Below are 144,179 nucleotides of genomic sequence, written 5' to 3'. Positions count from 1 at the left end.
TGCCCACAGCCTAGTGGGAAGACAAGCATTAAAGAATCACACTGAAACATGTTGGGTGTGGCAATCACTGTAATGAAAATGACAGGGAGATTTAATGTAGATGAGTACATCAGGGAAGGTGGCCTCTCTGAGAAATGACTGAACTTGCCAGATTAAGGGAGGGTGGGAAACAATTTCAAGTAGGAAAATTAACATATTCCAAAATTGAGAACGGGGAAGAGCTCGACTCTTTTGAGGAACTGGAAGCACATGATGGGGCTGGAGAAGGTGACAGAAGAAGGTGAGGTATGGTATTAGGCAGAAGCCAGGTCATGCAGGGCCTTGTAGACCATGTGTGAGCTTTGGGCATTACCTTAAATGCACTGGGAATCCATGAAATGTTTCGAGTACGTGACTAATGTGCTATAATCTGCTTTTTTTAAAGGGTCATGCTGCTGCATGTATAGATGGGGTTGGAGGGAAGCAGGAATAGAAGCGAAAACACTCATCAAAAGACTTAGCAGCAAGAAGTACTGCTGGCCGGAAGCTGGATGGTGTCTACGGAGACAGCAGGAGGGAGCAAGATTTTAGATATATTTGAAGATTACTGATAAATATATGGAAAGCAATAGGATATATTGGAGTAAATGAGGAAGCCATTTGGTTTAAAACTAATTTGGCCTGACCTTGTTTTTCCAAAAATGCCTGACGTGGCCTGTTGAGCATGCATTGTACATCTGCATTAAACATTTACAATGTCTCAAAGACAAGAATGATGCCCTTTAAGATAGGGATGTATCCTCCTCCATATTGGCATTTCCTTAAGGATAAGCATCTCTTCTAGAAACTAAACAAGCTGTGCTCACCTTGTGACCATGATCTGCTGTGCCAGAGCAATCTCGTGACTATTGTAAAAGGGACATTCCTATCATATGTGATGTATACTCTTTGTTCCAAGACGATATATAACCACTATGTACACCCTACTTCTTTGGTGCCCTTCCTTCCTTGAGGAAGGCAGACCCCGGTTCATAGTAAACTCACCCTAATTTTGATTTATAGATTGATTATGGATTATTTGCGTCGACATTACATTGGGAGGATTTGATGAGGAAACAAAAGTAAGGAGTGAAGGAAAATGAGGTTTAAAGATGACCCCCAAACACAGCAAAGACAGTGAATAATCTACAACTATATGCAAAAATATGGATGAATCTCACAAATGAAGTTGAAAGTCACACCAAAGAGAACCAACATGGAAAAACCAAAGCCTAAGGTTTGGAGAGTAAGAGACAACCAACCAATGAGGAAATTTATGTCCAACACCTTGGATGGTCAAGGAACTGCTTAAGCTCTGAGCAGGACACACATGGGACATGTCTTTTTGAGCATTATATTCAATATAACATAATCCAAACATTCTGGTCCACAGATTAAGGCAAGTGAAAAACACAGAATTCCTATATTTTTCTGTAAAGATAGAAATGCTTAGTGTGACTATATGATGTAAGACTCTAGGCCATGCAAAACCATGTGAAATATTACTTTGAATTTCCTGCTTATTTTATGCCCATTGTATCACAAATTTTTCAGCTGCTGCTGTGAAATCAAAATAGATTTTCTGGCCCCAAAGCAGAAAGCTTCTCCTAATCAGGAAAACAAATGCCAGCCTTTTAAATTGTCTGAGAGCTAGAATCAGTTTGAAGAAGGAGCCCAAGTCTCTCAGCTGAGGATAACATATTTGGATGTGGGAGATCATCTGAGGATGTTATTTGAGAATTTCTCATAGTATCTGACAAGAAGCGGGGAGAAAACAAAATTTCCATTTGGAACAGGAAAGAAAATATGAAGAGATCGAGGAGTTGAGTGCACATTTTGGTGGCTTAATTTGGTAATTCATTTCAAAGGTAGATGGGAGGAAAGTGTTTAAGCAAAATTGTTTTATTTGTTCTGACAGTTCCCACACTGAATCAGAAATCTTTATCACCTCAATCCCATCAAGGGGAAAAATTATCTTTATTAGGGCAGGAAAGAAATGTTGTTCCATCTGCTTTAGATGCGGTATTAAGTTGATCATTTTCAGATTTTGGTACATTTGTCTCATTCTTCATATTGGTCTTCAGGGAAAAGGAGAAAAACAAGACTATAAATCCTCAAAGAGGAAAATTTCACAAGTCAGAGTGAGACTAACCATACCATGACCCCATTTTACTTATAACATCTAAAGTCACCAGCTTGAATCTGTTGTGCACTTGCTAGTTTTAAGCAGAATCCCAGAAAAGCAAATCTGAGATGCAGTGGACACTGTGATGAGCCATCCTAATCCCCCTGCAGGACGGCAGCCCTCACTCCCCCGGCTGCTGGGAGTGCTGGCAGCTCCCAGCTCTCATTTGAGTCCCTCTCTGGGAATCATTCTCAGCTGAAAAAAACCAGCTCACTCAAGGTCATGCTCTCTTTCTGGGGGCAGCCTGCACCCAATGACTGGTCAATGTGGGGTATAAAACTCCAACCCCTACCCCTGAAATTTGGAAAAAGTCAAAAAGGCTTCAGTTTCAGCACTCCCCATGGGGTCAGCTGAGGCCTTTGTCAAGATTTCATTACGGTCCAACTTCTTCCTTTGCACAGTCCTGCTTCCTTTCCTTCTCATCTGCAGGTATAAGTCCTGAGACTACTCCCTGATCAATTTTCTGCTGGCTGAACTCAGAGTCAGTTTCCCAGGGAACATGACTGTGACTTTGGAATTACCAATCTGGTGCTTTATTCATTTGTTTGTTTTCCTAGATATAGGGCTGAAGAACGGAATGTTCTTAGGTCTGACTCTTAACCATCTTTCATCTTTCCTTTCTTTGGGGAATTTGAAGGAGTAGGATTACAAGATATTCCATAGAGAAAAACATTCAGAATCAAATTCATGTGATTACAAACCAAGGCAATCCTCAGTCTATAAACCAATCTCTATAAAAACAAGAAATTGAGTCACATAGTATTGCCCTCGTTCCTAAAATTCTCTCTTCCTCTGCCCACCACATGAAATTTTCTGGCTCATCCCCTACCTCTATGACCAGTCAATCTCATGTGCCCTTTATTCTCATTTATTAATGAATAGTAAATTACTCAAAGGTATGCAGCAGAAATCAGTGAAAACATTAATTGTGATACAGATTTATTGAAGTTTCTCCTTCTTCAGCATTTCCACAATTGTAAAAATAAAAGAATATCTAAGAAAAGCATTCATTTAGTTAACAACTAACCATTGAACACATTCTATGTGCCATACGTGGTTTAGAGTTTGGGGGAAAAAAATGAATAAGCGACATTCCTGCCCTTAAGAAGTTTAACATCTAGTGCAGAAAGTCTCGACCCCATCAAGCCCAATATCTCTTTTTAAAACAAATATTTTGTAATGCCACCATTACGATTCTGATATAAAATTCATAGGTAACTTACCTGCAAATTCAAAAAACCAATATAATGCCCTAATTGTAATATAAATTATAAAATATAATCATAATATATTTTACAATTGTAAAATATAAACAAAAAGAAAGCAAGCTGTAATTTTTTTAAGTATAGTTTAATCTGTAGCTGCTACAGAAATAAGATGCTACGCCTTACATAGTAGCACCCTCCAATCACTGTGACAACCGAAAACTTGCAGAAAATTTCTAAAATGCTACCAGGAGCTGTTCTGCCTTCATTGAAAACCACTAGTTTCATCATTTAAGAAAAGAGAAGGAAATTATTTCTATGTATTTGAAAGGTGGCATCTAGTTCTAATATTTCAAGAATAATGCTTGGAGCTTATGTATCTTTATTCTAAATAGAACAAGACTAGACAGGCACAGCATCTTCAAATAACACCCTGTTATGGGCTGAATGTTTCCCCGCAAAATTCATATGTTGAAGCCCTAACTCCTGTACCTCAGAGTGTGACTGTATTTGGAGAGAAGGTCTTTAAATTAGAGTGGAGTTATTAAGGTGGGCCATAATCCAATATAACTGGTGTCCTTATAAGAAGAGGAGATTAGGACACAGAGAACACAGGCAGAAGGATGACCATGTGAGGCCACAGTGAGAAGGCAGCCATCTGCAAGCCAAGGAGAGAGGCCTCAGAAGAGAACAAACCCACCGACAGCCTGATCTCGGACTTCTCGCCTCCAGAATTGGAGAAAATACATTTCTGGTGTTTAAGCCACTTAGTCTGTGGTATTTTGTTATGGCAGCCTTGGCAAACTAACACACACCGCTAGGTGGAGGTTGAGAGGTTCCAAAAGGCCCAGATCTGGTAAAGTGAGAATGAAAAGGACTGAGAAGGAGCACTTGAGTGAAAGTACAGAAGTAGGAGGGCTGAATAGCTTTTGTGTTTCAGGAGTTGCATTGCCTGCTCATTTAATTTAGCATTGTGCTCACCATTTGGAAAAAGAAAGGCACAATCCTCCTAGAGAAGTCTGTTAACAATAATTTCTGTGTCAAAGCAGTGAAAGAGAGCAATTGTGAGCAAAAATCCAATTCTCAATTCATTCTCAAAATGTAGTGTGTGTAAAAATACACAAGGGAATCATGCAAGTAAATGTCTAATATTTGCATGGTTAGCAAAAGTTTGCTCCAACAAAAGGGGGACAGAATGAGATACACTTATTGTATAAATTAATAAGGATCCATCTGTAGACTCGTTTTTCAGTTCTGCATTCTGTTCTACCACATGTTTATTTTGATGCGTTAGTCTGATGTTACTCAGACCTAGTAGATTGCCATTGCATTCTGTGTATTTTCGCCATCACTGCTGATTCACAACAGAGCTGAGTTTAACAATTAACAGATTTCCTTCGTACAATCAGCTTCTCTGTAAATCTTCACTCCTTGTTTCAGTATTATCGACATGACAGCACTGTCTTCCCTAGTATGTAAAAAGTCCATACCAGCCACATTCCAATGGAAGGCATGAAGAGGGGAGTAGGCAGGACTGCTAATCCCTTCTTACAGTGGAAATGGCATATGAGCAAGAAGAATGTAAACGATACATGAACTGAAAGGAGAAAATGTTTGCTTCATTGCATTATTTTTTTTTTGCAGAGGCAGTTAAATACTTATTAAGCCTTTTTTATGTTCTGGGCTCTGCTAAATATTGCAGAAATACCCACAAAGTGTAAAAGAACTCTTGCCCCTAAGAAACGATCATTTATGTGGAAAAACAACACTAGCGTACATGAAGCAATTGTTTAGAGAACAATTACGTGCTAAACTCTGAGACCGATCACGGGTCTACCCTGACTGGGGCAGCAGAGACGAGAGCAATCCTCAAGCACCAAGATCCAGCTCCTTCATTAGCAGGGAACACGTGATGGAAGCATACCCAGGTCTCTTCATGCTTACCTGGCATTGAGACGACACCTGTGAAAGTAAGTTACATCATCAGCAAGCACAGAGGCATCAATCATTGCTCCAGTATTATCGCAGCTTTGCTAACGATATCTGTGTCAGCGTTTCCAATGACTTTATTTTATTAATGAGTAATACTGAATATGGAGGGCAAGGGCAGTAGATTTGAGGCAATATCCACATGAAAGAACCCCTAACCCTGAGTAGAGGCAATAAGTAAATATCTTCCCAGCCTGGTTGCTTGTTCCCACGATAAGACCAATAATATGTTTAAAATCCAGACATTCGGGGAACAACCATGTTGTCTAGGAAGGAAGTAAAGATAAAGTAGCAAGGAAAGAAGCAGAAGTAAGAGTCTCCAGAGACTCTTCTTAAAAGTCAATAGATTTCATGAGATCTTTTTTATTGGTATAATTGGAGTTTCCTGAGCCCTTGCCATCTTTTGCATACTGATGGGTCATATCAAGTTACAGCTCAGATTAAAGGATTCCTGGCCCTGTCGTTATAATACAGAGCTTTGACTCTCTGAAAAATCCCCCTTAAGTATTTCTGAAAGTGCTAGGGGATGGCTTTTATGTGCACAGACAGGCCTCTCAAGTTCTCCCATTTCACCTGCCCTCACCAGCACTGGTTGCCTTACCAACAACATTGGTGTTGGTCCCTCCATGAAATCTGTGCTGTCTCCTGACGTTCCCAAAGAGAGAAACCCTGAAAGTTCTGAAACCTGGGTTCGCCATGTCATGTTCCTCAAGGTAACAGGCAGATAGTTCTTTTTCCCTCTCTGAGTCACACTTTTTCCATTGGCAATAAACGCAATGCTGCCAGTGTCCCTGGGCCTCATAGAGTTCCTCCTGCAGCCCCCTCCTCACCTGGCTCAGAAAGGAGTCCACCAAAGAGGGCTAGAGAAACACATACTATTAATAGCTGGCACTTACTTAGCATATAATATGTGCCATGCACTGCTTGAAGTAGGTTATACAAACTAACTCAAACACCCTTGAGAGGCATGTTACAGCTAATATCCCCATTTTACAAATGGGGTACAGGAGACTAAGCACCTTGTCCAAGATTGTCACCAGCCACTAAGTAGTAAAACTGAGACCTGACCCCAGGCCCTCTGGCTATAGAATCTGTACTCTGAAATGCTACCACTTGATACACATCAAGCTGTCCTTGGCATTCCTATCTTTCCCTCATCACAGACACCACTTTCTCCAGCCAAATCCCCAGTGAGAATAGTTGCCTTAGGGTGTTTGCTGAAGCTGGGGCCCATGCTACACTAGCATCTTCCAAAGGTTGTTTTTCCAATCACAATTTAAATTCCGTTCTCTCGGGCCCTAAATATCATGCATTAACACTCACTAATAGCTGGAGCTTGATTTAAATGTCGTATTTTCTAGCTGTTCTCTTAGCACTGGTAAGTTATCATAGAAAGACACAGAAATTTGCAATAGGGGCCACTACCCAGAAATAACAAACTCTACCAGGGCTCTCAAGTGGGAACTAATGGGAGACCATGGGGACTGGAGAGACAATAATAAGCTACAGATGAAAAGGAAGTTGGAAAGATGACAAAATAAACATCCTCAACTTAGTTTCTATCTTTGGCCACTGAACCAGTGGTTGTTATGAGGCTACCGCCAAAACTGCCTCCTGTAATTATTACTCAAATCTCTAGGCACTAAAAGAAAACAAGTCTAACTAGTTCCTATCTTTGCCAGCCCTCAAAATGCATCTTTTCCTCCCCAAGCCAATCCCAATGAACGCTTAAGTGAGAGTTCACAGTTTCACGTGTAATAATTTGTGAGCACCAGTCTCAAATGCATCTCAGGTGCAGCTAATATAGATGATAAAAATCTCAAGGGCTTGCCAGCTGGAAGTGTAACCTGTAAACAAACTGGTTATAATAGCAATTCATTGTGTGACAGACACCGCGTGATGACTTCTCTGAAAGCATCCCACAGAATAAAAGAGCTTCTGTTTGCACAGAATGCCATGGCAACTGACAATTACATCCCAACAGAAACATTAAAAAAAAGCAATCTGATAGAGATTTTGAAGAAGCAGAACTTTCCTGAGCCTAGTAAATTGGAGCGCTTGCTCTGGGCATGTGCTGTGGGGCCCAAGAAGCAAAAGCTGAGCAGTGACTCAAGGTGGTAGCTGCAGGAGGAGATGAGAGGGATCTATCATTTGGTGGCGGAGAGAGAGAGAAAGAAGTAAAAGATGAGGATTAGGTAACCATCCCACATCCTCTGCAGCAATCAAGGCAGTAGAGAGGATTGAGTTGACGGCTATGCAGCTGCATTTCTTTCCCTTTCTGCTAGGAGTGGGTCATCCTTTCACGACCTCTCCTTCCCTCTGATAGCTTTTATTCCCCTCCTTGCAAACACTTCTACCTCTGGTTGCTGTTCAAGAGGCAAAGGTGGACACTGAGTCAACCTCATGAAACTGTTACATTAGCGGCGGGACTCCTGCAGTGAAATCAGAAAACAACTTTGTTCTCCCACCTGACCGTTCAAATCCACTCTTTTGGGCAGGCTCTTTTTCTTCCATTTGGATAAAAATTCTTACAGCCACTCTCAAATAACAAAAGGTCTTCCAGCAATGTCAAGTCATTAAAATTAGTCTTGATTCAGTGATGAAAATGTTCAGTCTGGTGCAATAAGTTAAAATTTCAACCTTCATTAAAAGTGAGTCTTCACTCTTGGCTAGAGCCTGCCCTGGGAAAGTCGGGTTTATTGCTTCTCTCTCCTTTCTGGTCTCCCACTCCCACACCTGGGCACACGCTCACTCAGATGCTTAAGGGTCCCCAGGAGCTGAATTCTCCAGAAATTGTCTTTTCTCCTCCAGACGCTTTATGCCTTCCCTGTGAGTAATGGATTAAAAGTTGCAAAACTCATTTTTGACCACCAAAATCACTGGATCACTCAACCAATTCATTAAAATATCCATTTGGCTTTTTGATTAAATAATAAATTACAGGACATCTGCCATATGTAGAGCACTGTGCTAGATATTGCATAACTCTCCTTGCTATCCAGAAATTTTCCCTCTAGTTCAGATGAGAAAACATGTACACAAATGATGAGACCACAAGGCTGTGTACTCTATGGCCCTATGGTCATAAGAACAGTAAGTGCTACAATAAATTAGTGAAGGAAACTGTCCTTTCCAACATAGATTACCAGAGAAGACTTTATGAGGAAGTGGGATGTGAATGTGAAACCTGAAGTCTGTATAATAATAATAACTCAATATGCTGTTTTACATGCATATTATTACTTAATCCTTACAACAACCTTATGAAGTAGGTACTATTATTATCTGCAGTTACATATGAGAAAATTAAAGCCTCGTGGTATCATGTAATTTGTCCAAGATCACATAGCTGGAAAGAGAAGGATCAGGGATTCAAACCAACCTTGTCACTTCAGAATCTTGGGGAAGAACTTTCCAGAATGGGAGGGGGAGGTGGAGAATAGTATGAACCAGGGGATAAAGTGAGGAAAGGTAAAGGATGGTCAGAGCATGAGTTAATGTGACATCTCATTTTGACAGGGGGGGAATAATCTCTGTAGGAGGTACTGGAAGATGACGTAAAAGTCAGATGGGGCAGCGGACTCAGTTATCTTCAAATCGGAGTAGCCTTTAAGGACCTCTAACAGAAGAGCATGGCTGGCAGATACTTGTCCCATTTGTCTTCTCCTGTCTCCCCTAGTGCTAACCACACAATAAGCTTTCTTGAGCTCAAGCCTGTGTTTATTTCACCTCTTTATTTCATTATTATGGTAGCAGGATTTGATCTGACAAGTCCTGTAGGAGGAGAGTCTCTATTTGCACAGTCCTGTATTCAGGTATCTGGGCAGCTCATCTTTGTTAATCTCCTTTCCCACAACGCAGATAAATAAAAATGCCAATCAAAAGTCTCTAGTAGGGCAGGCTGCTTTGGTTTAATCTTTTGGGTGTTTAGAGGGTACGGGGTGTGAGTGAGGAGACATACGAGAAAAGGGAAAGAATAGTCAATAGAATCATGACCTGGAGAACAGATCTGTCAAAACTAAGAAATCTGCTCAGGGAAAGACAATCGCTTATGATTTTCAGTGGGTTCTTAGGAAGTGTGATATCGACAGCCATTTAGCCACAAAGATACCTTTTTATTAAAAAAAAAATGCACGTTACCTATTGTTATATTCGGTGATTTATAGAGTGATATCCTTGTGAAATGATGAAGACTAGTGACTTTTCTTAAAAAATCAGCAAAGTGCTGCTCCTTCATGTCTCCCACATGACCATTTCTCTCCCTAGACCCAGTGTCTATCCTCATGTGCTTTTAATCCTCAAACATAGTCAGACACATCACTGAGATTTTGTATTTACTAGACTCCATGGCTACTACTTTTTTTCCCAAATGCAAAAGAAACAAAATAGTAAGTGCAACCATTGACAGCTACAGGAGAATGAGTTAGAACTTCAAAACCTTGGTGTCTAGATTGTTGCTGGGTCTGGCCCTACATTGTAATTCCTATAGGGGTTGCTGTGACTTTTCCTGTGAATAAGGTACAAGAGGAAATTCCAAAGGCATCAGGCATAGAATTATTTACATTTTCCATGTGGTTTTCACCATTTCTCAGAATAGGTATGATCTCAGATTTTAGATTCTTTTTTCAGGCACTTTTTTTTTTTGATATAGTAACTTTTGAAACTTTGCTTTTAGTCCCTAAAGAAGAAAAGCAAATGTGCATGAAATGCCTCTCTAGAAAATTCAGAGTGAGGTGCTGGTAAGTTATGCAGTAAAGAATTGCATTCAGTTTTGTTTCACCTGGAAGTCCTCATATTTTTCTTCTTGCAATAGCTATTATCATCCTGTAGGCACATGTTAGGAAGCACTGGTACAGATAAAAATAAAGACATGCAGCATCTGGCCCATCAGACTGGATTATAATAAAAGTCTTTTGGTTGGAAGAAGAAAAATAATGGATAATGCATAACTGTAAGAGTACTTTCCATGCATGAGACACCTATAAATTGCATATCCTGAACATAAACTGTTGGTATGAATTTTAAAGTGCCTTAAGGTGAAAATACAATAAATTGGAGTTTATCATTTCAAGTCTCATTTTTATGCTATTTCCCACAAAAATATACTCTAGGTTTCCAGAAAATTCTCTGGAATTTTTAAACAAACATTCTCAATGTACCTGAGCTACATACCCCAGCTTCTTATTTCTCCTTCATAAAAAGGTATGACCCATTGAAAACTGCACGGATACAATCATGTGCCAGGAAAGTACAACTGCAAAAAATTTTTTTCCAGAAACTGCAGTAAAGCCCTCCTGTGTCTAATTTAATCCAGCAAATTTTCCCTGATCTCAGCAAAAAAGCATATAAAGAAGCAGTTTCACTGCAGCTGTAGCCACGACAATGTGCTTTGAGTCTAAGATCCCTGGGAATAAACATCCCTATGACAAATATATATTTCCTCAGAAAGAGAAAATAAAGCCTAAGGCTAGAAGGAACAGAGTTTACCTCTCTATTTTGCAGACAGCATCTGAAGCCATTTTCATCAATTTCATGGTGGTAGTTTATCAAAGGGAAAGGCCTGGAATTTAGGAGTGATGTCAACAGTGAGAAAACATATGTACCTAAAAATAGGAAAACTGCTGATTTCCACGACTCAAATTTCCCAGATGTTAAATGAAAAAAGAATTTTTCATTAATCCAGAAATAATTTTTCTGGCAGGTGCTACAGATCAAATGTTTGTGTCCCCCCTCAAAATTCATGTGTTGAAATCCTAATGCCCAATGTGATGGTATTAGGAGGTGGGGCCTTTGGGAGGTGACTAAGTCGTGAGGGCAGAGCCCTCATGAATAGAATTAATGCCCCTATAAAAGAGGCCCGAGAGAGCTCCCTTGCCTCTTCTGCCATGTGAGGTTACAATGAAAAGACGGCCCTCAATGAGGAAGCAAGTCCTCAACAGACACCAAATCTGCAATCACCATGATCTTGGACTTCTCAGCCTTAAGAACTATGAGAAATATATTTCTGTTGTTTATACGCCACCTAGTCTGTGGCAATTTGTTATAGCAACCAGAAGAACTAAGACAGAAATAGGTACTGAGAGTGGGGTGCTGCTGTAAGAAATACATAAAAATGTGGAAACAGCTTTGGAAGTGGGTAATGGGTAGAGGCTGGAAGAGTTTTGAGGTGCATGCTAGAAAAAGCCTACATTGCCGTGAACAGACCATTAAGGGCGACTCTGGTGAGAGCCCAGAAAGAAGAGAGCTATGGAGAAAGCCTCAGTCTTCTTAGAGAATAGCTAAGTAAACCTGAACAGAATTTTGGTAGAAATATGGACAATATAGGCCATTCTGATGAGATCACAGATGGAAATGAGGAACATATTATTGGATAATGGAGGAAAGGCCATCCTTGTTATAAAGTGGCAAAGAGCTTAGCAAAATTATGTTCATGTCCTAGTGTTTTGTGTAAGGTAGAACTTTTGAGGGATGAAATTAGATATTTGGCTGAGGAAACCTCTAAGCAAAGTTTTGAAGAAATAGCCTGATTCCTCTTGACTGCTTATAGTAAAATGCAAGAAGAGAGAAATGACTTAAAGATGGAATTGTTATTAAAAGAGAAGTAGAACTTAAATATTTGAAAAATTCTCAGCCTATCCATATTGGAAAAAATGAGAAAAAGCCTATTTGGAAGAGAATATGAAGGGTGTGGCCAAATTTGATGAGGAGATTAATATGGACCAGTTATCTCAACAGAAGCTAGGAGCTATTTGTCAAAACAATGGGGAGATTAGTCAACCACCTAAACATAAGCTGTACAGGGAAACACTCAGCCTTCCCTCCTGTGTGTCTCCTTTGTTCTCACACTACTACCACACTCACAACACTTCTGACACCGGGTGTGTGTGGGTTTTCCCCCATCAAGCAATTCTCCAGACACCAACTGAGTGTCCTACAATTTAACTCAGTTCTGACACTATCTCCATAGTGTCATCCCACAGGTTAAGGGCTCAGTCCCACAAGACTGCTCCCACCTCACTTCAAATGCCAATTGAAAGTCCAGGTTGTCACCTGTGCTTCTGACCAACCGGCTACAAATCTGAGGTTCTCACAATCCCATCCTAAGATTTGATTAATTTGCTATAACAGCTCGCAGAACTCAGGGAAACACTTAACATTTACCAGTTTATTGTGAAAGGATATGATAAAGGATACAGACGAACAGCCAGATGAAAAGACATTTAGGGCAAGGTCTGGGAGGGTCCTGAGCATAGGCGTTTCTGTCCCGGTGGAGTTGGGGTGCATAACCCTCCTGGTATGTGCATGTGTTCATCCACCTGGAAGCTCTCTAAACCCCATCCTTTTGGGATTTTATGGAGGCTTCCTCACGTAGGCATGATCAATTGTTAACTCCATTTCCAGGCCCTCTCTCCTCTCTGAGAGGTTGAAAATTCCAAGCTTCTTATCATGTCTCGGCCTTTCTGGTGACCAGCCCCCATCAAGGAGCCATCCAAGAGCCCACCCAGAGTCGCCTCCTTAGAACAAAAGATGCTCCTAGTGCTCTTATCACTTAGGAATTTACAAGAGTTTCAGGAGCCCTGTGTCAGGAACCAGAGTCAAAGACCAAATATTTATATTTGCTATTATTTCACACAAGGCAGGACCTGTTGTCCAAGACGATGGAAGAAGGACTCCAAAGGCATGGAGATCATCAGAGCTACCCCTCCCCTCATAGGCCCAGAGTGCAAGGGCCTAGGGGATGGAAAGATTTCAAAGGACGGCCCACGGCCCAGTGGAGCCACATCACATCGTGGGCTCTGTTCCCTGCACTTCATTGCTGCATTCCTCTGCCACCCCAGGCTCAGCTCCAGTGGGCCCTGGTGAAGCATACATTGTGCCTAGCAAAGCTGTGGGGGCATGACTGCCTCCTCCTAGATTTCCAGCAATGCCCCCAAGAGCCTCAAGTTCCAGGCAGGGAACTGCCGTGGGAATGGGACAACCAGAGAGAGCCCCCACTAGGGTAATGCCCAGTGGAACCATGGGGGTGAAATCACCTCCATGAGCCCAGACCAGTAGAGTCACTGGTGTGCAATTCCAGCCTGGGAGAGCCACAGGCACTTGACTCCAACCCATGAAAGCCACAACATGGGCTGCACTCCGCAAAGCCATAGGGGCAGAGCTGCCGGGAGCCTTGAGGCCCAACCCCTACCCGCAAAGGTGGAATCCCCCTCCCAGTGTGTCTCTAAGGCAGAACCTCCTCCTCAGTGGGCCTAGAGGGCAGAACATCGAGTCAAAGATTATTCGTGAACCTCAAGGTTTAATGCTTGCCCTCTTGGGTTTTGGACTTGCTCAGGATTCTTTCTTTCCTGTTTCTCCCTTTTAGAATAGGAGTATCTATCCTATGCCGGTTCCACCATTGTATTTTGTAAGCACATATTGTGTTCAACTTCGAAGATTCATAGCTGGAGAGGAATTTATCTCAGGATAAATCATACCTTGAGTCTCAATCATATCTGATTTAGATTTTAGATTAGACTTTGGACTTGGACTTTTGAGTTGATGACATATGAGAAGGATGTACTTTTGGTGGGCCAAAGGTGAAATTTTGTTAAAGCAGCCCAAACAGACTAAGACAGCAGGCCTCAATTTATCCAAGATACAGCTCAAAACCAGAAAGTAACAATAGAAAAAAAAATGCTGTTCTAAAATTAACTTATTTAGTGGTTGCTTCTTGCTGAGGATCACAGAAGGCTTCTTATATCTTGCATTGAGGAGCATTCAGAGATCTGCTCATACATCTGAAGCACAACTGCAATCACCCACTTCCCACCTAATTTTCCACACATCTTTCAATCTTGGCTAACTTTCTAATGCTGTTTTCTTTTTTTTTTTTTTCTTTTTTTTTTGTTTATTTATTTTTCCCCCAAAGCCCCAGTAGATAGTTGTATGTCATAGTTGCACATCCTTCTAGTTGCTGTATGTGGGACGCGGCCTCAGCATGGCCGGAGAAGCGGTGCGTCGTTGCGCGCCCGGGATCCGAACCCGGGCCGCCAGCAGCAGAGCGCGCGCACTTAAGCGCTAAGCCACGGGCCCGGCCCTCTAGTGCTGTTTTCTTATCTCTCTTGTCTCAAAGCTTCCATGAACTTCCCTGATAACCAGTACATTACTGGTTCATTCCTGCCTGTGGAGCTCACCTCCCATAAATTGCCCTCATATGCAATGGCCTCCTTCTTCCCAACCCTGAAATAACCTGTACGAAAGCACATGAACTGAATAATTGTGAAAGCTCACCTCCTTCCTGAGGAAGTCTGCTTGGGGTGGACTGCCACTGATTCTAGGTAGGGTGGTACACAGTGGCTAAATCATTTTTGGGGTCATTTGGATATGTTTAGGAACTCACAGAGACCAATTCACAGTGTCTCACACATAAGTGACCAATGAATATTTATTAAATGATTGGCTGGGTGGATAGATGGATGAATGAAAATGTAATTGGTGTTAGACATCAATTCTATTCTTAATTTTAAGTAATACATTATTAATGTTCATTGTGACGTATTATAAACGGCTTCTACAGTTAAAAAAAGAAAAGGAGAGCTTAGTGCCTCCTATATCTGGTAATCTTTTATGTGGATACCTATATTGGAGAGGATAATGCTAGCTACTGTAACAAATTAATGACATTTCAATGGGTCAATATAGTAAAAGTTTCTTTCTTCTTCATGAAGCAGCCCAATCAACTCAGCTGTTCCTGTCAGATGGCTTTCATCCATGTGGTGATTGAAAGGCCCAGGTTCCTCCTACCTTGTGGCTCTGTCATCCCCTGGGGCCTCAGAGCTGTCTTTATCTAGCCAGCAGAGGAGGAAGAGAAAGTGGAGAAGGTGCACACACTTCTTGAGAAAACCTGGCCTGGGCATGACATATATTTCTACTCACATTCCATCAGCCACAGTTCATCACATGGCCACACCTGGATGCAAGGGTGGGCTGGGAAATAAAATCCCTGGCTGAACAACTGCCTAACTAGCACAAATTTATGCTAAGGAAAGGTGGGTACGAACTTTTGGTGAATAGGTAGCCATCTCCGTTCAACTTCAAAAGAAATACTAAACAATTAGCAAAGATTATTTTTAACGAGAATGCCCAACGCTGTTTTGAAAACAGCACTCTCATATACTGCTTTTAATTGATAAAACATTTTTTGTTCCAATTTCAAACTGACTTATTTAGAAAGCAATTTGGCAATATGTATTCCAACTGAAGTTTTTTCTGTCTTTGGATCCAGCAATAATTCTGAGAAGCCGTATTATGATAATATTCCAAAATATTTTTTAAGGTTTTATGTATAAAGATGTTGACCACAGAGTTATTTATAGCAATGAAAAATTAGGAAAAATAGTGAAAACTTATTACTAAGGGAATAGTTAATTACATTATCAAACATTTGTCCAGTAGCATTTTTATGTAGCCATTGAAATATTTATGAAGCATTTTAATGGTGTTTGCCATAAAGCTTTATTTTTTAACGCAAGCTGCAAAATTTTATGTGCAGTATTATCTTAATTATGTAAAAAATACAAGAAACATGTAGAAAAACACTGAAAATACTAAATATTAGCTGAGGTTCCTTCTAGGTGGTGGGATATGGTAATTAATTTTGTTTTTGTTTTTTCATATTATTCAAATTTTCTAAAATTAATGTATATTATAACTTTATATTTAGAAAAACATTAACTTGGAGGGTGAGGAGAATGACCTTATACAAGACAGATATTAGCAGAATTTGGTTGGATCCTTTTAGTGAATGCTCCCATCTCCTGTTTTCTTAGCTGTTTTCCCCATTCTTGATCTTGGCTGCTGCTTTTGATGCTCCCTGTAACATAAACCAGTTAACTCCTTTTGTTAGGTGAGTTTGCTCCCCCAACACTGCCCTTTGTTGTTGTGGCATTTGTTATTTCCTGGTAATAACACTACTTGCTCAGAATTTTAGGTCTCCTCAACTTTGTGATATTCAAAAAATAAAATGATTACAGCAGTTCATTTAAGGAGACTGATCTGGAGCAATGGGAATGGAAGATTGGAGTGTGACAATGACTTACATAATTCTCCTACTTTTTTTATGTGAATAACAGGAATACTGACTATACTACATCTACAGGACTCTTCAGTAGACTGTGAGCTCCTGGAACACAGCACTTGCGTCATCTTGGTTTTCCCAGTGCCTAACATAGTTCTGATACATAATTGGCACTTAATAAATGTTTTGAATAAATAAATGACTGAATGGATGGAAAGAAGGGTGAATAACTATTAATAAGGGTGATCGCTATTCACTAATGGAGATCTGCCAGTCAAGTCAATTAACATTTATTGAGGATACTTTATTTGCCAGTTTGTGCTTGGAACTAGATTCCAAGATATCATGGTAGGAAAACAAAGTGGATTGGTGAATCAGCTGGATTTTTCATCCAGTGTAAATGTGAAGATTTGGAACTCTTTGAAGCCTATTTAAGATGTGTTTGGATCGTCCAGTTAGCGCTAACTGGAGGCTACATGGTCCCGGGGCTACTGATCTGGATTAAGCATAGTTGGGTAGACCAAGAACAGTCTCATCACTGTTTAGTTGGGTAGTTTGCCAGGGTCAAGTGGTCACAGATAGGGTAAGCATGTGGTGTCAAAGGTCAACGTGACAGCTCATCTGCTGCTCATCAGTGTAGCAACCACCGGGGGTCAACTCTGCCTCAAGCTTCTGCTGACTTTTAATCTGGAAATTTAGACAAAAATTGACCCTTCCCACCTCTCCATTTCCGCTGAACTTTCGCTGCACAATCACCTGGATCTCCCTAATTAGGTCCCTCATGATCAACAGTCCCTAAAAGGAGTCCTTTTATAGGATAGGTTGGGAATCTGAATGCCCTAAGGGCTCTGGGCCTTGTCAAAGGTGATGTTATCCTCCAGCCATGAGCAATGGCCTTAGTAAGGGGATTCACCTCATTCCTGATTGCTGGGATGAATGGTTTCCACCATTCAGAGCCTTATGAATGGACTTGTCTAAGACTATAATCCCTTACACATGTGCCACTTTATGTGGTTAGCAATGCCCTGAATACTGCTTCAGTGCTAAGAGTCTGGCTGTACCCCAAGACCTGGAATCCTAAGTGGCATCCTGTCTTGTCTTTAATTTGCAGCAGCTCTCATAAATGCAGAAAGAAATACTTTTTCAAGAAGCTAAATGTGACATCTATGGTCTTGAAGCATGCAAAAGATTGGAAATAAACACTCCTTTTAAAAAATTTCTCTTTGATCAGGTGCTTAAAGTTAGCTGAATACTAGAATCAGTGACTCTTCTAAAGGATGCATAGGAGGGCTGGCCTGGTGGCACAAGCGGTTAAATGCGCCCACTCCGCTTCGGCGGCCCGGGGTTTGCCGGTTCGGATCCTGGGCGCACACCAACGCACCGCTTGGTAAGCCATGCTGTGGCAGCGTCCCATATAAAGTAGAGGAAGATGGCCACAGATGTTAGCTCAGGGCCACTCTTCCTCAAGAAAAAAGGGGAGGATTGGCATGGGATGTTACCTCAGGGCTAGTCCCCCTCACAAAAAAAAAAAAAAAAAAAATGCTTAGAAATGCTTGATTCCATTTTCCATGTCTTTTATTAATCCATGTTTCACTAACAGCCTACCACCTAAATAGTAAATCCAGTAACTTTTAGCTCTAAAAGAGATATACATATTTCATAGCTACTATTGTCACAGTGTGTGTTTTCTTAATCTGTATTGTGCTTAGGATCCTTTTCTTTTTCAGCATTTTATTTGGTCTGAGAAGCTTGAATGATGCCATCTTAACATTTCACTTATTTTACTTGTCACTATACAGTTCTTGTAGGCCATGTCAGGATTCTCATTCTTTAGAATTCTACAGAATCACACCTGTGTGCCGCCTTTTACATACATTTCTATAAAAACATATATTTTAAAATATCATGTCATAATTCTTTAAGGGAAAATCAAAGGTCCTGGCAATCATCAATCACTTCTCCTGTTTTCATACAGAGAATTTTTCTATAGAAATCTACCAGCACCATCACCAACAAAAACATCTATTTTAAAGTATGTTGGCAATAATTGTGTTACCCCAAATTTGGCAGAAAAAGAAAAATAGTCCAAATAAATATAATTTTCTCCCTCAGCAAAGTCAACAATCTTATACAAATCTATCGACACATTGTACCTTAATTCTAGGGAAATTTTGGTTTGTCTCATTGACAAACTTTTATTTAAAAAAAAAAAAGAATATGTTTCAAAGCTACAGATTTCAAGAGGATCTTATTTAAGACCAATTCACTAGAGGAAAACAAAGGATGGGGAGGATAAAAATTTTGTAATTTCAAACCACTCCCTCTGAAATTTACTAGAGAAATTCCTGGCAATCATGTAGACATGGGAAAAGCCCCAATCAGCCCTATGTTGGTTCACAAACTGGCCCCTGTACACAAAGGGCAAGGAGAGACCAAAGAAAGAGGCAGACCACTCCAGATTGGTGGGTGTCAGGTTAATAAGAAAGGGAACTTACATACCAGGCTTGTCTTGGGCAGCCACAAGATAAGTAGATCTCCTGCGCCCACCCGCCAGAATCTTAAAGGTTTACATGGAGGCTTTAACTGGGTTCCATCATGTATACCAAGCAAATGCTCTCAACAACACTTCACTATCTCAAGGCTATGTCCTTACAACAGCTTCTAGTGCAGGGATGGCAAGCAGAACACACATTTCAAGGACAGGGGAGGGGATGAGGAGCCTCCAATTGCTCAGGTCCAACTCAAGGGTCAACCGGTGGTCACTTCCTTTCCATGACCTCTTCCAACATCCTAGTAGGTGAGAAAGTAAGTTATTTTCCCCGAAGTAGTAACAAAGAAATCCGCAATAAACTTAAAGGCAGCAGCAGAAAGTAATTAATTGTTGCATATCCTCATTTCCTTTTTTACTGACCATTTGAAAAACAAGGGACTCAAAGCTCTCTCACTCTCCTGATTAAAGGGAGGTTCAGAAGATATAGTCAAAAAGATGCATCCTTTAGATATGAATTTCCTAAATTAATTGCAAGTAGGATAAAAAAATACAAGTGGCTCTCTGAACTATAGACCTCATTCAGTACAGTTGTGTAGCTCTGTAAACTCCACTGATTGCTACAGAGACAGTATTACAAGTCTTAAGGGTAATTTGGACTGTCCGACTCTTTGGGTTTGAATCCTATCTCCCATGCTTGCTATGTGACCTTGAACAACTCACTTAATCTCTCTGAGTCTTAGCTGCCTTATCTGTAAAATGGGCATAAAAACAGTAATTACATCAAGGATTGTTATGAGGATTAAATGAGTCAATTTGTGTAAACTCAATATGTCTAAGAATAGTACTGTTGCACTGTAAATACCATATTATTATATACCAATACTGATACCCCAAATTTCACTAAGTCAAAAATTGCTATACCTGTGCCTATATAAATAAAACACTTATGATAAATGAAAACATTTCATTAATAACATTATCAACAATTGCTTTGTTTCAAGATGGTGGACACTGATATCCTGAAGAAGTATACCAAATTTGGTAAAATCCATCAGTTTCTTCAAAACCATTGTGGAATAAATAGATAAACAGAATGAAAGACATTAAACATCAAATGTTGAATTAAAATTGAAATTTTATTTGCTTTCTATCAAAAATGGTTACAAAATTTTCTGGACTGTTATTGAGAGCAAAGTTTTAGTTGTAAACTTGAAAGTATGCATAGTAAGTGGAGTTTTACAAGTTTCAATAGCCAATCTGGTGCAATTCAACTAAAAAATAGCAAAAATAACTCCTCCAGTTAACATAGCATATTGAAAACATCCACTTTCCTGCATTCCTTTTGAAGCCTCACTAAAACAAAATAGAGGAGGTAAAAAAAGAGTGTCAGGGCATAGACCCACAAGAACAAAGACAACAGGAGAAGAAACAACAGCAAAATGCCCAGAAAAATTTAGAAACATTGATGTGTGTTGAGTTGTGCTGCCTCAAAAGATACACTGAATGTGACCTCTTTTGGAAATATGGTCTGTGCAGATGGGATCAAGATAAAATGAGGTCATAATGGATTAGGGTGGGCCCTAATCTAATGACAAGCGTCCTTATAAATAGAGGGATATTTGGGCACAGACAGACACACAGGGAGAACACCAGGTAATGATAGAGTGATACATCTACAAGCCAAGGAACACCAAAGACTGCCAGCAACCACCAGAAGCAAAGAGAGAGGCGTGGAACCCTCAGAGCCCCCAGAAGAAACCAAGCTTCTGACACCTTGATTTCAGATTTCTAGCCTCTGTAACTGAGAGAAAAAATTCCCCATTGTTTTATGCCATCCAGTTTGTGGTAATTTGTTATGACAGCCCTAGGAAATTAATACACTGGTAAACAGAGGCACCAGTGAAAACTCATACAGCCCAGAGCAACTGAAACCCAAGTGTTTTCAGAGGCAAGGCCTGGAAGCAACCTGATTGACATTGCAGAACCTCACAAAGGCTCGAATTGAAAGCACCATACATCCCAGATGGGATGAGCTGAAAAGAGAAGGTCAAAAGTCCTGGAAGCAGTTAGATTCCCAGATTCCCTCCCCCATCTGGAGGTCAGGGGAACATTCTCTAATCCCCCTTTCCCAACCTGGAACCTGAGAATTATTTCTATTTGAAGATATCGAACCTGAAGGACTATGAATTCAGGGATACCAGCCACAGCTGAAGGCATAAGTGCCATATTGGAAGTGGTAGTTAAGTGAAGGTGTATATACTGAAATTATTAAGATTCCCAGCCTCCTTTCCCTATCAGGCTCCATGAAAGTTGGTAGATTCCCAAAGCAAGTAATTAGAGGATTACTCTTGGGAAGAAAACAAATAGTTGGGCCCTTGCCCCACCATCTTATACTTTGGCCAGCAATTGACAAACCCTGCCCATGTCCCCAAAGCACTTTTTTAGAGCATCACTTTCTTATATGAATTGACAGCAAGGATCACCACACAGTCGAGGAGCTTTACGCCTCTAGCATAAAGGACAGAGACCAAATATAAACAACCAAAAAAGGCTCAGAAGAATCAACATCAATGGAGGGTTATGTAGAAAGCTTTTAAAAATCCTACAATTTATGTCTTCAGAGATAAGAGGAGCTACGTCCATGAAAAAAGAATGTGATGCTATAAAAAAAACAGAGAATAAAAAGAGCACTTAGAAATTAAAGTATAATAAAAGAAATAAAATAATTTGATAGAATATCTGTCTAATTAAGTTGAGAAAATCACCCAGAAAGTAGAACAAAAAGACAAAGAGATAGAAAATAGGACAAAGAGAAAACATCAGTCAAGAAGGTCCAACATCTGAATAATGAATTTCTGAAAAAGAAGAGATAACAATAAGGGAGGGGGATGGTAGAGGAAATTATCAACTAAACAATAGCAGAAAAAAAACTCCAGAACTGTAGAACATAAAATAGAAGAAAATTATTTAATATCAGAAAAATTTCCAGTACTGAAGAATATGTGTTTCAAGATTGAAAACAGCCAGCCAAACGCCAGATCAATAAAAATGAGAAAAGAGCCATAACCAAGATACATGATTGTGTCTTAGAACACTGGGAATACAGAGAAGATACTAAAACTTCTCAAGACAAAACAAACAGAAACAGAAGCAGGTTACGATACTGGCTCAATACAAGGTTGACATAAGGGAAGCCATATGGTAGAAAAGAAACCCTATTGTAACTTTGAATGACCTCTGACTAACCCAGCTGGATATGCACCCTTCAGGAGATCTAACTGCTCTATAGATTTTACAACTCCTTCTTGTGCATGTACCTCCCAGCTACGATAAGATAATAACTTTGTTCTTTTCAGTTCCTTAGCAACGTGATGACCCCTGAACAGAGAGTCTATGCTGATAGCCATCATCAATGAAAACTGAAAGATTTGGTGTGGCACTCTCAGTCTGTAACACCAGAAGGTCAACATTCCTAACCTTCTCCCCTATAACCCATCGGCCTATATAACTGCTGTAAGATTTTGTGCCCCCTTAAGATGGTTCTCTTGGACATTAGTCCGCCATCTTCCCTCTTGCTAGCAAGCTGTAATAAAATGCCCTTTCTCTGCCACTATCTTGCCTCTTGACAATTGGCTTTTGTCTCAAAGAAATTAGTTACCTATAAAGGAACAGGAATCATAATGATGTAGGATTTTTCAACGACAATACTGGAAACTAAACTGCTGTGAAGCAAGCCCTCTAATATTCTGAGTGAAAATTATTTTCAACCAAGAATCCTATACTCAGTCACAATAAATCTAGTTACAGACATGCATGGTCTAAGGGAAAAAGAAAAGAAAAAAAAAGCAGCACCTGCCTGCAACATTCGTCAATAAACAATTGGAGGATATGTTCCACAAAATGAGAGTACAAAATCAAGAAGGAGGATATGGATTCAGGAAATAGAGACTCCCTCTCAGGAATGAGGTATAGCTCATTCCCAGGATGGCAGTGAGGGAGACCCCAGGACATCAGTTGAATGTAGTGCCTCTCAAACTTTGACGTGCATAGCAATCAGCGGGTGATCTTGTTACAATCGGATTCTGATTCAGTAAGTCTCAGTAGAACCCGAAATTCAGCATTTTTAACAAGCTCTCCTCAGGATGCTGTCGCTGCTGCTTCCGAGACTATGCTCAGCAGGGTGTAGAGAACAAACAGTCCAAACTGTTAAAAGATGTACAGAGCAAGAATGAGAGAGAGAAACTGATTTGCTTCTGGGAGATAACTGAGGATGAATCAGTGTTAGGCAACAATAGCATAGGAGAGGAGGGAGAGGGATGGAAGAAAGGGAAAGACTCATCTTTTAAATAAATAAAATCAAGGAAAAACAAGGGCTGGGGTGAGGGCAGTGCCATACATCCAGCCTTGCCACTAGCAAACATCTGAGGAGGAAGCCCAGACCACCGTAACAGATCCAAATTCGGGGGTCGGGGGTCTCAGCAGCACCGCTGGAAGATGCTCCGCAAGGCAGCATTGGCCCGAGGGGTGACGCAAGCACCGGCCGTGGAAGACGCACCTCCCCGGCTCCCGACGGGAGAGGGGGCGGAGCCTCGGCCGGCCCCCGCTCCGGGTCTTAGGGGGCGGGGCATGGGCGGAGCCTTTTCCCTAAATCGGCGGGCACGCGGCGGCGCAGAGATTCGGATTGGTGGCGCTTGGACCCGGAAGCAGTCGGCGGCGTTCGGAAGCGTCGGCGGGACGCGGGAGTTCGTTGGCGCTGCTGCTGCTGCAGAATGGTTGGCGGCGGCGGGAAGCGCAGGCCCGGCGGGGAGGGGCAGCAGGTACTGCCGGCAGAGGCTGTGCGGGCTCCGCCGGCCGTTTTGGGGGATAGCCAGGGCACCGAGGGGCAGCACAGTGCATTTATCCAGTAATCATTGTGTGCCTGCTGTGTGCGCGGGGACGGCGGTCTGCTCCGGGGACCTTGCCCGGGGCCTCTGTTTCCCGCTCTGCAGGGGTTTGGACCGGAGCAGTGGCGCCCTTGCATCTTCTGCCCTCCTCCCGGTGCGGTCCTGGGGAAGCAGATTGAGACAACCACCGGCTCATTGGTTCACCCAGTCAGATTGACTGGAAACCGAGTACACCAGGCACCGTGCGGGGCGCCGCGGACTCGAGACGAATCCGGCCCCTGCTGCCCCACGTACAGCCCCCAGCCTGGGGAGGCGGGGCGCAAGCGAATGTACATTTGACTGTAACTCTTTTGTTTGGCATTATAGCGCTGATGTGTAATGTAGTGCTGTGGTAACACTGAAGGAGGATTTAACAAGTCCCAGGGGGATGTTAAGCTGCTTTTAGGGCAGCTCAGGTTTGAAATGGTTCTTGAAGGCAGAGAAGAGAAATAAGGGATGAGTGTAGAGGATGTTTGGGCACAGCGGAGAGTTCGGCCTGGCTGGAGCCCGGAAGATGGGAAAGTAAGGGGGACCTGATCATAAAGGCACTGATGAGGGAGGGGAGTGTAAAGTATGTGCGTTTTCTCGTACTTTTATACGATTTCAGAAGTCCTGTAACCGCTGCATTAGCAATAAGGAGAGTCAGGCAGGAAAGAAGTGTCTGTGATAAGTAAAGTTTTAGAAAAATTACCCTGGCTATATTATAAAGTGGGTAGCATGAGACAGTGTTAGAGGGCTTAATTAACTGTTGGAGGGCCGTGGGCCTGGGCATTCTTTATGTTGGGTCATGCTTTCTAGGAACACAAGGGTGAAGCTTAAGTGCAGCCTCTGAAGGGGACAGCAGTCCTAAATTCTGGTTATTGGGGATTTGGAGATGCTGAAAAAGTGAGTTCAGGCAGAGCTGAAAAAAATCCTTATCTGCCTTTGAAGGTTGACAAATGATAGTATAAGAAATAAAATATCAAAAATGAACATGAGTCTGTAGAGACTACAGCTAACAATTATAGCCAGCATTTATATATTATTTGCTAGGACTATTCTGTGTATTTTACAAATAATAACTCATTCCTTGTCACAGCCCTATGATATAGATACTACATATGCCCTTTTTGTAGTTGAGAAAACCAGGCACAGAGAGGTTGCTCAAGGTGACAGAGCCGGAAATCAGAAGAGTCAGGAGTCAACCCAGGCAATCGAAGCATTATGCGAAATTGCCTGTCAACAAAGTAGATTAAGGCTTTTCTTTCTCACATCTTAAGTTTGAGCCAGTCTGAAAGTCTGACCAAAGACAGTTATAAAAACAGAAGGGAGGTTAGGGCAGGACTTGATGTGTTCCTACTGTTCTATATTTGTAGTTGGAGAAGCAGCATGAAGTGGTTTAATCTGTGCTTTCCACTTTCTGGTTAGGGACTCAGGGGAAGTTACTTCATTTCCTCATTTGTAAAATTTGGATACTAGTATCTAGCTCATAAGGTAGTTGTGAGGATTAAATAAATTAATCCATAGCAAGTGCTTAAAACAGTGGCCTGGCACATAGTAAGTGCATAATAAGTATTGTTTATACTGTTATCTTTATTGCTGTTATTGTTTGCTATTATCAACATCCATTTTTGGATCCATATTTCAACAGCTTTTTTCTTCAATTTTTTTATGACCTCGGATAGACATATTATAATCCTTGGCATAAAAAACTGTTATCATTGGTCAATGCATGGTCCTCTTTTCTGTTATTTATTTGATAATGTAACAAACACCTGTGAACCCACAGCCCAACCCAAGAACTGAAACACTGACAATAGCTCTCCATCCATGTGTCCCTCACCTATCCTTTTCTGCCTGACTTCTTCCTATCACCCCACTCAGTGTAGCTACCAACCTGAATTTTATGTTTTCCCTTGCCGCCTTTTTATAGCTTTATCACCTGTGAGTGTATGCTGAAACAATATTTATTGTTTTTGACTTCATAAAAAGGCTATCGTGGTGCATATAATCTTCAAGGACTTTTTTCTTCATTCAGCATTATATTAAGACTGATCCATGTTGTTGTGTATAGCTATATTTCTTTTTCACTGAGAGTAATATTCCATTGTTTGAAAGTCCTGGAACTATTCATTCTCCTGTCAATAGGCATTTTCATTTGTTCTGTTGTCTGCTCTTAGAAACACTGCTATCAAGGACATTCATGTATGTGTTATCTGATTCATAAATACATTTTCTAGACTTTGAATGATACCTGAAGTTACATTGATAAACTTGAGCCTACTGGGAAAATGTAAGAATATAAATATGAGCCACATCTATGTGAGAATTTTTCAGCCTCAGCACAGTGGACATTTTGGGCCAGATAAGTGTTTGTTAAATGGGCCTATCCCGTGCATTGTAGAATGTTTAGCAGTATCCCTGGCCTCTACCTACTAAACGCCAGTAGCACCCCTGTCCCCAAATTTGTGACAACCAAGAAGATTTCCAGACATTATTAAACGTGTCCCTTGGGGGGCAAAATTGCTCCCAGTTGAGAAACACTGTTGAGCCAGTCTTTGATGTAGGTGGAAAGGAAGAATCAGGAAAGAACTTAATCCAAAAGGAAAGAATCTAGGTTCCTAGAAAGAAAAACAGATGGCTACTTACAAAACTAAAGACAAGTAACCTCCAACTGAGCATTTTATCTTTACAGAAATTTATCAAATATCTAATACACGTAAAACCTAGCGTACTTAACATAATGAACCTGTATTGCAGAGAGATGTTAAAGATGAGTTTTATAAACTAGTCCTCGTCTTAAAGGGTCTTTTCTGGAATAATTGTTTTAACTGGTAAATCCCCTTGTATCCAGTTATTTCTGACAGTTTGCTTCTGGTGTGACCCCTGAATCTACTTAAACAAAAGGCATGATGACATCCTTTTTACCAAAAGAAGGCAAAACCTGCCTTTTTCTCTTTTCCTGCTCTTTACCTTTTATTTTATACTTTTTGGTTTTTCTTTTCTGTGTTTTCATTATCTTAAATATATTTAAAGGCTCTCTCAGTTATATTATAAACTGTTCTTTCCTTGTTTCTTTGTCCAAAAGAATCCCCAGAAATACCATTTACAGAGTTTTAAAGAAAACATGTATCTCGTAGAGTTGGGTGAACAAAAATGAGCAATATTGTTGTGCAATGAAAGTTATTGTTATTACTTTCCGAGAAACAAAGTTTTGTATGCCAATTTTCAGTGTGAAAAAACAGTTGATGTGAAAAAGAGTAAAACCTGTGAAGCTGATGTCTCCAGTGACCTTCGAAAAGAAGTAGAAAATCGTTATAGGCTTTCTCTACCTGAAGATTTCTATCACTTCTGGAAGTTCTGTGAAGAACTTGATCCCGAAAAGCCAGCTGGTGAGTTGCTCCTCATTCTTTCTCCTGCTTCTACCAATGGAAAAGACGATAGGAAACTGGACCAAGGGTCTCAATGGTTCATAGAAAAGGAACTTTTTCAGAGAGCTTTCTAATAAGAGAAATATAAAATAATGCTATAATAATATGTCACTGTCACCTGTTATACTGGCAAAGGTAAATAATTTCACGATATGCTTTGAGAGTTTGAAGAAAAACAGGTACTTGCATATGTTGCAGGAGTTTTGGTGTGACTTAGCAGTTCCCTTCTAGGAGCTTGTCGTAGGGATTAGGTGAACCAAAAATTATGTTCAATGACATTTACTGAAACAAAAAATGGGAAATGGCTTAAATGCCCATCAATAACACATCTATTCAATGGATAGTCATAGTTTTAAAAGAACAAGGCAGATTTTTAGGCAGTGATGAAAGTCTAATGCTTGAAATATTTAAAGTGAAAAAGAAAAATGTATAGAGTATGCTACCATTAGTATTAAAAGAAAATCAAGGATACACAGGGCCGGCCCCATGGCTTAGCGGTTAAGTGCGCGCGCTCCGCAACTGGCGGCCCGGGGTTCGGATCCTGGGCGCACACCGACGCACTGCTTCTCTGGCCATGCTGAGGCCTCGTCCCACATGCAGCAACTAGAAGGATGTGCAACTGTGACATACAGCTATCTCCTGGGGCTTTGGGGGAAAGAAAAAAAAGAGGAGGATTGGCAATAGACGTTAGCTCAGAGCCGGTCTTCCTCAGCAAAAAGAGGAGAATTAGCATGGATGTTAGCTCAGGGCTGATCTTCCTCACAAAAAAAAAAAAAAAGGATACACACACACATCCCTGTATACTTTCTATGTGCTTATACTATGTCTGAAAGGATACACAAAAGACTGATAATGGTTGTCTATGTGCTTATACTATGTCTGAAAGGATACACAAAAGACTGATAATGGTTGTGACAGAGCTACTTTTCACTGTTACCCTTTTGTACTGTTTAAATGTTTTAACATGAGGTTGGAGAGAGAGAAGCATTCGCATATACTATTGATGGAAGTGTATATTGGTAGATAACTCTGAATTTTGGCAGTATGTCAGAACACTTAAACTGTGTAGCAGCTTCTCTAAAAATATTCATGGCTGTATACAAACATGTATTATCAAAGATGTTCACTGAAGCATTGTTTAGAATAATAAAAAAAAGAGAAACAGTAATGTCTATTAATAGAATAGATCTATATAATGGAATATCATGCAGCTATTAAAAATTATGTAAAATGTTTAATAGCATGCGAAGATATTCAGAAAATTTAAGTGAGGACAGTTTGGAGAACAAAAAAACAGATTACAAAACAGCATGATCTCCCTTTAAAATAGCTATATATTTGTATCTGTTCATAAAGGGGACAGATGTTATTATAGTATACCAGACTATTAACCTTATCTCTGGCTAGTGAGATGGGTGGTTTTAGTTTTTTTATTTAAAAAATTGGTGCATGTTATCCTAAGCTCCAGCTAAGCTGAACTATTTTCTCCCCTCCAAGTAAACTGTCTTCATGCCTTTATTCACATTGTTACCTTTTCCAAGAATTTTCTTCCTCTCTCCATCTCCACCTCCTTACATATCCTGGTCTTGCCTGGAGTGCTTATCTCCCTCTTAGAGAAGCAATGAGGGCCCATCTGATGTTGCAAAAGTGTACATTTGAACAACTTCATGACTCTGGTTTTATTTAATTCTCTCCCTCTGTAATCTGTGAATGGAGAAAAAAGATGGAATCATCCAGGACTAGGGTTGGCCAAATAGATTGTCAAGGAAGCAAAGGTATCCAGAGTGATAATTAGCTGAGGAAGAGGGAAGAGGAAGGAAATATTTTCATTAAATAGGTTTTTTAATTAAATTATTTACCTTCCTTAATGCACAGTCCTTTGCTGTCTATCTTATCCCTCCCTTAATCTGGGTGTGTTAGAAGTATTTGAGGCTAACAACAACATAAGTAACGAGACAAGGTAACCATGTGCAGCTCTAATATACCCATAGAAATACAAAACAGTCTTTCTTGGGCCAAAATAAGAAACAGCAGGAATGTCTGCTATGTCATCAGTGGTAAATTTAAGAAGAAACTGTAAATGTAAGTGCCACATTTTCATTGCTCTGACTTATTTTCCATTCATTGTTTATAACTAACATCTTCACATGTAACTGAAGATTTCTTTTCTTTAGATACTCTTTTTTAAAACAATAGCTTAGAAATAGTTTACTAATGAAAGGCATTATTTCCTACCTGCCTCCGGAAAGTTATTGTCTAAATTTATTTAATTTATAGATTCACTTTCTGCAAGCCTTGGTCTTCGTTTAGTGGGTCCTTATGATCTCCTTGCTGGAAAACATAAAATGAAGAAAAAATCAGCAAGCCTGAATTTTAACCTTCACTGGAGGTTTTACTACGATCCTCCTGAGTTTCAGACCATTATTATTGGAGATAATAAAACTCAATTCCACATGGGGTATTTCAGGTAAATGATCTTTTCTTGTCCTCTAAAACACAGCTACTGTCCTTCTAACGAGTGTAAATAGACATTCCCTGACCTCACCCAAGGTGAAGGGCATATTTACCACTTATTGGTGGATATGTGGGCCATCTGTTGTTCTTGCTGTTGACCTTTTAACCTACCTGAGGATGGGTGGACTCTGTAGGTTTAACCTCACTGGTTTTTCCTTTGTGTTATAAACTTATTTTCCCTTTTGGTCAGAAGAGCTCTTTTAGCCCAAGAAGATAATTTAGAGCGGCTGCTGTGACCTAAATTAGTCATTGCTTCCAGGGGCCATAAAATTAAGAATGCACTCTGGAGTCAGATTGGTCCTGCTGTTCATTACCTGGGTGACCCTGTGCCAGTCATTAGTGACTGTGGCTTTCTGTGACTCAGTTTCCTCTCTTATAAAAATGAGGATAATAATTGTACATACCTAATAGGAATCTTAAGAGGATAAAATGGATATAGGCAAGATGCTTAGAATGTTAAGAAATCGAAGTAGCTTGAGGAGAAAAAATACCTTGTCCACTTGTACTGGTAGAGATGCTGTCGTTTAAAGTAGAGATTAACTGTAAGGTATAGAGGAAGTAGAGGAAAAGTGCCCAGGGAGAAGTATTGTGGGGCAGTAGAGTACACGCGAGGCTGGGAATTGACGTACGTGGATTCTGCTTCTTTGCCATTAACTTACTAGGACCTTGACTCAGTCACTTCATCTCTCTGTGTTGGTTTCCTCAATTGTAAAATAAAAAGATTTGGTCATATATATGAATTGGATCCTTTCACCTCTAATGTTTTATAATCCTGTGTGTCCTGTTTCTTTTTGTTTTTCCACCTTTCTTCTTTTTTTTCCACAGACTGTAAAACTGGGGTACAGATGATCATGCATAACCTCTTTCCCTTTCTTTTGACAGGCCTTATTCCCCCTTTCTTTGTATTTAGGTATAAAAGTAACTAGGTCCTAAGAATCTTAATTTTAGGTTCTGTTATATAAATAAGATTTATCGTAGATATTCCTGAGAAACTTAGAGCTTAAACCTGGCAAATTTGTTCTAATTTTTTAAAAACATGGAGATATAAGTTGTTGTCTATAGACCTAAAATTCTACTTGCCTGATAATATAAGTTATGAGCAGCTAAATTTTTAATATCTTTTGCTTAAACAGGGATTCTCCTGATGAACTTCCTGTATATGTTGGTACAAATGAAGCCAAGAAAAACTGTATAATTGTTCAAAATGGAGATAATGTGTTTGCTGCAGTCAAGTAAGAAAATACTTTATTTCAATCCCCCTCATATTTATATTTGTTCACAATTTTTGTACTATAAGAGGAATTGAGGTAACAAAATTCTAAATTTCGAGAGATTATTTCTGTCTTTTGCAGATAATCTTATCTATACTTCTACTTTTCACCAAAAAAAATACATCTCTTATATAACTTTTATTTAATGAAAATATTACTTAATCTTGACCTCAGATGTTCCATGGCAAAATCAAAAGATTTTTCTAGACATCTTATTTTAAACACTGTCATTAAGAGTTCATTATAAGAACCCACTGTATATAGTTCAAACAGAAAGATTTAATACAGTACAGCAGGTGCTCATAAAATCCTTGGAAGAGCTGTTGGAGCAGACTGAGCCTCAGGAAGACAGTTGTGTGGCAGAACTGGCTCACCAAGGGAGTTGAAGACTCTGCCGCCACCAGGAAGCTGGGAAATCAGGAACTGCAGCCACAAGGACTGCAGCCACAGCAAGTGGCTCCAGACCATGTTGTCTTAGATATAACCTGTGCCAGTGAAATGGATGCCCTGCCCTCTGCCTCTCGATTCCCACGAAGCCGAGGACCAGGTACTGAGATCCCGGCTGCAGCTGCTACAGAACAATTGGATGCCTCTGCAACTGTGCTCACTGGTGGAAACAGCAGAGGCACAGCCTCCACCTGGTATCTCTTCTACCTTTCAGATTTCAAAGAAGTGCATCTGCTTGAAAGATGCTAGGTCCCATGGAAGAGCTGAAGAATAGTGTGGGAAGTGCAGCAAGCTCTCGTGTGGAAGGGGTGGGAATGGAGCTGAGTGAGTCAGTCCACACTGTACCAGCCACAGACATAATTTGAAACCATTTGCCAGCAGCTATGCAGTTTACATTGTAATAAAGTGAAGAAAGCAGTCTTTACCATTTTAATTAAGTAGATCATGTTTTGTGTGACCTCTTTTAATATGCTGTTTATAAAAAGACTTATTCCCTGTGATTTTTTTTTTCTTTTTTTTTGCTGAGGAAGATTGTCATGGAGCTAACATCTGTGCCAGTCTTCCTCTATTTTGTATGTGGGACACGACTACAACATGCCTTGATGAGCAATATTGTAGGTCCACAGCTGGGATCTGAACCAGTGAACCTTGGGCTGCCAAAGAGGAGCCCACGAACTTAACCACTGTGCCACCCCGCTGGCTACTATTCCCCGTGATTTAATATTGCAAATTTGCAATAAGCAGAATTCAAACTAAGTCAGCCTAGTGCACCCACTAGACTGTTATGTACATACCATACATACCAGTGTATCTAGAGGACATCTACAACGTACATGTCCAGAAAAGGCTCCTCTTTCTCTTCTGAGACTTCTGAGTTTTACATAATATGTTGCCTGGGTCTGTTATATAGTTCTTATAGTATCTCTTATAATTTATATAGAACTTATAATTGCTATAGCTCTTTTAAGCCCTTCAGATTTACCGTTCAATTGAAATTGGTGCCATCTTTATTAGAAACTGTAGTTGTTTACTTGTTTTCTGTGTCTTGCACTAACATGTAAATTCCATGCAGGCAGAAGCTTTCTTGTGTACAGTACCTGCCGCACGGTAGATGCTCCATAAATAATTCATCATTCTACAAATACTTTGGCGTGCAAAAACACCTAAGTATTAATTAGTCTTACTGGTCATTAACAATCTTTTTTAAAAAGAAAGATATAGTGATTATCTAAAATAATCCAAGATTGTTCTAGTATATTTTTAGCTTATTGGAGAACACAGAAAAGAAAAAGAAAAAATACATTGGTGGTAAATTTATAATTTAGCTGAGGACCAGCAAGTGAGTATTTGAGTACCTATTTCACTCAATGTTTTCTACCTCCTATAATTTATCTCAAAATACTTTTCAAGTATTATAACTATATAGTTTTTTGGACCTTGCTTTACTTAAACCAGCTAATCAGAACACTTAATTTAGTTTATTTCTGTGTCAGCCCGAATAAGGTCTTTTAAGGCAGATCATTTATTATAAACAAATTATCTTTATGCCCGTGGAAACTAGTTCTTTCTACACAAGATTTAATAGTACCCAAAGAAATGCAAATTCAGCCAGTGCAGATTAGTAAAGATCAAAGAATGGTAATACCCAGTGATGGTTAGGATCTAAGAAACCTTACTGATGTAAGGGTTAATGGTAAAAACCTTTGTAGAGAGCAAAATGTTTAAATGTTTTCAAAGATTTCTTAACAGCTAATTAACATTGCCAGGTACTGTGCTAAGTAAGCATTTATACCCTTAAATCAGCAGTTCCATTTCTAGCTACTCATCTAAAGAAATTCTGGACAGGTACACAAGTATGTGTGTATATTAGATTATTTATAAAAATGAAAAATTGGAAAAAATACATATTCAGCAATGGGGAAAATTAGGTAAATGTAGAATGTCCATACACTATAATACCAGGATATTGATTTGTTAGTTTGAAAAGATGTTTGACACATTATGTGAAGAGGTTTAATAATAGTGTGGAATGATTCCATGTTCATATTGTTTAATGCACATAGAAAAAAATCTAGATACACTCAATTTTAAAATATTTATCTGCAGACAACAAAATTACAAATGATGTTTTTTTTTCTTCTGCCTTTTTTTTTTCCTAAAATAATTGTAGCAATAGTTTTGACCTCACAGACCTCCTAAAAAGTCTCAGGGACCCTTAGGGATTCCCAGACCATCCTTTGATTACTCCTGTTTAGTTAGTGGTTTCAAACCTGACTGCATGTCAGAATAAAATGTCATTTTCTACCAATGGCACAAAGGTAATGGGGAGTAATTCTGTTGGCATCTTGACAGGAATCAAGGCAGTGGCAGCAAATTAGCAGTCATATTATTCACAGCATAATGCAAGTGTCATTTGAGAATGTCAGTGATGAAGCAGTAAAAATATATTAGATCTCTACCATTGAGTACACATCTTTTTAACATTCTGTGATACAAAATGGGAGGTACATAGAAAGCACTCTGCATACTCAAGTATTATGGTTTATCTCAAAGGAAAATGTCTTGTGAGATTGAGTTGTGAGCTGAACTTTATTCCACTTGAATGCCTGACAATCACTGGTTATTCAGACGTGGATATTTGGCAGACATTTCTCAAATGAAACCAAGAAAACGACTGACTGTAGTTGTTGCCAGTGATAAAATCCAAGATTTCGAAAGCAAAAATTAGAACTGGGGAAATTTGTAACCACCATTGTGATCTTGACAGCTTCTCACTACCTAAAGACTTTTCTAATGAGATTGGTGGTAATACTAATGAATGTGATTTCTTCATATTGTGATATAATGGAGTGGATTTGATGTGAAAAGTTTTAACATGTGGAAGATCTGCATAACTTAGTGAACCAATATTTTCCAAATGACCGTTTCAGGATTCATTCAAAGTGCAAGGTATACCAATGGATTTAATGTAACAGAGTACAAAATGTTCATGGTTGTTTCAGTTTGCACATTGCAACTTTGAGCATCACAAAGCAGAGTATTGGAGAGGAAGTTTGAAGCTGAGAGACAAAAGCTTAATAAACTGGTACAGAAATAGTCATAATAATATAAGTATGGGAAGACGACTAAGTGCCTTAAATAGTGGTGGAAGTCTTTATAGAGGATATTTTATCTAGGCCTTGATGACTGCATGAGAACTTCCAGAAAGAATGGGAAGAAGGGTGTTCTAGGGAAGAAAGTATAGCATGGAAGTATGAAAACAAGTGGCACAAAGTACATGGCCTATATGCCATGCCAGAGAGATGATTCACCTAGGCCTGACATGATGAATTTGCTTTTTATGGTTAATGTAAATATGTTCTCTAGATAAGCAGCTGGATCTGATCAAAGGTAACTTTTGGTGTAACTGTGTGTGCTGTTATTAGAAGACAGTGATTTTGGTGGTCTTGGCTTCTGTGGCACTTTTATCTACTTGTATTGATTCTATGATCTTGGGTAAGATTTGTGCATCTGTGCCTCAGTTTCCTGATTTGTAAAATGAGGATAAGAATAGCACCCACCATGAATGTTCTAAGCTCTTTACAGTGCCCAGCCCATAGCGGACTGTCAAATGTTAGTGGTGAACAGAGGCGAGTTTCCTCCTGGGAGGCTGGTAGTGGCTACAGACGAAAGGGATAGACTTGTGTGTCCAATGATTGCTTCTTCCAGCTCTTCATTTTACTCTTGACCTTCTGCTTTGCTGGTAAAAATCTTAACCTGCTTATGATAAAATATAAAATTATTTCGGTAACTGGCATTAATATGTTGTACTATTCACATACCTTTAAAAATAATTTTGGATTGTGCTTTTGTATAAGCCTATAATAGCTTTGCTTTCCTTTTACATTTTCTAAATTTATCTTAACACAGGTTTAAAGTAACATTTTTAAAAATCTGATCTTAAGTATTATTAAGTGTCCTCTGGCTCTTTAAAAATACAAAATCCTTTTTGGTGTCTGCTTACTATTTTTTTCTGTTATGCCAGACTTCTCCAAAGCAATTTGCTAAATCTTAATATCAAGTGATGTAACTTAAAACTTGGCTTAATCTCAGATTCTTAAAGATGCCTTATATCTTTATTGTAGACGTTATAGGGATAATACAAACTTGAATCACGTTTGCTGTTTTTGTGACTGGCAGCTTTTTATTAATATTGCTTTTCTCTTATTTGAAGAAATCTATCAGGGATTTTGAGAGAACTGTTGGTAATTATTCTGCAATCTTTTTCTTGCGTGGAATTTGATGTCTTTAACTTAACTCCTTTAACTTCCCAAAGTCTGTGTACTTAGTACAGTGGCCTGCATAATACTGAGGGCTTTTACTTCTTTTTCAGATTATTTTTGATGAAAAATCTTAAAGAAGTAACAGATAAAAAGAAAACTAGTCTCTTGAAAAACATAGATGAAAAACTCACAGAAGCAGCCAGAGAACTGGGGTACTCACTGGAACAGAGAAGCATGAAGATGAAACAGAGAGATAAGAAAGTATGATTGAAATCTGTTAGTCTCTGACAATTTTGCCATTTTAACAGGGTTTTATTCCTCTCTTGATTCCTTCCCACCTGCACCTTATCCTTCTCTCCCTTTCTCCTGCCCCATCCTATGAGCTGGACACCCTCAGGGCCTCCCCCTAGTGCTGTCCAGGACCTGGATTGCCAGAAGGAAGGCACTGGAGCAGGGCTTGGGTGGCTCCTGTGGGTTGTTAGATGGCATGTCATGTGATGTGATACTGCTGCTGTGGTTGCATAACTCATGCCAGTATTTCCCACGCTTTTAATCTTGTTTTACCGGTTACTTGTTTCATAGAATTGAGTGAAAGCAGCTTTGTACATGTTTGCTTAAATTTCTTTTTTTAATGGCTAAGGTCTGTTGAATTAGTGCAAGGTGTTTTTTTGGGGGGTAGTTTTGTAAAGGTATGCCTTAGAGTGCTTAGTTGAGGGCCTAAAGGTAGTTCCCTTTTGAGAGGCAATGTGTATTAAGATTTGTTAATTTTCTCCAGTAAATGTGTATATAAGCGCTCCTCTCTCCATTTTCCATATTGATCCCATCAGCATTTCCTTTTGCATCTCTCCTAAGGCCTGCAGTGTGAGTGGAGTGTTCTGTAAACAGCAAATACTTCTGGGTTTGGGATCCTTTTGGTTTTTCACTTAGAAATTTCAGAGTAAGTTAACAGGCAAGCTAGAGGAATTCTGCCTTGTGGTAAATGAGAATTCTATAGGAGTTTGTTCTTATAACCTCTGGGTGTATATAAGAAGCTCTGGGGAGGAAGGACATTTATCACTGCAGAATGAGGGCACTCAGTCTCCTCCAGCCTCTCACCATTGTCTGTGGTGGCTGGTTCATCTGAATGTTCTAGGCCAAATGAAGTACTAGTTATTCCTGAATAAACTAGTACTGGTAATAAGTACTTTAGTGTACTTAGTTATTGAAAATCCTACTTCACTTCCTTCTCTTTCTTGACTCAGCTTCAGGGGTGATGTTCTGATAAGTTACAGTCTCTAAATTGCAGTCTTAGCAATTCTCTTTCTTTAGTCCTAAAGACCGGAAATAGTTCCTAAAAATATACATTTGAATCAAACTCATTGCAATAGGGCATTTTAAATTACTTTAAGATTTTATATTGCCATTTTACCTTTCTAGTTTTCATGGGGAGCCTCTTCTACCTTATGAATAGAAGGAAAAGGGTAGCATTTCTCACCTCATTATTATGAATTCCTAATTTGTCTTGACTAAAGACTGAGCTTCTATGACAGAATAGCTGTTAGCAAATTCTTAGAGCCTTGTTTTATTTTTCTGCCATCAACTGTAATCTGTTTCAGATGAGATGTCCCTAGTTCTTCCCCATAGGATTGGGATTTAAATTTCATAGGTACGTTTGTCCTGGCCCCGCCCCCATGAGGTTTTTTTTTCAGTATTTGTTCTTTTTTACAGAAATAGCTGGTAAAAACATAAATACAAAGAAAAAGAACTTAGAAGACAAACATGATTTTATCCTCCCAAAGAAAATGTGTTGATGATTATGCTTTCAGATCCTTTTCTATTCTATGTATAAGTTTATTCTTTTATTGTTATTGTGAGATCTTCATTTAATTCATATTTTCTAGTCTGAAAAATTCATTTCCAATAGTATATGTGAGTTAGTGACTTTGTCCTTATGGATGAGAGTAATATATCCATTCTAGTATAATCGAGCACTATATAATACACTAGAAATTGTTTTTGTGCTGACGACACCCTGTAGTGCTTTAGAGCGCAAAGTCCTTAGGAGTTCATTCGACTCCTACCGCCAAGTAGGAGTTATCATCCTGTTTTATAGATAAGCAAATTGAGATTTACAGAGGCTTTGTTCCTTATCCAAAATCTCAAGTGACACATCTGAGACCTAAATTCACATCCTTCATATTTAGCATTCTTTCCAGTCCATCTTATTAATTGGCTGTATGCCACTTTACCTTTTTTTGTACCTAGATTTCATCTTTAAAAATGAACATTGATTTAATGTTGCTGTAAATAACATTATTCCATCCACCTCTGATTCTGATGCCTCAGAACATCACCCACCCATTACGGGGTTTTCCTAAATTTGTAATCCTATTCTTCATAATAAAATTAGGATTCCCTTGCTTTGCTAGTAATTGATACCTCTTTATGCACAATTAGTACAGTTCATCATCTGTGAAAATATGTAATACCATGGTTTTCGTTGTGTGTCGGCCTGAGTAGAGGAGGAGGAGAAGTCAGTAACTATCTCCCTATTTTCTTTTTCTTTCATTATCAATACTGTTTTATGACTTTTTTATATTTACAAATATGTTATGATTATCACTTCATATTGCTAAACTGAAGATCTACCTCATAATTCTGAGTGGCTGCAGAGCACTGTGCTTATGTTCAAAGGTTAGGTTGCTTAAAACTTTGCACAGAGACAACCCTGCCGTAAGTAACCTTTTAATGCCATTATTTGCATGCTTGTCTCATTATTTTCTTAGAAGAAATTCCTAGACATAGTCTTGCCACATCCAAAGTGGTTTAAAGTGGTTGTGTGTGTGTGTTTTGTTTTCTTTGCTGGTTTGCAAAACTGCCCTGTATGAGTTACATGAGTTCACATTCCCACCAGCAGTGTGTGGGTGCCTGTTTTCCTCAAATCCTTGCCAGTACTAGGTAGTATCAGTCCCATTAGTCTTTTCCACTCTGATAAGTATAAAATAATATGTCATTGTTTTAATTAGCATTTCTTTGATTATAAAGGACATTAAATATTTTTCATTTATCTTCTGGTCACTTGTATTTCTTTTGTGAACTTGGCCCATTTTTCGATCAGGGTTAGAATTTGTGTTTTCTTACTTGTGTTTGAATTAGGGTGTTAGTCTTTTCCTTTATTTATAAGACTCCTTTATAGTTTAAAGACATTTATCTTTTATTAATTTTATTATTATATGTGTATATTGCAGATGTTTTTCATCAATGTCTTTAATTTTGTTCTTGATTTTTACTTGATAGATTTTTTATATTTTTATGTAGTCAATCTATAATTCTTTTCCTTCTGCAACCCAAAATTATAAAAAATATTTGCCTTTTCTTCTAGTAGTTTTATGGCTTTATTTTTACATTTAATCCTGAAATCCAACTGCAAATTTTTTTGGTATAAAGAGTAAGATATAACATATATGACTTCCTTTGTTTTTTCCCAAGTGGTAAGCAGTTGTCTGAAACCTTCTTTTGAATAATCAGTCCTGTCTGTTGCTTAATAAAAGATAGTGAAAGAAGCAAGACAGTGGGAGTTTTTGTCTTTGAAGATTACCACTTAATAAAAGCTCACTGGTTATGTTATTTGCCTGCATAATGGGCACCACAAAACTAGAAACTGCCCTACTTTGGGGAAGTTTGCACATAAGCCTGAATTTTCCAGGTAAAAATAGGGGACCTGAATTTGGAAGGGTAGATGAGAGGAATTCTGTTCACCACATCTTCCTGCTAACAGAAACTAGTCCTGCTTTTAGGCCCAGTTCCTTATGCTTTCTACTTAGAAGATACTTTGATCTTAGAGGAAACTGATATTCTGGCTTGCCTCCTGTAATAGGATGCATTGGTGTTCTTCCCTAACAAATCAGGACGCAGACTTCTAAATGACTGACACAATTAATAAAAGCCAGTTATTTTACTGTTTTATAATTAGTGCTTGACTGTAAGCTAATTTTAAAGGAAAGAAAGAATATTAAACTTTTGCTCTGGAGTCCAAAGTTACTGAAATAAAATGTCATTGAATGTTATATTTTGACAAAAGTGTTGAGTGTGTGTGTACTTTGTTTTGTTGTTGTTTTTGTCTATTTACCATGATTAAATTTTGTTTATTTTTTTCTTTTATTTAGGTTGTGGCAAAGACCTTTCATGGTGCAGGCTTGGTTGTCCCAGTGGATAAAAATGATGTTGGGTACAGAGAGCTCCCTGAAACAGATGGTAATGTATTTCTTATGTAAACGTGGATATGTGAATATATATGTTAATATTATGTAGAGGAAGGTTTTCCTTATATTGAGATAGCTAAGTACATATACCTTTTGTGGGACAGTCACTAGACCTTAGTGATAAAGAGCAAGCTCAGGTTTTAAGGTCAGTCAGGCCTGAATTGGGTTTGTAGCTATAACCTTAAGCAAATTATTTAACCTCACTAAACCTTGCCTTTTTCATCTGTAAAATGGTGAATACCATTCATAGGGGTGTTTAGGGTATAAAAGAGTATGTAAGGTGCTTAGCTGGTGGTCTGGTGGTTAAGATTTGTCACTCACACTGCTGTGACCCAGTTTGTTTCCTGGTCAGGGAAGCACACCACCCATCTGTTAGTTGTCCTACTGTGGCGGCTGTGTGTTGCTGTGATGCTGAAAGCTATGCCACAGGTATTTCAAATACCAGCAGGGTCACCCATGGTGGACAGGTTTCAGTGGAGCTTTCAGACTAAGACAGACTAGGAAGAAGGACCTGGCCTCCTACTTCAGAAAAATTGGTCATGAAAACCCTGTGAATAGTAGTGGAGCACTGTCTGATACAGCGCTGGAAGGTGAGAGGACGGCACAAAGTGCTCTGCTATACACAGGGTTGCTTAGGGGTTATAATTGACTCTAGGGTACTAACAACAACAAAGGTACTTAGCATAGTGCTTGCCTAACAGCATTCAAAATATGGTGGTTACTTTTAAGAGTTTAAAGAATTTTAACCTATTTAACCTATTAGGTTACTTTTTCTAACTATTTGATGTTATAGTCAGCTTACCAAAATAGTAGTTATTGACATAGTATGCATTTATATAGTCTTTGTGAAAATTTTTCATTAGTATGGAAGATTATTTAGCTCTCAGAAATCCAAGTTCCTGAACTACTTCATCCATAAGTATAAAAACTCTTTGAAAATGGACTATTCATACACAAAATCTAATTATCGCTATGTTGAAAAAGGGGAATAAAATCACTTCTCAACTCTTTCTCCTCCCCTCCGTTCCCTTCTTACTTTGAACATCCCTGTTGGCATTCCCTTATTCATCATCCTCTTCCAGGGGGGATACAAGTTAGAGGGAAATCAAAATTAGCACTTCCTCAAGGAAGAACCAAGTATTCCTGCCCAACGCATATAAGATTGGCCATCCATTTTTCAGAACAGAACTAACCAGCCTTGGTTGTTCGTCTCTGGGGTTGGGACCTGGAAATCTGCATTTTTAACCAGTTCTCTAAAGCAGCTGTTCTCAAACTTGATTGTGCAGAGAGCCTCCAGCCAATAGATTGAGATGCCTTATATCACAGCTGTTCATATGTAACTGTTTTTGCTGTACCCCTACCACTTTAGAGGAATTCCATGAGGAAAATGCGTATGGCTGCTGTACAATATGGATCTCAAACTTGGGTCTTTCTGTCCATAGAGTGCTTACCACTACCTAAAGAATAATTGCTTAGCTAGTTGCCCAACTTTTACTTGGACACAGCCACCATGGCTTAGCTTAAGTATTCCAGTTGGTGGTAATAGCAGGGATAAAATAATTTAAGTATTGAAGCTCCTAAATCATTGAGTGTTTTGAGTAGTAACATTTAAGGCTTCACTTAGATACTCTTTAAGTTTGGGCTTCTGTTAAGTGAATTTTTGTAGGGTGTTTTATTGGTAGAAGAACGTATTTTTCCTCACACTTGTGGTGAATTCAATATTTTCATCTCTGTTCTTTAGTATTTTTCTAGGTTTGTAACTTGCTTATTCTTTTCTAGTCCATATATGACTTGCCAGAGGTGAAAATAGAAAATGATACCAGAAAGTGATGAACTTTAAATTATTTGCTAACAGAAAACAAATAGGTCTTCACTGCCATGCCAAATCTAACTGATTTGTAGTGGCTGCCTGCAGCACTGTGGTGAGAGAGTTTCTAAGGGTCTCCATCAATTAGTTCTGTCTTCTATGGGTACAGGAAGGAACCCCTTATTTTCCATCCTTAAGCAGGTTTTTGAAGGAAGCCTGATCTATTTCCTGGAAATGATTGGCATTGATTTTTTTCTGAAGAAGGAAACAAGGGAGTTAATAAAGCTTATATAAAATCATTTAACTTTTAAGAGGTTTCAGACCGATAAATGTCACTACTATTTATAGTCAGGAACATGCATAATAAATGTAATTTGTCCAGTGTGATACTGATCTACCAAAGGTGGGAAAGGGAACAAAACACACTTTGTGACCTCACATACAGCATGCATTCTGTATGGTCATTACGACTGAATCAATCAAGTGATATTCATATTCTGAGGTTAAAAGCCCTAGCATATCTTTACCACCATTGATAATCTTATACTTGATATTTGTAGTTAGTATCAATAGAATATTGTGCCTCTTACATATATCGTTAAATCATATATCATTCTTAGGTATGATTGTTAATGTTTTAACCAATTCTCCTGTCCCCCAGGATAGCAGCCACTTTGTTTAGAAATGTGTTTTGTTGGTTTGTTTGAGTAATATCTGTTCTTTTCATTATTGGATTATCCTCAAGGAAGTAGTTTGTCAAAAAGGAGGTCTAATTAGATATTGTTCAGTACCTTCATTCCCACATGCAACCTGCGATCTGACACACATTGGCATCCAGCAAGTAGTGAAGAAAAATGATGAAAGCCAAAACAGAAATATTAAGCCACTGGTTTTTTTATTTAGATAAATGTTAGAAATTTTCTCTATGATCTTACCTCAAGTTACACTTTTGCCATGGCTGCACTTCCCCCACTTTGGTAAAGGTTTTGGTAAAGGTCTAATTCTGCAGTGATTTCTTGTCTCTTACATTGTCTTTTTCTGTACGTTTTAAAATAAGAATAAACTTTATTTAAAAAAACAATCCAACTCCTAATATAGACTAGCCCAGGGTGGGCTACATAGGGTCTCTGTCATCATATTCTTTTGTTTTTGTTTTTTTCCAGCAGTTTAAAAATGGAAGAACATTCTTTGCTTGAGGGCGGTTAAAACAGGGGTGGGCTGGGTGTGGCCATAGTTTGCGGATCCCTGGACTAGCCGACTGCAAGTCCTTGAAAGCTGGTATAAAATCATGATTACAACTAGATCCATTGTGAAATAGTCACACACTTTGCTGATACAAGAAATCTTTTTCTTAAGCCATATTGATGCTTGAGTCTTAAGCAGACAACTATAAAATTGCCCTTCTAAATTACAGTGCCACCCAGGTGGCGTCAGTTGTGCTAGTACCAAAAGTCAGATGAGGAAAAACCCAGCTCAGGCTTTTTACCTTTGAAGATGGTTATATCTTTTTCTCATTGATTTCTTTCAGCCAACCTCAAGAGAATTTGCAGAACAATTGTCGAGGCACCAAGTGATGAGGAGAGACTAAAAGCTTTTGCTCCAATTCAGGAAATGATGACTTTTGTGCAGTTTGCTAATGATGAATGTGATTATGGCATGGGGCTTGAGTTGGGGATGGACCTCTTTTGTTATGGTTCACACGTGAGTAAAAAAATCTCCACCTCCCAGCCACCACCAAACCTCCCTCTCCCCCACTCCTTCACAGACACACACACACACACACACACACACACACACTCACACACGCACCTTCATATCTCGAAGTACTAGCATGGGTAGGATATGGATTCAACTTGTATTTCAAAATGAACTTTTTGAAGTGATTTTTAAGCAGATATTCTGAAAATGTTTTTTATTTGAAATTCATCTGGTCTTCTGGCAAAGGTGAATAACCAAGATTATTTGCCTTCAAGTTTACATTAATGTGAATTTACATATGATTCATGTTATAGGGATACGCCCTCTAGTTTGGTGTGTGTGTGGGTATGTTAAAGCACCTTTCCTGGGGCTCCATTTCATTTTCCATGGTGCCTACTCAACTGTAGTTGCCTCAAGGTCAAAGAGGCAATAAGGTGTAGTGTTTATAACATGTTTCTGGGGCTAAACTGTTTGGGTTTTTTTATTTTTTATTTTTTTTGAGGAAGATTGGCTCTGTGCTAACATCTGTTGCCAATCTTCCTCTTTTTTTTTTTTTTTTCTCCCCAAGGCTCCAGTACAGTTGTGTATCATAGTTGTAGATTTGTAGCTCTTCTATGTGGGATGCCGCCTCAGCATGGCTTGATGAGCGGTAAGCAGGTCTGCACCCAGGATCTGACCCTGGGCCACCGAAGCAGAACGTGCGAACTTAACTGCTACACCACTGGACCTGCCCCCTAAACTGTTTTTAAATCACATCTTCCCCACTTCATAGTTGTGTCAGATGGGCAGTTTTTCCAACACCTTTGTATCTGTCACCTTACCTATAAAATATGTCTGCACATGTGCACACAGACCGTTTAATTCTCATTTCATCTACAAAGTCACCTACAGAGCAGAGAGGTAAACTATCTTTCTCAGGTTTCACACAGTCTGGTTTCAGAGTCCATGTCTAAATCAGTAAGTCCCAAACTGTATAGTGCATACAAATCACCTGGAGATATTGTTAAAATGCAAACTGTTCTGGTGGATCTGGGGTGAGGCCTGAGACTGCATTTCTGACATGCTTCCTGGTGACGGTAATGCCGCTGCCCTGCAGACCATACTTTGAGGAGCAAGACTTAAGACTAGCAGCTCTCTAACTTGAGCATGTATTAGAATCATCTGAAGGGCTTATTCAAACACAGATTGGTACACACCCCTCACACACACCAAGTTTGCTTGAGTTCTTGGGTGAGTCCTGAGAATTTGCATTTCTGACAAGTTACCAAGTCAGGCTGATGCCACTAGTCAGGGGAGCCTATTTTGAGACCTGTGCTCTACACTGTATTACTGCCTTTCTCTGCCTACCTCATATATGGTGGTTATCAGTAAAAATAATCAAAATGTTGAACAGCCAGAGTGACAGTCATTGACCAACTAGAATAGTGCTTGGCCTGCCAGAAAATGTGAATCTGCTTAATAGAAAACGTAATTGTTGTGAGAACTAAATAACAAGAATTTATGAAAAGGTTGAGCACAGTCCTTAGCACATAGTGTTAATAAATGTTTATCATCAACAAAAGCATTGCCAGTTGGTCTTCTAGTATATATGTAATAGAAGGGTCAAAGTCACTTGATAAACGTAAGGCAGTGACTTAAGACATGGAGGGGTTACATGATGGGTGGGGGAGAAAAGGAATTTGAAGATAAAGGGGAGTAAGTGTAATTTGAAAACTCACATTCAGCATTCCTATTCTTACATTATCAACTAAGGAAAATAATGATTAAAATCTTAAGTGGTGCGAATACACTGAAGGAAGAAGCATTTGATCGTATAGTTTGGGGCCAAAAAAAGGTTGATAAACCTTATCTAAGGGAATAGGGAAGCTTAACCTTTTAACTTGGTTTTCTTATGAATTTTCTTTGAGATTTGCCTTTAGTCTTCTAGAGCTACAAGACTGCCTCTTGGACAGAATGCCAGGCGTCTGTCTCAAAATTCTCTGTTCCTAATCAATTGAGGGTAGCTGAAATGACCTTGGGAGTATGCTTTGTTAAACAAATGCTTTTTCGATGTGTTTTCTGCTGCTTACTAGGGCATCTGCTGTATTCTCTGCTTAATGTTACATTTTATTTTTCAGTATTTTCATAAAGTTGCTGGCCAGCTTTTACCTCTTGCATATAATCTGTTGAAGAGGAATCTCTTTGCAGAAATTATTGAAGATCATCTGGCAAACAGAAGTAAAGAGAACATAGACCAACTTGCAGCATGAGTGAGAGTTGGCTTTCTTTGGTGTACTATATTTTAAAGCATTAATATTAAACTTGTGGTTTTTGGTTTTTAAGGAATACACAAAATAAAGTGATGGAAACATTTACTAACATTTATAAAGCTTTTCTCACCTGGTTTTTTTCCATGTGCAAATAAATGGCAGTCACATCATCTAAATGCTGACACCCAATCATGTTCAAAAGACAACCCAAGTCATTCTCTGACACGTCACAGGAAGTCACTGCCTAATGCCTGTGGATAACTAGACTGTCCTCTCCTCCCCGGGAGTCCTGTTTCAATAGGTAACGTATGGGCCACTAAGAATTTGAGATTTGAGTTAATATCTGTAGCTTTAAGGATTGGATTTTTGTGGGGTGGGGAGAGCACAGGGGACATAAACTTGGAAGGAAACTCAAGACACTGTAGCCAGCACTCTCCTAGAGTGCCTGACCCACACCTACAGAAACTGCATTCTAAGTGCCTTCAGGTGACTCATGTATCTCCCCACAAGTAGTCCATTATCCCATTAGGTATATTCTTTAAAACAACTCTCCTTTGACTCAGTCTGTATTTACTAATCAATATAGCATAGTATATTGATATACAGTATACTAATCAATGTACCATGAATTTAGATTTTAGAGTTTTCCGTTGCAAATTATTTCATTAGCTTTCCAGTACAAATCTGTGGATGGCTGTGTTTTACCCGATTCAGATCCTTCTGAAGCCTGACAAAATGTCCTTCACCTTAAAAACAGAGCAAACCATGAAATACAAAATAGCAAACTTTGTGGAGTGGGCTAAAGAGCCTATAAGATTTTCCCCCTTAATATGAAGTTCAAGGTAGAAGAGCCCTCAGCTCATCTAGTTTAACCCCCACCTTTTGTAGAAGATTGACCCATCTTCCCCAAAGAGCTTTTGGTGAATAGTCAACAAAGTTGACTTACTCCAAAGTTACTCTGTCTTCTGTCTCCTTAGAACAGATTTGAGATACTTATTCTTTTTGATATAAGGTGTGAGTAGACTATTAGAAGGGAACACTTGCAGTCAGGATTTTTGAGTAGCATGTCTATCTATCTCCCCTGTCAGGCTGTAAGCTTTTTAAGGACATATAAATTTTATGAGTATATATCCCCCTCAGTAACACAAAGATTTGAATATATATGTATTTGTCGAATAAAATGACCCTATCCTATGCCCCTCACTAAGTGCCTGATAAAGTCACACTAGCAAGGTTTGGGAAATTTTTTTGATGAGATGCCCAGGAGTTAAGGATTCTTGACTTCTCAGACAACAGAATGTCTTCTGGGATCAAAAATCCCCTCTGCACAGCCTACATCTAGTATCTGTTCTTCCTCCCATGGCCCATGCTGCCTTTGTAGGCAGTTAGTTAAGATGCTTTCTTCAAGGGAGACATACAGCTTAGCCAAAACTAAACTGAGATCTTTACCTTCCCTTTCATTACTGTACAGGAACTTGTACAGTTCTGATGGGTTGGTTTCAGAGGTTTTAAGGAACAGCCACATTTCACTTACGTGAGTATCTGCAGGTCCTGGACCCATCTGAACTTGTTATTAGCTGGTTTGTATTAAAATATTACAGCTCACCATACTTTGATTAGAAAAGGTGACCAAATCACATTTGGTCTTATAACATGTTAGAAGCTGTTGAGCTTTTTTCCTCAGATATCTTTAGTTTCTAAGGTGCTGCTTAATATTGGGAGCAGTATTTACAAATAGTTAACACAAATATCTTTTAAATATTGATTAGTCAAATTCAGGTATCTTCCATTAAAACAATTTGCTTAGCTAGAAATACTAGATTCCTTTAATTTTGCCATTTGTTGATCCAACAGTCTCAAATGTATAGTTTGTAAGATTTTTTTTTATATGCCTTCTTGCTATCAGTAATATGGATTCCAACAGGATTTCTTATCAAAGAGCAAATGAAAGGGGACAAAAAAAGATCACCTTTCATCCACTCCTTACACAAACATAACATCACTGTGAACCTTCAGTAAGCTGGGTATCTGAGCCAAGACAGAATATGGATACCAATGCCAAGAATATGGCAGTTATAATTTGGATATTAGGGTTGTGAATAAGGCTTCGTGAAATAACAAATTTGGATTTCCAGTCTCAAACCCCAACCAGCTGTGTTGGAAGGCCAGTAACATATTTCAGGAGGTACTGACCTTCCAACAAAGTATTTTTCTTTAAAGAGCAAGCTCCTTCCAGTAGGATACCAAACCTTTCTTTCTTTTTTCCTTCGCTTAAAGGCATAGTCCATTGAAACCTAGTGTACTAAATATTTTTATGGACCTAGGATCTGGCCATTCAATGGCTACAGTAACTTCCAAGTGCCACCTATCTTCTTCTGTTCTCTGAGAACACATATATTAAGTGCCTAGGCTCTTTAAGAAAGTACCTTCACCCAATCAGAATTTCACAGAAAATCATTACCCAACTCAAATTTAGCTAAGCTCACCCCTAGAGCTTAATAACTGAGTTTCTATATAATCTTTCAAACATATACATAGAATGATATACCCAAGAAAAAAAATGAAAGCTATAAAACTTAATCCAAAATAGTGCTATAAACTATGTCTCCACAATGACACATACCCTTGCACTAGCTCAAACCTTACTGGCTTAATATCATTCTGTCTATGCTCCTGTTATGATTCTTTTACATTTCAGTATCTATGATCCTTCCAATACCCTGAACCTCACAGTTTACTCTCTTTCAATGACCTATACTAAGTGATTGAAACAAACTAGGGCTGAGGGCCAAATCTGACCTACTCCTTGTTTCTGTAAATAAAATTTTATGGAGAAACAGCCATGCCCATGCATTTGCATATTACATATGGCTACAACAACAGAGTAGTTGCAGCAGAGATTGTATGGCCCACAAGGCCTAAAATATTTACTACCTGGCACTTCAGAGAAAAAATTTGCTGACCCCTGATCTAGACCGTGCCCCACTTCAGCCACCAACTCCAAAATCATACCCTAGACCTTGTCAGTACCAGTAACGAAAACCCTCCCTAATCTCAATTTCAAGCATCCTCCTGTCCAAACATCATCACCCATCTTTCCATCTCTCTCCCTCTAGTACCCCAACTCCCAACAATTTTTCAACCCCACCGTACCCTACAATTCATTGATCTAACAGCCTTGTTTACTATTCTTCACTCACTTCATATTCTTGCTTCCCTCTCCACTCAGCCCTTAGATTCCACTCTCCATCACTATAATCACTCCCACATCTTCCACTCCATTGTCCCCCTCTTCATTAGTTATGTTAGAACCTTACGCCTGATAAAAAGCTGCCTACACCTATTCCTGCTCAGTATCGGGCGGCTGGAGAGAAAAATACAACTATGACAACTAGTCTCATTTTAGCCTTAAGTTGGTCATGCTGCTGCCCATCAATCCTACTACTTTCACATCTTTCCTCAAACATGCAACACCTCTCCCCAATCCTCAGTTTATTTCATTATGAAAATAGAAGCAATCAAAATAACTTCCACAAAATCTCACCACACTACCAACTACTCATCATACTCTGACTTTACGCATTCCAATGGATGTTGCTTAACGTCCCACTATGTGCCTGAGATGCCAACGCCTCTTGCCTCCTCAGGACCTCTCTCTCTCCTCTATGATCATTAATTTTCCCTCTCAAACATTCCCATCAACAACAAAAGCTATAATATCCTACATCTTAAAAGACCCTTTATCACACATCCCTTTTCTGAAAAACTCAAGAAGAATTGTCATAGCTGCTTTCAATTCCTTCCCATCTGTTGAACCCACTCCAATCAGACTTTTGCCTGATTCCACTGAACCTGCTTTGGTCAAGGTTATCAGTTATCTCCACATTGGCCAATTTTCAGTCCTCATTTACTTCACCTATCAGCAACACTTGACAGTTGAGCCTCCTTGAAACTATTATTCACCAGGTTTAGGGGACTATGCTTATCTTAATGGCGTCACTCCCCACCCTACCTCACTGGCTGCTCCTTCTTTTGCTGACTCATCTCCTCAAATCTAAACATACATACAGGTCAAGCTCAGTCCTTCTCTGTCCACTTCATCCCATGGTGATCTCATCCTGTCCCAGGATGATACCTCCCATATTTTTTTAGATCTCTCAGGCTGGAACTTTCTCCTGAACTGGAGTCTCATACATACAACTGCCTACTTGACATCTCCACTTGAAAGTCTAAAAGGCATTTAAAATTTAATGTCTAAAACCAAAATGCCTCTGTACACAGCCCCAAATCTATTCTTCCTGAAGTCTTTCCCAATTCAGTCAGTGGCCATTCCATTGTTCTGTAGCTACTTAGGCCAAAAACTTGGAGATATCCTTTATTCCTCTCTCATCACTGCACATTTAATCCATTAGCAGATCCTGTCTATTCCACCTTCAAAATGTCTAGAATCTAACCACTTTAACCATCTCCACCAGCTCCAGTCAGGTTCAAATCTTACCTTGATTATTCCAAGAGCCTTCTAACTAGTCTTCTGGCTTCCACCCCCCGCCCGCCCCCCGCCCCCACACACACCATAGTCTATTCCCAACAAAGCAGCCAGAGAGATCATGTCAGTTTTCTGCCTCACTGGCTTCCCATTTTATTTTGAATAAGAGCCAAAATTCCTACACCCTCAACCTCTTTCCCCATCTTATACCCCTTTTCTCCTCCAGCCACAGTGACCTACTTGGTGTTCCTTATACCTGTCAGGCATATCCTACCTCAGGATGTTTACATATACTATTTCCTCTTCTTGGGACATTCTTCTCACAGATAACCATATCATTCCCTCACTTTCTTTAGGTTTCTGCTCAAAGGTCATCTTATCCCTGAGGCCTTTCTTGATCACTCTATAAAAACAGCATCCTCCCCATTACTTATTTTTCTCCATTAGATTGGGAATTTTTACCTGATTTATATATGCCTATAACAGAGTGCAGCACACAGGAATCAGTAAAAAAAAAAAACTTGCTTAACTAATTAAAGATATTTATCACCATCTGACATACTACATATCTCTTTCCCTAAAAGAATGTAAGCTTCAACAACATAGAACAGTGCCTAGCAAACAGTAAATGTTCAATCAATATTTAGTGAAGGATCAAATGAAATGAATGATAAAAACCTATCCTGGACTTTTTAATAAAGTGTTCTCCTTTTTACTAAAAGTTTAATATTAGAAGACCACTGAAATCTTTTCACAATTCAAACATTACCAGCTCCTTTCAGGCAGTTCTATTAGCAAATTTCCAAGGTAATTTTTAAAAAACACATACATCATTTACATCTTTTCTCTTCATGCAAACAGCAGAATTCTTCTTTTTAAAAAAAAAAACATGTTTTTAAAAGTAAACAGAAGTGAAATCTTTCTGCAAACCTGCAACTTTCACTGACAAATGGAGGCTCTATGCTATTGCTAGTAGTATGTACATCCTGCTGTTCAAGCCACCATCCATTCTTCTGTTGCTCCTTGCTTGCAAAGCACAGCAATGGCTTTGTAACCTGAGAGAAGCATTATATTTGTCACCCTTGGAGGCTGCATGTGCCAGGCATGTTGGCCTACACTGCACAGAGCAGCAGTAAAAGTGGGAGGACTGTTACAGATATAATTAAAGGCCAAACCACACATTGTCATATAGATTTTAATAGATTTTCTGATTAACTCATCACAGTAATCATTTTTACTGTAATGATAAGCAGCTTTACTATACTAGTATAAATAAAAACAGATAAATACAGCTCTAGGCAACATCACAGATTAACAAACTAAGCATTCTTCATGAACCAAAATTGAAAATAAGTATTAATAAGAAGAGATGCTGACACCCTTGGCCCATTCTCATCATACCTTCTCTAAAAGGGTACTCAAATAAGGCGCTCCACTTATTATATTGTCAATTAATTTGCCAATTAGCCAGGCACATATACTTCATGGTCACCACTATTTCATTGTTTGGTTGAAAAGCAGACACACCTCAACGTATCAAAAAGAAAAGTGAAACAGATAGTAATACCAAAGAAAACCACTGAATACATTAAAAATACGGCACTTTTCCTGTATTTCAGCAGTAAGACACACCAGGGATAGAAATATACCAAGAAGGAAATGAACATCCACCCTGAAATGTCAGGCTCTGAAGCAGGATGAGCAATGAAAGGGGGACCTGAAATCAAAAACGAAACATGGAAAATAAGATCCACGTGAAGTTTAATGTTATAAAGCTATCTGCAAAGAAACTGGGTTCTCCTTTGAAGGCTTGTGACTCAGGACACGTAATTAAGTTATTCAATAGCCAATGCTGAGGAGGAGTTCATACTCGAGCAGTGCCTCCTGGCACACTGCAAATACACTGAAGACAAGCTGGAGACAGATTTACAGAACTATCATCTAGAAATGATTTGACTCTGGATGGCCAAATGAACTCTGAAGGAGCCACTAAGAAAACTTGAAGTATGCCAAGGGGGGAAAGTAACTAGGACAAAATACTAATGTTAGGCAGATAGCAAAACTAAGAATACTTCACGAAATTCCTAAAATTTTGCTCAGCCTTCCATTGTCATTCTAATATGGCTTCAGGATCTTGTAAATCTTCAAGATCTTACAGATCTTATGTGATCTTAGAGATCTTACAGATATATTATTATTAAGAACTAAGAAGTGAAGAATCACTCCTAAAATGTAAAAACAGCTCATTGCCAGTCAGGTTTCAGAAAATGTCTGTCTGCAAAAATTCATTTTCCTTCCCAAAATGCATAATCACAGAATATCTGGGCCAGTCTTTCAAGTAAACTACCTTCGCTGATAGTGAATTAAGACCATGATTAAGACAGACATTTCCAAAAACAAAAATCCCAAACACACCCCCGTACATTTTCAACTCATCCTGCAAAAGTGCACTGTGGAAATTCAAAACTTCATTGAACACTTATGGATGTGACCTACTCAAAGATTCAAAAGTTATGTTCAGGTTAAAATTTTAACTGCTACCTTTGCAATTCTATTGTTTTCATTTGTTTCATTTTTTAAAAAAGGTTAACACTATTTAACTTTTGGTTTTAATCTGCAAAGTGATTTCTAGTGTTTCAATCTTCCAGTTAATGAGTCAAAATGAACAGGTCAGAAGACAATCCAGGGGATGGCAGTGAAAGATCAGAAAAAGGTTTATGTACACATTGGATCATAGAGAAATAACCACAACCTCTTTTTAAACCCTTGTTCCCACTGTAAACTTTGTTCATATCTCCATATTTGTAAGTCTGAATTAGTCTATAAAAATCACATTAAAAAGGTAAAATTATTTAAGTGTGATATTAACTGATCTGTATTTTATAAATTTTAATCCATAAAAATATAAATAAGAATGGTAAATTTTTAAGAAAAGAAATATACATTTAGTGCAAGTTATGAATTACATTTCTTCTTCAGTGTCAGCAGTAAAATATCTTGAGGAAAGAAAAAAATGACTGATCTAATTTCAAGAAAAAAAAATTCCAGTGTTTAAACATGCAATTAATTCCAGACACAGCTAAACAGAATAATTCCTTCTCTTTACTGTCAAAGCAGCCGCATTTTGTTTCCTTATGCTGAACAGTACTTGTATATCATAGGAGTTTTAGAAATAGAAAATTTGCATAAGACCAGGTCACATTATCCATAAAGTCTGAGAGAAAAAAAAAACAAAAAGAAAATTCTGTTTATCCTTACAAGTCAAGTTCCATTGTTGATTCTGAACCACACAGCACACGTGCTGAGAGATTTCGTTCACGCTTCATTTGCGGTTTTACCTGTTTGATCAGCCTTTGTTGTGGTGCATGTGACTGCTCCAAGCATTTAGTGATGGTACAAACTACATGGTAAATGGCACAAGAAACACTCCCTCCTTGTGATGAAACCTCAGTAAAATCACAGTACATCTCAATATGAGAAAGGACTGCTTCATAAGGGTACACCAATTTAAAGAGGCTTTGTTACAGCTCGAGAGAGAAAGAGAGAGAGAGAGAGAAATAAAAGCTCTTCTGGAATGTAGAAAGGTAATGCTTAACTATACAATTCATGAATTAAACAGAACAGTTTTGATAAAAAAGGGCAAGACCTTGCAGTCTTAGAGATGGCTCAATTCAAAGTGATCCCTCCAGAAATAGGGACTGGTAACGCGTCTTTGCAATGTTGGAGTAACAGGCCAGGTGCTCCAGGGCTCCGGTGTCCTCTCTGTTGAGGCTCAAGCCTGCACTATCATGGCACATCCTCAGCTGAACGCATCCAGTGCAGAACAGGAGGTGACTTGCTGCTCTTGGTTAGATGGGGAAATACCTCACTCATTTCCTTCTCTCTCTCCTTTCCCTCCCCAAACGACTCCTCCTTTCCACCAGCGTTATTTGCAAACCATGTTGCAAAAGCCCGGCTTTTATATTTCCTTTTTTTTTTTTTTAAAGGAGAAAAAAAAGTAGACGACTCCCTCAGGTTAAAGACTTGTGCTATTCAACAAATGAACCTCCTCTTCTGTTTCCTCTCTCTCCTCATCTACGGGATTCAGTTGAACATTATTGAAGCGGGGTCTTGGTTTGCCGTCTGGGCCATATGACGGAGGATATCTTTTTTTGTTATAATGCCAAGGAGGCGCCTGAAAGGGATAAACAGAAGATTGCTATTAAAATAAAAGGGAAAAGAAAAAGAGAAGCTAAAGCTATAGCTAAATCCTTTTTGTTGACAGGGATAGAGCAAAGCAAGCAGCCCGATTTTTTATTTTCAAAAAGTATTTTACTGGTAAAGATATTTAAATTATCCAGCAACCATCCTTTGATATAAAAAGTATTATGGTCACTAATAGTACCATGTTCTTTCCACTGAGACTCTGAGGACTGCACGCCTCATGGAAGTAGAGCTATTTTGATTAACGTATGCCAACAAAAAAGTAATGAAAAATGGGAGGATGTATGAACAAGAAATGATACTGATCCCATCTGAGAAGGAAAATTCATTCCCATCACATCAAGAAAGCAATAAAATGTCTGATGATCAATCCCTTCAATATTCTACTTTTTAAAACTAAAATTAACTAACTTTTAAAAAATAATTTAAGGATTGCCCAGTTGTATGCAGAATCTTCATGAAAGCACATACAATTGAGATAAAATGCATATAAAATGCTCAACACAGAACTTCAATCCCAAACTTCAGAACCCCAAGTAAGGCAACCCAAGCTTCTAGTACACTCATCAATGTTTTCCTTTTTTGATTTTGGCCAAAAAAGTTAAGATACAGTGCTTTTATGAAAGTCTTAGTTGTTAATGCTTACATTAAAAGATAGGTGAAAAATCAAAAAGCAGTCCTAAAAGATTATTTTAGGTGAAGCAGAAAGCAGAATGAATGAGTAACTACTTATTATTCTGGTTAGTAGTTTTTTTAAAAAGGATGCATGAAACACTTGTGAAATATTAGCATACAACAGGAATACATAATGAGTTGTATACTTAAGCACACTGGGACAGGTTTTATATACCTATGACAATTGCAGGGCAAAATAATTTCAGGTATTAATTGCTAAAGCCAGACAATTTTTAGGTTATAAGGTTAAGATAATTCAAAATTTATCTTTAGTCATGAAACCACTAGGACATCAAGCCAGTTAAAACAAATGCAACTCACCCTAAAAGCTGCTAGTAGCATTCTAGAAACATCAAACAAAAGGGGCACACACATAAGCTAGGTACAATTCACTAATGAAATGGAAGGACACACATTCTTAACTTTGAAGGTATGTGGGGTACAGCAGAAAAAGAACTAATGCTATAATCACAAATACATACACATTACGATCTAGTTAGTGTGCCCATAAAAAAATCCATTTAACTGTTAGCAATTGTAACATTGCTACAAGCTCCGTTAAAATCATTTATGAGCTTAGATTTACCACAAAACTACCACAAGATTAGGAAACATGAAGAAGAAAAAGGGTTTGGGGTGGTGGGGCCAACATTTTTAACCAGTCAGGCGTCTTCTGAGATGGGTATATCTGCTAAGGTAGACAGATTTGTTGTGTTTACTTTAAGAATGTCCAATAATATTTACTCTTTCAACTACCAAATTGTTTACAGTCTTAAATTGCAACTAATGATTCTGATGAGAGATGTTAACTTTTGCTTACTTCCTATGAATGGAATTTGACACATATCTAAATTTATCTTACAAACATATTTTATGAAATAGAAGTGTAATTGGCAGCATGTATGATTTTGTGTTTAGCAGATATCTGGGAGAGAGAACTGAACAGTTCACAAGTTTCATGCTTCCTGCCTTCTAAGGTGTCTAATGAGGAGGTCTGATATCTCTAATCACCAAGGGTTCCACGTGCTGCTTTAGTTGCTCGAGATGTTCTAATATGTTCTTCTTTGTGATGATCCCCAAGACAATCCTGAAACAGATCATGTTATGCTAATAACTGTGTGAGAAATTAAATTAAAAGAGGTTCCAATCATGATGAAGAATGAGAGCAAAAATAAAAACAAGAACCATAAGAATGCTTTTAATGAACTTTAGAAAAATAAAAACAAAAATGATTTGAAATTCCAGGTCCCATTTCTATAAATTCTACTTTCAAAAGTGACATGATACTATTTTTAAATATTAGTGGGTTGTTTTCCTTTTTAAATTAAAAATAAAAAAGTTCACAATGAAGATGACTACAAAGAAAAGTACAAAACAAACTATTAACACACAGCTATAAAATTCTGAAATTCAGTTTCATTTTCAGTGTTCTCTCCTTAAAGGAAAATATTTTTTCTAATTTTTTAAATGTCACAATGCAGCAGCTATTATTTAGCTCTATCTCAGCAGTGAAAAGTTAGAAGGCTTAGCCTTTATTGCCTATGAGGCTACTTAAGAAATCCCTTGGATCTTACTATTTTTTGGAATTAAAATTAAAGGCAATGTGTATGAAATAAATAATGCTGACCAATACAAACATCCTGTAATCTTTAGGACCTGCTGAATGCTACTTCTTAAAATAAGCTAATAAGACATATTTATGATTAGGGGTCAAAATGACTTTTACCTTACACTTTTTTTTCTAAATAATTATTTCTCAGTTAACATATCATTACTATAACATCAAGCAAAATGATGGACACAAATTCTCACAAGGATACTTGAAAATAGACTGCTTTTAATTATTAAAACAAAATTCTGGTTACTGGTTTTATAATGGAAGTCAGTAAATTCAACTACAATATATGGCAGTACAGACGGTGAATGTCAAAACTTTCAAAAGCTTTAATCTTTCTGGAAGCCCATCCAGAATGCCCTTCAGGGTAATTAGATATTTCTCTGGTGATCTGGTTAAGTCAACTTTACTATTAAACTGCCTTTGAACATTCTGACTTCTTGAAGAATGTCACCAGGGGACTTCACTTAGTCAAAGTAGTCTGGTCCTACAGATATGTCAGTTATAAAATAGTTCCTTAGGATGCTGCCTGGGGGTGGGGTGGGGAAGCAGGAGGGTAGGGAATGGAAAAAGCACAAATAGATTCTCTGCTAATGTTTTCTCATTATTTTTTAAAAATAATGTACTGATCCTTAAGAAAAAAAGATAAATTGAAAAGTTCTCAGAGCATGATGAGATCAAGCTCCCCCTCCAAAAGAGTCCAGAAACTACACTAGATAAAACAAGCACTCACTCAATAGATGTTCTTCTCTGACTAGGTGTTTGAGGTAAAACAAACAAATAACAACAACAACAACAAAAACCATTAATTCACTTAAATTTATAGCCAGAGTCAGGAAATGTGAAAACCTTGACAATTAAGTAAAATAATTCCAATTTAGTTCTTACTCATTCTTTTCTATTCAATTATATACAATGATTAGTTTCAGTTAACATATTAGTAGGGTCTGCCAAATCACAAGGTACACAATAAGGAAGGTCATAAATTTATTAAGGACCAAATGGCAAATTTGGAGATTTACAAAGTAATCTCTATATTCACAAAGTAATAGCCCTAAAAAGGAGGAAATGCATATTTATTTCCTCTCTTTAGTTAATGGAGAAAAGTGATTTGAGAATAATAAGGCCAGGTTCAGGGCTGCTTTATTAATTTCAGGAAGTGCAAAGAAAATCAATGCAAAATGCAACTCATGTAAAAGAATAATTTGCTGTTTCCTTGTGAGCTAACAAGTAATGACGTACGAGTTAACAGGGCACAACCCAGCATTTTCCCAAAGTATGTTCCAAGACACACCAGTCCCAGGAGTTCTCCTGCCCCTTTGCTTCCATCAGAAAAAAGGATGCATGTTCAAATAAGTTTGGAAAACTATGTTTCCTACTATCCTCGTCTGAGAATCAAATAATATCAACAGTTCCACAGTCAAGAAACCTCAATTGTATTTAATCCAATACTTTCCAAACTTATATGGTCACAAAACGCTTTTTGAGCAATACCTATTAACATCCTGCCAGTCCCACTAAGACTAAAAGATTTTGAGAAATTCTACTAATTAAAATATAAAATGTGGGAAATCTATAACTGACATCTTTAAAATTTATAGACACACTTCCCCTTCATCTCTTTATTCTCACTTCCTCCTTGTACTAAGGTTTTAGATTTGTTGTATCTCCTCCTCCAAATAGTAATTTTCCACCTCTAAGGACCCAATATAAATTATAAAATGTGGACAATTATCCAGAATTTCATACTCTCCACTATAAGCCAGAAGATATGATTTCTTTTCTGGGTTTAAGTCATTTAACTTTAAGTGAGAATAAAACATTCTACTTACATATTTCAAAGAAAATAAATTCCCAAGAGCCACCACCCCAAATGATCTCTGTTCTTTATATATATACATACATATATATATTTTTTTTTCTTGAAGGACAGAAATAAGGAAAATATAATTAAGGCAATTAAACATATTCCTTTAGATAAAGTCCACCCCAAGCTTTCTTATAAACAGGCAGTATTAGGTAAGACTTTAATTAGCTATCTTCTCTTCCCCCCCAACACTTTTTTATTTTTACACATTTTATTTTATTTTATTTTTTTAATTTTATTTATTTATTGTTTTCCCCCAAAGCCCCAGTAGATAGTTGTATGTCATAGCTGCACATCCTTCTAGTTGCTGTATGTGGGATGCAGCCTCAGCATGGCCGAAGAAGCAATGTGTTGATGCGCGCCCGGGATCCAGCAGCAGAGCACGCGCACTTAACCGCTAAGCCACAGGGCCGGCCCTATTTTTACACTTTTAAAAAAACATTTTCCTTTCTAATATCTGTGCTGTGGAAAACCTGGGAATTAATCAGCAAAGTAAAATATGGTAATTAACCCATATAGCTTTGTGATCATAGTTAATCATGACTAAAGACTGACATTTATATTTGTTAGTATGTAAAAGGACAAACCATGCCAGGTACAGAGAACAACTCAAAGCAAGTAAAAGTTTATAACAACTCAGCTTAGCTTCCAGTTGAGCCATTTATAATTAAAGGGGCCCAAGAATCAGTAAAGCTTTATGAAAAGTTACTCCATTTAACGTGTACTTATTAAGTTTTTAAACAATGAAGTTTGGTACCATTATTTTTTAAATTAAACAACGTTAAACAAAAGAAAATAGTTACTTTACTACATATATCTCTTCTCCAATCAGTATCTGTGATATTTAAAATTGCAAACTCTCAGCCCTTAATCAAGAGCTTTATCCCTTTAATGATTTATTTCATCTTACCTCGAGTTATTTTAAGTGGTTAGCACAGTGAAAACACTAAACATGGATCTAATTCTCCAGCTTCATATTTCTATTCCTAACTCAATATGGGCTAATATATTGTCCAAGAAAATAGTAGTAGTTTAAGAAATCACAAAGAAAGAAGATATAGTCTATCAGCCAATTACAGAGTAAAACAGTGGCAAGAGATTGGGCTTTAAAATTGGCAAGATACTTGATTCCCTGATCTATGACTTGCTATCCACGTTACTGGGCAAATTATTAAACCCCTTTGAGCTTCAATCACTACATCTGTAAAGTAGGGATACTACCACCTACTCTGCAGACGTGCCACAAAGTTAAATGGGAAACATGAAGAAGGTGTTCAATGAACAAATTTCTCTCCCTTTTGTTCTTTTTTCCTCCTTTCTCTAGACAGGGGTCATGTGTTTTGTCACCCATGTGCTTTGTACAAAACGTTTTTTAAAAAAAAACCTGCTGGCAGAAATTGAAATATAATGATGTACACCTGTAACTCACAAAATGTTATAAACCAATGTTACTGCAATAAAAAGAAGAAAAAAAATTAAAAAATAATAAAATAAAATTAAAAAACCTGCTGTGATTCTCTAAGTGTTTAGTGTTTCAATTAGCTTCACACTGTGCAGGGTTAACCATCTAGTTTATGCATAATCCAAGAACAAACACCCTTTGTTTCTTGTTTCTAGCCTTTCTGTTATCAGCCTTCAGATAAAACAGTGTTCTTAAGTATTTCAACTAGGAACAGCAACAAAATGGAAATAAAGGGGACTGGAGAGAGAATGGTGGGGAAACAGATCCCAGGTCCAGGAAGAGGGGAGCAGTGGCAATGAAGCAGGAGCAGGTCTGCTGAGGCACACTGTCTATTACGTCCCAGAATCCCTTTGACATCTGCCAAACAAAACTTCCCTATGTTCCTATCCTGGAGAAACACTGGAGTGTACGTCTAAAGGGCAGAAAAATAAATAATCAATTTATACATTTTAAATACATGAGTGTTGGTCATTAGCAGTTTATGTAAAAGATTTCTGGATGGAGAAGGTAGAAAAACGGAAACAAAGCATTTGCTAAAGGAGGTTTTTAGCTAAGTTACAAATTTCATTTAATTATATATTATTTCCCTCATTACATGATAAACCAAATAATGGCTGAAACAGTAAATAGCAAAACATCTAGAAAGTAATTATTGTACTAGAAATTTGTATTCTAAAAATGCAATACTGACAAAAAGAAAGCAGGTTTTTGCAGTACTTCATACAGGTTAGGTCTGCTAGTCCTAGGTCTGCTAGTCCTCTGAGAAAGGAAATACTCTAGGCTCAATGTGCATGCCACAGATGTTTCAGCACCTCTCTGCCAACTTTGACGTGTTCCTGACAAATGTCACTTTATATTTTGGCAAAGATCTGGCAGTAGACATTTTTCTTATTCTTCAGTAAGTGTGACTCTGACTGACTGATCCCATATTTATAACCGTACTACAAGACAGACTTCCCTGCTTGGGAGCAGCCTTATACTTTCCCCTAATAACCACAGATGAATTCTACTAAAAAGGATCATAAATTCTGGTAAATGAACTGATTTCTTTGATCAAACTTACCCATTGTGAGTTACAAGGCACTGCCTCAGACCGAGCTTTCGGAAAATATCCACCACAATCTCCATTGGGGTGTGATCTGTCACTGTAAAAGGGCTCATGTCAAGAATGCTTCGAAGCTTCAATGGCCGGGGACTTTCTGCCGGAAGAGATGGGGTGTGCTGTGCAAAACACACACGAGAACTGCCCACGATACCTTCTTGTTTTTTTCTGGCACTTTCTGTAAAGAGATAGAGAAGACCAAAAATTAAAAATTGACAGGTTTTGTTTTAAAGGCAATCTACTTATTCAGAGATAAAAAATAAATAAATAAATGTATCCCATGACTTTTGGTCCCTTCATTTTTTCCGAGCTTCTTAACCAAGAAAGGAATCAACTGAAAAGCCATTTAGCAATTTCTTATATTTGACAAAATTAAAACCTTCACAAATTATGAGAGCACAGTTTATTACAGGAATTCATCATCGAATGACACCTGCCTGAGCTAAATGTCACTGATCCTGCATTGGAGGTGGGACTAAAGACAGTTTCATCCTTGCTTTGACTATGTTGTGTATTCCACCTCTGTGAATTAGCTAGTTCTTTCTCTTTTCTAATGCTATAGTTTAATTTTCTATGTGAGTCATGAGCATTAACATTTGGGTTGAAACTACAATTACGCCATAATGGACACAGACTGATTTAGGGTGTTTTATTTGTAAAGGCTCTGTTCATTTCCCCTCTCCAGTGTGCTCTGCTTCAAATGCCTCTGTCTTGCTGCCTACTTCCACTCCCACCTTTGAAAGTGCTGGACAAGAAGTGACAAAGATGCAGAAAACTGCGGAGGAAGAACAGAGACCACAGGAAGAAGAAGGAAACCCATGAAATGGAGAGAATACAAAAATAAAATAAAACAGTCAGCTTTATGTTTCCATTTTGAGTTGGTATGTAATCAAAATTGTGTGTACAAATATGGTATTTGTTATACTGAACACATTTTAAACATGAATTCTGCTACAAAAATATTTAAGCCAAAATAATAAGCATCAGTCCTAAACTGAGAAGCAGATAAATATATACAGCTCATAAACCAATACTGCAATGCTTTTTACTCCTTCTGACCGCTAAAGCCCTATTTAACTGTGTTGTAACACGTTCACGTAGGAAGACATTAAGCGAAGTTCTAATAGCTAGTATTTACTAAACCAACTTAAAAGCATGGTAAAGGCACGGAAAAGAAGAAAGCCCATTAGCAACTGACATAAATGATTTTCAAAAATGCTCCTTAAGTTGCTTTTAGCCCATAGAAGCATCTGGCTAATTACCGGTGAATGGTGGAGTGTAAATACTGTTAGCATGTATGACAGACATTCTGAGTTAAAACTAACCCCAATCATCAATCTTAAACACCTTAATATAACGAATATTAGATCATCAATGAAAATATGCTGAGAGATTGTTTAAAGAAACATTTAACAATAAAACAATTTCATAAAATTAACCTAATTGATTAATTAAAAGTGCCAGGACATCTGCTAGGTTTAGTTTTGTTTTGTTGGGGTTTTTTTGAAAAAAACTATTTTTTTGAATGCCATTCATTCAAAGGCCTTTGAAGCAGAAAACATACATCAGACATCAAAAATGTCTGATCTGATTCAGACATTTTTTTAAAAAGTGTGCATGTGAACACAGAGTTACACTTCCCGGAGAATGGGAATGGTTCTTTTCTAACATAAAGTTTCTTAAAGTAAATACGAATTTTACCTCTAATCATTAATGCAAAATTATCTGTCTTCCCCTCTCTCTAAATTTTTATGTTTTATTTTTCCTGTTCATGTTAATATACTTCTCAAAACTCATCAAAAAAGACTAAACTTCAACATAGTAAATTGTCATTCACTGCTGGTAGTAGTATATGGTATAACCACTACTTAATGCAATTTGAAAATATCTTACAAAATTACAAACGTATCTAGTCTCTGATCCAACAATTCCACTTCTAGTAATTTTCCTACCTTTGCACATAGGCAAAATGCCAAATAAATAAGGCAGCAATTTTTATAATAGCAAAAGATTAGAAACATCTTAGATGTCCATCAATGGGGAACTGATTTAAAAAATCATGGTGTATCCCATGGTACATCTACTCAATGGAATACCGTGTAGCTGAAACAAAATAAAATGAGGAAACTCTACACACTGATTTGGGAAGATGTCCAAGAAAACATTGTTCAGTGAAAAAAATAAGGTACAGAACAGCATGTATTGGATAATATGATACAATCTGTTTAAAAAGAGTAAAAAAAATATATATATATATACTTATATAAGCATAGAATAATATCTACAGAATACAGAAGACACGAAGGAGACGGCTGCCTATGGAGAGTTAAAGTGGTAACTATGAGGTCACGGGTGGGAGAGATTTTTCACTATACACTTTTAACCTTACTGAATTTGAACTATGTGAATGTACTATCTACACATAAACTAAAAAAAAATTTTAAAGACATAACATGAAAATGCAGAGTTTATAAATAAATTTGGGAAAAACTGTTCTTTTAAAATCTTGAGTTTTCCCATCCTTGGATATGGTATATAGCTCAGCACCTACTCAAGCATCCTTTTTTGCCCTTCAGTAAAGTACTTTATATAAACATATATAAATTACATATTATATTTTATATGTAATACATTTTTTATATATTCTACATATACACAAAACCTAGTGTACAGGTCTATTTTTCCCAATCAAAAACTTAAACTTCACAAAAATATATGTGGGTAAATATTTAAGGTGTATTCAAAAAGTCATCATGTGACTAACATTTCTGATGACATGACTTGATATCTTACATATCTAAAGTACCCCTATTCCCTTAAACCAACATTATCATCTATCCCAATATTCTATTTCTCAAGACAGTAATAAAACATAAAAATATATCCACAGAATCAGTGGTAATGTGAATAATTATTAACCTTACACTTTCTTCTTTATCTTTTAAAAACCTGGCCTTTCTCCTTTAAATTTTTATGTGAATTCCAAAATTCCGATCTTTTTCTTTCCTTTGGCTGGTTACTATTAAAACCTAAAGAATGCAATTCTAAACAATGAAATTCTTCTCTGATTGTAGGTTTGGCCATGGTAATGGCTTAGAAGCTAAAACACTTGAACATAGCCAAGTCTGACCATATACTTTGCCCACTCTGGCAACTACTATTCTATTACCTAAAGCAGAAACTTGGAATAATGGAATTGCAAGTCTTTGAAAAAGCCTTCCAAAGCTGTATGTAGCCTTTTCCTAAACTGAACAGGAAATTCTCTGTAGGCACTTTTCTTTTTTATTTATTTATTTTTTTTGCTTTAATAGCTCTTGTAAACTGAGAGTTTTCAGTCTGATTTGAGAAATACTCCCCATCTACATTGTCTAGTCTTCCCTCTTGAAATGGCATAAGAATTGAAATATTTACAATCCTTTTGCAATGACCATAGAAATAAGTTGGAAGGGAGATGACAGGCTCACAGGAATGACCTTTTGGGACAGGCCAAATGCTTGATATTTTCAGGGTCCTCTACTAAAAACTGGGGAGTATCAAAGCAAGGGCTTGATGAAAAAAATCATCCATTACCTTTGGGGATTGTGGGGAGAGGAGTCAGATTGTGTAGAAAACGATTAGAAGCCTTACTGGGGCCCATATCAATACTGCAGGACTATAAGGTAAGGGGAAAAATAAATTTTGGAGGAACACAATTGCTTCCTCCTCAGAAAAAGTTTCTAAGAAATAACATAGTATGGCTAATGTCTTTAAACCATATTTTCAGGAATGTCAGCACAAAACACAACAGGATTTATATACTTTTTCAGCCTGGGATTTGACCTAAACTAAAATCTCAATGATTTTTTCACTTTGAACTAGATACTACAAGTTAATATTATAAACCTAAATCCAAAAACTGGAAAAGCAAAACCTTGTGATTCTGATATGAAACAGACCAATGAAGATAGGATTTTCAATAACTTGCATTCAAATAAGCTAACTTTATTAAATACAAGAATATATTTAGCTGGCTGCCCTGGCACTTGCTAAGGCCTTATATTACATGCTATTTATAAATAATATCAACTTAACAAGTCTTATCTGTGTGGGAAAAGAAAGAATCTGACTCCAATCTCTTATAACAATGCCAAACCAAAAGAAAAAACTATATCTAGTAGGAAAATAATCCACGAAAGCATAAATTCCTTTCCTTAAGAACCTAAGATTTTAAGAGACATAAAATACATCCCTTGCTCCCACAAACCCAACCAATTAAATTTTATTGCTTTCCTTTCTTCCAGAAATCTATTATATATCTACCTACCTAGATATCTCGATACCAATAGATACTGATATACATATACGTGTGTGTGTGTATTTTTTAAAAAGGGTACCTATTGCAATTGTCAGGTCTCTTCTGAGGGCAAATCCCACTAATCTCTGAGATTCTTTTGACATTATGACAGGAAAGCCATTGTAGCTGGTTTCATTAATCATGTTTTCTATATCATCCACTGTCATGTTGTCCTGTGTCAGGACAGCTAAGGGAGGATCGTTCCTTCGAGGTCTCATGACATCAGCAGCCAGGGTGGTATGAGTGAACTCTTCTTTCGCATCCAGGAAAGGGTATCCATTTAACCGGATGTGAGCTTCATAAATGCCTTCCCTACCAAAGGCATCTCCAACCCATTTACTGGTCATTACTGCAGCCATAAGGGGAACAATATATTCCAAGCCTCCAGTAAGCTCAAAAACAATAACCACCAGGGAGACAGTCATCCGTGTCACACCACCTGAAAAATATAAGCACCACTGGTCAGGAAGGACAGGGTCTTCATCAATACATGTTAGGAGAATTTTGGTACTAGGCAGTTGAACACAAATTGTAAACAGAACTTAGTGAAAAGGATTATCATCAAAAACTACTACTCTTCCCTTAGGACAATTATCACTATTTTAACAAGATGTAGAGAAACACCCATCTTCTTTGTTTATAATACAGAAGTCTATTAGAATAACATTTCAAAACCTATTTACTCCCAATTAAAAAATCACAGCTGACCAGCTAAAACAAGTTTGCCACGTTGGTTTACTGCTCTAGCAAAGACATAATTTCACCCTTATAAAAGCTTATTATTAATTCTTAAGGAATGTGGTAAAGCACATCATAGCTATCTCGTTTACTACCAATTTACAATTAAACTCATATGTGGGTAGAATATTAATTTAATACATTTCTCGCCTCTAAATCTTTTCAAAATGAGTAAGATATTTTGATGCCTTGTGATTTATGTTAACCGTATAATACAGAAAACTCATCTATTCATTTACCCAAATCATCATTCTGAACTATCATCTCTATGCTGATGCCTCCCTAATCCACACCTCTCCACCTACTGTTGCATTTGTCTCATGTCTCCAACTATGCATACCGCATCTAATAGTTGTGCTTGTCTTGTTTCCAACTGTAAAAAAAAATCTTGGGATGACCCACTGTCGCAGAAAACACCACACACTTAAAACTAAACTCTTCTTCCCTAAAGAGCTCCCCGGTTCCAGCTTCCCTGACTCGAACACTGGGCACCACTTTGTCCTGACAACCTAGGTAGTCATTCTTGGTTCATCCCTTTACTTTATCCCAATATCTAGACTCTCACCTAGTCCTATCTGATTTGCTCTGCAAAATATCTAACTATGGGTCCCTTTCTCAATATTCTCACTATCACCACCCTAATCCAGACCTTCAAGACTTTGTTCCTTAATTTTAATACTATTTATCTTACCTCCTTCACTCCAGGACCCATTACCTTCAATCCACTTTATAAGCCATGTTCCCACGTTAATCTTTCCTAAGTACTACTTTCACCATGTTGCTCCTTTGCTCAAAAACCTACCAGGGCTCACCAGTTCATACTGTATTAAGCTTAAACTCTTCCTTTGTTTTTTAACCTAAAAATAGAAGGGAGAAAGAACCTACTATATATTACGTATCTACGCTATGCCAGGGATGTCCTAGTCAGTTTACAAAGGCTTTTTTTTTTTTAACTAAGCACTTATTTTAGGCACCGTGCTAACAGCTTCACATGCATTTTATTTCATATAATCCTCAAAACAACTGTAGGAGATAAGTAGTTATTATTTCCACTTTAAGGATAAGAAAATAATGGGCCGGCCCCGTGGCTTAGCGGTTAAGTGCGCGCCCTCCACTACTGGTGGCCTGGGCTCGGATCCCGGGAGTGCACCGACGCACCGCTTCTCTGGCCATGCTGAGGCCGCGTCCCACGTACAGCAACTAGAAGGATGTGCAGCTATGACATACAACTATCTACTGGGGCTTTGGGGGGAAAAAAATAAATAAATAAAAATCTTTAAAAAAAAAGATAAGAAAATAAAAAATCAAAGAAGTAAAGGAACTTTCCCAAAGTCATCAATCTAAAAATGACAAAGCTATGACTCTGCCACAGATCTGACCAATTCCAAATACAAATTCATCCTGATATAAATCACCACCTTTTCATAATCTGGCTCCTTCTCACCAATCCAACTTCATTCCCCAAAAGTATCTAAAAAATGCACTCTCTACTTCAATATTATCAGTTTCTTCAAAGCCCCGTGAATACTAAATTTATTCCTATCCCAATTCTTTTGTCTTCCCATTATTATACTCTTCAACAAAGCCTTCTCCTTTAAATTCTACTAATCTTTTAAAATAAAACTCATGTTCTACCCTACCTGAACTACTTCAGCTCTTTTTTCCTCTAGAGTCCTAAAATTTTCGTAGATTCAGGACTGTATATAATCATTATATATTGCTCACTATTGTTTTCTCAGTGTTGGACTTGTCTCCCCAGTCTGACTGTAGTTGAGGTTGGCCCCATATTTTATACATTTTTTTGTATCACTCATTGCACCTAGCACAGTGCTAAACAGTGTGAATACTTAATAAATACTTGCTACTTTGGTGAAAATGATTCTGTCCTTCACTTTCATTTGATATTACACTTTTGAAGACCAACAATTACTTTACACAATTTTGACTCACTGAACAAAAATAAGTCAAAATACCAACAATGACTAAATATTATAACCAAAGTTCACCTGACATTTTAAATATAAAAAGAAATAACTACTTTTTATGTGCAAGAGGGCAATAAATAGACTCCTAAGTGTTTAATACAGATATTTTGCTTTTCTTTTCATTAAAACAGTAGTTATCTTTTTTCATTTTGCTATAAATGTACCTTAAATGGAGGAGGGCTGGTAAAGAAACCTTTTACTAAGGCTAACAATAAATCACTGCAGAGCACAGGCAAAGCTATTCTGAAGCTTTGCTAGAATGCTAATCTTAGGAACCATGCTATAGTTGTTATAGGTAAGCCAAGATCCCTGACAATGAAAAAACTAAAAATCTCCTTGGATGGATTCAAATTAAGCCTATGTTGTACTGAGATGTTTTCTGTCATAATGTATTACATGATATTAAAAAACATGCTAACTACTATTAAATCTTTTGCATTAACCAATGTTCAGAGACAGGTAAAATGAAAACCAGTACTGTACAATACCATATAAGAGTAGTGCTGTTTCACTCCTGTCCTGTACCCTACCTCCTCCCACCCCCCAATTTAAGCATGAGCACGCTCTCACTCACTCAGATTCACAAACATCCATACACAGACAGACACAGTTAAATTACCTAAGCATGCAGCAGCACCAACCATGGCATAAAGGCCAGGTGTAATGCAATCAGCCCCAACCTCACACCACTCTTTAAAGATAAACCAGTCGTGATGATAATATGCAAGCTGTTCCACTGCAATCCCCACAATCCTTCCCGCAATTGCTCCAATGGCCATACTGGGGATGAACAGGCCTGACGGAACCTATAACAAAAACAGAATGCTTAATGAGGCAGACATCTTCTACTTATGCGCTTGAAACCTACATTCTATGGATTTCGTTCTAACGCTTTGGATTCTTTTCACACTTTATTTATACTATAGCAAAATCCTAGTACAAATAAAACTATAGTAAAATCTTATTATAACAGTACCTTAATATTCTATTCTTTCAGTTACAAAATAACAAATCACATTCTCTAGGCCAAAGAGAAAATAACCCAAGGGTTATTTATGCTTTAGCTCAGGGTTCCTAAATGCCAGCTCCTAACAAAATTTTCATTAGTCCATGGTGAAACGGGGGGAAAAAAAGAGACAATATGAATCATTTCATAAAACTAAATCAACTCAGTTTGAAGTACTCTCCTTTACTCCAAGATTATGTCCTTTCTACATATTTGTTGTTTATCAAATGATAGAAATATTACATGCTATTCCTCCTAAGTAGTACAATGTAAAGCAGGCAATCTTATCTGGTCCTGTAATATTTTTTTAGTGATATATATATATAGTGATATATATATATAATAGGGATAATAAACACCTTAAGCAAGATTATTTAAAGACTATTACAAGACTAATAGCTCTAAACTGTTCTGGATATGAAACAAGCTGAGTACAAAATGATGGTATGTTGAAGTGTATATCAAGATCATTAGAAGGATATCCGAATAGAAGGGATCAAAATACGTTGTACACTCTCTTGCCAGTTAGGATCCTTCAGCCAGAGTGGAGGGTAATATAGGACTTAACAAAGGCCTGCCCACTGCCTCTGGCTTTCTGTAGCTCAACTGAGGGTGAGAAAGTTGGGATTTACAGAAAATCAACTTACTGTAGAAATAGGAGCTTTAACAGCTTCTTTAACTCAATTCACTAAGGAAAAAAAAAGTAAAACTTCAAAGTTTCTCTATTATTTAACTCCTATACCCAGTGGAGTAAACACAGAGGACAACAGAAAAGAGACAGACCATATTTCAAAAACTAACACCACTCCAATTTCATTGAAATTAAGCTGTTATTCCACATAATTTACATCCGAGAAAGCACACTATCACCAGTGAATAGTAACTATTACATGAATTATTGGTGCAATAATTTAAAGAACAAGGATTAGCTGACATCTGATTCCCAATATCACTGACAGTTATATGAGAATTATATTTACTGGCAAATCACTAATTAATGAATGTTATTCTAACCTGTGTAAATTCAAAAAGCAATGTCCCAGGGCACGAGTCCCAGCTGCCTTAAATCCTAGATGGAAAAAGGCATGGTGTTCATAGGCCTGGTAATTTAACTCTGAGTCTGCAGTGTCCTTTCAAGCTAACACCCCATAGTGATATGGTAGGCAGAATAGTGGCTCCCCAAAGATATTCATATCCTAATTGCTGTGAATTCATTATGTTTCATGGCAAGGAGGAATTAAGGGTGCAGAAAGAATTAAGGTTGTTAATCATCTGACCTTAAAGCAGGAGATTATCCTGGATTATCTGGGTGGGCCCAAGGTAATCACAAAGGTTTTTTAAATGTGGAAAAAGGATTTAGAAGAGTTAGTGTCAGAATGATGAGATAAAAGAGAGACTTGACCAGCCATTGCTGGCTTTGAAGATGGGAGAAGGGAACCATGAGCCAAGGAATGTGGGTGGCCTCCAGAATGCTGAAAAACGCAAAAAAATCAACCCCCCAACCCCTGCCCCAGCAGAACCTCCATAAGTCCCTGTGAATCCCTTGAATTTAGCCCAGTGAGACCCATTTTGGACTTCTTATCTCCAGAACTATAATAAATTTGCATGATTTTAAGTCACTAAGTTTGTGGTAATTTATTACAGCAGCAATACGAAACTAATATAAGTAGTTTTAAAAAATGATCACAAATTCTCTGACACTCCTCTCACTAAGAGGTAGAATATATGTCTCTCCCTCTGAACCTGGGTGGGCCTTTGTGACTGCCGAGACAAAGAGAATGCAACAGAAGGCATGTTGTGTGACTTCTTTGGCTTATTTAGAAATGGTCCTCCTGGGACACTTGCTTCTGGAACTTTGAGCTACCATGTAAGAAATCTAACTACCTTGAGGCCACCATGCTGGAAACACTGGAGAGAGAGGTTCCAGGAGCCCAGATGTTCCAGCCCCAGTCGTGTGAATCTTCTTAGCCCAGGTGCTAGACGTATGAATGTCTTTGAGATGACTAGCCCTAGCCAAGTCTGATGACAACCATATGAGAGACTGCAAGCAAAACATGCCCAGCTGAGTCCCTTCCCAAATTACTGACCCAATATCAAGAACAAAATAAGTAGTTATCTTAAGCTGCTAGGATTCGGGGTAAACGACAACAGATACCATGTTCAACAATATATCCTAAGAAATTCTTTTTTTCATAACTTAAAATTAAAACCAAAAGATAAGAACTTTTTCAGCCCACATTTATGAAATAACCATCTTTAGATAAAAAATTTCATTTCTCTTTCCACATACAAGTTTTGAACACGCCAAGATTAAATATCACCTCACATTAGCACTTACCTTGATACCAAAAGTAAATACTGTCATTATGATTTTAAATATGAGTGCTAAGCATAACTGCCATATAGCCGAATATACTCCAAGGCCTGCTGGACGATCAGGAATATCATCAACAATTTTACTGGCATTCATGTCATTTCTGTAGTCACAAAGAGAAGAGGATTCCAGGGGACCACAGTCTGTAAAAAGCTCTTTGATCAGCTCACTGGTGTTGAGCCTAGTGTACGGATTAGGGAAGGCTATCACAGCAGTGATGGCTGCCACAATAATCACTTCAAGAACAGGATACTTTCCAAATTTGGTGGATTTGCGTCGACGACACCAGGCAATATTTGCCCTAATGAAAAAGGCTCCCCAAAGCCCTCCAAATACCCCGAGGAGAATAAAAGGAAACAGTTCAAAAAGGTACCATGGTGTATGATACTCCACATAAAAAAGGACCAGACGGCTATTACCAAATGGATTGATGGATCTCAAAACAAATGCAGCCACTAAAGCAGCAAAAAATGATCTCCATAAAGTTTTAAGAGGAAAATAATAGCTAACCTAAAAAAAAGAAAAGGAAAAGAAAAATTAATGCTATAATTTTATAAAATGTTTCTGATATGTTATAACTTGACTGGTAAATATCAGAGTTTTAAATTCTGCTGCAGCTAGAATTGACAAATAATGGATTTTACTGTGGTAAGAAAAACATTGATGTTTTATTAACTTCGGCTATCACATCATTACAAATTCACAATATCAACTGATCATAAACGTCTAATAATTATTTAAAATACCTAGCATTGTTTTATTTTCAAAATGAGTTTCACTTCCAATTGAATCATGGCAGTTAAGAATAAACGTAACATCACCAACTCCTGTTAGCTCATAAAGTATTTAATTTGCCCCTTCTATATTAAAGATAAAAGAGGAAAAGAACACAAACAACTAGAAAAGTAAATTTTAAAACACTTCTAGTCACATTTTTGTGTAAAAAGTCTTATTAAGCACCAATGAGAAAACCAAAACAGAGTATTCCACACTGAAGCAACTAAAGTTATTTCCTTAAACATCAATAACTGCAACAGAAATAATCACACAAGAAAAACTTACAAAGGGTATTTAGGAATTGATTAAAAATTTTAAAATAAAAACACAAGCTATAATTTAGCTACTAGTGATAGACTGTTTTAAATATTTCCCATTAAGTCAAATTCTTATCAGATTAGTTTTAAATATGTCAACAAAGTCAAATTTTAAATAATCACTAATATTTATACATGAATAATACTTTTACAAAGATTTTTCTCAAGGTAGAAAACATATACAGCACATTACTTATTATGTAAGAATGAGTGAAAAATAACTATGAAAATTAATTTGGAAACTTAAAAACTAAATCTGTATCTATTACACTACCTGTAAGACTGAAAAATGTGTCCAAATATATTTGTAATGGTAATTATATATAATTTTAATTGCTGTATTTTTTTACCTACCTCTTCCAGGCTAAAAAGAACTCCTCCGATTGGTGCACCAAAAGCTACAGAAACACCTGCAGCTGAGGCAGCTGATAACACCTAAAAAGAGGATGTAGTTTATTTCATGTTCTTATAAATTCAAATATACCAAATAAAAATTCTTCATGTTACTTGAATTTTCAAAATGCCTCTTCTGAATTTAACTCACGTCTTTCTCCTCCACACGCAAAGGTAAATATTTATTTCTCTAAAAAGATTTTCATCTCTTCTGCTTTAACTCAAAGGTCATTCATATATTCTTCAAATATTCAGTCAAAAAATATTTGTGCGAGATATACTAATGTAAATAGGAGGTAAAGAAGAAGAGGCAATGAATACAGACAACTTTCAAGATGTTTGTTTGTGAAGACTAGTGGAGAGAGCAGTAACAGGAGTTTGGGGGGAGAGTTGCTTATTTATTTTTAAGTAGGATATCATTTTTTCAGATTTTAAAGCCAACTGGTTCATCATTAATAATTACTCTATTCCAAATCCTGGTAAAATATCCAGGGAACTTAAAATCTATTGAGTTTCCCTGTATTTTCACTTCCCTAAATTCTCTGAAAATACTGCTATTGCCAACTGGAGAGCCTCATTCTGAAAGCACACACGATGTGCTGCCCCTTATGATATAGTCTCACCAATTCTTCAACTGAAGAATTAAATAGTTCAATAAAAATATTCTACTTTGTTATATTATTTAAAAAATATAGGATAAAATGTCCTGTGCTGGGGCCAGAGACCCCTGAGTTCTGAATATTTAATGAGATTTGAAAATATCATCCCTTAAATACCCAAAGAGCTCTGTACCATGTAGGGCTGCAGATCAGATTGGGAAAACAGGAAGGGACTGGGTCCTCAAAGTCTAGAGCTAATATAAAAGGTCTCAGGAGCTCACTTTTCTTCTAGAAAACATCAGGGGAACTCTATAATATATAATTAAGTTTAAAGGTCTCCTGGGAGATCTCAGGCTGGCCTAAAAAAATGTTAAAGGAAATTGCCCTAAACAGCTGAATAAAGAGGAATTCCTATGTCACCTTTCATGTGAAACTCTGATTTAAATCTCAGAAGGTCCTAACGCCCTCAGAACTTCCCCATGGTGCTGAACAGCTCTCTGCAAATGACATATCATTCCCATTGGCATTAGACACTTCCTCCAAAGGAAAACACAGCTGTTAAGATTTCCCAACCCTGGAGAAATACTGATGCTGAGAAATAAGAGTAAAAACAAAGTTACATTTGGGAAACACTTCAGAGGAGGAAAGGTGGGTGTAAGGCAAAGCAAAAATATATGGAAAGACCTTTGTGACATTCAACTGAAACCAATGGACACTAGGTAGTCTACGTAAAACTTCTCTAAAATATATGAGTAACTGAGCAGCACTGGGGATAGATTCTAGAAAGATGTTAGAGATTATTCAAAAAAGGGAAAGGAAGCATGAACAATCTCATGTTAAATTTTTAATCCGAACACGGAATTTATCCAAAAAATAAAATGTGATCCTTACACTAAGAAATTCTTCACTGACATAAGTCTATATAACAGATATTTATCTGTCAAATAAACTACAAAAGAGACTTACCTCCCTTTTTTTAGCTTCATTTGTGCTATACTTTGGAAAGAGGTAGGAAAAGATATTTCCACAGCAACAGGCCACATGTACCAGGGGACCTTCTTTTCCTAAACTCAAACCTGATGCCACAGCCAGTACTAATGTGATGGTTTTAATCATTAAAGTCCATTTTCCCAAGTAACCTCTGATGATGAATCCACTCAAAATAGTTTTAATCTACAAAGTAAAGATTAAGATAGCTTAATTTGCTTTAAGAAACATAAGAACTTAACTAATTTAAGTTACTCTCTTGCTTTACTCACAAAACCACCTTGCAAATTTTAGTGGACTATGGAACTATTCACAATTAGTTTTTCAAAAGCTTTAACTATTTTGCTATATATAATAAATCTATATCATCTTCTAATTCTCTTTCTAAGCACAGATAGAAAGCTACCCTATTTCCTGAACAAAACTAAAATATCAGGCCATCTTAAAAGGAATACAGACCTTAATACAAGAGTTATAATTACATAACCAGGAAAAGGCAAATTTGAATATTTCAGTTGTAGAAATATAGTCAGATACATTTCGGACATTCTGTGTCAGAAATAAAGATCTTATGCCTTCTCAGAATACTATAAATACGTGTAACATTTTTCTACATATCAAGAAGGATGAGTGACAACTGTTAAATACTGCATGATATTGCTCTTTATTAAAGATATTCTTAACACTATTGCTCTTTATTAAAGATATTCTTAACACAGCCTTAAAAATCACTACAATTTTGTTTTAAAAAGAAATGCACTAGAAAAAGCTGGTAATTTATTTACGACAAAAAAACAAAAAGAGGAAAGAAATGAGTTCACATCATGTTCCATCCTTAGTATATTCTCCTTTAAGTTACTGTTGATAAAAAATACAACACAAAAGTTTGTACTGTTGACTCACTGTGATCAAACGTTTATTTTAAAGTATAAAATGGTTATAAATATTATCTGCCATATTAACTTATCTAATTACAAGATAGTTATAAAAAGAGAATGAACGTATTCAAATCAGGTTCATAACAGCAAACATCAACGAATCCACCAAAGAACTTTAGGCCACAGATCTTTTCCCACGTTCTTGGTGGTTAACTGAGTCTTCTGATATTTGTTTAGTCACGTGCTAAATTAGTGGTGAGAAAAAACAAATCAACTTCCATAGTAAATGACGAAATGACTATGGGGAAGAATTTCTGTCAATGATATCTACGATCAGCTTACATTTTTAAATTTTCTATTTCATACTATAAACAAACCATTTCCCCCAAAAAACAACTACTTTTTTCTCCTAAAATAAAAAAGATAAGCACCATAACAAACACTAAATGTTTAATGATACTAAATATTGCACAGCTTACCTCTGGAATTCCAGAGCCACAGGCATATGGAGCAAATACCTTTACCAGAGAAACAGCAAGAAAGGCAAAACCCAAGGCCCAGAAGATGTACATTATATAGTTCATGATATAAGAACCAGGACCCTAAAAAGCAAATAGTTCAATAGCATGAATTTAAGTTACAGTGCACCTCTAATGCAAGTGCTTGCCACATAAGAAACTTGAGTAAAACTTGTAAAAGGCTCCTGGTTTACTTCCACAATAATAAAATCTTTATAGTAACAAAATATTTAACTAGAATCCAAAAGCATATTGATATACACACACCAAGGAGACTTAATATATTTAATGTTTTTCCTAGCTTTTTTCTGATCCCTAAAGTCTTCTTGCCAAGAATCTCAGCTATACTTCAATCTCTGCCTACCCACAAACCGCTTTATGGAAACAGCTGATGAAGATAAAAGTGCATTCCCACTCAGATTTCATTCTGCTGCAATTCTCCTGAAGACCAAGTGAGAAACAGCATACTGCCCCTCTTACAAGCAAATATATTCTTTTTATCTCCAAAATTCAGCTGTAATAAAATTTTAAAAACATAACCATATATGATCATGTAACACTATATGTACTATATAATATTTTAACTTCTAAAATGGTCCTCATTATAGAACATCAGGAATAGTAAAATAATCATTAATTTATTTATTTATATTTATTTTATTTATTTTTTTTGTGTGAGGAAGATCAGCCCTGAGCTAACATCCATGCCAATTCTTCTCTTTTTGCTGAGGAAGACCGGCTCTGAGCTAACATCTATTGCCAATCCTCCTTTTTTTCCCCAAAGCCCCAGTAGATAGTTGTATGTCACAGTTGCACATCCTTCTAGTTGCTGTAAGTGGAATGCTGCCTCAGCATGGCTGGAGAAGTGGTGCGTGGGTGCGCGCCTGGGATCCGAACCCGGGCCACCAGTAGCGGAGCACGCGAACTTAACCGCTAAGCCACAGGGCCGGCCCCTAATCCTCCTCTTTTTGCTGAGGAAGACCAGCTCTGAGCTAACATCTATTGCCAATCCTCCTCCTTTTTTTTTCCCCAAAGCCCCAGTAGATAGTTGTATGTCATAGTTGCACATCCTTCTAGTTGCTGTATGTGGGACGCGGCCTCAGCATGGCCGGAGAAGCGCGCCCGGGATCCGAACTCAGGCCGCCAGTAGCGGAGCATGTGCACTTAACCGCTAAGCCACGGGCCGGCCTCAGTAAAATAATCATTTAAATACTGTAATGTCACAAAGAAAGATCTATAGATTTCTTAAAGATATCTCCAGTTAGAAGGCTTATTTCACTAAATTTTTTGATAATTTGTACTTCCCGAACAATCGTAATGGAGTATTAGGCAGTTTTAGTAACTTGACTTCATATTAACTTTTTGTGGTAACACGGATCCTACTGCACTTCTTTTCTACAATACGGAACACATTCCACTTCATAACCCAGTAGATGTGTACGTGACTATGTGGTTAACCAATACAAGAGCTTCTTAAAACAATACATACTTACATTTTACTTGCTGCAATGTATTCTCATATTTTCCATCCTATCCTATTTCTTTTTTTTTTCCTTTAATGCAGTTGCAGTCATTTAATATGTTATTAATTCTGTAATTATATGAATTGGAGACTCATTTCATTGTATCAACTATTAATTTATCTCAAGACAAATCAAGACTTACCTCTGCTTGACCTATGATTAATTCTGCCCATGTTTTCCACTGTGGACATTTATCCCTCTCTTCAAATGTTGTTTCATTGGATCCCCAACAACACTGTTCATGGTTGTACCACAATGCACTAAGGCAAATGCCCTCCTTTAGGTCAGTCATCCAATCAGCAGCAATGTCTATTAATCCAGCCAATGCCCCTGTAAAAACATATTGGAGGTGGTAAAAAAAGAAAGTCCATTTTTGGGGAGTTGAGAACTATACCAAGTTAAAAGGGTCAAGAAAAGCTGAGGACTCACTATAAAAAAAGGGTCACACAGGGAATATTACATTAATTACATAAATTTAAGATTTTCGAATCTTGGTTATAAAATAAGTTTATATTACTTTTTAAAACCGTACATAGCTATTCTTTAAAATAAAATTGTTATTCTTTGTTTGAAATCAAAACTAGTTACATCACCCAAATTAATTGTGGTTTTAAAAAGAGGTGTTTAAAAGATATTGAAACATCTTCCAGAGACAGCTACCTGACAGGAGGTTCACAAATCTAGTTATTGAAGTCAGAGTTTTTACTAGTATGTTTCAATCTGAAACTTAACTAATAGATTTACAAATGGTCTCAATCACATTAAAATTTAATGTACACTGGAAATAATGAGGGAAACCCATAGCATTAATGAGTTACTGTGACAGACTTTCAGGTTTTCTTTTTAAATAACAGAAAATGAAACATATCAAGATGATTTTGCTGACAGAATACCAAAAATACACAAATTTACAGTCAAAATCTAGGTCTTTCTCACCATATAAAAATATCAATGGGTCACATACACAGTAGGCACAAAATACTTGTGCATGCCAATTAGTGATATCAGCATTTCCCTCTATTCTCCACACAAATCTTAATTTTTCCTCATGTTCTTCTGGACATAATCTTCCATAGTGGAAGCTGAAAGTCGTTAAAACAGTCCTCAATGTTTGTTTTCGGTTCTTCAACTGCTATATCTTAAAATCTCACACAAAGGGACTTTGTGGGCACTCTATAGCATGCTAGTTAAAAGTGGAGGCTCTTGAGCTAAACTATCTGAATTTAAATCTTTGCTTGGCCACTTACCAGCTACATGAACTTAGTCAAGTTACTTAACCTTTCTGTGCTTCAGTCCCCTCATCTGTAGAATGGTAATAATAACAGCACTTACAGCATAGGACTGCCATGAGGTTTACACACATGTAAAACTTTTAGAACAGTCCACGACACACACAAAGCACTCAACAAATATTAGCTATTTATTATAATGTTAACATTAAAAGATACTTTATTGATCATCTGGGCCAAACCACATATTTTACAGATTCAGAAACTGAGCCTAGAAAGACCAACCAAATTGTATAGACACTTAAAGTGACAGGGCCAAGAATAGACTGACTCCTCCTGCCTACTAGTCTTATATTTAAGAAGGTTTTTTTGAAGGAAAGAAACAAAACAAATGCTTTAAAAAATCCAACAATACCTGAAAAAAAATTGTAGGAAGGAGGGGAGAACTGTTTATTGTTCTGTTAACCAAAACAGGATTGTATTAAAAATTTTCTTTACCTGATGCCAATCCTGTTAGTGTTACTACCAGCCATCCTGACCACGCATCATACAAACTTTTTGTCATTTCCCATGCTGATTCCTTCTTTTTGCTGTTGATCTGAAATTAGAAATGTTTATGCTTCATTTTTCAAACCATGAATAGAAGCCACAATTCTAGAATCTAACACCTATTTTCAGTTATTATATGCAGGACAGTACTTTCTAAACTAAATATTGGGAAAAGTGAGGTTGGGGCAGAATCACTATGTCAGACAGTTGCTATACCTGTAAAGAAGATGACAAGCATATACTCAGAGATCTGTATTTTTAACAAGAACCTCAGAATTTGAGAGCAACAGGTGCACAAACCACATAAAGTCTAACCCAGACTTTTTTAAACTGAATCAAATTTCATTGGTATGCATCTTTCATATTAACAGAAATAAGACATTAGAGCTTAAAATGTCTGTCATTCTCTGGTCCTAGCAGTTAAGTGGATTACAATATTCTCTAAAAGGTAAGGTCAGTGAATAACAGCACCGTGCCCAGAAATGTAGTGTAGAATAGTCATGTGAATGAAGGGGCTGTCTAAATTTGTAGGCCTGTAAAAATGCAGGTATGGAGAGCTCCAATCCCATTGGTAGGGTCCAGAGGCTCTCTTTTACCACTGTGAAAGGCAGAAATGACCTCTACTGAATACGGTGGATTAGCAGGATACTAATATATTTGATTTCCAGATCTCACTCTACTAAGACATAAGAAGGCAAGTCTTGCCTCTCTTAGTAAGAATGCACTTCTAAACCCGTCCCTAACCTTTTCTGTTCTACTAGAATTGCTGCTTTAAAAAGCCATATTCTCAGCCTAGGACTTCAGTGCTCAACGGTCCCACAGGAGGGCTATAGCTGGAATTCAATGATCTGGTCTATTTCAAACATCTGGTCTATTTTAAGCCTCAAGGCCGCATTAAAAAGATTCAGTATGGAGAGTGACGTCAGCATCATGGCGGAGTGAGCTTTCCCGTGAATTCTTCCCCCACAAAATACAACAAAAGTAACAGCCACAGACCAACAACGGAATCCCAGACAGTCAAAAGCTGGAGCGGAGGGATCCACACTGCCGCACATCTGAGAGCGGAACGTGCTGGGCCCCCGGAGGAAGTGGGGAGAGGTAAGGAGAACTCCGCTCCCTCCCCATCAGATCAGCGATCCGGTCCGCGCGGCTCCCAGAGAGGGGGGAGGGGCGGCCCTCGGCGGGAAACTGTAGCTCTTCGGGCTCTCTCAGCCGGTGGGAAACTCCCGCACAGAGGGCTCAGAGGAGCCACAGGGCTACCATCAACATCTGAGCAACCCAGAGAGCGGATAAAGAGGGGCAAACGAGAAGCCTCCCACGTCAGGGACCCAGAGGGCAAAAGAGAGAGCTCCCCCCTCCCCGCAACCCGGAGTCTGCAGCTCGACCAGATCTAGCGGTCCGAGGCAGACCTGAATAAACTGGACTGGACCCATGGATCGCAGTGGGGAAAAGAAACAAAACAAAACAAAACAAAACTGTGGATCGCAGCAGAAAAACTGGGGCAGAGCGCAGGGGGCTTAGACTACACAGCCCTTTACCACCACACAGTGGCGGCAGGTGGAAATTGCAACCAGAGACTTCCAGGATGAGGAAAATCAAAACCAACACAGGAACCACAATGCAAAAATATATGAAATCACCAGACCAGAAACAAAATGACAAGCACCCAGAAATCAACCCCGAAGACACAGAAATCCATAAACTAAATGACAGAGATTTCAAAATAGCTATCATAAAAACACTCAACGAAATACGAGACAACACAGACAAACAATTAAATGAGATTAGGAGTTTCTTCACAAAAGAGATTGAAATCATAAAGAAAAACCTATCAGGGCTGATGGAGATGAAGAACACAATGGAGGAGATAAAGGAGAATCTGGAATCTTTAAAGAACAGAGCTGACAATATGGAGGAAAGAATTAGTACTTTAGAGGATAGGAATACAGATATACTCCAGATGGAAGAAGAGAGAGAACTAAGACTAAAAAGAAATGAAGAAAGACTCCGAGAAATATCGGACTCTATCAGAAAATGTAACATAAGAATTATAGGTATTCCTGAGGGAGAGGAGAGGGAAAGAGGAACAGAGAGCCTATTCAAGGAAATAATAGCTGAAAATTTCCCAAATCTGGGGAAGGAGCAGGAAATACCAGTAAGCAAAGCCAACAGGACGCCTATATATATTAACAGACAAAGGCCTTCACCACGACACCTAGTGGTAAGACTAGCCAGGGTCAACGACAAAGAAACAATATTAAGGGCAGCTAGACAAAAACAAAAAATAACGTACAAAGGAACTCCCATCAGGCTCTCAGCGGATTTCTCAACAGAAACTTTTCAGGCTAGAAGAGACTGGAATGATATATTCAAAATACTAAAAGACAAAAACTTTCAGCCAAGAATACTCTATCCAGCAAAAATATCCTTCAAATATGATGGAGAAATAGTAACTCTCCCAGATAAACAAAAGCTAAGGGAGTTCATGGCCACGAGACCGCCACTACAAGAAATACTCAAGAAGGCCCTCAGGCCTGAAAACAAGAAGAGAAAGGGAACACAAAGCTTGGAGTAAGGAGAAAAGTAGGTAGACAAAATCAGAGAAATAGTAGATCTTTACCGGAATAGGTTAGCAACCACTTAAATACTAAACTCAAAGATCAAAGGAAGAAACTCACCAAAAATAAATTTAACCTCATCACTGTAAACACACAGCCACAACACAAGATAGAATAAGGTATAAGAAGAGCAACTTAGAAGGGGAAGAGGAAAGTGACTGAATTGACTCAGTATAAGGAAATAGGAGGCTATCAGATAATGGACTATCTCATACAGAAGATTTTTCGCCCAAACCTCAAGGTAACCACTAAACAAATAATCAAATTAAAACCACATATGATAAACAAAGAGAAAACTAGGAGAATCATAAGACAGAACAACCAAACTGAATTGGCAGTCCAAAACAAATGGGACAAGAAACAAAGGAAATGCAAAAGAACCAGAAAATAAGTGACAAAACAGCAACATTCAACCCTCATATTTCAATAATTACCCTAAATGTAAATGGATTGAACTCTCCAATCAAAAGATACAGAGTGGCAGGATGGATTAAAAAGCAAGACCCAACAATATGCTGCCTTCAGGAAACACATCTTAGCACTAAAGACAAGCACAGGCTCAGAGTGAAAGGATGGAAGACAATACTCCAAGCTAATGGCAAACAAAAGAAAGCAGGTGTTGCCATACTCATATCAGACAAAGTAGACTTCAAGATAAAACAGGTTAAGAAAGACAAAGAAGGGAAATATATAATGATAAAAGGGACACTCCATCAAGAAGACATATCACTTATAAATATATATGCACCCAACATAGGAGCACCAATGTACATAAAACAACTATTAACAAACCTAAAAGGAGAAATCAACAACAACACAATAATAGTAGGGGATCTTAACACCCCACTTACAGCAATGGATAGATCATCCAGACAAAAAGTTAATAAAGAAATATTAGACTTAAATGAAAAACTGGACGAGATGGACCTAGTAGACATATACAGAGCACTCCACCCAAAAACAGCTGACTACACATTCTTCTCAAGCGCGCATGGAACATTCTCTAGGATAGACCATATGTTGGGAAACAAAGCAAGCCTCAATAAATTTAAGAAGATTGAAATCATAACAAGCATCTTTTCAGACCATAAGGCTATGAAACTGGAAATGAACCAGGAAAAAAAAACTGGGAAAGTGACAAAAATGTGGAGATTAAACAACATGCTACTGAACAACCAATGGATCCTTGATGAAATTAAAGGAGAAATCAAAAACTATCTGGAAACAAACGAAAATGATAACATGCCATATCAAACCATATGGGACGCAGCAAAAGCGGTCCTGAGAGGGAAACTCATAGCGATACAAGCCCACCTTAACAAACAAGAAAAAGCCCTAATAGGCAACCTTAAATTACACCTAACAGAACTAGAAAAAGAAGAACAAACAAAGCCCAAAGCCAGCAGAAGGAGAGAAATAATAAAAATCAGAGCAGAAATAAATGATATTGAGACCAAAAAAACAGTAGAAAGGATTAATGAAACAAAGAGTTGGTTCTTCGAGAAGATAAACAAAATAGACAAACCCTTAGCCAGGCTAACTAAGAAAAAAAGAGAAAAGGTTCAAGTAAATAAAATTAGAAATGAAAGAGGAGAAATTACAACGGATACCATGGAAATACAGAGGATTATAAGAGAATACTATGAGAAATTATATGCCAACAAATTGGACAATCTAGAAGAAATGGATAAATTCTTAGACTTATACAACCTCCCAAAATTGAACCAAGAAGAAATGGAGACTCTGAATAGACCAATCACAAGTAAAGAGATTGAAATAGTAATCAAAAACCTCCCAAAAAATAAAAGTCCAGGACCAGATGGCTTCTCCAGTGAATTTTACCAAACATTCAAAGAAGATTTAATACCCATCCTCCTCAAACTATTCCAAAAAATAGAGGAAGATGGAACACTTCCTGAATCATTCTATGAGGCCAACATCACCCTGATACCGAAACCAGACAAAGACAATACAAAGAAAGAAAATTACAGGCCAATATCGCTGATGAACATTGATGCAAAAATCCTCAACAAAATATTGGCAAACCGAATACAACAATATATTAAAAAGATCATACACCATGATCAAGTGGGATTTATACCAGAGACGCAGGGATGGTTCAACATCCGCAAATCAATCAACGTGATACATCACATCAACAAAACAAAGAATAAAAACCACATGATCATCTCAATAGACGCAGAGAAGGCATTTGACAAGATACAACATCCATTTATGATAAAAACTCTCAATAAAATGGGAATAGAAGGAAAGTACCTCAACATAATAAAGGCCATATATGACAAACCCACAGCTAACATCATACTCAACGGGGAAAGACTGAAAGCCATTCCTCTGAGAACAGGAACGAGGCAGGGCTGCCCACTCTCACCACTCCTGTTCAACATAGTACTGGAGGTTTTGGCCAGAGCAATTAGGCAAGAAAAAGGAATAAAAGGAATCCAAATAGGTAACGAAGAAGTGAAACTCTCACTATTTGCAGATGACATGATTGTATATATAGAAAACCCTAAAGAATCTGTTGGAAAACTGTTAGAAACAATCAACAACTACAGCAAAGTTGCAGGGTACAAAATCAATCTACAAAAATCAGTTGCATTTCTATATGCTAATAATGAACTAACAGAAAGAGAGCTCAAAAAGATAATACCATTTACAATTGCATCAAAAAGAATAAAATACCTAGGAATAAATCTTACCAAGGAGGTGAAGGACCTATACAATGAGAACTACAAGACATTATTGAGGGAAATCTACGATGACATAAAGAAATGGAAAGATATCCCATGCACGTGGATTGGAAGAATAAACATAGTTAAAATGTCTATATTACCTAAAGCAATCTACAGATTCAATGCAATCCCAATCAGAATCCCAATGACATTCTTCACAGAAATAGAAAAAAGAATACTAAAATTTATATGGGGCAACAAAAGACCCCGAATAGCTAAAGAAATCCTAAAGAAAAAGAACAAAGCAGGAGGCATCACAATTCCTGACTTCAAAACATACTACAAAGCAATAGTAATCAAAACAGCATGGTACTGGTACAAAAACAGACACACAGATCAATGGAACAGAATTGAAAGCCCAGAAATAAAACCACACATATACGGACAGCTAATTTTCGACAAAGGTGCTAAGGACATGCAATGGAGAAAGGAAAGTCTCTTCAATAAATGGTGTTGGGAAAACTGGACATCCACATGCAAAAGAATGAAAGTGGACCATGTGCTATCGCCTTTCACAAAAATTAACTCAAAATGGATCAAAGACCTGAAGGTGAGACCTGAAACTATAAAACTCATAGAAGAAAATATAGGCAACACACTATTTGACATTGGGTTTAAAGGAATCTTTTCGGATGACATGCCTACCCAGACTAGGGAAACTAAAGAAAAAATAAACAAGTGGGACTTTATCAGACTAAAGAGCTTTTATAAGACAAATGAAATCAGAATCAAGATGAACAAACAACCAACCAGCTGGGAGAGAATATTTGCAAAACATACATCTGACAAGGGGTTGATCTCCATAATATATAAAGAACTCACACAATTGAACAACAAAAAAACAAACAACCCGATCAAAAAATGGGCAGAGGAAATGAACAGACACTTCTCCAAGGAAGATATACAGATGGCCAATAGGCACATGAAAAGATGCTCAACATCACTAATCATCAGGGAAATGCAAATCAAAACAACACTAAGATACCACCTCACGCCTGTTAGAATGGCTATAATCACCAAGACAAAAAACAACAAATGTTGGAGAGGATGTGGAGAAACAGGAACCCTCATACACAGCTGGTGGGAATGCAAATTGGTGCAGCCTCTATGGAAAACGGTATGGAGATTCCTCAAAGAATTAAAAATAGAGATGCCCTATGACCCAGCCATCCCACTACTGGGAATCTATCCAACGCACCTGAAATCAACAATCCAAAGAGGCTTATGCACCCCTATGTTCATTGCAGCATTATTCACCATAGCCAAGAAGTGGAAGCAACCTAAGTGTCCCTCGACTGACGATTGGATTAAGAAAATGTGGTATATATATACAATGGAATACTACTCAGCCATAAAAAAAGACAAAATCGTCCCATTTGCAACAACATGGATGGGCCTGGAGCGTATTATGTTAAGTGAAATAAGCCAGAAAGAGAAAGACAAACACTGTATGATCTCACTCATATGTGGAATATAAACCAACACATGGACAGAGAAAACTGGACTGTGGTTACCCGGGAAGTGGGGGTGGGGGGTGGGCACAAGGGGTGAAAGGAGTCATATATGGGGTGATGGACAAACAAAAATGTACAACCCAAAATTTCACAATGTTAGAAACCATTAAAATATCAATTAAAAAAAAAAGATTCAGTATGTTCTAAGTTGAATGAGGCAATTTTACTCCTTCTATAGGTAACCAATCACAGATAAAAACCATTCTTTAGGATTGAATGCAGGTCATTTCTTTCAAAAATAATAATTAAACCCCATGTTACTTTTTCTCAATAATAACAACTAATGTTTAATAAAATATGATAATATTTAGTAAAAATTTGGAAATCATCTAAATGTTCATCAATATAGTATTTGTTAAATAAATTGCACTTACATCTATGCAATGAAAAACTCTGCAGCCATTAAAAAGGAATGAGATAGATGCAACGTTATACAGGGGAAAGAAGCAAGGTGGATAAAAGTGTGTACAGTATGCTACTGTTTAAGAAAGATAAGTATATAAATATACATGCTTGTATTTTAAAAAATAAATATACATGCTTATATTTTTAAAAAGATAAGTATATAAATATACATGCTTGTATTTTTAAAAAGATAAGTACATAAATATACATGCTTCTATTTTTAAAAAGATAAGTATATAAATATACATGCTTCTATTTTTAAAAATAAAAAATAAAACATATTTACATAAAATTAAAAATGTAAATCATTACTTATAAAGAGGAAGAAGACAATAGGTTAGAAAGGACAGGCACTTCAAAACAGAGTAATCTGCATGTATGACCCTCGTAGGATAAACACAAAGGACAAAAAGTACTGTCAAAAAAGAAAACACTAAAACTTTTCAGTAAGCATACTGCTAGTGATAGTGTTGGTAATATTATTCTCAAACTGCTGTGTCTGTATTGTGAGGTAAATCAAATGATTATGTATGTAATGTTGAGATTTTTAGCACGACTCAAAAAGAGATACAGATTTAAGAACTGGAGGTTAAATAAAAGCCCTATAGTATTAAATTTAAATTAGAAGGTTCATATTAACTTAAGAGGCTAGAAACTGGCTAACCCAGAAGCAATAAGTACCTCTAGTGCCCAGACTGCCTATATACCATTTTCCTTCAAAGGAAGCAGAGCTCTTTGGAGAAATGGCTGACTCCAGGTTTGGTGCAGGAAATGTGTAAGATGAGTTAGGATCATATTTTCCAAGAATACCTCAAAGTCTACTACGGACGCATCAAAGGACACAGGTACCAATCTAAATAAGCTCCCACTAGTCAAAAATGGAATAACATGAGCATCAATAAGGATAATAATTGTGATGATTAAAACACATCGAATATGTTTAAATCCACGAGTGCATGAAGATACAGAAACAAAAACCAAACAAGCAAACAAAAAGCTTGAAGTCAACTTTGAGGATGCTAGGGAACCATATGACTTCAAACTTTCTCCCTTTCCTGCACTATCTGAACTTTAGGAAATCCAAATAATTGGTATGGGGAAGGTTTCTTTATAGAAATAGTCAAGCTAATAAATAAAAAAGGAAAGACAATTTAATATTACCAGCATTTTGCAAAATACTGAAATAGTAATATCTGAAATGATATAGTGTTGATTTGCTTCAAAATAATCTGGGGTAGGAGGGCTACAAGTATAATAAAAAGCTTAGGGGAAAAAAAGAATTACGTAGGTATATGCACTAACCTAGAAAGTTACTTTTTAATTTAATGCTTTAAGAACAACAGTAAGAACATCTACGTGTAGAATTTCCCAGCTTTAAAAATCTTTTTGTTTATATAAGCACAGATCAAAGTGCTGAAAATGATATTTGACTTATCTAGAAAGAGATGATTGATATGATTAGCCAGGACACTTACTGACTACTTCATATATTGTTATATTATTTGAAATGTTTTCAAGAGCTGTGGACTACTTTCAAAACCAGACAAAAAAGGGGTGTGTTCTGGTTTCTTTTACTTTCAATTTTCTCTAAAATTTTATGAACATGATGTCTTATGGATACTATAACACTCTGTCACTTAAAAACACATTTAAACTCTAACCTGAATATGATAATGACTCTGTAAATGTATATGCTTCTAAGTACAATATATTTACCTAACAATCATACAAGATACAGGATTTATAGTGTGTCTGATTTAGGCACACTGGATTAAAATAGTGGTTCTCACAGTGTGGCCCAGAGACACCCTGAGGGTCCCTGAGACCTTCTCAAGGGGTCTTCAAGGTCAAACTATTTTCATAATAATACGAAAACATGATGTGTCTTTTTCACTGTGTTGATATTTTCACTGAATGCAAAAGCAACAGCAAAACCGCTGGCTCCTCAGCACGAATCAAGGCAGTGACATCCAAATGTACTGGTAGTCATTACATTCTTCACTGCCACGTATCTCAGTAAAAAAAAATAAGCAAATGCGTTTCACTTAAGAATGTCATTGATGAAGGAGTAAAAACTATTATGCCTTGACCATTGAATCTTTTTAATATTATCTGTGATGATGTAAGTATATATAAAGCATTTCTCATGCATAGTGAAGTATAAGATTATGTCTCAAGGAAAAGCATTTGTGAGATTTATTTGAGATGCAAAATAAACTAGACACTTAATGGAACACCATTTTAAATGGAAGAAAGACACTAAACTATGGTTTTTCAGACTAGGGAATTTGACAGGTATTTTCTCAAAAATGAACCAAGTAAGCCTGTCATTTCAAGTCAAATAAATGTGTATTTGTTTCCAATAATAGAATTTGAGCTTTCAAGTAAAAATTAGAATTTTGGAAAACTTGTATCCATCACTGTAATGATGACAGATTCCCAATAACTTGAAGATTTTTCTGAAGAAATCAGCTGATATTAACAGATGTGATTTTTTTGATATTGTACAATGAAAACTGTCAACACTTGAAAGAACTGCATAAATTAGTGAATCAATATTTTCCAAATGATCACTGTACGATGTTACAAAATCATCCACTCAAAGTTCAAGGTGAACCAATGGATTTTAATGTAACAGAGGACAAAAGTTCATTGATACGGTTTTAGATTACACATTGCAACTAACCTTTAAGAAACTAGCACTTGCCACTCTGGTGTAGTATCCAAGAATAATATCCACAATGATCTAAAAAGGTTATTAAAATACTCCTAGCTTTTCCAACTATATATCTGTATGAGGTTGGATTTTCCTCATGTACTTCAATCAAGACAACATGTCACAACAGACGGAATGCAGAAGCAGATATAAGAATCCAATCATCTTTTATTAAACCAGACAATAATGAAATTTATAAAAATGTAACACAATATCACCCCTTAAATATTTTTCATGTTGGAAAATATGCTTATTTTTCATAAAAGTATGTTTTTATGTTAACATGTAATGGGTTTGTTGTTACTTTTAAGTGAATTAATATTTTAATTTCTCAGTTTTAGTATCTAATATGGTAAATATCAATTAATATAACCACATAAATTAAAGCTCCTTAGGCACCCTCAATAATTATTTAGAGTTTAAAGGGGATCTGAGACAAAAAAGTTTGAGAATCACTGATTAGAACACTAATTTCATGTACTGTGTCTTATTTTCAGTTATACCCTATGTATGTTTCCTGAAAAGGTAACTATTGACCGATGAATCTCAGAAGCTGTATTTTTCATAAACAATATAATCTAATTCCAACTTCAGGTTTAATATACACGTATACATTAATATGAAAGGTTATAACTAATTTGTACAAGCAGTTATTTTCATTTACAAGTAAATTTCAGACCTCAAAGTCATCAAGGGCCTTTTGGAATTTGGAATTTTATTTTCTAAAAGATTTTTTTCTCTTTTTAAAAAAATTTATTTTTGGATTACATTATACCAGTAAGTCACAATCAACAGCAAAAGGATCCATAAGTTGTACTTTTTCGTAAAAGCCATTCTTTTTTTATTAGTGATTTTGATTAGTGCTTAGTTTAATTACAACACTCAATATACATTGTACAGGACTCAATTTGAGAAATACCTCAGAATTTAAAACTGAGAAAGGAGATAAAAGAAAACAGCAAAACTCCATGAAACTATCTCCCCAGTGCGACAGTCTTTTTGAATAATAAGAATTATGTAACATAATAACCATATGTAACACAGTAACCATAGCTGCTGTGCTGCTCAACACCAAAAATCATGCTGACTTCCATATCCTGAACCTGGCTTGATCTTCCCCCCAACTCAAGGGCTGTGTTTTCCTTTTCCTTCCTATTTTGTCTTATCATAGTTCTTTGATTTTAAGCTATGTCAAATCCTTTCCAGAAAGATATGAGGTATAAATAAACTAAAAAAAAAAAATTATAGAGAGAGAGGAAAAAAACCTATATTACTTATAAAATGTAGAAATTTACTTAAATGTACCTTACTGTATAACATATATTTTGGCAGCCTGAGATCACTGGCAGAAATATATTACTAAATGACCCAATTAGGCACTACATTTAAAAAATTACTGAAAACACTTACCCGTCTATGCCTTTCTCTATCTTTACATTTCTCTCGCACCCAATCAATAGTATGGAAATCATCATATGTACCAACACCTGGAATTGGTTCATCCAAAAGATCCAGTAAGTGTGTAGAACTGTTAATGCTGCCTCCATTTGTCATTGTATAATGAGTTCCTACAAAGCAAAAAAGGAACAATGAGTATGTTTTACGAGAGCAATGAACTATGTAACCTTCTTAGAAGTTCATTAGTAATTCATAAAGAAATAGTATGATTTGAAATAATTACAATACAATGGAGGAAGGAAAGCATCAAGAAAAATTATCCAAAACTTGGAAATAAGGCAAATTATGTACAGTACATAATGGAGAGGAATGTTCACGGTTCATGTGTATACAGAAAAAAACAGTATGAATAGATATCAAAGAATATATTAATAATGGTTACCTTCTGGGAAGTAGAATTATTAGAAAAAGCAGAGAATGAACTTTCATTCTCTGCTTCACCCTTCTAGATTGATATATATATTACAATGAAAATTACTTTTCTAAATAAATACACACATTATATTTTAAAAGGGATGTGAAGAGGGCTATGAAAATAAAGAAATTCTAATGGATCTAACATTACATAAGTGAAAAGAGCAACACTACCACCAAAAGGCCCAGATTCTGTTCCTGGACAGCTAAGCAACTCTGGACAAGTCATCTTTAAATATCTATATGACATATGCTACACCTTATAATAAAGATATAAAGCAAAGAAGCATTTGAAATTTTTCTAAAGCCCCCAAAAACTTAGAAAAGCTGGTGCATAATTTCAAATAGGTGATGTTAGCATAAGTGATTACAAATTACATCTTCAAATTATGTAGCAGTAATATAGATTTTATGCCCAAAATAATAATTTAGGACTGTGTCATTTTAATGGGAAAACTAATTGATATAGAATAAAAGGAGTGGTATTATACTAATGTTTAAACAAACATTGTAAAAATAAAACACAAGAAACCTGTTTATTTTATTCTATGAATTTTAAGGAATGAAGCAAAATTCTCAGACTACTCTTGCAGTCTGATGGTTTAAACTGACTCATTCGTTTTGTTTACAGATGAAGAAACTAAGTCACTTTACAAAACTATCATGTGGCAAAGCTAGAATCTGTCACTATAAACACTGCCTACATTAGTGCAAGAGAATCTTAAATCAATTGGGGGGTTAAATGGAAGGGAAAGATGCACCAAGAGCCACCATGCCACGACTAAGGACTAATTTTTTTATTGTTAACATATAAGCCAAATAAACTAAACTGTAGGTTGGAAGCTCTGCTTCTTGATAATTCAAACAGGCAGTAGGAACAAGCATTATATTTTAAACAATGCAATAAATACTGAATATTGTACTAATAAACTTAATGTCTATTTACTTCTACCAGATAGAACAGTGTTCTCTCTCATCTCCCTCTTTAACACATTTGAATGTCTGCCTTGGAAAGGTGTAAAACTTCTAAAATGAGGGCAGTATATTGATTTCAGTGTTTTGGCACAAGTACTCCAGGAATAAATGATTTATCTTTCTTGGTCACGGGTGTAAAGGCCCATTCCCTGCAATGGCCCATGTTCACTTACATGAAACACATACTCTACCCCTTATACTTAAAGCTTTAAGTGTACTAGCTCTTTCTTCTTCCATCTATCCTGATTTTATTCAGTAATTTCCACTCTGTAAAAGGAAATCTATAAAATTCCTTTGTAAATTCACTTTGTAACAGCTAACTGAAAGGCTACAAATTTTCTTAAGTCATTTTTTGTCTTTCATGACTTTGACATTTTTAAAGAATGCAAGCCATTTATTGTGTAGAATTTCCCTCAGTCTGGGTTTATGTTTTTTTTCCTTATAAGATGCAGTTAACGCATTTTTGGCCAGACTACTACAGAGGTGACGTCAACATACCAGAAGGCCATAGAGGCTTTTGATGCTTCCCTCCGAAAACATTTTTTAAATTACCCGCTTTAATATTATCATACGGAAGACAGAGTCAGAGATTCTCAAATTTGTGAAGATATTATAAATGTTCTCATTATATTTATTCTCCAGTTGCCTTTTCTAATAATAATAGTACTGTATCAATGTCAATTTTCTGATTTGGAAAATTGTATTGTGTCTATATATAAGGGAATGTCCTTTCATAAGAAAATATACCCTGAAGTGTTTACAGGTAAAAGGGCATTATGTCTACAACTTACATGGTTCAGAAAAAAATTATGTGGTGTATACATGCACTATATATATATTAGTATTTATTACATGTTACACAGTGAAAAGCATATATAACAGCAAGAGAAAGAACAAGAGACAGAATGAACAAATGTGGTAAAATGTTAACATTTCAGGAATCTGGGTGAAGGGTACATGGGATTCTTTGCACTATTTTTCAACATCTGTAAGTGTGAAATTAAAAGAAAATGTTTTTTTAAAAGTCTACTATGATATGTTTTGCAAACTTCAAACGTTTTCCCCCATGTTACCCTTATCTGGGTAGAGCTGAAGAGACAGACTACTGATCTTAATTATTACTCTTCTATGAAAAAATAAAAAGCAAAATTTCTATACCACTTAACATGCATCCATACAATTGGTCACCAGCCCCATGATAAGAATTTCCAAGCTGTCTGCACCATGAAGATGATAAGCAAACGAAGCTTATCCTCCAATAGACTTATGAACTAAGTAGAAAAGCAGAGACTACTGTTCTCATTTTTATGAGGTAGCAAAAGGTACAGCACCACAATAAACACATCAGCCATGTGTCTTGCCTTCGGTGATTTTCAAATAATTACTCCGTGGAAACTACTCTGACATCTAATTTACAAAACTATGCAGTAATTCAAATATCTGAAAATAGAAATAAAAGATTCAAACGTTTTAAACCAGAGGACCCTGTGGACAAATGTTTTGTGTTTGGGGGCTATTATGTTGTGTCCCTTGGAATTTCTGAAGCTGCCACTGCACGTTAGGGTGGGAACTGCCCAGAACAGTCTGTGTCCCCAACAGACTGTTTGAGGGTCAATCTGTCCCCTCAGGGCTATCTGCTCTTACCTGACACAGCAATGGTGTTTGAAAAAAGTAGAGTACAGTCATGTGCCACATAAAAACATTTTGGTCAACAACAGACTGCATATATGATGGTGGTCCCATAAGATTATAATGAAGCTGAAAAATTCCTATCATCTACTGACATCGTAACCATCATGATGTTGTAGTGCAATGCATTATTCACATGTTTGTGGTGACGCTGTATAAACAAGACTACTGCACTGGCCAGTTGTGTAAAAGTATAGCACATACAATTATGTACACTACATAATAGAGAGGAATGTTCATGGTTCATTATCTGCTTACAAGCAAATCTATGATGAAAAAAAGAAGCAAACCAAGCAAACCACCATGGACATATTTCTGAGAAGAGTGACACCTCCTCAAGAAGAGTCTCAGGTTGGTCCTTCAGGAGGTATACCAGAAGAAGGCATTGTTATCCTAGGAGATGGCAGCTCCATCCTGTTATTACCCCTGAAGACCTTCCAGTGACAAAATGAGGAGGTAGAATACAGTGATATTGATGATCCTGACCCTGTGTAGGCCTAGGCTAATATGGGTGTTTGTGTCTTAGTTTTTAACAAAAAAGTTTAAAGAGTTAAAAAAAAAATAAAAAGTTTTAAAAATAGAAAAAAGCTAGGGGCTGGCCCGGTGGCGTAATGTTTAAGTTCGCACACTCCACTTTGGCAGCCTGGGGTTCACAGGTTCAGATCCTGGGTGCAGACCTACTCACTGCTTATCAAGCCATGCTGTGGCAGGTGTCCCACATATACAGTAGAGGAAGATGGGCACAGATGTTAGCCCAGGGCCAACCTTCCTCAGCAAAAAGAGGAAGATTGGCATCAGATGTTAGCTCAGGGTTAATCTTCCTCACCAAAAAAAAAAAAAGAAAAAGAAAAGAAAAAAAGCTTATAGAATTAGGATATCAAGAAAGAAAACATTTTTGTACACCTGTACAATGTGTGTGTTTTAAGCTAAGTGTTATTACAAGAGTCAAAAAGTTAAAAAAATTAAAAAGTTTATCAAGTAAAAAAGTTATAACAAGCTAAGGTTAATTTATTACTGAAGAAAGAAAAATATTTTTTTTATAAATTTAGTGTAGCCCAAGTGTACGGTGTTTATAAAGTATACAGTGGTGTACAGTAATGTCCCAGGCCTTCACATTCACTCACTACTGACTTGCCCAGAGCAACTTCCAGTCCTGCAAGCTCTATTTCACGGTAAATGCCCTATACAGGTGTACTATTTTTTATCTTTTATACATATTTTTACTGTATCTTTTCTATGTTTAGACATGTTTAGATACACAAATACTTACCATTGTGTTGCAGTTGCCTACAGTATTCAGCACAGTAACATGCTGTACAGGTTTGTAGCCTAAAAGCAACAGGCTATACCATACAGCCTAGGTGTGCAGTGGGCTATACCATCTAGGTGTGTGTAAGTACATTTATGATGTTCACACAACAATGAAATTGCCTAATGACACATTTCCCTAGAACATATCCCCATCATTAAGTGACATATGACTGTATGGGGGAAATACCGATTGGCCGTCTTGGTTTTTGGGGAGTCCACAGAAACAGAGATTCACTATTTCCCTTCTAAATTATTTCTAAAAGAAGTTTGGGTCCTTCTTGTGACTCTTACTATCAAACTTGTTTGGATAGTAACCAAGATGGATTTTGGTATGAAAATAAAATAAAAACTTTTTGCTGAGATAGAGCTGATTACCATATTTCTTTGGCTCTGATAAATATAATTAAATAGAATCTCCACGAAGAGAAAGACAGACATTTCAATCTGGCTTTAACTTCTCTCCTTTTATCCTGTTTCTCATTCATGGTACTAGGTTATTACTGACAATTGAAAGATATATTGAACGTGATTTTTTTTTTTAAATTTAAAGCCTGTTGTTGCAAAAGGACTACTAAATAAAATTCAAGAATCAGCTCACTATAAAAAAAGAATTCAAACTTTCACTTTAGTATGTGTGTAACATTTCACATATTTTCTTTTACAGTTTGTTCTGCCAAACATGGAAATCTGAGTAGTACAAAGGAGAAAAGGAAAGACTAACCTACTCTAAACTGGGTAGGGAACATTCGTTTCTAATAAGATCACAGAAATGCCTACATATCCCACACTATGAGTGATTTTAAAGGTATTATGTTTCCTAACAATAACAACGGTTTTTAAACATTCCTAATGTATCATTTCTTTGTGTATAGTTCACTGCAACCTAGATTTGTATAAAATTTAACTTACATATGTTAAAATGAGATGAATACAAATAAATTATACATGTATTAATAAAACTTTTACAAGCAACAGTATAAGTTATCCAACTTCACCTCTCAACTTCATCTTATGCATGAATGAAGCATATATCTTGTAGGTAACGCCACAACACAAATTAAAGTTCTCTCATACATAAAGTGCATCTCTCTTTCCTAAAATAATATTTCACGGGTTGGTTAATTTACGAAATTATAATACAACTTTCCTAAAGCTGATATCTGGAATGGAGCTCTAGAAGACAAAGAGGTTTAAGGGACAAAAGAAAGGTGGTAAGGCCACACTTCCCTGATTATGCCTTTTTTTGTCCTCAGTAAAAGCTTTTCTTATAGTTGCAAATTAATATAAAATGATATGATTTTACAATAATACAAAATGATATGATTTACCCTGGACTTTCCATTTCTCAAAGTATAAGCAGCTCACATTTATTTATCCGTGAAGACAGTAGTAGAGATGTACCAGAATACCTTTTAGAAATACTGATCAAAGTTCCCTACCTATCACTATTTCCTTGTGCTCTCCACACATCTTCCCTCTACCACTTCAGTGACACATCCATTGCCACAGGAAAAGAAATACATAGCAGAACATAGAGAATAAGATTCAGTATTGTGGCTTCTGAGTTTCAAATTTAGGCTTTGAAACCCATAGAAAATGCAAAATCTTAAAAGCCAATACCTTTGAGTAGTAAGCGATGGGTTTCCGAGTTTCAAAAGGCTGTAAGTAAAAAGGCTTAGAGTTTCTGCAATGAACCGTGGACTGAAAACAGAACAGATGAAGAACCAATTCTACATAGTTACATAAGGTTTGCTGGGGAAGCGAAGAGAAGGAATTGGGTAAACAAGCGAGTTACAATAGTTAAACTGGAGATTGGCTTCAGCCTTTAACATTTTCTATAAGCAAAAATATAGATGAGATCATACTAGCCACACTTATTTATAAGCTTTTCATTACTTAGCATACTTTCTAAAAACCATTTCATATCATTAAACGCATATGCACATCATTTTCCATGTACTTCAGATTACTATATGTAATTGTTGGGATATACTATAATTTAAACAAACCTTTTTTGCATTACTAACAGTACATGCAACAAACATATGTGTACCTACTTAGTCATCCTCTTTTCCAATTACCTTTTAAAATATTAACTTTCTTCTTGTTCTTAACTTTTTTCCCCAACCATATGCCCAGATATTCAATATTAATAACCAAGTATATCTCCAAACTTAAAATAACCACATTATTCAGTAACTGTCCTGAGATTAGGGTTATTATTTGTTTCTCCCCATGTGCCACCCTTTCCCACTCTTTCTGTAACAGAACCCAATTATTTTTAGGAAACTTTCTATCCCTCATCGCATTCCGTAAGGGGGTCAATCAAGGTATCCTCCCCTACCCAGCTAAGAAAAAGGCCCAGGATCCAAGTCAGACTAATCGAACTCTATCTCCTGGAAATGTAAATCTTGAACAGAGTGATACAAAGACAATAAGAGCCTGTTAATTTTAACGACTGAACTTCAAAAGGAAATAGGACAGTTCCTGCTACCTAGGTTCCCAGATCTTGGATTGTAACAAAGTATGATCTGAAAACAGCAGCTCCCAAATTTAAGACAAGAAAAAAATCAAAAATTTTTCTGGAGGTCTGACTACCAGATGCCAGTGACTACTCTTCTACTAGCTCATGGCTGAAAAACAGCAACAAAAAAGACTTGAGAAAAGATGGCTTTCTTTTCAGAGTGGCCCAATAGAGAAATTCTATGACCTTAATGCACTTTGAGGTCAGAAAGACCTAGAGAGAAATTCCAGCTCTGCTTTGTGATCCAGCATAAGTTACTTACTAACCCCTTAAAGGTACCTGGGTTTTCTCAGGCACTTTTAGAGTATGGTGTGTGTACTGGAGATATATCACGTAAAATACCCAATAATATATCTGACAAATAGAAGAAAATCAATAACCACAAGATATGGTTTCTGCTCAAATATTTTGGCATTTAAAACTTTATCAGACTGCCTCTATTACTCATATGGTATTAATCTTAACCAAAGATTGACAATATAACAAAAAGGGGAAAAAAAGAGTCTTATAAATTTGAGCAATGAGTTCTTCAACATCTGTATACTGAACAGAAATCCTATAGATTTTTAACAGACAACAATTCATTATGCCTGGCATGGACACAGAAACAAATTTCTAAAATGTATGCTCAATGACCAACCTTTCCATAAAATGGACATTTTATAATTCAAATATCACCAACAATATTTCATAGCTCAAGTAACACCAACACTAAAATACCTAAGCAAGTAGAAAAGTATCCAATCAACGAGCTATCACTGGCTTGTAGCTTTCTTGCAAAAACAACTTTATTAATAAGAGAATTTTTTGCTTGTTTATTTTTTCCCCAGACACAGAATTTTATAAAATTCATGCAAATCTATATAAACACAAATTCATTACTTATGAATATCTGTAATCCAAGCAAAGTTTTAAAATTATCTGCAGGAAAATAAAATTTTAAATTATCCATTATTATTTAAAGAAGTATTTTCACCAATGGGAAAAGAATAGTCTTTTCAACAAATGATGCTGGGACAACTGGCTATCCACAGGCAAAAGAATGAAGATGGACCCCTCCCTTACATCATACATGAAAATTAACACAAAACGAATCATAGACCTAAATGTAAAGGCTAAAACTACAAAACTCTTAAACATAGGACTAAAAGAAAACATAGGAGTAAATCCTTGCGACCTTGGGTTAGGCAATGGTTTTGCAGATAAAACACCAAAACACAGGTGACATAAGAAAAATCAGATGTACTAGGCTACAGCAGAATTAAAATAATCTTTCTCACCTAGAGGCCAGACATTGTTATCTATCTGATGTCTAATAATAACCACAAAACAACTAACATTTATTGAGTACTTACTGTGTGCCAGACATTGTTCTTAGCACTTTACATATATTAGCTCATTTAATCCTCACAACAATCCCATGAGATAGGTATTACTATCTCCATTTTACAAATGAGAAAAACATGGTACAGAGAGGTAAGAAATATGCCCAAGGTCACACAGCTAGTAAGTAGTGGAACAGGGATTCAAACTTAAGCAGTTTCATTCCAAAGGCATTTATCATCACTATGCAATATTGCCTAAAAAATAGTTTCGTGGTTTGCTTGCTTGGATATTTTAAGATAGGTGGACATGCTTCTCTCCGAGTAGGTTAAGAACTGTTAAGTGGTGCCTTCTCCCAAAACACTTGTGCACATGCACTTAGAGCTTTTAGACAATTAATACAATCCTACCCTTCACCGTCATCATCCCTCTTTGCCTTTGGTTCCAGACCACCTGTCCTATATTTCTTAAAAGGTTGCAGTAGCAGTCATGGGCACTGCTCCGCCACCAGCACTCACATCCCCATGCTTCAGCAAAGGTCTGTGACAATAACACCTCCCATTCTCATCCTTAGGTTGTTCCAGACTCTTCTTAGGCTACAGGAAGCCTACTTTAACCCCAGGAAGAGCTAATTGCCCCTCCAGCAGTATACTTAGAAACTTGTTTTCAAACCTTTTTGACTGTGGTCCACAGTAAGAAATATTTCTCACTGGCATAGGATACAGATATGGACCTAAGTAAAACCAAAGTTTAGCATACTTACTATTTGGCATATACTCTGATATTTTACTTTCTATTTTCTTTCTTTCTTTCTTTCTTTTTTAATACTGGTCACAACTCAATTGACTTCATGACCAACATGTTGAAATCTGCAATTTGATAAACACTGAACTAGAGAAATACAGACATTAATGAAATTATCTGCTTTCCTATAAATAAAAACCTTTATATTCCCACCCACTAGCCCTCAATATATATTTGCTGAGCTGAGCTAAAAAAAGTACTTAACTATTGGGCCTTAAACTGAGCTTATTATTAGTAAATTTCACAGTCACACATCTTCAGGAACCTAAGTCTTTTCTCAAAGGGGAATATTCAAATAATAGTTTTACAAAAAGAAGGTATATATTTATTCTAAGACTATTACTTATTACCTCAGAGATCAATCTCAAAAGAAATGAGAACACTGATCCTTGCCATTTAAGTTCATAATGCAGATTACTGCGCTATCACACACAAATAAAACACATATCACTTTTTTTTAAATTATGGAAGGCAGGCAGAAATACAAAATTCTACATATTCCCTGACTACCCAGTTTCTTCTGTATATTAAGAGCAAGAAGTCTAGTCCCTAATGTATTTTTTTTTCCTCCCTCTGTGACCTTACTGATAAGAAGTGGTCATCCTGGTGAGGGAGGGGAAAGGAAATGTTGTAAGTTGATAGTGGAAGTTCCAAAATGTTAGCAGGCTCTCGAATGAAACATTAAAAAAGTAATGGCAAGCACAGTATTTAGTATGTGGTCAATTAAATGTCTGCTGGATAAACGAAGTACATGCTCTTTAAATTTCTGTGTTCTGCCATCCACAGCCATATTTAATTGCTGTCTATTTACATTGCAAAGACTTGGAAATTAAAACCAAGTCCCAAAGAAGCTGACCAAAGACATACAAACAGTCAGCAGCAATACTGAGTCCATTACCCAATTCACTCTTCACTTCTCTTCTTTTATTGCCACCCCAACATAAAAAGCCACATCCTTAGGTAGAGAGGATAAAGTAGATATTAAGACATTTGTATAACTGGAAACATATTCCGTGTTCATTTATTATCACGGCACATAAGATGATTTGTATATTACATGAATAAAAAGACAGAATTTGTTCTCTTAAATGGCGACAGGAATAAACTGACAGAAATGAAAGTAAACGTATTTTTTATCTAATTAAGGTTGTAAAGGACAACAAAAAAATTACAAATTAAACATACACTTAGGGGCCGGCCGGTGGCGTAGCAGTTAAGTGCATGCACTCCGCTGCAGCGGCCTGGGGTTTGGATCCCAGGCGCCCACCGACACACCGCTTGTCAAGCCATGCTGTGGCGGCGTCCCATATAAAGGGGAGGAAGATAGGCATGGATGTTAGCCCAGGGCCAGTCTTCCTCAGCCAAAAGAGGAGGACTGGCAGACGTTAGCTCAGGGCTGATCTTCCTCGCAAATATATATATATGTAAATAAATAAACAAACAAACATACGCTTATTAAGAAACAACAACAGGGGCCAGCCCCACGGTGTAGTGGTTAAGTTTGTGTGCTCTGCTTTGGCGGCCCGGGGTTCGTAGGTTCGGATCCCCACTGCAGACCTACGCACTGCTTATCAAGCCATGCTGTGGCAGGCGTTCCACATACAGAGGCGTTCCACATAAAGGAAGATGGGCATGGATGTCAGCCCAGGGCCAATCTTTCTCAGAAAAAAGAGGAGGATTGGCAACGGATATTAGCTCAGGGCTAGTCTTCCTCACAAAAAACAAACAAAAAAACCTTTAAAATATAATTTAAGTCACCAATCTCCTGTGACTTTGTGTAGGCACAAAGCAGAGACGTCAACGCTGGGAAAACAGCCAAAATTATAAACCTAAACCTAATCTACGTAGCAGGAGATCTGTTCACATTTTGAAATCTTGATACACAAAGCATTTCTGACTTACAACAAGCCATGAGATGGTATAAAATTAATCACAGTAAAGTGTCAGTTATTTTTTGAAAATAGAGCTAGAGATAGCAATATGAACCAGATTTTATTGAAGATTTTAAATTCAGATATTGCAGGCAAAATAAACTTAAAGGCAAGCTTTGTTTTATACTATTGTTTTAGAATACAAAGAGTTTCTAACATCAAATAAAGAATCTTTAATTGTTCTTTTAATTTATAGACACTTAGATGAATTAATTTGTAAGAAGAGATTTAATTGTCTAGTTGGCTAAAAGATTAGAGAAAATAGAAATGCAACAAGGACTTGAATCCTAAAATCATTTTACAAAGACCCCACAGAATGTCCCTATGGTAATAAGAATATCATCTAACACCTGGATTCCCAAATAATGTGCAAAAAATGTGTTCCCAAATAATGTGCCAAAGATCATAACTACTAATACTTTTAGGAGGGAATAAAAAGGAACAAATTCATCTATTATAATAGGAACAAAAAAGCTTTACTTAAATACATCTTTGAGCTAAGGAATGTCAAGAAATGATTTCAGGAAGAAACTTAAAAGAATAAGACCCCAATCTTTTATTTCAATAGGAAGGCCACATTTTTTGTGGTTTAAGACCATTATTAGTCTGGCATTCAAGTTCGTCTAGGATCTGGCACTCTTCTACCTTTCTATACTACCCCTTTTAGTGACACAGTGATGCAACAAAACTAATCAGGGAACAACATACTAGGCATTTACTCCCATCAGAGCATGTACTCATTCTTTCCTCTCCCCCAGGAATGCCATATCAAATTCCCTTGTGTCCTTGAAGACTTGGCCTACTGTGATAACACTTGTCAAAAGGAGACTGATCTCTTCCTCCCCTAAAATCCCACAGAACATGCAGTCTACACCATTCACTAGAAATTTATTAACTTCCTAAGGGTTTTGCTTCTTTGTTTAAACTTGGGAAGCCTTCTTATGCCCCTGCCAGACTCAAAATGCTAAATTATTACAGGGATATACATAGCAAGAAGCAGTATACGTATCCTCATGATTAGAGTATAAGCCAAATAATCTGGATTGAATCCTAACTTTTAATATCTATTTACCTCAGTTTTGTCAAGAGGAAAACGGGAATTATAACAGTACCCACGTCTGTGATGAAGATTAAAATGACTTGTTACACATAAATGAACTGATACACCTAAAGCACTTACAACAGTATCTGGCAAATAGTGAATTCTACACTAAGAATTAGCTATTATTAACATTACTATTACTACCATTCTCATTCTCCACTGCACCTAGTAGTGCTTTATATATACAAGAGCTCAATAAATACTTTGAATGAAACAATTAATAGTCAAATAATTTTTAAAGGTCCTTCATGGAGTAAATGGAGGCTCAAGTCCCAAAAGATAAAATCTACTAGAAGGGCCCAGTAGAAGAAAAGATTTCAACCCCCCAAACTACTTAAACTTCATGAACAAGTTACAAAGAAAGTCAAAGTACAAAACTAACAACACAAATAAACCAAGGTTTTTTTTTTCCTGATAAAAATGAAAGAGACATTTTATGAAAGAACTTAGTTTCTGCACAGGAAATTTACCCCAAAAGATGGTTATTTCTAAAATGTCATCTTAATTTCTAATCTACCAACAATATATTAACTAATTCTATTTTTAATCTACTTACATTTCCAGTTTCTATATTATTCACTTAAGTAGGAAGCTTCATTTATCATCTCACCTGGAAAAGTAGTATTAAATTTAATTTGCTCCACAAAGGTAATCCCTAACTCTAGCACTCAGGGATTTAGTAAACAGATTCATGTTTACTTTATTGATATCCTTTATAATTTTATACTTTGATTATCTGCCTCTTCACTCTTTATCAGCCTGAAGAGATATTTCTAGTCATTGTAATTTTGTCCTCAAGAGAAGCTGATTCAGTTTTCTTGATTTATGTTAGCTGCTTGTCTCCACATCTCCAGTTTCTTTGTGTTGACCTATGGCTACAGTAAGTCATAAATTATGGAAAACAACCTCTTCCCATAGATAGCAGGATACTACAGTACAGTCAGGTAAGCCTAATAACTGACTGATCTGTACTACAAAGACACAACGTTACTTCCAAATAACATTGGCTTATATTAATTAAGTCTCATCAAACGATAAGGAACCTATTTGAGCCGCCAAAAGTGGGACTGATTTAGCCCTTAAGTAAGATTCCTAAAGGACTCTTTATGAAAATATACTAGAAACAATGAGCTTATGTTTTAGGAATAACCATGCCTACTTTCACATAAGCTTTACCTTATTTCTTATTATTTGCATATCTTAGACAGAGATGGAGTCCATAAATAAGTTCTGTCAAAGACTGTCAAGCTTAACACTGGGAAGTTAAATTTCCCAAGCCCAGATCTCCTGGTTTATCAACATCAACAAACTGATGTTGTAATAGCTTAAGGAAAAATACAGTTTGTCCTTTTAGTTTAATTACTGATTAGCAAATACTGTGACATCTGAAGAGTCACCATTCATTTACACTGCTTCCTGTTTAAAGAAATCATTACCAGAAAAGGGATGATGGAAACATAGGAAAAAGGAGAGCTTATGAACACATTAAGAATTAGGGGGGAAAAAAACAAAAAACAGGGTGGTAAGATTATAAGAAATATTTATTTTCTTCTTTGTTTTTATATATTTCCCCAAATGTTCTAAAATAATATATATATATATATATCTACATACATATATAGGAATTTTATTAAGAGGGCAACTCTAAGAGAAAGTACAACATATGTAACATGATCTTCATATAGTTTTTCTCAAAATCTGAAAAGCTTTTACTAACAACAGAATACTACGGAATATATAATGTTACAACTGTTCAGAGCCTAAAATAGTGTCTAGCAGACAACGTAACCAATAAATATTTGCTGAATATATTAACATTTTTTAATTCTAATGGAACTTAATACTAAAAGAAAAATGTTAGCAGAATACAAACTATATTTTAAATAAAACAGGCTAAATATGCTCAGGAAAATCATAACTTCTTTATTTACTTCATAAATGTTAGAGTTAAACCAAAAACTGAGTTTATAATATCATGCAGTAATTCAAACAAATGTGGCTCATAAATGAAGTCATCTAGCCAAAAGATCTTCCTTGAGGTTCAATTTTTTTTCTAGAACAATTGCCAACCAGTCTATTTTTAGAATAATCAGTTTAAGAAAAATGAAAAAAGGACAGTTTAAAACATGTAATTAGTTTTAAGGAGACCCGGGCAGTGACTGCCAAAAAAAGATTTACACAAATGCTAGGTGCTTTTCCCGTTTTTACAAACTATTGACTATTGTTTTTTCTGATGTGTAAAAATTACCTTAAATGTTTTTATCATATTAATTTTTACGAGATATCTGTGGAAGGCAATGTAGTTAATGTTAATCAGCTAAAATGCATATTAAATGAAAAATACTAATATAAAAATTTGTTTATCTGTATTGCCATTTTAAACTGTTCTAAAATGTAGGCAGAGCTTTTACTATAAATTTACTTTGTGGTGTAAAAGCTACGTGGTAATTGGTAGCAGCTGAAATATAATGGTAATAGACACACACTTGATTTCCCCCGCAAATTAAAGGAAACACATAAGTTTTCCGAAAGAAGAAAAACATCACTTTCTAGGTGCCAATCAACACGACTTTAGTTAGCTGTAAAAGCAGATTAATTCATTTTCGCAGTTAAATATAAAGAGGATTTTCACACAGAAGATGGAGTCAGAGTCCAATGTGATCTGAAGCAGTACTAATCTGCACAGAGAAAACAATCGGGGACGACTACAGAACCACTCAGAAGATTGCATTTTCCCCTTCCTAACAACCCAGGGCAACTAAACAACATACTGCAGTATTTAAAGGACAATCGAGAACCTGTATAAACTAGAGAACCGCCCAGCCAGCATGCAAAACATACCAACAGAGGATTCATAGCAAGGGGATGGTATTACCTCTTTTATGTAATTCCCTCAGGGGAATATAGTCTCCTCCCCCGTCATAAGGCAAATAGGGATCTGAAGAAGCCTCCATGATTAGAATTTTTAAAAAGAGGAAGAAAAAGAAAAGCTTGCTAGCTTAAAAAGACAGTGGCATTTCTTCCACCCCTGCTGCAGCAGGCAAGGGAGAAGCCATATTTGCCGAGGGTTAGAACTGTATGTAGTTCGACTGGCTGAAGCAACTGGGTTCTTCCACAGTGGATGATGTCATCAAAGGGAAATTATTGCAGCCTGGTTGCTAGTGGCTACAATCTAGCAAGGCTTAGAGGCGGAACAGCTTTCTTAATCAGGTCCTGCTACATATGATGATGACTAAGCTCCAAGTATAAGAGACAAAACTGGTTTGAGAATTTTAAAGCACTCACAGTATAGCTTCTGCAGCATCAGTAACAACTACAGTAAGACAACAGAAACATTATTTCTTTTGGGGTTTAAGATAAATATGAGGGGAATAAAGTATTTAATACAGAGATGTGAAAAGGAAATTCTGGATGTAGACAATGCCCCTTTTCATTTCTAATGTATAAAAATGGAAGCAACACTCTAATAAAGCTGTGGGATTTTATAATATAAATGAACTAATTTTTACGTAGTAATGTCATGTGAGTCATAAAGATAAAGAACTAGAACATATTAAAGGCTTCAAGAGACGGTTTGAAAGTCTATTCTTAATTATCTAAAATGTACTGCAGACTTCCGTGGATTAAAAAATTTAGTAACTGAATAGTTGAATAGTGTTTTGTTTTATTAATCCCCTTCAGCAGCCTCTTGTTTCCTTCCTTCAAGGAACCAGCTAATAAAACATTCTAACTTTTGAGAATTATCAACAAAATGAGTAACATAGCTATTGTTTGTGAAACTATGCAAAAAGATATTAGGATTTACTAGGTAGGAGATTTTCCTAACTCTTCTAGCTTCCTATTTTTCCTATCTCACAAACATTTTGTGCCTTAAAAAGGGGGTGGAGGGGCTTTTAATAAAATGTGTCCCAAAGTGTACTCTTAATTATCTCTTTGCTAGACATTTTTATGAAATTCAGAAATAAAGCAATTTTCTGTTTTAAACTGTCATTCCAAAAAAAACAGCTGATGCTCATTTAAGATGAGTTCAAAATTTTACAACTACCTCTGACGTGACTCCTCTGGACTAGGAGATTCTTTTTCTGAAATAGCTATGTTACCGTAGTGCCACTAAATAAAAATGTGCTATTCATTAGAAGCAATCCCACAGGACTCAGAGGTGCTGTAAAATTTGTTTTCCTAAATATTGAATGTGCCAACCTCTAAGGTCCATTCCAATTCAAGGCATTTATATAAGAATTGAGGGTAAGGGAAGGAAAGAGAGGACTCAGATGGCAGTAAAGAGAAGACAGAAATTCTATTCAATTTGTCTAGTATATGTTAGTTATTTGAGATCTTTTTTAAATTAGGTTAAGTTTTTATATTTCAAAAAGTTTGAACCTCAAAAAGACAGACTTTCTTATAAAATCCCACCTGAGGTTTGGGCAAAAGGGTTCTGGGAAAGAAATATAGACTAGAATTACCGCCATAAGAATATTCTATCTAATTCTGATTCCGGCTATTAACATTTATGATACGACTGTGGGTGATTTTTACTTTGTTTTCTGTATTTTTCAAATTTTCTTGGAAATAATTTTTTTAAACAAGGCAAGCTTTGACAAAGAGCTAACTTTACTAAATTGACTAAATGTAAATTTGGTCCTTGAGTATTTCAGTTCTACTATTATAAGACTTTTTAAAAATATATGCTTTATGGTATTTACAAATAATTTTGTTTTTATGATACTATCTATATTCTTCCAGGCCTTTCAAATGAAAATCTATCTACAAGTTTTCCTGGTATTTATAGGCACTGTCTTAACTTGTTTTTCCTGATTTACAACTTGGTCATAAAGGAAAAATGAAAATGACAGCTAGCTAGCACTAACTAGAGGGGAAGAACACCTTACTCATAAAATATATTGACAACATTGCATAAGTAAAAGTTCTATAGCATAAGTAAGAGCTTTTAAACTATTTTTAAAGAACAAAACTCTTGTATATGTATGCATGTATATATAATATATAAATTGTATTTGTATAGAGTCAAGTTTAGAATGAGACACACTAAAGAACAATTGTTATCACTCAGGAAAGAACAAGGTGAAAGTGAGAAAGACCACGGTAGACTCAGTTTTTACTTTATATAGTTCCATACTGTTTTAAAATTTTAAACAAATATATTACTTAAATTTTAAATAATTACTTTTGTAATAATAAATCTGAAAAATTTTTAAATTTCAAAAGCAAACAAATCTCTCACGCTTATGGTGTCCATGGCTGCCACTTTCTCTTAAAGTAAAAGAATTATTACTCAAGCTAACGCTCTTCCCAATTACACTTTAGAAAAGGACAGGGTAGATTGGAAGGTGTGGCAAAGAAGACCCTGATACAGAATAGGTATTACCAGCCTAATAACCTGAATTACAATTAGAGTGAGGCTGAAGTAGAAAGAGAACAGAAGACAAATTCAAGAATTCCTAGGCACAGCTGGAGTGATGGGGGGTGGAATGCTCAGAATGGAACCTCTGAAGAACAAAAACACTAAAGTGGCAGCACAAAACAGGATTTAAAGTTCAGAAGGGGAAGATACTTCTAATTCCAAATGCACCCTCGATTCTACCTCAACTTGATGTGGGATTCTGGATAAATCACAACCTCTCTGATGTGTGTAATTCAGGAAGGCAGAATAGATGACTATAGATGACTACAGTATGACAACTATATGTTATAACTACACATATATAACTATATATAATATATACAGTATTATAATGTTCAACCTTTAAGCCCCTCCTAACACATGATGGAAGAAATTTACAACATTAGAAATACTTAAAAAAAATGAAAAATGTTTTTTGCCTTTAGATCTAACTACCAATTTACAAGAAAATACGCGAAACAGAGAAACACGTTGAATGACAGCTCAGGAACATAATCGCAAAAACCCAAACTGGAAACAAATGACCTGATTTCTTCAACAAATAAATAGTAAGAAAAAAAGGGAAGGTGGGGAACCTAGAGAATTAAAAAAAAAAAGACTTAAAAGATATATCAATCAATTTCCATGTACAATTTTTTATGAACAATTGAGGAAACATGAAATAGACAAGATATTTGATTTTAAGGAATTATTCATATTTTAGATGTGATAATAACCTTTAAAACAATTCTTATCTTTTAGAGATACATAATGAAATATATATATAGTCAAAGAAAAGCAGAGCTGGACAATAGTTAAAACGGTAAAAACAGATTTTATTCAGGACTACTGCAACAGAGGAAAAGAGGTCTCAATAGAGAACTCTGCTCAATTACCAATGCAACAAGGAAAAGAGAGAATTTATAGCCAAGGAACAGGGAAGGGGAGGGGGCAGTGGAGGGAAAATTACTAAGAGGAAACATGAGGGGTAAGGGGGAATTCTGGCTAAACAGACCTAGCAGGATTCTTGCTGAAGGCAGACCAGGGTGGTCAGATATCAATCACCTGGAGAATGGAGGCGAATGAGGAATCCGAGGTGATGAGGGTGGGGGATTCTGACTAAACCAACTTGACAGGATTCTTGCCAAAATTGAGCAATACAAAAAATGGACAAACAATTCCAAAGCTGAGACCTGGCTGGGAAGAGAATCCAGAAGAACTTGACCAAAGTTTGATCAACAATGGACTCTTTATCGGTATATCTATCTAAAATGATATGTTTCAGATTTATTTCAAAATAATCGGGAGAAGGGAGCAGAGATGAAACAAAATTGGCCATGAGTTGATAATTATTTAAGCTAAGTGATGAGAACAAGCAAGTACACAATAATCGTCCCTATACTTCTGTAAATGTTTTAAATTTTCTGTAATAAAAAGATTCTTTTTAATGAAATGCTTATAAATAAAATCACTTGTATGAGACAAAGGTTATCAAAAAATTGCATCCTTTACTCCTCAAACTAAATATATTACTACTAGAAGCATCAGCTTAACTGCAGTTTACGATGCATTAAGTATAGCTGCTGTACATGTACATTTGAACACACTACATGGCATTAAACTTTAATTTGCTGTCAGTTCTCCTCCCTAAGGAAAAGCATCAGACGGAAAAAAAAAAAAGAGAGACAGCAAAGCTCTCAAGGAGGACAATCCATTCAAGCTACAGAGTTAGCGGCAAAGTTACTGCAGTAAAAAGAAAGAGGATGTGGGAATTCTCAGAAATGACAAGGCAGAAAATAAACTGAAAAAAACAGAATGGCTTTGCAATATTCACACCTCACAAACACAAGACCTTTTAGTTCTCAACATAGCTGTCTGGTTACCCAAACAATGCATCATAGGATTAAAAACATGAAGAAGAATTTCCTTCATAAACATCACACAACCATCACTTTTTCAATATCAGAACCAAAAGAGCCAATATTTTTAATGCCTAAGCAATTCCTTTTCAAGGAAATTGTCAAATATACTCATGCATGAACACAAGCTGGTACAGGACCGAGGAAAAGACTATTTTAAGGGTTCTAAGTCTTAGAAATATTGAAATGCAAATGTATCAATATTTACATTTAAGTATAAATACACTAAATGCTCCAATTAAGAAGTAAACACTATTTAATTGGATTTTTAAAATCCAACTATATGATTACAAGGGTCTCAACTAAAATACACGGATGGAGAAAGGCTGAAAGTAAAAGGATTACAAAAAATAGAGCATGCAAACCCTAATCCAAAGAAAATTGGATACTGATATCAAAGAAGACTTTAAAGAAGAAAAGTATAACTGAAAATAGTCACTTCAAAATAAAAGTAAGGTGGTTCAATTCACCAAGAAGATATAACCTAATAATATGAGATCAAAGTATATAAAGCAAAAATTCACAGAATGACAAGAAGTAGTAGTAGATAAGTCTATAAATAAAGTGAAAACTTTTAATGCATCACTATCAAATACTTGATAGAAATAAACAAGGAGAAAAATCAGTAAGGAAACAAAAGATTTCAATAGAAGATTAACAAACTTTACCTAATGGACATATAGAGAATATCATTAACCAAAAACTTCATATTATACACTCTTCTATAGTATATGTGGAACATTTACAAAAATAGACTTTTTCCTGGATTACAATGAAAGTCTCAAAAAATTTCAACACACTGATATTACACAGTGTATATTCTTTGATAACAAAGCAATAATGTTATAAAGCAATTAAAAACATAACCAGAAATTCCTCATATGTTTGGAAATTATGAACTACACTTCTAAATAACCTATAGGTCAAAATAGATATCATGGGGCTGACCCCGTGGCATAGTGGTTAAGGTTCGGCATGGTCCACTTAGGCAGTGTGGGTTCGCCGGTTCGGATCCAAGGCTCAGACCTACACTACTCGTCAGCCATGCTGTGGCAGCGACCAACATACAAAATAGAGGAAGACTGGCACAGATGTTGGCTCAGGGCTAATCTTCCTCAAGCAAAAAAAACAGGAAGATTGGCAATAGGTGTTAGCTCAGGGTGGCTTCTTCAGCAAAAAAAAAAAAAAAAAAAAAAATAGATATCATTATAAAAGTTAGAAATGATTTTTAACTAGTGATAATGATAATAAAGGCTTATGGCATGGAGATAAAAACAGTATCTAGAGGGATAGTTATAGTTTTAAATGTATTTACCACAAAAGAGCTTAAAATTAAAGAGTTAACCATTCATTTCAAGAAGTTAGAAAAAAAATACAGCAAAATAAACCCAAAGAAAGTAGAAAGAAATAAGATCAGAAATTAATGAAACAGAAAACAAATACATAATAGAAGAGAACAAAGGCAAAACTAGTTCATTGGAAAGACTAATGATTGATAAACCTACAATGACAGTAATTAATAAGGGGGAAAGGAGAAGAGGAGAAGGAAGGGGAAAGAGAGGGAGAGGAGAAGACTACGAGGGCACAAATAATGACTGTCAGGACGAAAAAGGAGACATGACTACAGAACCTACAGGCATTAAAACAACTTTATGCCAATGGAATTTTTAAACAAAAAGGGTAAATTTTGAGAAAAATACAACTTACCAAACTGATCTAGAAAGATAAAATCAGAATAGTGCTATAAACATTAAAGAATTTGAAACAATTTAAAACCTTCCTACCTACAAAGAAAATTCTAAGCCTAGAGTTTCATTGGCAAATGCTACCAAAATTTAAGGAAGAAACAATAACATCAGCCTTACATAAACCCTTCCAGAGACTAGAAAAAGAAGGCATCATCTACAACTCACTTTATGAGGGGAGTATAACCTTGATACTGTCGGGGGAAGAGGGAGAATCTCCCTCTGCCCTTTTCCTTAAGGTTCTTATGGCTGGCCAAATAATTAACAAGACAGGTTAGCAGGAGAAAATAATACCAAGTTTAATAACATGTATACATGGGAGAAACTCAGAAATGAGCAACTCGTCCCTCTGTCTAAGCTGCTTGCTTAAGTATTGCAGCTAAAGGCTAGGAGCGTGTTGGGGGTGGGTAGTGGCCTGGGACTTCAGAGGGCAGGAGGACAATTCTTTTTGGGGTCATCTATAGATAATGTGGTCAGGGAGAGACAGAGTTTTTTGATAAAAGAGGCTTGGTGCCTTTGCTATTGTAACCTCTATCCTACATTATCTTTACAGCCATCATGATAGAAGATCTGTTCCAGGAAGGAGCCACCATGTCAAATTCTTTAGGCAGTTAGTGGGGGAGGTCAAATGTCCCTCAGAGAAAACAATCAAGGTAAAGAGATATATTTCAGGGTGGCCAAATCTTGATCTCCCACAATACCAAAACCTAATGAGAACAGTAAGACAAAGAGAAACTACCAGTCAATTTAATTATGAATATAGATGCAAAAATCCTAAAGAAAGCATAAATAAACAAAATTCAGCAATTTATAAAAAAATAATAGTACATTAATATATCAATGATCAGACTGAGTTTATACAAGGAATGCAAGTTGGTTTAACATTGAAAATCAACTAATGTTTATTAACAGAAAAAAAGGAGACACAAATCAGATGATCATCTCAAAAGATGGAGGGAAAATGATAAATTCAACATCTATTCATAATTTTAAACGGTATATTCTTAAATGAACTAGGAACAGATGTGAGCCTGTTACCTTTTTTTTCTTGTGAGGCGATCAGCCCTGTGCTAACATCCGCCAATCCTCCTCTTTTTTTTTTTTTTTTTTTTTTTTTTTGCTGAGGAAGACGGCCCTGGGCTAACATCTGTGCCCATCTTCCTCCACTTTATATGGGACGCCGCCACAGCATGGCTTGCCAAGCAGTGCGTCGGTGCGCGCCCGGGATCCGAACCAGCGAACCCCGGGCCGCCGCAGCGGAGCGCGCGCACTTAACCGCTTGCGCCACCGGGCTGGCCCCGTGAGCCTGTTACCTTTTAATGTGATAAAAGGTAACACAAAAAGTCCAGATTAAACATGATGCTTAAACTTTGAGATGAATACTTAATGGTGAAACTTTAAACTCAGTACAAGATAAAAGATGCTTGCAATCACCATTTCCATTCAACAGCTTACTAGAGGGCCTAGCCAGTGCAGTAAAGCAAGAGGCGATGGGGAAGGGAAAACTATAAAGACTAGGAAGAAACAAAACTGTCACCATTTGCCAATGATATGACTATACTCTTAAAGGACATCACAAATAAATCATTAAAATTAATAAGAGTTAAGCAAGGTTGATAAATTTTTTAAAAATTAATATTCAAAAATTGAATTTCAAAATATACCAACGAATAGAATATTAAATTTAAAAAAAAATAGCATTCAACAGCAATAGCACTGAAAAAATACCTAGGAATGAATGTAACAAAAAATGAAGACAAAAGTCAATTGGAAAGACTAAAACTTTATTGGAAGACATTTAAAAAGACCAAATACATGGAGAAGTATACCAAGTTCATGAATTGAAAGATTCAAACTGATTTAGAGATTCAATTAAATACCAATCAAAACCCCAAAAGGCTTTTTATGACAAACTGCGGTAAAATTTACATGGAAATAAAAAAGCCCAAGAATAATCAAGACACATATCTTTCATCTTAAAGATAAGGTGAGAAGACTTGCTTTACTAGATACTGTTTATAAAGTTATAGTGATTAAAACAGAGTGCTTTGGGCATAAAGCTAGAAAAATAAACCAACAGTACAGAATAAGGAGTCTAGAAATAGACCCTCCCATATATGAGCCTTGATATATTTTAGAGGTGGCACTGTAGAATAGTGGGTAAAAAATGGTTTTCTTAATAATTGGCATTGGGGCAATTGGCTATCTAATAGTGAAAAAAATTAAATACACCTAATCCATACACACACAAATCACTCAGATGATTATAGACCTAAATGTGAAAGGCAAATAAAGCTCTTACAAAATAATATAGGAAAATACCTTCATGACCTCAGGGTAGGGAAATTTTTCTTAATCAAAACACAAAAAGGGTTAGCCATAAAGCAAAAGATTAATACATAGGACCACATTACAATTAGGAACATTTATTCATAACTTGTTCATTAGAAGAATGCTACAGACTGAATGCTTATAGCTAATCCCCAATGTGTTGGTATTTGGAGGTGGGACCTTTGGCAGGTGATTAGGTGATTAGGTCAGAAGAGTGAAGCCCTCATGAATGGGATTAGCGCCCTTATAAAAGAGACTTCAGAGAACCCCCTCGAGGACACAGCAAAAAGATAGCAGTCTATGAACTAGAAGCAGCCCCTCCTGACTGGACACCAGTCTGCCAGTGCCTTGGTCTTGGACTTCCTAGCCTCCAGAATTGTGAGAAATAAATGTTTGTTGTTTAAGCCACCCAGTCTACAGCATTTTTGTTACAGCAGCCCGAATGGACTAGAGAGTGAAGCACCACCCACAGAATAGAAGATATTTAAAACACATGTAACCAACAAAAAGCTTGTATAAAGAAAATAAAGAGCTTTTAGAAACCTCTAAGATAGACATGCCAATAGAAGAATAGGCAAATTAAGTGAATACATACTTCAGAAAAATTTTCAAATAGCCAATTAGCATGAAAAGATGTTCAACCTCTTTGGCCACCAAGGAAATGCAAATTAAAACCACAATCAAAATCCATTACACAGCCAGCAGACAGATAAAATTAAAAGTCTGACAATAGCAAGTGGTTGGTGAATGTGGAGCAATGGAAGCTCTCATACATTGCTCATTTGAGTGTAAACTAGAATACCACTATGTAAAATATAACCTATGACCCAACAAGTTCACATTGAAGACAAAGTTTGTGCACATATCCACCAGGATACATGCATAATATTCAAAGCAGCACTGTTTGTAACTGCCAAAAACTGTTAAGAACTCAGATCTATCAGTAGTAAAATGAATAGGTAAACTGTGGTACATTCGTAAAAAAGAATAATCTAGTTTAGAGCAACATCACAACAAACAGCTACTACCTGCAACACAGAAGATTCTTGAAAACCATGTTGCATAAAAGCAAGAAACAAAGAAATATATATTGTATGATTCCATTTATTTAATCTTCAAAAATAGGCAATGCCAAATTGTAATCTTAAGGATGCATACTTAGATGATCAAACCATAAAGTAAAGCAAAAAAGTGACTAGACAAAGAGAAAACAGTATTTACCTCTAGGGAAAGGTAAGGGGTTGTGATCAGGAAAGTATACGCAGGAGGCTTCTGGAGTTTGGTAATACTTTATTTCCTTAACCTGGGTGAGTTGCAAAGGTACTTGCTTTGTAATATCTCATTAAACTGGGGGCCGGCCCCATGGCTTAGCGGTTAAGTGCGCATGCTCCTCTACTGGCAGCCTGAGGTTCGGATCCGGGCAGGCACCAACGCACCGCTTCTCTGGCCATGCTGAGGCCTCGTCCCACATACAGCAACTAGAAGGATGTGCAACTATGACATACAACTATCTACTGGGGCTTTGGGGGGAAAAAAAAAAAAGGAGGAGGATTGGCAATAGATGTTAGCTCAGAGGTGGTCTTCCTCAGCAAAAAGAGGAGGATTGGCACAGATGTTAGCTCAGGGCTGATCTTCCTCACACACACACAAAAAAACTGTACAATTATGCTTTATGCAGTTTTCTGATGTGTGTTATATTTCACAATTCAAAAGTCTCTGAGTTAGGGCCAGCCCCGTGGCTTAGCGGTTAAGTGTGGGTGCTCCGCTGCTGGCGGCCCGGGTTCGGATCCCGGGCGCGCACGGACACACCGCTTCTCTGGCCATGCTGAGGCCGCGTCCCACATACAGCAACTAGAAGGATGTGCAGCTATGACATACAATTTATTATTCATTTTTTTCTTTCCTACCCTAAATCCCTCTAGCCTAATCTTATTTACAGTCTCAATCAGTTACAGGTAACAAGTTCATAAGTATCTACAATGACTTTCATTTGTTCTAAGCACAGCTTCTTCCAAGGAATTTCCTCTAAATGTCAGTACTTTAGAACTGTTTATAAACAGGTTCACAGACTCCCTATGATTTTATGCATTTATTTCAGCTTATAATTTTATAGACTTAGCTCATAACTCCTGAAAGCTTTTTCAACTGAAATTCTTAATTGGAACCACACACAAAACATGATTAAACCGACTATTTTCTCAGTTCTCCCAAGAACAGTTCCCCTATAGGTAATGTTCCACATGCACAGGAGAAAAGTTAATTCATTACATCATGACATTAGGGTGAGAGAGGCTGAGTACACATACAAAAAAATTATTCATTGACTTAATTTTAGTTAACTTTGTGGAGTTTTTAAAAAATAATTTAATCTTTTTTTTTGCAAAGCAATGACAATAATTACAGGTGATATTTGAGATACAAATCATCAGGTTCTATATATTATAATTAAAACTAAGATCACTTCTTTCCAGTGACCTTTCTGATGACATCCATCCAGTATTTTAGGCTAATTTTATCAAGGCATCACTTTATAATACAAGTTCTTTTTCCTAGTTCATTAGTAACATCTTGAATTATAGCACTTCATAAACTTAGTATGGGTCAGTCTTCCCCAAATGCATTACCTTACTCTTACAGAAACATACAAATTTGGGAAGTCCCCTACTCCACACATATAAAGTAGGTTAAATAGGTTGCTCTGACTGAAGTGACCTGGAGACGCAGGTGCAGAAAATGTTTACAAGGTAGTTGGCAACAGAACATGAAGGGTGTCAAACGTATTAAGAACATGACACTGCTTAGAATAAATATCAGATGAACCTTAGAATTATTTATTTATTTCTAAAAATGATTCTGAGTAGACCATTTGAAAGAATTTTGACCTTTTTCCAACAGATAGCCATTAAATGGTAGTGGTAGTGTTTTATTAATTTTAAGAATTTCTAAAAAACTCTTTACTGAATATTCATGACATAACCATTTCATGCTTTTTAAAGGCTTAAGAGTTTATGTTGCCAAATTCAACTTTAGAGACAAATGCCTCACTCATTAGAACAATGCCACCATGTTATTGATAGATGCCAGACAAAACAAGACTAAAATCAACTTGTCATCTACTGAAGACAGCATGCACAAACATATCCTTCGAAATGCTGTAGCAAAGTCAAATTATCCTACCTCAGAATACATTTCTTGGATTTCTGAGCTATATCACAACTTGACATTACCAGTAATTTCTTTTTGCTTATAAATGCACATGCAAGGATGTTATGCTTATTAAAAAACTACTCTTGGATTGCTTTATTAATGTTTTCTACCTGCAGATGATATCAACCAAGGAACTTCATTATTCTTCATTGTTCACAGAAAGCAACCAACTCCAACTGTCTTAGTAGCATTTTAGACTTGTTATCTTTAGCAACAATTCTATCATCAGTTTTCAAAACATTGCATTTACTACATATTAACAGATATTAGTAAACACCTTCCTTCCAGTAATTTTTTTCTAGGAATTTAGAATACATTCATGTAATCAAATATTATGCAACCATTAAAAATTAAGATAAGCTTTTGTACCATAAGGCAATGCTTTTAACATTAATTGAAAAACCTCCTACCTCATAAATGGGACTACCAGCTTCATATGCTAGAAATTTAGAACACTTGGCTCTCCATTTTACCCCCAACCCACATCCAAACAATCAGCATGTCTGGCTAATTTTACTTCTAAATCTATTTTGAATCATTTCATTCTCCATCTGTCTCTATGCCAGTCACAGACACCATCATCTCTCTTCTGAACTACTACATTTACCTCCCTACTCTCACTACCTACCAATCCATTTGCTCACACAATAGGTAAATGATCTTTTAAAATTACAAAGATCATATTACTCCCTTGCTTTAAAACCCTTCAATGGTTCCCCATCACCCTTAGGAAAAAGTGCCAAAACCTTAAAATGCATGGTTTTGGCCTTGCTTAACTATCTCTTTGGCCTCAGTCCCTCCATTTTCCAGATCTCAATTCTTATCTCCAGCCATCGTTCTAAAGCTCCAACCCTCTTCCTCCCTGAGGGTTTTCTCACAAGTGAATCTCTCCGCCTGTAACTGCATCCTGTACCCAGCTTCCAGAGGCCCCATTCCACCCCTTCCTTCACCTACTAGACTTCTCATTTTCCAGTTCTCACGTTAAATGATACATCTTAGATTCCCCCACTTAGATGTTCTCAACACCCATACTACTTCTTTACAGCACTGACCATATCACAATTGTAATTGTTTTTTGTGGAATTATTATTTATTTCCATGGTACTCTCTCTCACTAGAGTACAAACTCCATAAGAGGAAGACTCACATCTTTATTTACTGCTCTATCCCAAGCACCTAGCATGATGTCTGGCCCATAAAGCAACCCAATAATTATTTGCTGAATGGAATATGCGTAGAATTAAGTCTAAAAAAAAAGTATACCAAAATAATCAACTATCTATGGGTAGTAGGATTATGAGTGATTTTCATTTACTACTTTATACTGTCATGCATCACTTGACGGGAATACCTTCTGAGAAATGCGTCGTTAGGTGATTTCACCATTGTGCGAACATCATAGAGTGTACTTACACAAACCTAGAAGGTATAGCCTACTACACACCTAGGCTATATGGTACTAATCTTATGGGACCACTGTCATATATGTGGTCTGTCGTTGACTGAAACGTCGTTATGTGGTGCATGACTATATTTTTACCATTCATATTTTCTACAATAATCACATTTTGCTTTTACTATTTAAAAGTTAACTCTTTCCAATTCATTTTTAAAATTAAACTTTATTTTGGACTAATTTTAGATTTACAAAAAAGTTCAAAGATAGTACAAAGAGGTCCCAAATACCTCTCACTCAGTTTCCCGAACTGTTAACATCTTACATTTCCATGGTACATTCGTCTAAACTAAGAAACTGACATTAGTACATTACTATTAAGTTGACTCCAGACCTTATCTGGATAAGTTTTTCTGTTAATATCCTCCTTCTATTCCAGGTTCCAATCCAGGATACCACATTGCATTTAGGTAACGTCTCCCTAAACTGCTCTGGTCTATGACAGTTTCTTAGTCCTTCCTTGTTTTTCATGACCTTGACTGCTTAAGCATACTGTAAAATGTCCCCCTAGTCTAGATCGTTTTTCTTGTGATTAGACTGGTCTTTGGAAAGAATATCATAAAGGTGAAGTGCATTTGTTGTCACATATTAGGGACATGTGATATCCACGTGACATCACTGGTGATATTAACCTTCATTATTTGGTTATAATAGTGTTTGCCCGGTTTCTCCACTGCATAGTTACTATTTTTTTCCTACTCTGTTCTTTGGAAGTGAGTCACTAACCCTAGCCTACCCCCAAGAGAGAAGGATGTAGGCATTAAGCTCCTCCTCCATCAGGGTGCAATATCTACATAAATTATTTGGACGACTTCTACAAGAAAGACTAGTCTCTTTTCCCCCATTTATTTATTTGTTCGATCACGTATATCAATCTATATCATTCATGTCACACATATGTGCTCATTTATATTTATCTTATACTTTGGTTATAACCCAAATTCTACATTATTTATTTTGTTGCTCAAATTGTTCCAGTTTTGGCCATTAGAAGCTCTTTTAGGTTATTTCCTGTGTTCCTCTGACATGCCCTCATCCTTTTGTTTTATGAGCACGTCCTTACTTCTGGTACTACACAAACTCTGGGCTCATCTTGCATTTTCCCTGCCCCAGTTCTAGAATTAGCATTTCTCCAAGGCAATCCAAGTCATTACTAAGTCCTGAAGTTAACCATATAAGATTTTTAAGAATCGAGAATAATCTATCTGAATGTCATGATGTTTGATGGCTGTTTGATGGCTGCACAAAGTAGAAATAAGTTTACACTTTGAGCACCTGAGCCAAAATTGCCACAAAGGACTCTCATGTGTAACAGCAACACTTCCACCATTTCTTTTACTATATTCTTTTATGTTGTTTTCAAAACTAATCTGAGTTGGGTAGGTAGAAGAGATATTTTGCATTCATTTTCAGATAAGAAAACTGAGAAACAGAAGTGATGACACTGACTAATATCAGGGAGCTAGATATTAATATAGGCGATCTGTTCCACCCTGTGCCTTTTCCCTCCTGGATGACACTATCATTCTGGTGGGCTCCTGTGCAATACAGTTGTAATAATATGGGTGAGTGACATAGTTTCTGCTACTCCACTGAATATCCTACTGGCTTCATAGGTGTCCCGTTAAACCAAAACTTTTCTCTATATACCCATATTAGTTCAGCAAATAAAAAGGAAAAAAGACTCCAAAAACTATAAAATATGACTAGCTAATGTTAAATAGATGAATATTTTACAAAAAAGCACATTTTTAATGAGCTTCTTCTGTATGCATGCCAATACATCAGATATTGTAAGAAGGGAGTTTGAAATAAACAGCGTATGTGGCTGTCAATAATATACTAATATCCCCTTCCCATCAAGTTTAGGAATAAGGAAAATAAGATTGCTCATCAAGAGTTAAAATATGTAATCAATACATAATGGATCATCTCTAAACAGAACTACGTAGACAGAAAAATAAATGACTTACAAGCCAACAAGAATTACTAGGATAATTATACTGAAAGAAAGCGTAGCTTAATCTAGGAGGAGGGCAGGCTATAAACAAATAAGACAAATAAGGAAAGTCAAGAAAGCAAACACAATGGAAGCAATATAGTTTACTACATGGGAGGGGCCCCTAACCCAAATCTGAGAAGTCAGGTGAGGCTTTCAGAGGGAGTGAGGTCTAACCTGGGAAGCCAAGTACAAGTCATAATTGGTATCACAGGCAAAGGAAACATGCACAAAGATCTGGAGATACGCCAGCCAGGCACAAGCCCAAACCCAACATTTACCTGGCCCAAGGCAAGAGTACAAAAGAAGGCCCATCTGCCATATGACTAAATATTTAAAAGTTATAAAGCGACAAACTATTAATAAAATACGTTTTATCCTCCTACATTGAAAAATATACCTTATAATGACTTGGAAGTTTCAGATCAGTTTTATAAATCTGCAGCCAAACTGGCAACAATTTGGAAAACACTGCAAAGCATAAAGAAAAACAAAAAGCACCCAAATTTCATCACCAAGATAAAAATCATTATTTAGGTGCATTTCCCTCCAAATTTGTGTGTGCGTATGTAGTATTTTAAGAGGCTGGGATTATATTATATATACAGATTTTATCCTTCTTATATAAGCCCTTCCACTCTTATAGCTTATAATACAATATACCAAGTTACCCTATTCAGTTACCCAATGTACATTTTGCAGGTAGCTTATCTTGAAACAGAGTTCTCAAAGTGTGGTCAAGCGTGTTCTATAGACCCATGGAGATCCCCAAGATCTTTTTCAGGGAATAAAACATTTTCATAATAATACACTTATGTATTATTTAAATGATACATTTGTATCAGTTTCCTATTGCTACTGTAACAAATTATCACAAATTTAGTGGTTTAAAACAACACAAATCTATTCTCTTACAATTCTGGAAGTCAGAAGTCTAAAATCAAGGTGTCTACAGGCCTGCGTCCCTTCTGGAGGCTTCAGGGGAGAATTCGTTGCCTTGCTTTTCTCAGCTTCTAGAGCTTCATTCCTTGGCTCATGGCCCCTTCCTCTTGTCATTCCAACCTCCTGCTTCAGACTCTAATCCTCCTGTCTCTTTCTTTTAAGGACTCAGATAATCCACCATAATCTCTCCACCTCAAGATTCTTTGTTTTTTAAGTCCTACAGCATTGTTTTTCTTTTCTTTTTTTTTGAGGAACATTGGCCCTGAGCTAACATTGGTTGCCAATCTTCCTCCTTTTTTCCTTTTTGCTCCCCAAAGCCCCAGTAGATAGTTGTATGTCATAGTTGTACATTCTTCTAGTTGTTTCAAGATTCTTCAGTTATTCAAAACCACAAAGTCTCTTTTATCATGTAAAGTAACATATTTACAGGTTCCAGGAATTACAGTGTGGGAGGCCATTATTCAGCCTAAACAACATTCTTTACCTTTTTCATTCTACTTATGGTACAAAAGCAATAGTAGGTAAAATGGCTGGCATCTAGCACAAATCAAAGCAGTAGCACCAAAATGTACTGGTAACCACTGTATTCTTTACCACCATGCACTCCCAGAAAACGAAAGCCTGTTTCACTTCCCAATGTCGTTCATAAAACAGTAAAAATTATTCATTTTATTAAATCGCAGCTCTTGGGTATACATCCTTTTAATATTCTGTGTGACAAAATGGGAAGGATACATAAAGCACTTTGGCTTATACCGTTATACAGAGGTTCCATCTTGAGGAAAAGCACTGTGTGAATGTCTGAGCTGTGGCTGAACTTTTTTTCATGGAACACCATTTTTATTCAAAAGAATAACTGATACACAAACTATAGTTATTTAGACCTTGATATCCGGCAGACATTTTCTCAAAACGAATCAACTGAACCTGTCTCTCCAAGTACAACAATGGATAGTATTTGTTGCCAATAATAAAATTTGAGCTTTCAAGCAAAAATTAAAATTTTAGAAAACTTGTATTCACCACCGTGAGCCTGACAGCTTCCCAACATTTAAGACTTCTGAGAGGATTGTGGGATTGGTGGTAATATTAAAAAATTCGACTTCTTGTATTGTGTAATGAAATGCGTGAACATTAGCAAGATCCGAAAAAATCTGTTATGCGCTGAATTGTGTCCCATCAAAATTCATATGCTAAAAGCCCTAACCCTCAGTACCTCAGAATGTGACTGCATTTGGAGACAGGGCCTTTAAAAAGGTAATTAAGGCTAGCAGCCCGCCAGGTGGCGCAAGTGGTTAAGTGAGCGTGCTCCGCTTTAGCGGCCCGGCGTTCACAGGTTCAGATCCCAGGCGCTCACCAACACGCCACTTGTCAAGCAATGCTGTGGCAGCAACCCGTATAAAGTGGAGGAAGATGGGCACGGATGTTAGTTCAGGGCTGATCTTCCTCACAAAAAAGCAAAAAAAAGTAATTAAGGCTAAATGAGGTCACTTGGGTGGGTCCTAATCCAATGGCTAGTATCCTTATAAGAAGAGGAGATTAGGACACAGATACACACAGACCACGTGAGGACAAAGGAGAAGAGAGCCATCTACAAGCTAAAAGAGAGGCCTCTGAAGAAATCATGCCTGCCAAAACCTCGAACTAGAACTTTTAGCCTCCAGAAATGTGAGAAAATAAATTTCTGTTGCTTTACGACACCCAGTCTTTGTTATGGCAGCCCTAGCAAACTAATACATCAGTGAACAAATTTCCAAATGACTAATGCATGATATTCTAAAATCATACATGGGTAATAGATCCACTCAAAGCACAAGATAGGCCAATGCATTTTAATTTAACACAACACAAAATGTTCATTAATATGGTTTCAGCTTCCACACTGCAATAAACCTTTAAGAAATTACCATTTGGGGGCCAGCCCCGTGGCTTAGCGGTTAAGTGTGTGCACTCCACTGCTGGCAGCCCGGGTTCGGATCCCGGGCACGCACCTACAGGCACCACTTGTCCGGCCATGCTGAGGCAGCGTCCCACATACAGCAACTAGAAGGATGTGCAACTATGACATGCAACTATCTACTGGGGCTTTGGGGAGAAAAAAGGAGGAGGATTGGCAATAGATGTTAGCTCAGGGCCGGTCTTCCTCAGCAAAAAGAGAGGAGGATTGGCATGGATGTTAGCTCAGGGCTGATCTTCCTCACAAAAAAAAAAAAAAGAAGAAAGAAATTATCATTTGTAACGTTTTGGTGTCGTATCAAAGAAGAATACCCACAATGATCTGAAAAGGCTATTACGTTATTTCTTCATTTTCTAACTATATATTTGTATAAGGCTGAATTTTCTTATATATTTCTTATATGTTTCAACCAAACAACATATCACAATAGACTGAATGGGGAAGCAGATATGAGAATCTAGCTGTTTTCTATTAAGCCAGACATTAGAGATATTTAGAAAAACATAAAACAATGCCACTCTTCTCACTAAATTTATTTTTATTTTTGAAAATGTAGTTATTTTTTCATAAAAATGTTATTAATGTTACAATGTAATGAGTTTATTGTTATTTTTAAATGAATTAATAAAGTATTGAAAAATTTTCTGCTTTAATTTTTAATATAGTAAATATTGATAACAGTAACCTACACAAAAAAAGTTTGTTAGAGTCCTCAATAATCTTTTAAGAACAGAAAGGGATCTTGAGAACAAAAGGTCCGAGAACTACTGCCTTAAAAGATATACTTAAATATTACTCAAAGCCAGGCATTTTGTGGATACTAGGGAGAATGCTTTGTTTTACGTTTTTTTTAATGTCTATGGTAGCTACTCCTTTTAAAATTTATCACAGCTGAAATTATCATGACCATGTCATATGGAATATAAGTTTTAGACCTTCTGTTAATCATTTATCTATGTCTTCCAGCAGATACAAAATTATTTTCAAAAAGGACTCCTGATCCTGCCCATGCGTACAGCCTCCACTTTTCATTAAGAAGCCTTCTAGAGGCTTCTATTCAGTCTTAAGTTTTATTAGGCTCTTCAATTTCTTCAACTAGCTGAATGTAAATAAGTAGCTCTGTTCCAAAATATTATTCTGAAATAACTTCTATTTAATATATATCAAACCCTCAGCAAAAAAAATAATATACCTTGATGACTTCTGAGACTCTCCACACAGCCCATCTATTCCAAGATAAGGTAAAATACATCTATGGATTCTGCCAGAACATCATAAATAATCAATGCCTATACCATATATAATAATGGTGCCCTTGTGAAATTAAGTCTTGTGATTCAGTCAGGCAATACTGATGGATGTTATAACAAAAGCCCTGTGAAAACCACGGCTGTTTACTCCAAGCACAGTCTTGAAAATCAGTTGTTTACATTAGATACTAACCACTTTATTACTCAGAAATTTATTATCTTAATATTCGAGTGTCTGCTGAGAAACTGGTTGACTTTTTCTCTTATAAACACTGAGAATCATTTAAACGGGTTCTCGCATTTTACTTGCTGCTACAAAGCTAAGAGCCAAATTTGTAGTCTCCCTTAGAAAGTATATTGCTAATATTTTTTTAATGGCCTCATTCACCTCTACCTTATGTCATTTTAAGTTGTTTTCCCTTTGCTTCATCCTTCTCAAATACTTATCTTAACATTGAATTTTACGTGTCTTTATAACCTGCTATATATCCTTTCTCTCGGATGAAGTAGAACATTAGTATATATCTCACTGTAAATACATTTGCATTTTTTACCCAACAAGATCTAAAATCCTGGTTAATGTGAATCTACTTCTACAAGACAGCTTAGTTTCATGATGCTGATGCCAGGCTTCTGTGTCTGCAGGACTAAGAGTTGGACCCTAGACTGTGATGTTTGGCCTAATCCTGAGAGGCACCCTGGTAGATAACCAGCCTGCTTCTGGCATGGTCACTCTGCATCCACTTTGCCAGGACTTTCCTTCTGAAATTTCTAGTGTAGACAGTATTCATGAATGTCCCACCCAGAAAGGATACAAATAAATAAAATCACAAACATTTTGAATACATCTACATCTAACAATAGACATTCAAATGAAAATCCTGGACTTTCTTGTAATATGTCAGAAGGTAAGTTAAGTTTTAGCAGAGATGGAAGGGTCACAAGACCCTGAACAGAACAAGCCACCTCTTAGCCTCGTATGCTATATAGCCTTATGGGGTTTCTGAGTTCTGAGGCTCAGGATGTGATATATATGTGAAACAGAATACAATAATCTATGTAGTATCTCTGTACTGCATTCCCAATTATCACATGCCCCAAGATTTTGGAAAAAAACATTAACACCTTCCATTTGAATTTTAGTGTTTCCAAAGTTTTTTTTAAAGGTTATCTACAGACAGGAAACTGAAGCAATTAGGAGTGAGCCTTCTCACCTCTATTGTTCCTCTCAGATTTTCTCTCTCAGTTTGTGACACTACCACTTACACACAATCTAGAAACCTGAGAGTGATTCTTGATACTAGCAAGTCAACAATATTATTCACATTTCAGACACGATAAAAAGGAATGTAAGAATCTAAATTTTAAACTCATTAGCATGATTAACACAAATTACTTGTTGAAAGTTAATTTACTAAACAGGTGGCTGACTCTAGTTTTCACTCCTTCAGCCAATCTCAGTAAGTTTTCTTACTTCAAGTGAAGACAGTACGATCTAAGAATAATACTAAAGTTGTACTGATGAACACTCATGTGTTTCATTTTCAATGATACAAGAACCATATGGTTCTCTTTAATGAATACAACTCTGACAACAAAATCTTGGCCCTCTCTTCTTGCTACTTTTATTGAAAAATTTTGCATTTTCCAGAGAATCTGAATTATAGACTAAAGTGACTCACTCAAATTAGATATACAATATAAGTACATGTGGTCGTAAGTACACGACCACACCAGCTACACTGACAGAAAAGATATCACTATCAGGGGGCTGGCTCCAAGGTGTAGTGGTTAAGTTGGCACGCTCTGCTTCAGCGGCCTGAGGTTCGCAGGTTTGGACCCCAGGCGCAAACCTACACACCACTCATCAAGCCATGCTGTGGTGGTGTCCCACATACAAAATAGAGGAAGACTGGCACAGATGTTAGCTCAGGGCCAATCTTCCTCACCAAAAAAAAAAAAAAAAAAGATATCATTATCTTACAAAAAGACATTCACTGTCACAACACAGTGCCTTTTCCTACTGCTGGGCCTTCATGCATTATATCCCCTTCCAAAACACTCTTCATAATTCTAAAGGGGTATCAAAATATCCTTTGTTTTGAGATGTAACATTGAGAATCTGTACCACTCAATTTAACACTTACACAGTTATTGTCCACTGCTGTTCCACATCTTATACCTTCAACTAGACTAAATTTGAGGATAGACCCTGTATGGAAAGCACCAAGGGTTGCTTACCCTATAGTCATTCCCACTTCTTCCTTGCTAATAGAACCTTAATATTGTTTGCTTGGTAATGTGCCTAATTCCAGGGAATGAATCATGATTGTTCTAACCAGTCAGTAATCCCATTCTTCTCTGTCAGTGATCAGTCTTGGTGTGGGCATGTAACCCAGTTCTGACCAGTGATATAAGGGGATGTTTACTGATAGGGTTCTAGGAAAATTACCCTCCCCGGTAAGAAAAAGAGCAACAAAAGAAGATCCTTTTTTGTACCCTTGCCCCTTCCTTCCTACTTGGCACTCTCTCCTATTGAAGACCATGAATGAAGACATCACCAATACTTGATGGCAGTGTGGAAAGACAGAAAGAGCTGGGTCCTCTTACGTTCTTCTACTTCCTTGAGTTAATTCTCTGCCAAGGAGCTACTTAAATACAGAAAAATGGGTATGCTGTTAAATTTCACCTCATTTTTCAAATTATGAATACATTTGTTTATCTGGTTTATAACTTCGTAATTAAAATAAGGAAAAAACCCATTCAGTGATGAAGAGAGCAAATGACTAATAACAGCACAATACTGTATTTATTGTTTTTTAAAATAAATATTTAGATTTTTTTTTTTGCTGAGGGACATTTGCCCTGAGCTAATATCCACTGCCAATCTTCCTCTTTTTGTATGTGCGCTGCCACTACAGAATGGCCACTCATAGATAAGTGGTGTAGGTCCATACCCAGGAACCGAACCTGGGCTGCTGAAGCGGAGCATGCTGAACTTAATCACTAGGCCACCGGGGCTGGCCTTGTATTTATTTTTTTTTAAATCAAAGAACATCCAAAAGAGCCAGAGAGCATACAAGGCTGCAAGAACCTGCAGTGCCAAGATTCCAAAAAGAAGTGAAACAGAGGTCAACTCAGCAGTCTCAACCACTTTTTGCCCTTGAGCCATTTCCTGATTCATAAGTACAGTGACTGAGAGGCCCAGCAAAAAGTGAAGGTTGAGAGCTTTTTGCAGTCTCAAGGGGTCAAGGAGACAAAATGTGAAGTTCAGAACCACCAAGGCAATGTGAACTTGAATGGGCCAATATCCTGGAGAAAAGAGACAGAACAGTCATCCTATGATGCTTTTCCCCTAAAAATATTTATGATTCCTAAATTTCATGAGCAAGAGGCTGAGAAACTAAGCAAAATGCAGTGGTTGAGACTAAAACAATAAGCAGAACCAGGGAGATTCTGTCTCCCTCTCAGAATGCCAGGGAGACAAAAACTAAATTTCAGTGCCCATCAAAGAGGAGGAGTATTGATAAACACACTAGGCTTTCTACTAAAATCCTCAAGTGCTATGCCCTAAAAATTGTCCACTGCTGTGGACAAAGTGAGCCAAATATAGACTAACTCTCAGAAAGTCTGAAATCATGCTGCAAATTCTCTCCATCTTGGATGGGATCAATGTAATTTGCTCCTAGACTACCTGTCTGCCAAGAAAAAAAATTAAATACACTATGGTGAAGATATCATCATCCAAAATATCTATAATTTTTTGTATACAATATCCAGCATTCAATCAAAAATTACAAAGCCTACCTGGAGTCAGGGCTAAAAGACTGGAAACCAAGAGGAAAAATAGGCAATAGACACAGACCCACAGGTGATCCAGATATTAGACTACTCAGACATGGACTTTAAATAAGTGATTAATATGTTCAAAAAAAAAAAGCAGATAGAGAATTTCTCCTGCAGTATAGAAATCTATTAAAAAATTAATCAAATGAGAATTCTATGGCTGAAAAATAACTGAAATTCAAAACTTGATAGAAAACAATGAGATATCCCTACATGTCTGTTGCAACAGCTAAAATCCAAAATACTGACAACTCCAAATGCTGGCACGTATGTTGAGTAACAGGATAGAAAACAATGAGATGCCCCTACATGCCTGTTGCAACAGCTAAAATCCAAAATACTGACAACACCAAATGCTGGCACGTATGTTGAGCAACAGGAACTCTCATTCATTGTTAGTGGGAATGCAAAATGGTACAGCCACTCTGGAAGACAGTTTGGCAGTTTCTTACAAAACTAAACATACTCTTACTATATGATCCAGCTATCATGTTCCCTGGTATTTACCCAAATGAGTTGAAATACCCAAAAGAAAAGAAAAGAAGATAGAAAATACAGAAAAGACCATAAGAGACACAAGGGTCTCAGGGAAAAGATCTAACACATGTCATTGGAGTTCTAAAAGGAGAGGGGAGAGAAAACACCAGAATTAACATATGAGAATATACAGGTCAAAATTATCCAAAGATGAAACAAAAAATAAGCCACAATTCATGAAGCTCTAATAATCCTAGCCAGGATAAATACAAAGAAATCACACTTGCGCACACTTGGTTAAGCTTCTGAAAACCAAAGACAAAGAAAAATGTCTTAAAAGCAGCCAAGGGCGGGGCTGGGGTGGGGGGGGGGACGACGACACGATGGGGGGACGTAATAAGACTGATAGCTGACTTTTCAACAGAAATAACAGAAGGTAAATGACACCAGAATTACATCTTTAAAGCATTCAAGAAGGTAAGATATTCTTGACATCTGTAATAAGATAAGATAACTGTAAATCTGGAATATAGCTACAAAATATTCTTCAAAAATAAAAGTGAAACAAAAACTTTTACAAAAATTGAATGAACTTCTTGCTAGCAGATGGTAATTAAAAGGAATGCTAACGAGAGTTCTTCAGGCAGAAAGATAACTGTCCCAGACAGAAACATGAAAATGCAATATAGAATGAAGAGCAACGGAAAAAGTAAAGATGTAGCTAAATCTAAATAGACATTGACATTGAAAAACAATAATAATGTCTTGGGCAGTTTAAAATATATGAAGAATTAAACTAGAAGACAACATTGGCACAAAAAGCAGGAAGAGGATAAAAAAGGTAAAGTATCCTAAGGTCCTTACATTTTCCATGAAGTGGTAAAAGTGCTAATTTACAGTAGAACTAATAAGTCAAGAGTGCATGTTATAATGTCTAAAGTAACCCACCAACCAAAATATAAGAGAATGCATAACTTGCAAGGTATTTGGGGGCACAGAAAGGGAGAAAAAAGAACAGCTGTGACAAATAGAAAACAGATAGTAGATTTGAACCCAAATATAACAGTGATTACAGTAAATGTAAATAGACTACAAGTCAATAAAAGAACAATGTGAAACCAAAACTCATATATATGCTAAGTTTTGGCGTAAAGATAGAGAAATATTGCAATGTAACAGAGTAGAAAGTCCAGAAACAGACCTACAGAAATACACCCACTTGATAGATAACGAAAATGTCACTGCAGTATACTGGAGAATGCAAGGTTTTTTCAATAAATGGTGCTGAGTCAACTAGTTATCCATAGAGAAAAATATGAATCTGAACCCTTAAAATTAATTGCATGTAGATTTTAAATCTAAATATGAAAGACACAAAAAATAAAACTTCTAGAAGAAAATAGGAGAATATCTTCATGACTTTGAGGCATGGGAAGACATCTTAAATAGAACAGAAAAACACAAAGAATAAATGAAAAGATTAAATGGATTTCATTAGAAATAATGACATCCTCATCAAAAGATTCCATTAAGAGAGTGAAAAGGCATAATACAGAGCGAGAAGACACTTGCAATATTTATACCCAACAAAGGACTCAATCAGAATGCATAAAGAACTCTTATAAAATAGGCAAAAAGGTTGAACAGGCACTACAAAAGAGGCAATCTAAAAGCCAATAAACATACAAAATGGCATTTAAACTCATAAGCCATCAGGCAAATCTTAAAACCAAAATGCGAGACTGCTGCACCCACACTAGAATAGCCAAAATTTTAAAAATTGGTAATATCAAGTATCGGTGAAGATGTGGAGCAACTAGAACTCTCTCACACTGCTGGTAGAATGTATATGCTACATCCACTTTGGAACATCCTGCCAGTATCTGGTAGCACTGAGATCCACGTACCCTGACATCTAAGAATTCCATTCCAAGGCATAAACCCCACAGAACTGTATAAATAATGTGCACTAATATAAATGTACATGAAAATTCACAGCAGCATTATTATTAATAGCCAAACTCCGAAAGAAAAACAAAACTAAATATCCATCAACAATATATGATGGATAGAATAGATAAATTGCAGCATATTTACACACTGAGATACTACATGGCAATGAAAACAAATTAACTGCTGCTATATTCAACAACACAGATGAATCTCAAAATGTAAGTAAACTACACCAGACATAAAACAGTATATATAGTATAATTCCTTTTATATAAAGTTTAAATACCTGCAAAACTAATCTATGATGGTAGAAATCCAAATACTAGTCACCTGTGAAACTGGAGCAGGGAACAAGGGAGGATTCTGGGGAAACTGGTAGTGTTTCACTTCTCGATTGAGTGCTAGTTAAATGAGTGTGTTCACTTTGTAGAAATCCATCAATTTCCACACTTAAGATTTGATGACTGTTGTGATGGTTGATTTTATGTGCTAATTTGGACTAAGGGATGCCCAGACAGCTGGTAAAACATTACTTCTGTGTGTGCCTGTGAGGGTCTTTCCAGAAGAGATTAGCATTTGAATTGGTAGATTGAAAAAAGAAGATGCCCTCACCAATGTGGGCATCATCAATCAGTCGAGGATCTGAATAGAACAAAAAGGCAGAGGAAAGGTGAATTTGCTCTCTGCTTGAGCTGGGACATCTATCTTCTCTTGCCCTCAGACACGAGAGCACCTGGGTCAGGGGGCCTTCAGACTCAGAGTGGGGCTTACAACATTGGCTCCCCTGGTTCTCAGGCCTTTGGATTTGGACTAGAACTACAGCACCAGCTTTCCTAGGCCTCCAACTTGCAGATGGTAGATCATGGGACTTGTCAGCCTCCACAAACACGTGAGCCAATCCTTCATAATAAATCTCTTTCTATATATCTATATACATCCTATTAGCTCTGTTTCTATGAGAACCCCAACTACAGTTGTGTACCTCTCTATTATGTTATATTTAAATTTTAAAGTTTACCCACATATGAGGTTTTCTTTTGGGGTAATAAAGATGTTTTGGAACTAGACAGAAGTGGTAGTTGCACAACATTGTGAATGTGCTAAACGCCACTGAATTGTACACTTTAAAATGGTTAAGTTTATGTTGTATGAATCATCCAATTAAAAAAAAAAGTTACCCTAACACTCAACCTCAATAAAACAATGCATATATTTATTAATAGATATTCATGACTACAAATATTAAGGATTGTAATGCCAAACTTACCAACTGCTGTGTCACCATCTAACAAATTGTCATCTTCAGAAGTTTGAAAATCCATAATAACACCTGCTCCATCTAACAGTTCCTCGTCACTACTTGCACTTGTTATACTGTTGTAGCTGTTTCTATAGTAGCCTCTATGGAACAGCTGCTCAGACTCCATTTAGCTGTCTGATTATCTGAAAAAAGGGGAAAAAAGGGCTTTAACATTTTCCCAACACATAATAAAAATCATCTTGTTTAACATGACAAAAGGAAACTTCTGATCTCTGTATTAAAAAAAATACTAAGTTCATTCACTATAACAATAGCTTAACTCTGTTAAGTCTTTGGGGATGATTTAATAATCCTATTCTCACTATGCAGCTGTGAAAAAGAATGAAGAATTTCTTCAGGTAGTGGTATAAAACAGTCTCCAAGATCAACTGTTAAGTTAAAAAATAAAGGTCAGAGAAGTGTTTATAGTATACTATAATATATGTGGGGGTTTACTCCCCCGAAAAAAGGACGGGGGGAGAGGAAGAAATGCAGCCGTAATTGCTTGTGTATGTATAGACTATCTCTGGAGGGATTTCCAAGCAACCTGCCCAGAGGGGAAAGGAACAAGAAGGCTGAAGTACCAGGTCCGAAAGGGAGACTGTCCCTTTTGAATATTTTACCAGATGCAAATAGTAATTTTAAAATACTGTATTTTAAAATGTTTTTTAATATTAATTTCATTCTCCGTGCACCATTTTAAAATTTAAATCTTCAGAGCCCATGGTCACATATCAGCCATGGAAAATCATAACAGGTAACCATTTTCTTTTTTTTTTGTGTGAGGGAGATCAGCCCTGAGCTAACATCCGTGCTAATCCTCCTCTTTTTTTTTTTTTTTTGCTGAGGAAGACCGGCTCTGAGCTAACATCTATTGCCAATCCTCCTCCTTTTTTTTCTTCCTCAAAGCCCCAGTAGATAGTTGTATGTCATAGTTGCACATCCTTCTAGTTGCTGTATGTGGGACGCAGCCTCAGCATGGCCAGAGAAGCGGTGCCTCAGTGCGCGCCCGGGATCTGAACCCGGGCCACCAGTAGCGGAGCGTGCGCACACTTAACCGCTAAGCTAGCGGGCCGGCCCAACAGGTAACAATTTTCATTTTTTCAAAGCAGATAATATCAAATTAGCATATGTTTTCCTTGTTCTTACTCTTTATACTTTAAAAACAATAATACTCCTAAATAGTTTTATTTTTTAAATATATCTACCTACTTGCTCAACATCAAAATGAGAGTTCAACATAAGTGTGGTAGGCATTAGCAATAGACTTGAAAGATACAGTCACAAAAGCAGTCAAACTAGCAAGCCTTGTAAAACAAGACTTATTAGATATGTCATAATAAGTACACACAGAAAACAAAAGATGAATGGAACTAAGCATACTCCAACTCTAATGTTGAATTCTAGTACTCAAGACGAAGTATTTTAAGACAATCTCCTAGGTCCTCAGTAAATTTTCCTTCTGCACACAGAAAAATAACCTCAAAGAGCTATAATAATTAAAAATTATTTGTAAAGCTTTTACACTTTTCAGAAAAAACAAAACATTACTGATATATATTTTTAACAGATTTATTATATAAATTTCTTAACTTAAGACCACTTTAGAAAAGGTGATGAGAGCATATCTCTATTCTCAGCATCTGGCATAGTGACTGATACATGATATATGTATAATAAATGCCAAAAGGTCAAACTGTTTATTCAATCAATGGGGTTAAAAAGAGAAATGTTTTCAGTTTTCAATTAACAAATCCTCTCTACAATAGTATTACTGTGGTCTCGGGAGAATAACCAAAAACTAGCACATAAATTACAAAGAAAAACTGAAATATTTACTGCTTTGAAATTTTATTAATGTTTTATGGTTACCTCTACCAAAGATGGCCTATTATAACATACTAAAATGTGTTAGAATGTACTAATTAAAGCAAGATTTTTATATTTAAGGTAAATGTTAAAATAAAATACTAGTATGAAAATAACTGCTCATGCTAAGAACTTTGCAGTGTCCATAGAGGCAATCAAAGTAAATACTGTAGCTCTTTGAGTAAATAACCAAAAGGCTTTTAAAAATAATAAGCATTAACAGTTTAAGAATCATTTCAATTTTGATGTATCAAAGCATGTATGCTAAGATTTTGCAAAGAACACATTCTATTCTTCACTTCTTTACGTGATGATCAGACTAGAAGGGCTTAATACATGTGATATTTACACAACATACATCAATGAACGTTAGTCAGAGGCTACACATCAGTGAGAAATCTCTAAAATAATTAAAACTTTCTGTGTTGTGGGACCTCAGTCATCAAGTTCCAACATATCTCCTCCATTTTATCCCTAAAAGGACCTCATAAACTCTAAGTGATAACTGGTAACAACTCGTTCAAAATGTTTAAAAAACTTAATTTCACTAACACCTCTGAGACATATACACTCCACATCTTTATAACAAGAGCAACCAACTCTGTCCCAAAAGTTTACTAAACTCAGGCCTGCCTGGGTTACTATTTCTATAAATTTAGTAAGTTAAAAAAAAACCCAAAAAACTACTCTTAATAACCCAGAAACCTATAGAGCTGTACTGTCAGATCAGCAGCCACTAGACCTGAAATATGGCTAGTCCAAACTGAAATACGCTCTAAGGTAAGATACCTATTGGATTTCTAAGAATTAATACACAAAAAGGATGTCAAATATTTCATTAATAATTTTATATTGATTCCATGTTGAAATAATACTTTAGATATATTGGGCTAAATAAAATATATTATTAAACTTAATCTGATCATTTTCTTTTTACCCTTTTAATGTGTCTACCAAGAAATTTAAAATTACATATGTGGCTTGCATTTACAGCATAAATATTTTTATTGAACAGCACTGCTATAAAATATTCAAAATTCTATGGTAGTATAAAGGAAATACACAGAAGAAATCTGGATACCAGCGTTAAATCTTTTTAGGTTCTAAACTCAATTCCCAGTCTTGTGCATAAACAGCTATTTAAACTATAACACACCAGCTGAAATTTCGATATTAAAAAACAAATAAAAACAATACCACAGTCACATTTTCCTTTTTAATTGTCAAAAAACATATTTAAAACCATTTCAAAACATTATAATAGACACACGGTAGCCTGTAAATATATTCTTGCAGAGTTATGAAGATTAGAGATAACCTATGAAAATCTCCAGGGATAAAGCCTGGTTTACTGCAGTATGTTCCTAAATGATCTATGTACAATCACCTTGACCCCCTCTAATCTGATTTCCACACTGCAGCCAGCACGGTCTTTTCTAAAAGCAAGTGCGATCAGAAATCTCTCCCCATTCCATGGATTAAAGTCTTAATTACTTCTCATGACCCTTAGCAGACAAACTCTTTAACACAGCAGACAAAGCCCCGTGCAGCCTCGCCTCTGCCTAGTTCTCCAGCTTCATTTTGTTGTGTGTAGTACTTGCCGTTCTCCAGACTCAGTGATCATCTTCCTCTCAGTCCTACCAGGCTGTTTCCTGCCTCCTGCCCCCAGGGCCTTTATTGGTTTCTCGGCTGGAACAGACCCTCTCCTCTTCGTCTAATTAATTCTCCTACTCATTCTTCAGATCTCACATAAGGTATCCTTTTATTTACTTAACAAACTCTTAAACAGAGTTTACTATATGTTAGGTACTGTCCCTGTCCTAAGCACATTACAGATTAACTCATTTAATATTTGTAGTAAACACAATCATAACCCTAAAGCTTAGGTGCTGCTATTATCTTCATTTAACAGATGAGGAAATTGAGGCACAAAGAGTTTAAATAACTTGCCCAAAGTCATGCAGGCAGCTAGTAAGGAAAGCCTCCCTGACCTAGTTACCACCTGGGCTAATCTTCCCTGACCAGGTCAAAGTTTCATTGTTAGTTCTTATATCTCTCCTTTATAGCACTTACCACAGCTGTAATATTATACTTAGTTATGTGATCATTCAATTAATGTCTGTCTTCCCTTCTAGAATGTATCATGAGGTCTGGCACTGTGTCAATTTTTGCTCAATACTCATATTCAATGCTTAGCACAGTACCTGGCACATATGCGTTCAATTTTTTTTAATTAAATTTTTTATTTTGAGATCATTGTCATTTCACACGCAATTGGTAACAAATAATAGAGAGAGATCCTGTGTACCCTTTATTCAGTTTCCCCCAATGGTAACATCTTGAAAAACTATCTGATAATATCATAATTAGGATATTGACATTGATACAGTCAAGATACAGAACATTTCCATCACCACAACGATCCTTCATGTTGCCCTTTAACAGCCACACTCACCTTCTTCCAGCCCTTCCCCCATCCCTTCTCTAACCCCTGGCAACCCATGTGTTTTCTATTTCTATAATTTTGCCATTTCAAGAATGTTATATAAATGCAATCATACAGTATGTTACTTTTTGGGATTAGCTCTTTGCACTTAGCATAATTCTCTGGTGATTCATCCAGGTTGCTGTACATATAAATAGTTCTTTCCTTTTTTATTGCTGAGTGGTATTCCACAGTATGGATGTACCATAGCTAGTTTAACGACTCAGCCAATGAAGAATATCTGGCTCTTTTCTAAAATTTGGCTATTATGAGTAAAAGTGCTATAAATATCCATGTACAGCTTTTTGTGTGAACTTAAGTCTTCATTTCTCTGGGATAAAAGCCAAGGAGTACAATAGCTGGGTCATATGGTAATGTGCATGTTTAGTTTTTTAAGAAACTGCTAATTTTACATTCCCACCAACAATGTATGGGTGATCCACTTTCTCCACATCCTTACCAGCACTTGGTGTTGTCACCATTTTTTATTTAGCCATTCTCATAGGTGTGTAGTGATATCTTATTGTTTTTTTTGTTTTTTTGTGTGTGAGGAAGATTAGCTCTGAGCTAACATCTGATGCCAATCCTCCTCTTTTTGCTGAGGAAGATTGGCCCTGGGCTAACATCTGTGCCCGTCTCCCTCTACTTTATACATGGGATGCCGCCACAGCATGGCTTGATAAGCAGTGCGTCGGTGTGTGCCCAGGATCCAAACCCACAAACCCCAGGCTGCCAAAGAGGAGCACGCACACTTAACCGCTACACCACTGGGCTGGCCCCTATCTCGTTGTTTTAGTTTGCATTTCCCTAATGGCTAATGATGCTGAACTTCTTTTCATGTGCTTATTTGCTATCTGCATATCCTCTTCAGTGAACTGACTGTTCATATCTTTTGCCCATTTTCTAATTGGATTGCTTTTTTACTGCTGAGTTTTATATCTTAGAATATATATTCCAGATACTAGTCCTTTGTCAGATATGTTGTTTGCAATATTTTCTTCCACTCTGTAGCTTGATTTTCTTCCTTTTAACAGTCTATCACAGAGCAAAAATATTTTATCTTGAAGTTCAATTTATCAATTTTTCTTTTATGTGTCTATACCTACAGCAATACCACACAGTCTTCATTACTGTAGCTCTATAATAAGTCTTGAAATTGGATAGATTGATTTCTCACACTTTATTCTTATTTTTCAAAATTGTTTTAGCTATAATAGTTCCTTTGCCTTTCCATATAAATTTTAGAATAATCTTGTCTATATCTACAAAGTCTTGCTGGGTCAATTAATATATGTGGTATGTATGAATAACAAATGCATAACAAATGAATGGTACATCTCTACTTGGATATTGTATGAGAACTCAAATTCAACAAGACCTAAATAAATATTTGCCTGAAACGTGCTTGTCCTCCTACTCTCCCTACCTCAGTTTACTGGATCACCATCTACCTACTAGACAAAGTTAGTTTTCAGAGTCACTTACTAACTTATTCAACAACCACTTACTGAGCACCTAGCATGTACCATGTACAAAGCCAGGTGCTGAGGTAACGAATGAGGCACAGTTCCTATTCCCAAGGCAAAGAAGGTGAAAGACATACAAATAACCACAGTATGATATGATAAGTACCACAGGAGAGGTATATACAAGGTATTTGGTAACACTGAAAAGGAATAAGCATGCTGCCTAGGAAAGTCTGTGAACATTTAGCAGAGGGAATGTTTAAGCTGAGTATTGAAGGATTAGGATAAGTTAACTAGGCTAACTCTGAGGTGAAAAGTCAATGCGGGCCAAAAAAAAAAAAGTACGGGGGTCCTGCCCCGTGGTGCAAACAGTTAAGTGTGCACACTCTGCTGCGGCAGCCTGGGGTTCGCCGGTTCGGATCCCAGGTGTGCACCAAAGCACCGCTTGGCAGGCCATGCTATGGTGGCGTCCCATATAAAGTAGAGGAAGATGGGCGTGGATGTTAGCCCAGGGCCAGTCTTCCTCAGCAAAAAGAGGAGGATTGCCAGATGTTAGCTCAGGGCCGATCTTCCTCACAAAAAAAAAAAAATACGGGCAAAAACACAGCAGCATAATAACAAAACCTACTTGGGTAGCTTATGTGAGAGGTAATAGACTAGAGAGTAGCTGTGGACATGTGCCAGATCAAGAAGGGAGGGGCTCATATGTCGTGCTAAGGAACTTATTTACTCGCTTAACCACATGGGAAACCATTAAGAGTTTTAAAAGAGAAACCACATGATCAGATATGAATTTTAGCAAGCCTATGCTAGCAGCAGTGTGGAAGACAGATTAGAAGGGCAAGAGACTGAAAGACTAAAGATAGGGAGAGGAGTTAGGTGACCCTTATTCCAGTAGACCTCTGAACAATTCTAAATGAGATAGTGAGGGCACAAATGAACTAACACATAGCAATATGGAGGAGTAGAAAGAAGTTTAAGAAATATTTAAGAGGACGTGGTAACTAATAAAATGCGGAGAATGGTGAAGAAGAAATCTAAGATATCAGCTAAGTTTCTGACTTGACTAGCTGATTCAAAACAGTTGGAAGAAACAAATTTCAGTCTCCTATAGCTTACAGGACTTAAGACCAGTGTTCTTTCCAAGTGTAGAATTACACATCTAGGCTTTAGTCCTATTCAAGGCCAGACTACAATGAAAGGAACGATTACCTCCAGTACAGCAATCTAGCCTCCAAACACTAAGCAGTACACCACCAGAACTAGGGGGTGGGGAGCAGAAATAAGAAGACCCTGGAAATAGGCTAAAGGGACCCATAGGCTGAGGTAGGTACACTAATTTTGCATAACTCCCAACAAAGCATAACTCCTCTCTCATAAAGGAGACTAGGTAGGGCTGAGGACCATGACTAAGTTTCAAGGGTGTGTCAGTCAGCTATATGGCTGGCTAGTTTTCAAGGGTGTGTCAGTCAGCTATATGGCTGGCTAGTAAGCTAAACAGAAAAGAAGGCAGAATCTGAGTGAAAGAAGAAATGAAAATCCCTAATGTTAGCAACCAGAGAGATGGACAAAAGTCTCAAAAGCAATGACGGCAGGGAAGTGACACTGACTGACTTAGGCATCTGTATGCAAGGAGCATTCTCACATAAAAATTTTAAGAACTCTATGTGCCAACTACTGGTCAAAAATTAAAATGTGATAAAGAATTTCAACATAACCATTTATTCATGTACTAATGTTTCTAGCTACTAATGTACCAGAAATTGTAAAAAATATAAACACAATTTTTATTGATTAATGGCATCATATTTGTATAGGCCTCCAGCTTTCAGTAAACTTCAGCATAAATTACATTATATACAGTCCTCAAAAGGGACGTTGTAATATTTTCCTATAAATTACTATATATCCATATAATAAAAGGCAATAGAAGACAGATGTCACAAAAGACACCAGAACTGTTATTAGAGATCAGAGAAATGACCACATCACACTGTAATTGATGGAAGAGTTGGACCTTAAAAGGTAAGTGGGATTTTATGGAGCAGAGATGGGAGAAGATGTTAACCGAAGCAAAAGTATTGCCATGAATCAAGCTATGGAGCCAAGAAGGCAACAAAAATATTTGGAGATGAGTGAGTATGTGCACAGAACACAAGTCCAGTAAAAGGTTTCATGGTCAAATAAGTTTGGGTAATAAGGCATACCCCTGTCTAGAACTATAATGGCTAACAGCATAAGAAAGGTTCTTGGGAAAACCTGTAATAGACATTAACTTCATCAACAAAATTTTTGAAAAGCTTCTCAAATTTATTTTACCAGGGAATGACTCCTCCACCCAATATAACATCATGAAACTGTTCAACTACTTCCCATAAGGGCAAGAAATATATTTAACTTGGTTCCTGTCAAAGTTGTAGATCAAATCTCTCTATATTTCAGCAGTGCAAATGGGCAGTTTCTCCACATGGGTTCATCTTTCATTTCATACTTAATTGAAGAATATTTATTTTTAAAAATCAAAATGAATCATAGCTACAATGTTTATATACACATGTGAATGCAAATACAAAAAAAAAACACAAAATAAAGAGTTTATTAGAGTGTAGGATGAGGGTTTAAAAAAAAATTTCCAGAGTTTCTGTAACTTTACATTACTTTTATAATTGAAAACTAAGTGAACCTATGGTGCCATATTTCTCATCCTATCTTTTCTTGTACCATTTTGACTAGTCTTACCCGCAATACAGAGCAGCCATTGAGAGCAAGAGCTCTGAAATCATACTGCCAAGCTTCAGTCTCAGTTCTGACATTTACTGAGACCTTGGGCAAGCTAACAAAATCCTCCAAACCTCAGTTTCCACATCTGAATAATGCAAAAACTGAATGTACCAACTTCATGGGGTTGGTGTGAGAATTGAGATAATCCACAAAAATCACTTAGGAAAGATCCTGAACCATAGAATTCACCAACATGTCATAACAGGAAATAAAAAGTCTATCACCAACATGATCTGGAAAACAGCCAATTTACTAACATAAAACTGTAACCTCAGCAAATCTGTTCCCCTGAACTGTATAGATCCAAAACCAGGTAAAATATTTACATACTAATGATTCAAAACACATGCTAAAGCACAATTTCCAAGTAAAGATATAGGTACTATACATTCATATTGACCTCTTAAACAAAATAATTTGACCTGTTTTTCAAGCAACGAATCAAAGTCTTTGAAGAGTGTGGGACGTAGGGTGCGAGAGGGGGATGCAATCTGTCATGGATTCTGCCAACAGCGGCTGTTCTTACTAACCAGAGGTCATAAAAGCTCACTCAATTTGAGGAAATATCTGTAGGTCACACACCTGGTTTTTAAACCATACTACGTAACAAGAAAACAATCAGCAGCAGCAGCTCTATGAAAATCAACAATGTATACATTAACATTTTAACTCCTATATGTACTCTTGAGCTACACAGAATTTTCTAGTGACTCACAAAAGCACATAAAATTGACATCAATTAAATTAATTCCATACCGACTTCATCAAGAAAAGAATCTTCTAAATTAACTCTTTAGATGAAAAGAAAAGGATTTCTGGGAAGATTCAACAATCAATGACACAAGCCACAATGATGCTGCAGTAACTGAACTGCATGGCTCAAAAAAGTTTATAGTTTGCAGAAATGAACTTTTGAATTACAAAAAATATAACTGGTATGTCACTGTTGATTCAATTCTCACAGACAAAAATTTTTTTCCAAAGGAAACAGAAATATCAGCCTTTAATATGCATAATGTACTCTTCTATGTGTTCGTTTTAAAACGCTATATAAACACAGCATATTATATGCAAAGTTAATTTCTAAGGTAGTTTCTGGTTCAAGTTTAAGGTTAAAACACAAATGTTATATATATAGACTACGTCTTGATATACACATAAATCTAAAGATAGAAAAACTGAACATTAACTTCAAATTCGGGCAAATATAGCGAAAGTAAAACCCACTGAGTTCAAAATCTTTTCCTGGAACCTACTTCCGTTCTATTCAAAGGTCCTTCGACGGTTCCTGAAGGAAATAGGTAAAATCTTAAAAAATGGCTGAAGGTATACACCTAATCAGTGGGTTTAACATCATGTAGGTGGGTTTAACATCAGGTAGGTAAATTTACTGTAAGAGAAACCAAGATTAGAGCCCTGGCATTACAGTTGACCCAAAATCCGTGAACATGACAGCTAACGAATCTTCACTCATACAATGCGACTCACCTTGCAGCTCAGAGGCATAGCAAAGTCGGTGGCTGTTTTTTGCGCTGCCTTTGGATTCTGCATCTGTTTCAAACCTAAAACCTACCTACCCTGGGAGCTCCACCTGAAGGAAGCTTGACACAACGAAAACTATCGCGGTTTAAAAGATACCTGAGGTTTTTACTGAAGAGGTTATGGAAATTTTGCCAGGTGGGACTTTTTTGGTCCTCCTTCAAACACAGGAGCAGCATTAAGTTAAATCCGCTTGCTTTATAGGGCCCCAGAGTCAACCTGCTTCTACCCAAAATTAAAAATAAAAATCTCCAACCTCACTTCCCTCTTAAAAGACTAAAACTGAATCTATGCTCCAACTCGGAGAAAAAAGTAGAATGGCTTTCAACCCACCATAGCCTCCTCCCTCATTACGCAGCCCGATTCCCGGCCGCGGGCGAACTGGGACTATGAGAAAGGGGTGTGGGCTTCGGCCCAGCGCGGCCCCGACCCACGGAAGGGGAAGAGAAGCAGCCGGAGTCGGGAACCCGACAGGTGCGCCGACGCGTGACGTCACCGCGTTGACGTAAACGGCCGTTCAGCGTCCGGCTGCCGCAACACCTCCTCCTCCGGCCACGGGCGGAGGCGCGTCGGCGCCTATTGGGCAATCTGGGAACAGTGGGCGGGCCGAGGCTGGGGCTCCCGGAGGAGTAGCGGGGCGAGCCGCAGAGTCGTGAAAGGCCACCTTGGGTGTGAAAGCGTTCTCCGGTGATTAACTCACGTCAGTCACGCTTTGCTGTTTGCCCCTCTGGTGACCTCGCGAAAGGACGGGAGGCGGCCGCCCTCTGGGAAGCATGCTCGGAGTGGCGCCGTGCGTGCCCAGCGTGCTCGCGAAGTTCGGCTTCCACGCCGGCGAGAGCAGACGGCAGCGTCCGGCGGCCGCGCGTGCAGCGCTGGCGAGCTTCGGGCCCGAAGTGAAAAGCAAAAGCAGCCGTCGCCGGGCGCTGCTTCCGAAAACTTAGATCGAGAGAACTGTGGGCCTTCGCATTTAGACCAGCGCCAAATGCGGCCTTTGCTTGGGTCACCTCGCCGTATGCGTCGTCGCAGGTTATATGCCTTACATAAGTGTAAAAAAACTGATAACCCGAATTTAGCCAGTACGCATTTTCAAAAACAATGCCTGGGAATTAAATATTTTGGAGAAAATATATGCTCAGAGTTTTCTACACGGTAGAATTGAGTTTATTTCCTTTCAGCAAACATTTATTGAGCTCTTAAAAGTGTGCCAGTTACAGAGTTCAATAAACCCGACCTCCATGCTCAAGGAGTTTGGATATTCCGATGCAGTAGTAATGACTGCTCAAGACGAGGAGCACTCTTTTGAGAGGATAGTGAGGGAAGGAATCTTGACAGAGGAGT

At 37.0% G+C, this 144,179-nt stretch overlaps 2 protein-coding genes across 8 annotated transcripts; one reads left to right on the top strand and one right to left on the bottom strand.

Annotated features, from left to right (window-relative positions):
- The first annotated feature begins 23,654 nt into the window (after positions 1–23,654).
- On the top strand, positions 23,655–45,876 carry LOC131411466 (histone PARylation factor 1). 2 transcript variants are annotated; one of them, XM_058550351.1, is made up of 8 exons: positions 23,655–23,761; positions 27,078–27,237; positions 29,554–29,743; positions 30,924–31,022; positions 35,881–36,031; positions 39,916–40,003; positions 43,347–43,519; positions 45,634–45,876. In XM_058550351.1, the coding sequence occupies exons 1-8, from the start codon at positions 23,714–23,716 to the stop codon at positions 45,763–45,765; spliced, it is 1,041 nt and encodes a 346-aa protein (XP_058406334.1). In that variant the 5' UTR covers positions 23,655–23,713; the 3' UTR covers positions 45,766–45,876. The 2 variants fall into 2 exon arrangements, with proteins under 2 accessions (XP_058406334.1, XP_058406333.1); XM_058550350.1 differs by lacking the exon at positions 23,655–23,761 and adding an exon at positions 24,198–24,388.
- Positions 45,877–51,428: 5,552 nt separating this feature from the next.
- CLCN3 (chloride voltage-gated channel 3) lies at positions 51,429–143,294 on the bottom strand. 6 transcript variants are annotated; one of them, XM_058550343.1, is made up of 14 exons: positions 142,791–143,294; positions 132,669–132,844; positions 90,798–90,955; positions 79,331–79,430; positions 77,746–77,933; positions 76,042–76,164; positions 74,664–74,870; positions 73,060–73,140; positions 71,576–72,121; positions 68,851–69,037; positions 65,549–65,947; positions 61,137–61,353; positions 56,141–56,216; positions 51,429–54,425 (listed from the first exon to the last, which is right to left on the bottom strand). In XM_058550343.1, exons 2-14 carry the CDS (start codon positions 132,826–132,828, stop codon positions 54,267–54,269), a joined length of 2,601 nt encoding a protein of 866 aa, XP_058406326.1. In that variant the 5' UTR covers positions 132,829–132,844; positions 142,791–143,294; the 3' UTR covers positions 51,429–54,266. The 6 variants fall into 6 exon arrangements, with proteins under 6 accessions (XP_058406326.1, XP_058406327.1, XP_058406330.1 ...); XM_058550344.1 differs by having other exon boundaries at positions 143,175–143,294; XM_058550347.1 differs by lacking the exon at positions 132,669–132,844.
- Between the last annotated feature and the right edge of the window lie 885 nt (positions 143,295–144,179).

This window comes from Diceros bicornis, chromosome 11 (assembly GCF_020826845.1).
Source record: "Diceros bicornis minor isolate mBicDic1 chromosome 11, mDicBic1.mat.cur, whole genome shotgun sequence".
Classification (NCBI taxonomy): Eukaryota; Metazoa; Chordata; class Mammalia; order Perissodactyla; family Rhinocerotidae; genus Diceros; species Diceros bicornis.
Note: the sequence above shows the minus strand (reverse complement) of the source record. Positions and strands in the feature narration are given on the sequence as shown.

What these genes read in the sequence shown, in the direction of transcription:
- LOC131411466 (XM_058550350.1), top strand. Translation starts at nt 24,323, where the DNA reads ATGAGTGTAGAGGATGTTTGGGCACAGCGGAGAGTTCGGCCTGGCTGG. An exon ending in GGAGCCCGGAAGATGGGAAA is followed by an intron (nt 24,389 to 27,077) that starts GTAAGGGGGACC and finishes GCCAATTTTCAG; the next exon opens with TGTGAAAAAACAGTTGATGT. An exon ending in TCTTTTGTTATGGTTCACAC is followed by an intron (nt 43,520 to 45,633) that starts GTGAGTAAAAAA and finishes TTTATTTTTCAG; the next exon opens with TATTTTCATAAAGTTGCTGG.
- CLCN3 (XM_058550343.1), bottom strand. Translation starts at nt 132,828, where the DNA reads ATGGAGTCTGAGCAGCTGTTCCATAGAGGCTACTATAGAAACAGCTAC. An exon ending in AGATGGTGACACAGCAGTTG is followed by an intron (nt 90,956 to 132,668) that starts GTAAGTTTGGCA and finishes TTTGCTTTGTAG; the next exon opens with GAACTCATTATACAATGACA. An exon ending in AGACCTGACAATTGCAATAG is followed by an intron (nt 61,354 to 65,548) that starts GTACCCTTTTTA and finishes ATCTCTTTACAG; the next exon opens with AAAGTGCCAGAAAAAAACAA.